The sequence below is a fragment of the Doryrhamphus excisus genome, linkage group LG5 (genome assembly GCF_037039965.1).
Source record: "Doryrhamphus excisus strain RoL-2023G ecotype Guam linkage group LG5, RoL_Dexc_Guam_v1.1, whole genome shotgun sequence".
NCBI lineage: Eukaryota > Metazoa > Chordata > Actinopteri > Syngnathiformes > Syngnathidae > Doryrhamphus > Doryrhamphus excisus.
In genome coordinates, this window is record NC_136361.1 from 18,959,331 (window position 1) to 19,103,509 (window position 144,179).

At 39.3% G+C, this 144,179-nt stretch overlaps 5 protein-coding genes and 1 long non-coding RNA gene across 11 annotated transcripts; 4 read left to right on the forward strand and 2 right to left on the reverse strand.

Moving 5' to 3' along the window:
- Nucleotides 1-2,203: 2,203 nt before the first annotated feature.
- On the reverse strand, nucleotides 2,204-29,292 carry LOC144898531 (uncharacterized). Of its 2 annotated transcripts, XR_013627417.1 has the most exons (4): nucleotides 29,046-29,292; nucleotides 28,714-28,890; nucleotides 2,583-2,640; nucleotides 2,204-2,348 (listed from the first exon to the last, which is right to left on the reverse strand). It is a non-coding gene; the product is annotated as an uncharacterized LOC144898531 (long non-coding RNA). The 2 variants fall into 2 exon arrangements; XR_013627418.1 differs by lacking the exons at nucleotides 2,204-2,348; nucleotides 2,583-2,640 and adding an exon at nucleotides 19,922-20,137.
- vegfaa (vascular endothelial growth factor Aa) lies at nucleotides 28,815-40,281 on the forward strand. Of its 4 annotated transcripts, none has more exons than XM_058053964.2 (7): nucleotides 28,815-29,469; nucleotides 30,581-30,623; nucleotides 32,970-33,166; nucleotides 34,102-34,178; nucleotides 34,263-34,295; nucleotides 37,106-37,237; nucleotides 38,222-40,281. In XM_058053964.2, the coding sequence occupies exons 1-7, from the start codon at nucleotides 29,404-29,406 to the stop codon at nucleotides 38,241-38,243; spliced, it is 570 nt and encodes a 189-aa protein (XP_057909947.1). In that variant the 5' UTR covers nucleotides 28,815-29,403; the 3' UTR covers nucleotides 38,244-40,281. The 4 variants fall into 4 exon arrangements, with proteins under 4 accessions (XP_057909947.1, XP_078646986.1, XP_078646987.1 ...); XM_058053965.2 differs by lacking the exon at nucleotides 28,815-29,469 and adding an exon at nucleotides 30,381-30,505; XM_078790860.1 differs by lacking the exon at nucleotides 37,106-37,237.
- Nucleotides 40,282-63,834: 23,553 nt separating this feature from the next.
- Nucleotides 63,835-67,751, reverse strand: LOC131105417 (uncharacterized). The gene is made up of 2 exons (XM_058053493.2): nucleotides 67,604-67,751; nucleotides 63,835-66,331 (listed from the first exon to the last, which is right to left on the reverse strand). Exons 1-2 carry the CDS (start codon nucleotides 67,620-67,622, stop codon nucleotides 64,866-64,868), a joined length of 1,485 nt encoding a protein of 494 aa, XP_057909476.2. The 5' UTR covers nucleotides 67,623-67,751; the 3' UTR covers nucleotides 63,835-64,865.
- Nucleotides 67,752-68,330: 579 nt separating this feature from the next.
- Nucleotides 68,331-72,054, forward strand: rrp15 (ribosomal RNA processing 15 homolog). Its single transcript, XM_058053220.2, has 5 exons — nucleotides 68,331-68,426; nucleotides 68,791-69,065; nucleotides 70,341-70,438; nucleotides 70,527-70,719; nucleotides 71,333-72,054. The coding sequence occupies exons 1-5, from the start codon at nucleotides 68,381-68,383 to the stop codon at nucleotides 71,480-71,482; spliced, it is 762 nt and encodes a 253-aa protein (XP_057909203.2). The 5' UTR covers nucleotides 68,331-68,380; the 3' UTR covers nucleotides 71,483-72,054.
- A 1,394-nt stretch (nucleotides 72,055-73,448) lies between these two features.
- Nucleotides 73,449-107,425, forward strand: tgfb2 (transforming growth factor, beta 2). Its single transcript, XM_058053218.2, has 7 exons — nucleotides 73,449-74,310; nucleotides 98,561-98,724; nucleotides 103,903-104,035; nucleotides 104,126-104,236; nucleotides 104,329-104,503; nucleotides 105,784-105,937; nucleotides 106,002-107,425. Exons 1-7 carry the CDS (start codon nucleotides 73,878-73,880, stop codon nucleotides 106,158-106,160), a joined length of 1,329 nt encoding a protein of 442 aa, XP_057909201.2. The 5' UTR covers nucleotides 73,449-73,877; the 3' UTR covers nucleotides 106,161-107,425.
- Nucleotides 107,426-130,538: 23,113 nt separating this feature from the next.
- On the forward strand, nucleotides 130,539-135,744 carry cep76 (centrosomal protein 76). 2 transcript variants are annotated; one of them, XM_078790862.1, is made up of 13 exons: nucleotides 130,544-130,794; nucleotides 131,114-131,269; nucleotides 131,428-131,512; nucleotides 131,592-131,816; nucleotides 131,889-132,074; nucleotides 132,203-132,300; nucleotides 132,534-132,662; nucleotides 132,736-132,924; nucleotides 134,109-134,275; nucleotides 134,510-134,669; nucleotides 134,783-134,956; nucleotides 135,115-135,332; nucleotides 135,546-135,744. In XM_078790862.1, exons 1-13 carry the CDS (start codon nucleotides 130,732-130,734, stop codon nucleotides 135,682-135,684), a joined length of 1,989 nt encoding a protein of 662 aa, XP_078646988.1. In that variant the 5' UTR covers nucleotides 130,544-130,731; the 3' UTR covers nucleotides 135,685-135,744. The 2 variants fall into 2 exon arrangements, with proteins under 2 accessions (XP_078646989.1, XP_078646988.1); XM_078790863.1 differs by lacking the exon at nucleotides 135,546-135,744 and having other exon boundaries at nucleotides 130,539-130,794; nucleotides 134,783-134,931; nucleotides 135,115-135,251.
- Nucleotides 135,745-144,179: the final 8,435 nt, after the last annotated feature.

Sequence of the window (144,179 nt, forward strand, 5' to 3'; positions counted from 1 at the left end):
TAACAAAAAAAGACTACTTTTCAGACTAGATGGTCTTCTTTTTTTCTACTTAGAAATGAGTGGCAACACACCTGGTGGTTGCATCCCAGGTGTGTCTGATTGCCAATCAGGTGGAGATGGCATACAGGAGGCAGACGGCAAGCTGTGTTGCTCTGGTGGAAGTGTTGCTGTTTGCTGTGTGTGCTGTCATTTTGTGTCAACTGTTTTTGTTTCGCTTGGTGTTGAGGATTGCTGTTTTTTTTTTTTTGTGGGGATTGGTTTCTGTTGCTCCTGGAATTAAATATTCTATTTACATTGACTTGCTAGTGTGCTACCTTTCCTTTTGCTGGGTATTTTCACACTTTTGTTACACCCCATTTTGACCTAAACACTTTGGGATGTAACAATGACTTTTAAAAAAAGTTAATTTTTCCTCTAATATTACAAATGACGTTATATACATGAAATTACAATACATTGTTCTTGAAAAATGAATATTTTTTTCTAATTCCATTAGAACATTTTTTTTAATATTTTGATTATTATTGTAAAATTTGTGTTAATTTTGCCATGTTTGCTCTTTTTCAAAAAAATTCTTGTTAAATTCTATTTTTAGATTGTGCCATGAGCATATAAAAACTCTTCGTGTCACAAAAGGCCCCTCTGAAACTCAAGGCAATACAAATAAATAAAAACTTCTAAATAAAATCAAACTCCATATAAGTGTCATCATGTTGGCTAAACAGTTATCATTTTAACAAATGTTACCTTTTGCGCTTTTTTTTTAATGAAAAGTGTTTCAAAGTTCTGACATTTGCAACTGACATTTTTTTTTTTTTTTTTTTAAACCCACTCTGTACACTCAGAAATGCGCAGTGTGCTTGACCGCTACAACAGCACAGGAGCACAGTGATTAAAAAAGCCGTAAGGATCCTTGTGTGGGAGATCAATGAACAAAAATAACCCCCACTTTCACACATATCCATTCTTTACTGTACTTATGGGTACATCTACTGGTTGTATTAGGTATTACAAGTCTAACAGTTTACAGAGGTCTTTGCCTTTGTTGGTTAGGTACTGCATATACAGCAAGTGTACAGTATATCCCACCCTCCTCCTTCTAGTGGTTTGGCCAAGTTTTTTCAATTATTGGGTCATTATCAGCCAAAAGTAGCTGTTTGGATTTTACAATTTTGGCAGTAAAAAGATTAGATTTTCCACTTTTTTTTTTTATATATATATTGTATTATGAAGATTGATCAAGCTCCTGCAAATTGCAAGCAGACAACGTCTACGCCTACTGCAAAATATGTCCACATTGTCATGGCGCAAATATATATAAATCTTATATTGAGTGCATCACATAATCAGTTCACAGTTCCACATGTCCAAAAGGAGTAGGAAGAAGCAAAGCTTATTAAATCCTACCCCTCCATCTGGTACTTTTACAATCAGTAACTGTTACATTTGTTCACTTCCTGCTTTCCATAATACAGTTTAGGTTTTGTTTTTTTTTTTTCAATAATGTACCTCGTACCGAAGTACGAGGTAATATGACCATACAATGACATAATGGGTACCACAGTAACTGTCAATATAGTGATATATATATATATATATATAGCACATCATGAGTATTACTGCTTGTAATATTGAACACTGTGATTTTGACAAAAATACAGTCAGCAAGGCTGGGATATTATTATTATTATTATTATTATGTTTATATGAATCACGAACTTCATATGACTTACACATATATAGCTGAATAATAAACAAACAATCAAATCAATGTACAGCTTAAAGGTCTGCCCATGGCTGGAGCCTATCCCAGGTGTCTTCGGAGCAAGAGGCGGGGTACACCCTGGACTGGTGGCCAGCCAATCACAGGGCACATATAGACAAACAACCATTCACACTCACATTCATACCTATGGACAATTTGGAGTCGCCAATTAACCTAGCATGTTTTTGGAATGTGGGAGGAAACTGGAGTATCCGGAAAAAAAAAAAACACGCATGCACGTGGAGAGCATGCAAACTCCACACAGAGATGCCCGAGTGTGGAATTGAACTCGGGTCTCTTAGCCGTGAGGCCTGCCTGATAACCACTCATCCTAAATAAGTTATTTATTTATGACACACATTCACCAAATTTTGCTGAAAGGAACTAAAAAAAAAAAATGTGACGGTCAAAAAAGAAAAAAAAAAAAAAAACGGACTGCCTCGCTGTAAGTTGGCCATGTGTGTGTCTTCTTTCCTACCGAGCTCTGCTGCTCAAAGAAACATCAAAGTGTTGCGCTCCCCATGCTCATGTGAATATGAGCTCATGGCAGGCCTGCCTTCATGACTGCAGGCCTCTCCGACATCTGTGGAAGAAAACCATCCTGGATCCGGCGCTACATATGGAAAATGTCTTAATATTTTAGGAATGTATACCTGTATTTGATCCACGTGGTGGAACTTGAACTAAGAGTATATTTTAGCCAAATGTTCAAATCTAAGACTGCAGGTGTTACGAGATACGTATACATGGTGAAGAACTACATGACCGTGGTGAGGTAAATGGCTCTTATTCTGTAGGTGCCGTGTGACTGACTTACGTCCAGTCCAGGGTGTTGGAAATCCGCTGGGATTGGCCCCACCTCCAACCTCGTGACCCTAATGAAGACAAGCGAAATAGAAATGTGTCAACAGTGTTGAAGTAGTCACTCATGTCTAATAGCACTATTGCCACAGCTGGTCAAAGCCTCGGCATCAAACCCCGACTTCAGCATCTGGATCTCATCATTGCATTTCACAGAGGAAAGAGGGCAGTGGGAAGCATGGAAGCGCAACATCGCCCCAGTTCCAAGAACACCAAGACCGACGCCTTGTCCTGACTGTATTGTCCACACCCTCAAGACTCCCAACCTTCTTACCTGTGGCCTGTGTCCTTGATGCTTGTCCTCCATTGATGCTTTTACTGCTTTTACTATTTATACTTTTTTAACCTTTCAAATGCCAATTTTGATTGTTGACATTCATTTACTCCATTGATTTACACTTTAATTTCAATTAACTCTATATACGTATCACCTTGTACTTTGGTACGAGGTACATTATTAAAAAAAAAACAAAAAACAAACAAAAAAACCTTAAACTGTATTATGGAAAGCAGTTTATACTTTTTTAACCTTTCAAATGCCAATTTTGATTGTTGACATTCATTTACTCCATTGATTTACACTTTAATTTCAATTAACCCTATATATCACCTTGTACTTCGGTACGAGGTATAATATTTAAAAAAAAACAACAACCTTAAACTGTATTATGGAAAGCAGTTTATACTTTTTTTAACCTTTCAAATGCCAATTTTTAATGTTGCCATTCATTTACTCCATTGATTTACACTTTAATTTCAATTAACCCTATATATCCCCTTGTACTTCGGTACGAGGTACATTATTTAAAAAAAAAAAACTAAAAAAAAAAACTTAAACTGTATTATGGAAAGCAGTTTATACTTTTTTTAACCTTTCAAATGCCAATTTTTAATGTTGCCATTCATTTACTCCATTGATTTACACTTTAATTTCAATGAACCCTATATATCACCTTGTACTTCAGTACGAGGTACATTATTTTAAAAAAAAACTAAAAAAAAAACAAACTTAAACTGTATTATGGAAAGCAGTTTATACTTTTTTTAACCTTTCAAATGCCAATTTTTAATGTTGCCATTCATTTACTCCATTGATTTACACTTTAATTTCAATTAACCCTATATATCCCCTTGTACTTCGGTACGAGGTACATTATTTAAAAAAAAAACGAAAACAAAAAACAACCTTAAACTGTATTATGGAAAGCAGGAAGTGAACAAATGTAACAGTTACTGATTGTAAAAGTACCAGATGGAGGGGTAGGATTTAATAAGCTTTGCTTCTTCCTACTCCTTTTGGACATGTGGAACTGTGAACTGATTATGTGATGCATTCAATTGTAATCTGATGCATGTTCAAATGAAATAAAACCATTACCATTACCATTGACATAATAACTGCTCCAATAGAAACCAAGTCAAGCTGAGTATTACCACGTACAAGAAACTACAGAAGTATCCGTGGGTTAACAAGCCCTGATCTTTTGTCTGACTCTGGTATGTGAGGGAATCTGAAGATGAGGCTCCAAGTGGTACTTTTGCCAAGTAGACTTAAAGCTGAAAGGGCAGCAGCACTTTTTCAAAACTCCGCAGTCATACAGGTCAAGTGGGTTTCTGCTATTTACAGAGAATTTAAAAGAAAAATGTTATAATCTAAGGAGAAAAAGTCACTTTTATGAGAATAACGACCTAATATTCTGAGGAAAGAAATGTCATTTAGGGAGTATGAAGTTGAAACAAAGATATTTTTTTCAAGCTGTAATATGATGGAAAACAAAGACAATAACAAATATAGTAATTTTTATAGTAATTTTTTGGAAAATGAGACTGTGGCTGGAGTCTTCCTTAGGGATAAGGTGAGAGGTACTGACATCTGGTCATGATGCGTTCAACACACCTCGCCGGGGAAGTGTTCAGGGCATGTCCAACCAGTAGGAGGAAGACCAGTACACGTTTGTACCTTCAGGTATTCTCTCAACTGGCCTGAGAATCCCTATGGATCCACCAGGAGGAACTGGAAAAAGTAGCCGGGGAGAGGGAAGTCTGGGTTTCCCTGCTGGTCCTGATCTAGGATAAGTAGAAGAAGATGGATGGATGGATAGATGGAAAAAAAAATCCAAAGAGAAGGTTAAAATAGTTCTATTCTAATAAAAAAAGTATTTTTTTTTATTAATAATATGAAGAAAAATATTAACATTTAGGTAGTATAGGTTTGAAATAATAAATATTTTTTTTTCCAATCCAAACAAAATAAAAAAATATTTTTTCAATTAAGATGGACAAAAATTTATATTATGGGAATACAATGAGAATATTTAAATATTCTAAATTTTACAAAATAAAATTTACAAATATAATTATTAGTAGTAGTATTATTTATTGCTTTGTCACCTACAGTATATGAGACCAGACCCTTGGGGGTGCCAAGCCCTGGTATAGGGCAAATGTGGTCACCATGATTGGAAAAACCTCCACTTCTTACATTACTAGCAATAACTTTTGAGCATAGACAACTTCTGTACAGGTACACTATGTCTTATTATAACTAAATTCTGGTTGCCAACCACTGGTTTATTTGGATGCCCTATTATGTCTACTGGTCATACTGATCTGTTCCCTGCTCTTTTCTTATGTTTTGCTTCACTTGGTATCAATGATATTAGTTTAGGAAATTTACCCAACTATTGCTTTGCATGTTTTGGTGATATTCCTCATCGGAAAGGTGGAAAAGTGCGGCTTGCAGCTGAAGAAGCCGATTAACTCCTGGACTTCATTAAATAAAATAAGATGCAGATGTACCTGCTAAAGTTTGTTGGTAGAATCACAAAACACAGAGATGGAAAAGTACCGCGTGTAACCAATTACCTTCTCAGCTGAAGCTAATTAAAAACCATGCAGTTGAACCTGCTGAAGTCCCAAATCAGAAAGGTGGAAAAGTGCAGCTGAAGAAACAAATTAAATAACATTCTGGGTGGATCTACCATCTGTCCCTATACTCTAATTTTATATATGAACCCGATTGGTGGGGCTGCACGGTGGTCAAGTGGTTAGCATGCAGCGGGTGCAGTTTGCATGTTCTCCTTGTGCATGCGGGTTTTTTTCCGGGTACTCCAGTTTCCTCCCACATTCCAAAAACATGCTAGGTTAATTAGCGACTCCAAATTGTCCATAGGTATGAATGTGAGTGTGAATGGTTGTTTGTCTATATGTGCCCTGTGATTGGCTGGCCACCAGTCCAGGGTGTACCCCGCCTCTCGTCCGAAGACAGCTGGGATAGGCTCCAGCACCTTGTGACCTTTGTGATGATAAGCGGTAGAAAATGAATGAATGATGTTGTGATTTGACACTATATTATTAAATTGATAATTTTATTAAATTATAAAATTATTTATTCAATTATTATTAAATTGTGCCTGTTATTTTTTTAATCATGTTTTCCCAGAGATCAAGTCTGGTCTTGTCTCACAATTACCGACACCCAGTGACCAATGTACAACATTCACAATTTGAATGTGTGTTTATGATTTATTGATAATATATGTTTGAGGCATACAATCTGGATTACAGCAGAAGATGGTTAGACTTTCAGAGGGAATGACTGCAACTCAAAGTGACAGAATCCTGAACACAAAAGCTTTCAACCAACATTTGACTCTTTTTGCCTTTTCTGTCAGCTGTCTCTGCTTGTCTTTCAAGCCATCTGGCACAGTTTTGTGTCAGAACGTATGAGCACTGCTTCTGCAAAGTGTATTTTTTTTAAACAGTGTTTATTTACATGTGTTCGCGGATATTATACTAAACATGCAGGCTTGGCTTTTCTCAAGTTTTGTAGAAGGTGGTTGGTTTGGATTGAGCATGAGTTTGAGCAATTTGCTTTAATAATTAGGCTTTAATACAAGCATTGTAATTTAAATTGAGTATTAATAATGACAAATTATTTCAAGAGCTTATTATTGGCTTTTGATTATAAGGTAATGGCTTGTCTTTGATCACCAGTATTTTGGACTGAATTGTCATGATGTGCTATACATATCACTGTATTGACAGTTACTATGGTACCCATTATGTCATTGGATGGTCATATCACCTCGTACTTCGGTGCGTGACAAAAATTAAATTATTAAAAAAAATTCCAAAAATTAAAAAACAATTAAAAACAATTTTTTTTAATTTTTAATTTTTTTTTAAATTAAAAAAAAATTATACTTAAACTATATTAGGAAAGCAGGAAGTGAACAAATGTAACAGTGACTGATTGTAAAAGTACCAGATGGAGGGGTAGATTTAAATAAGCTTTGCTTCTTCCTACTCCTTTTGGACATGTGGAACTGTGAACTGATTATGTGATGCATTCAATTGTAATCTGATGCATGTTCAAATGAAATAAAACCATTACCATTACCATGTCTCAATTTGTTTCCATCCTGCCTTAGAATGTTGTATTCTCGTGTTAAACGATCCCAAAGTTTCAGATAATGAGGTTTGTGAGCCCTGAAAGAAGTTTGGGATGTCTCAAAATGCTCGGTTTCAGAAGGCGTGGTAAAACTGACCCTTTGTGATGTCACAGAGGAGCAGACTTCCTTATATGGGCGTGTCTGTAAGCCGGATAAGCTCTCTGTCCTTCCCCAAGCTCTGCTTCTCTGTTCTAAGAGGAAGTACTTTCAGGTGATACTTTTTCAGGTTGTTTTTATCACTTTTTCTGACTCTTAACTCTAAACATAAATGACTCCCAAAGCTAAAATTGTTTGTGTATAGAATCAAAAATGTAAAAGTAGCTCATCTTTCAATAAAAAAAATAGAATTTGACAATGAGAAAACAATACATATGTATAAATGTTCATATTCCAGATGCAACATGTCTCGTGTGATTTGGCACAAATGGTAAACATGGAAAAACTGAGCCAGGATAATGACGAATCTCGTCTGTACTTAATCTGCTGAAGGGAAGTTGGCATACTCACAATTGTCTTGAACAGACTCCTTCTCCCCTGTTAAGCACCACCTTGTTTCTCTTATGTCTCCCCCACCCCCCGTATCCCCTCCTCCCTTGGTCCATCCCTGATTTCTTCCTCTCTTCTCATCCAGGTCTTTGTTCGGGGGAATGGAAAAGTACTGGAGTGTCTCAAAGAGGCTGACCAGACGCAGCATGGTTGGATGAATCCACCTTATTGGGAGCTTTCACCTTTCACTGTCCTAGCATGGTGGCAAAACACCAACTCACAAACACAACAATGTGGTGGGAACGGTGCTCGAGAGTTTGGTAGAGCAAGGAAAGTGGTTGCAGACCCATGTAGGCTGGAGGAAGAACGTGCCACTCTACTAAGAGAAGAATCAATCATGCATCACAAGCAAACCTTCTTGCTGTGAGGTACCAGTGAAAAGCGCTGCCTAGACCGGTGATTCCCATCCATTCTGTTGTCCTTGGAAAAACTTCCCATTGTATCATTTATGGTTTTTCAAACAAATCTTACAATCATTTTATTGTTGAATACGGCCTATTTGTGCAAACTGTTGCCTAAATTTTGCATTTTCAAGCATAAAAATCAAGTAAAAAATGAACTCAAATACAAATACAGGACAAAGCATTAAGAAGATGCATTCAAATTGGAATGTAGTATTCACTGTTGGTCACTAGGTGTCAGTAATTGTCCAGTGAGACAAGTACCAGACTTTAATGCTGGATAAATAATAATTATAATTATCATAATAACAACACAGGCTGCACGGTGGTCGAGTGGTTAGCATGCAGGCCAAACAGCTAGGAGACAAGTTAGATTCCCTCAGCCATTTTTGTGTGGAGTTTGCGTGGGTTTTCTCCGGGTACTCCGGTTTCCTTCCACATTCCAAAAACATGCTAGGTTAATTAGCGACTCCAAATTGTCCATAGGTATGAATTTGAGTGTGAATGGTTGTTTGTCTATATGTGCCCTGTGATTGGGTGGCGACCAGTCCAGGGTGTACCCTGCCTCTCACCCGAAGACAGCTGGGATAGGCTCCAGCACCCCCGCGACCCTCGTGAGGAAAAGCGGTAGAAAATGAATGAATAATAACAATACAGGCTGCATGGTGGTCGAGTGGTTAGCATGCGGACCAGACAGCTAGAATACCCGAGTTAGATTCCCTCGGCCATCTTGTCCATAGGTATGAATGTGAGTGTGAATGGTTGTTTGTCTATATGTGCCCTGTGATTGGTTGGCCACCAGTCCAGGGTGTACACCGCTTCTTGCGCAAAGACAGCTGGGATAGGCTCCAGTCATGTTGTGACGTTCATGAACAAACCGGTTCTTTTGAATGGCTCATTAACATGAACGATGGGAACCGAGTCGCAACTGGGAACTGTTCCCACCCCCCCCCCCACATCCCACCCACAGTTACATAGGGAAGAGTACAGCCCAGCGGCGTGGTGCTTATTAGATTTGCAAATAGCATCACGTTGTGCGCGGTGCCTTCACGTGAGTGCACCAGTAAAAAAAAAAAAAAAAAAATCCAACAACACAGAAACACGTGAATGCCCCATGCCTTGGAGAGCAGCAGCAGCAATATAGCAGCAAATATTTACAATGAATCCAGATCAGACTTTAAAAGGTTATAATCAGTATTTCTGAATAATTTAAACTCATATTAGTGGGATATCTAAATTCATTCCTCCCAGTGATTATTTCCAAGATTTCCTGGCTTCTTAAAACTTAATAAATATAAAAATGAGCCAAATTAGCCAGTTTTTTGAACGGCTCTTTGAAAGGAACGGCTCACTAAGATCCGGCTCCCCTCAAAGAGCCAAAAATCCAATCTCTCGGCTCCAGCGCCCCCCCTCCACAACAAGCGAAAATTCAACTTTGAACCCCTAATGTCATTTCCTGTCCTCCACATGTCCGGAACACATTTACTGCAAGGCACCGAAGCACAAGATGTAAGAGTTTTAATTGGCTTATTTTCTCTGATTACATCCTCAGTTGTTCCTCGTTTATCATGGTTAATTGCTTCCAGGCCTAGCCGCGATAAGTGAAATACTACAAAGTAGGATTCAATACTAATAAAAAAAATATTTTTGTAGATAGAGCAGGGGTGGGCAAACTTTTTGACTTGCGGGCCGCATTGATATGACAAAATTTACGGGGTGGTGGGCAGACTATATATTTTACACGTAACAGTCCACCTGGTATTATTGTATCTGTAAAATTGTCATGCAATCTGCTATTATTATTTATTATTTTATATTATATTTAAATATTTTAAAAATAATAAAATATTATAATAATTACAATAAAATTAAAATAATAATTATTATATTATTATTATGTAAAATATGCAAATATAACAATAATATTATATATAATTAATATAATAATTAGCATTAATATAATAATTATAATAATCATAATAGTTCTAATAATAATTATAATAATCTAATAATAATCTAATAATAATAATTATTATTATTATTATGTGCTTGTGTCCCTTTTTTCAGGAGCACTTTGTAAACAACAGACCATGTCAAAAAACGAAATTGATAAAACCATCAAAAGGTTGGCTCAGGCCATGATGCCAGGCTGTATGTTGAGTTTAAATGAAATACTTTGGAAAGATTGGGCGGGCCGTATTCAAACACTTGGCGGGCCGGATGTGGCCCCCGGGCCGTAGTTTGCCCACCCCTGAGATAGAGCATATAAAATGATTTTCCAAAATAAGGTGTTTTACCATTATTAGAGCCCTGTATACATTGAAATAACAATTATTCAACAATTAACCAATTCATTCCAGATAAACAATATTACCATTTCTTCACAAATCTGTCTAAATGTGTGATAGTTAGATAATCCATCCCGCTTTACAGGTGTGCCACATCAAGATGCTGATGATTGTAAGGTCCTGATGGACAGTTCTAATATGCCAGTGCATTAATATGCATCCAAATTTTACAGTGTTTCCTGCAATCATCTGTTCTCTCACCTTTGCTATGTGTTGTCTCTTTTGTGTCCCCCCCCCCATTATGTTTCTCCCTGTGTGTGCACCTGCTGTGTTTGTACCCCCCGCCCGCTCCCTCTCTGGCTTGGTGCTAACACTCAGACACCACAGTATGTAGTTTTCCAATCACGTGCAGCTCAAAACAGAAAAAAATAAAATAAAATTATAAGGGCTGTTTAGTTCGTAACCGACATCAATACTGATGATGATTATGAGTATATATCCAAGATGCAGGTCGGTTTTGGCATCCGGGCACCTGTCGACTGCCTTTCAGCGGCCCTGCCGTATCACCAGCCCCGGTCTCATGATGAAAGCTGTTAATGAGACCCAAGGCCATGTGTTGAAGGTCTGCCCAGGAATAGATGACATGTAAGGCTCGAAGGGAAGGCACACGCCGTATGACCGGCACACTAAAATCTTGTGAAAACATGTGATCAATATTTCGAGCTTGCGACCTTCATGTCGCACACGTCCGCACGTTCTTGTCACATAATCTATTTTGAGGGATTGGCCAGTGAAAGTTAAGGATACACTTTACATACTGAGCATAGTCTTCCTTTTTGGGTTAAAAAAAAAGATTTTATAGTAAAATTTAAACACAGAACACATGAAGGAACTATAAAATAAATATAATAAAAACAATAACCAACAATCTGCAACGCTATATTCAAGAGCCATTCAAACATTCTGTCAGCTGCCTCACACTCCAGCCTCATATCTTCCCGAAAATATTTCAAAAATTATCCTCCCTCTGTCTCTTCCTCACTGGCCGCGACTGGCTTTCCTCATCCTCCTCTCTGGATTCTTATAAAATGTAAACAAAAATCACATTTATGTCAGATTTTCATATTGGCATGTATACAGGAGTTTGGTACGCTTCTGTACAGTTTATAAACTGTTTAGGTCTTCGGAATGTATAGATTACAGATATTACATTTACCTGAAAATTTTGCCTTGGTTCATGTACATGACATTGCATACTCTGCATGAGTCAAACTGTCATTAATATTTCTTTTAAATCACAAAAATGCCTTAAGCTAAACAAAATGGGAACCATAAGTCGGCTACATAGCCCGTCTATGATATCATCAGCGGTCGACTGTCGAAAACGCTAACACAAAACACATTTGGTGTTTGTGCTTTACATGGATAAAGATATCGTAATAAAATGTATTGATTCTTGACATGACTGTCCCCAAAGACACAATCTGGCAACGAGATCAACCTCCGCCACTTTCCTGTTTGCCATGAGTTATTTCTTCAATCAATCAATTCAATTCAATTGGGTTTCAGGTATTTTACGATGTCTGATGATCCTTTGTATTTTTTGGGTTTCTAATTATTTATTTTATAATTTTTGGGAAATAAAAAAAAATGCAATTCTGCCTTTTCATGTTAAACAGGAAGCTGCTTTGTGTTGTTTTTTTCAAAGAAGCATATATTCTTGAACAAATCGTTCAAAAAACATTTTCCGAAAATTGTCCTTTATTACTCCGCCGTCCCTTATAACCTTGTTTTACGGTACTTTATACTTCATAATAATTTATACAATAATATGATTAATGTCTCATTCAATAACAACCTTTTGTAATTATTCATTCATTCAGTAATTTTCTACTGCTTATCCTCACGAGGGTCGCGGGGGTGCTGGAGCCTATCCCAGCTGTCTTCAGACGAGAGGGGGCGGGGTACACCCTGGAGTGGTCGCTAGCCAATCACAGGGCACATATAGACAAACAACCATTCACACTCACATTCATACCTATGGACAATTTGGAGTCGCTAATTAACCTAGCATGTTTTTGGAATGTGGGAGGAAACCGGAGTACCCAGAGAAAACCCACGCATGCACGGGGAAAACATGCAAACTCCACACAGAGATGGCCAAGGGTGGAATCGAACCCAGGTCTCCTTTGTAATTACATTTATTGAAAATATTACTTGACTCAATCATACACAAAGCTCTGACTGAAAATCCTCCTATCAGCTTATATGACAGTATTACGTCACATCAGGGAATCTCTTGACCTGGCCATTTCCATTGCATCATGGTGTGTCACTAGCGAATGTACGTACGTAAGAAACCCCAACTGCGAAATCACAACAGAGCAAAAGTGAGAGTCATCCGGGAGGTTATGTTTGTGGATAATAGTATGTCTGGTTAGTAAGAAGGAAAAAACTGACACACTGCCAAGGAAGCCGATGCGTCACCGGCTGTCTGTGTGTACAGTCACACGTGCATGCGTGCGGGGGTGCACACAGCCATTGGAGTACATGCTCGTACGTGAATGTACTCACTTGCCAAGTTTAGAGGCCTTGAGGGGTTTTATCCGTCGCTGCTTTATGTATGATAGACACCAACTGCTATGGTTACAACGATTCAGGTTTATGTGGCGGCTAAGCCCTGTCTAAATCTGAGCAAGACCTATAAAACGTTTGTATCCATTTGTGCTGTTTGAGATTGACTGGGGGATCTAGCTATCTAGGTCAAAAACCAGGCCGCACGGTGTATGAGTGGTTAGCATGTCTTTTTGTTTGATGGGATGAATACAAAATATTCATTAATTCATTCATTTTCTACCGTGGGGTTGCTGGAGCCTATCCCAGCTATCCCCAGACGAGAGGCGGGGTACACCCTGGACTGATCGCCAGCCAATCACAGGGCACATATAGACAAACAACCATTCACACTCACATTCATACCTATGGACAATTTGGAGTCGCCAATTAACCTAGCATGTTTTTGGAATGTGGGAGGAAACCGGAGTACCCGGAGAAAACCCACCCATGCACGGGGAGAACATGCAAACTCCACACAGAGATTGCCGAGGGTGGAATTGAACCCTAGTTGTGAGGTCTGCACGCTAACCACTCGTCCGCCTTTTAGTCACCTTTTAGAATGCAGTTCAGTGATATCTTACGCTTCAGTCGTCTAAACTTTCAAAGGCCAAGGCTTTTAAAAGCATTACTCACAACCACAAATCTAATCAGTGGAAGTAAAACACACATGTTGGTTTATTTAGCGGAATGGAGTATTCTTGGATCAAATGGGTCTGATATTTTAAGGAAATTAAGTTCATTCATTCATTACTTTTTTACCGCTTATTCTCACGAGGGTCACGGGTATGCTGGAGCCTATCCCAGCTGTCTTCGGGCAAGAGTTTGGTTACACCCTGGACTGGTGGCCAGCCAATCACAGGGCACATATAGACAAACAACCATTCACACTCACATTCATACCTATGGACAATTTGGAGAACCTGCAAACTCGATGCCCGAGTGGGGAAATCGAACCCGGGTCTCCTAGCTGTGTGGCCTGTGTGCTAACCACTTAAATACCATGCGGGCACAGCAAATATTATACAATTATTATATATATATATATATATACATATATATAATAATAATAATAATAATAATAATAATAATAATAATAATAATAATAATAATAATAATAATAATAACAATAATAATAATAATAATATATAATAATAATTATTTATTATTATTATAATAAATATACAACAATATACAATAAAAATTATACAACAATAATAATAACAATAACAATAATAATACTAATAATATATAATAATAATTATTTATTATTATTATTATTATTATTATTATTATTATTATTATTATTATAGTAATTATTATTATTGTTATTGTTATTATTATTATTATTGTTGTTGTTATTGTTATTATTATTTTTTTCATATTGTATCTGTAAAAGTGTCATGCAACCTGCTATATGTGCTTGTGTCCCTTTTTCAGGAACCCTTAGTAAACAGCAAACCACATTAAATAACCAAATTGATTTTTTTTTAAAAAAAGCTACCCAAACCATGAAAAGTTTGGCTCAAGCCATGATGCCAGGTTGTATGTTAAGTTTCAATGAAATACTTTGGAAAGAACGGGCGGGCCGTATTTAAACACTTGGCGGGCCGGATGTGGCCCTCGGGCCGTAGTTTGCGCACCGCTGATCTAGAGCATCACAAACATGTTCCGTGGGTAAAATGTCCAGTATGCTGGCCATGCAAGAGACTCCAGGAATAGCATACGGATTCTTGCAACATGGGGCCGTGCATTATTATGCTGCAACATGAGGTTATGGTCATGTTTGGGTAGGCGTATGTTATGCACAATATACATGCAAGGTATACATACAGTATTTGAGGCAAATAAAGTTACCTTATGATATGCAACACCTGTGAGGTAGATGATATATAAATAGACCTTGTTCATCTTTGAGTTCAGGTCATGAACAAATGATAAGAAAAGTGTTGTTTATATTTTTGTTTAGAGTAAATGTATATTCGGAATACTGATTCCTCAGTCATTGAAGTCAACTTAAAGAAAAGTCAGGGAAAAGTCCTTCATTTGAACCATACGGCTCATTCATCAGCGATTAGTTCTACAGCTGGCGAGCATACAGTACGCCGCTGTCATATAGATTTATGTTCACAGCTGACTTTCACTGCTTACATAACATGGAATAAATGGGACACTTTTTTTTTTTTTTCTTCTTTCCTTTCTTTAATGTATCCTGCAGATGAACTGAACAGGGATGTGACACAGCCCCTACAACCCTGGAGATTTTACTGGAACAACATACTGTAATCTTGAGCAAGAAGGTCCACCCAGATCCTCCCATGTTAATGAAACAGGGTGGCCTTTTACTGGTGGGAGCTCAGTGCAGCTGAACCCTGCACAAGCAGCTTAAGACATAATAATCAAGTATGATAAACAAGCCACAGATTGACACATTGTTTTATACAATGAGGATCTGAGGATCGAATCTGCATCCTTACCAACACCAACTGAAGCGAGCCGCCCTTAAAGCCTTTGACATGATGTCCGGTAACAATGCAGCATGGGAAAACCAAGTTCAACGGCTGTTGTACTTTGCTAGTTTACATGAGAATCCCGGACTCTGTTCCAAAAACCCAAGTCCGCCTCAAAAGATGGACGAAACAGAAGACGACAAAAGCAATTATTTTGGCTTTGCTAAGCCTGAGGATCATTATCCGAAGGGCAGTGCAATAGATGTATTGTTGATAAATATCCATCCATACATTTTTTTTTTATGCCGCTTCCTCTCATTCGGGTGTGCTGGAGCTTATTCAAGCTGACTTTGTCGGGGTACACCCTGGACTGGTCGCCAGCCAATCGCAGGGCAGATATAGACAATGCACAATTTGTAGTTCAAAATTAACCTAACATGCAAGTTTTTGGAACATGTGGTTTTGAACCCAGGTTTTCTTGCTCTAATGACTGTGGGGCCAACATGCTAACCATTCGTCCACCGTGTGGCCCTTTCATAAATATTTCATATTTAAATACAATAGAACATCAGTTAGCATACTCCCTGGTTAGCGTGTGTTTTGGTTAGTCGAAAATGTTGCCGTTGGAAATATCGAGGGACTAACTGTATTTGAGGCTGCATAGTGGTTGAGTGGTTAACAAATAATTTGTGACTTCCGGGCAATCTATTTTTTACATTGAAAAAGTCACTGAATTCCCGAATTGACAATTTTTCCCGAACGCAAATTAACTCTGATGTTGATTTTCCAGGAAGAGTGGTTAGCACGCAGATCTCACAGCTAAGAGACCCGTGTTCGATTCCACCCTCAGCCATCTCTGTGTGGAGTTTGCATGTTCTCCTTGTGCATTAGTGGGTTTTCTCCAGTTTTCTCCCACATTCCAAAAACATGCTAGGTTAATTAGCGACTCCAAATTGTCCATAGGTATGAATGTGAGTGTGAATGGTTGTTTGTCTATATGTGCCCTGTGATTGGCTGGCGAAATTAAAATAACTGTATTTTATAGCCTAATTGTAATTGCCATTCACGCTCCAAAGGCCAATAGTTGGCGCCCCCTAGTGCCACAACACTTGGTTGGTACAAGCTGTAAATCTTTTGGAATTCCGGTTGTTTCGAGCGATTTAAATAAGTGATTTATTGTCCACTGATTGATGGTCGAAGTTTTAATTGTGTCTCCGCCGACTGATGTCTTGGACCGGTCGACAGATTGATGACCCTCTGACTGTGGTCCTGTCTTCATACGGCATTGACCCTTGTCACCTACTCGTTCACTTCCCCTTCAGCTCCCTCACATCCGTCTTTTATTGTTTTTCCACTCATCTGGCCACGTTTCAACATCTCTTTATCTCTACCTCAGGCGAACACACACACACACACACAAATCCCAAGCCTCTCTCCCCTTGTTCTCTAAATCTAAATCAAATCCAGGGTGTAGTTCAGACCTGGCTAGGCGGTAGCTGATTATTGAGTACATGACCCTGATTGACCCTTGACATCTGGACCTTGGTGCATTGTTAGAAGCGTTGTTGTGAAATGCATGGGGTGGCCAGGTGAAAAGGACAATTACTTGCAAGGTGTGAAAAGTGTGGAAACACATGGCCTGTGTTTACACTCCAGAGACACACACACTCAAGAAAAACAGAAAAACTGAGAAACAGTTCTAGTCTCTTCAATGAGCAGCAGGAACTGGCTGGGCATTGTTTTGAACTGAAACTTACTGTTAAATGGCAGGGAAACAACTGGCATATTACTAGGAGTCCAAGCGAACGCATCATTGAAGCCTGTATGAAAGACCCATAGTCTCCCAGGCACAGTTTTAAGTCGTCAGATAGCCAATCAGCAGTAAGGGTGCCCAGTTGTCCCGCATCTAACTGAAGCGAATGCTTATGAAAACATCGACAACACGAAGAGGTGGAGAAGACAGGAACGACAAAGGTGAAATATAACACAAATCACAATCATTGAACTCAGAATTAATATTTTAGCAAGATTGTGTAATATCTTAAATAAACACCTTTTGTGATGATCCAACCTATTGTCACTTTTGCTCTGGATTATATTTTGTGAGTCCCTTTTTGTTTTCTTAATATTGTCATTTTGACTGCTGAAGCATTCTTATATATTTAATCAAATAAATAACATTAATTTCTGATTCATTTAAAAAAATGGTTGCGGTGCTTCAAGCAACCTTTTTACAAATTGTTTCCGGAAGATCAAGTCAGGTGTAGAAATATGGCACTATGGATGTCCAACAACTTCATCGAGATAATAACTTTTTTTTGGGGGGGGGTCTCCAGAAACTTCATTGCTATCAGAACTTTTTGCAGCTTTATGACTAAAATATATAAAATATTAAATATAACATATAAACAAATTAAACAATTAATATAAGCAATAAGCAATTTTAGATAAAATATATGTGTAACCCAAGTGAAATTGTTAACATAATGTATTTATATATACTTGTACACTATATATTTATTTAATACCCTTTCATATAATTATAAGTGCATATATATACATATAAAGTATAAATATGTTTGATATACAACACCCAGCAACCAGGTGATTTAAATCACGAGGGTTGACTCATGTGATTCTGTGCACCCAATCAGGATATCGACCCCCTTGATCACATGACACACACACTAACCAATAAATAGCCAACAGGAAGACACTCACCAAAGACACATGGGACATAAAGACACATTACATATGTGCAAAATAATAATAATAAAAAAAAGTTTTTCATCTGACTGTAATTTTTCTGTATACAGTTGTAACACTCTTAACGGTTGCAAAATCTGTTGACTGAAAATTTGGGTGTATATCTGTAAAATCTGTCCACATCATCCAATGAAAGTTGATATTTTTTTAGTGCTGTGCATTTGTAAACATAAATAATCAGAATTAGGCAGGTTAATTGTAGACGCTTAGACAGTAATATCCATGCAAAACAACACTATTGTACACTATGAGGACATTTTATATTATGTTTACAAATGCACAGCACTACAAAAATATCATAAATATTCTGATTATCTTAAATAATCAGAATTAGGCAGGTTAATTGTAGACGCTTAGACAGTAATATCCATGCAAAACAACACTATTGTACACTATGAGGACATTTTATATTAAGATTATGTTGTACAAAATTGTGTTTTTTTATCCATATTGATCATTTAGATAATATTTTAACTATTTATAGTGAATTTTGAATTATTTCCATACAAAAAACACACAACTCTTGCTTTCATCACCCAAAAATGTCAAACCCTCATTCTCGATAATAGTGAAATGAAGTCCAGCACAAATGATCTTTGCAGCGAATTGAGGAAATTATATAATTGCCAGTGTTTGGTAACACTTTAATGTTTCTCATCTGGCAGCCAGACCGGGGTGTTACTCATGAACATAAAATAAAGATAAACACGGAGAAATTCACAGACAGTCGGATCAACACATGGAGAAAAAGCAGAGCATGCTAAGCATATGTGGCCGACATGTTGCTTCTATCATGACTGTGTGATTTTAGCAGATGTTAATATGTGTGTGCGCTCTTGTTGTTGGGATATAAATCTGCTTACACAGCTAGATTGTTGGATACACTCTTTTCCAGGGGGCAGAAAGCGAGGCTTCGTGACGTAAAATCATTAGATTTTTGAGTGAAGACATTTAATAACGTTAGGGTTAGTCACCAGGAAATGAAAGTCTGAATGTGAATGTATTGTGTGTGTATATTTCCTGTTGTCTTACTGTGTAAGTATATTGTTGAATGATATGTGTAATACTTTTCATATTTCAGTCATTTCTATATCAGCTAGTAGACAACATTGAAAATTTTGTAAGGTTTGCACACATTTTACATTCATTCATTTTCTACCGCTTTTTACTCACAAGGGAGCCTATTCCAGCTGTCTTCGGCGGGGTACACCCTGGACTGGTCCCCAGCCAATCACAGGCCACATATAGACAAACAACCATTCACACTCACATTCATACCTATGGACAATTTGGAGTCGCTAATTAACCTAGCATGTTTTTGGAATGTGGGAGGAAACCGGAGTACCCGAAGAACACGGGGAGAACATGCAAACTCCACACAGAGATGGCCGAGGGTGGAATTGAACCCTGGTCTCCTAGCTGTGAGGTCTGCGCGCTAACCACTCAACCTCCATGCCGCCCACACATTTTACAGTTAGGCATATAGTAACATTCATCCATATTTCTATTTCTATCCTTACTAGGGTCGCTACGGGTCTTGGGGGAATGCTGGAGCCTATCCCAGCTGTCTTCGGGTTGGGAGGTTTTTTTTTTTATTGTTGCACTTTCTGAGATAATTCATTTAGTCTTGTAAAAACACTTACATAACGCAATAAGACACCTTGGCCCATTGTGTGTACTCTACAGTGTATATTGGCCAATCAACCACAAAGAATACAACAGAATACAAATTGACTTTTTACTAATGAGCACTCAGACGTTATCTGTATATCAATTCTGGGAAAGTTTTGTAACAGTTAAGATACTTCTGCATCGATAATACAATTAGTAAATTAACCTTTACATTACCTTCTTTATTTGCTTATATTAGCCAACAATAAAAATCAAATTAGACACCCAAAAAAACACATTCGACTTGTTATCAGTCATGTTCTTGACCTCACTCTAGCCCTTGTCCGGTGTTGTTGAGAGTCTGCTGTGCGTCATAATGTCACTGGTGGTACAGATGAGGGACAGGGTGGGAAATGTACAGGTCATGAAAATGTCTGGAAAGAAGCCTACAAATTAAAACTTACACAACAACATTGTAACATGGACACATCACTCTTACATAAAACAATCTTCATGCATCAGGTTAATCCTATTTGCAACACGGCTGAAAAAAAGCCTATAAACATTTTCTACTTGTAACTGTATACTTTTTAGTTATCTCTTGAGGAAAAGTTTGATTTACACGTTTTTTTGATTGTGTTTCAATTTTTCAGTCTCCCGGGCCTTAAATGCACCATTTCACGGGAGTGCCTGCGGATGGAATGGTGTGCTCTGGCTTCATGTTGGGGTCTAGCACAGAGACTTGATGTTCGATTTTTTTTTTTAATCAATTACATATACTGTATACTGACGTGCATTGGATTGGTTTAGGTATCTTTAATGCAGAAATGTATCAAAATGCCACCCCCCCCCTGCGTTGTTAGATTTTTCTGTATGTGGTTCTCGGTGGAAAAGCTCGGCCGAAGCGAGAAGATGGCTGAATATTTGTGTGAAAGAGCACTTTAAACAGGTGCAGATGTTACGACCCCCCCCCCACACACACACACAACCCCGATGCCTCCATATTGCACCACCTGTCTACTGTTGTCCCGGGTAATTGGAACACCTGAATCAACTCCATGACAAATCAGTCACATAATATTTATTCATTTTCTACCACTTTTCCTCACGAGGGTCGCGGGGGGTGCTGGAGCCTATCCCAGCTGTCTTCGGGCGAGAGGCGAGGTACATCCTGGACTGGTCGCCAGCCAATCACAGGGCACATATAGACAAACAACCATTCACACTCACATTCATACCTATGGACAATTTGGAGTCGCCAATTAACCTAGCATGTTTTTGGAATGTGGGAGGAAACCGGAGTACCCGGAGAAAACCCACGCATGCAAACTCCACACAGAGATGGCCGAGGGTGGAATTGAACCCTGGTCTCCTAGCTGTGAGGTCTGTGTGTCACACAATATATTCAATGAAACAATCAATTGTGTTTGAGTCCAAAAGTAATGGATACTTATCAAGATCTTGAATCAACCACTGGTCATATGAGGTGTGTCAGAAAAAGTTCCAGGACAAATTGTCATAGACTACAACCCAATTGCTTTTAAAAAGTGATTTTGTCCTCATCAAAATGTCCTACAAACGGGCAGCCAAAATGACACAGTTTTCAGTTGTTTTGAGTTCAAATGTTCTTCTGTTTTTCATTTAGTTCATTTTTGGCCTCTAAACACAGATGAATCAGAACTAAAAAAAAAAAAAAAAAAAAAAAAAAACTTTAGCTGCGTATTGACTTTCCCATGCTGCATGGAGGTCAACAAGAAGGACAGAGAGAAAATACGAAAAATAAACCAAATTCAAATGATCCTCATCTTTTCATCAAACATCAGGTGTCCTGGTGTCTTAATCCCAATAGTGGCCTCGGACCAATGCAGAGGATTGAATGAAAGCCAATGGCAGCGAAAACAAAAACAAAAAAGCAGGCAAAGCAATCTAGTCGAAGAGGAATTTGAGAGTAATAGAAGCTCTGAGGTTTGTTTGCTGTTGACATTAGGCTCAATGTGTGTTTTGCTCTCAGATGCAATAGCTTCCTCCTCAGCTTTGCCCCAAAACCAAATGAAAGCCCGGTCATCACATGCTGAAGCACGGAATAACTGGACTGTTTTTAATATGATCTAATTCTTTCTGAGAAAAACAAAAAACGATCCTTTTACTTTTCAAGTCATTTTTAGCTTTCAAGTCTGGAAAGTTGCAGTCATGGAGAAAACACGCTGATGCGGGAATGACTGCAGATCCGTGTGGCGATGTGCCTTTTTTCCCAACTGCATCCTTACTGTATATATATAGTATTTTTTCTTTTGTTAGCTGTGTATCATCATATCATTGAAGGTTATCAACCATGTTATGACCTGGTGATAGGGGTTCTCAACTAAATTGTGGTGTAATTCTTCATACTTCTCCTTTTCATAGGTTTGTTTCCTTGCCAGGGTTCCATCAGGAAGGGCATTCATTCATTCATTCATTCATTTTCTACCGCTTTTCCTCACGAGGGTCGTGGGGGTGCTGGAGCCTATCAATTGCAATTACACTACCCGGAAGGGGAATGTACCAAATCCCAGAGTTACAGGAAGTGATAAAGTTTGGACCAATCAGCTCCGGGTACATACCTCATACCATACCAGTTAAAGATGGTGGTCCAGAAACGCAAAACACAACAAATAATTACAATCGGACCACCCTGAAACGGATCGTACCACACGAATCAGACAGGAAGTGGTAACATTTGAAGTTGTGGCGGGTGTTAATGGCGGACATTGACATCATTTTTTTTGCCTGTTTTGGAACAAAATTGTGTCAAGCTGTGAACCGATGCAGTGAGAGTTGAAGATCACTCAATCCTGTACTGAATGAATGGTTTGATATTTATGTGTATACTAATTGGAAAAAGCCCAGTAACAAAAGTTGATACAAACATATCATTGAACAATTTATGGGGAAGTTCAGACATTAATCGATTAATCTGGTTAGCGCCCTAATTTAAACCATGCACACTTTTTTGACACTGCCTTTTAAAAGCAACTGAATCGAGAATCGTTAGGAACCAGAATTGATACAAGGAATAGGAACAGGAATCGTTCATATTCAAACGGTGCCCAAACCTGTCGCCTAGTCCACAAAACACATACAGACTGGTTGGACAAACTCCCATTCACACTCAAGGACGCTGCATGCATCTGCATGTGTAGAGTTGGTCCACAGTTACACAACCAGGATGAGAATCCCACTGTGTTGACAGTGTGGGTTTCCCTCTCAGATAGCAGATAGTGATCCAGACTCTCTTCTAAGACATCAAGAAGTTATTCTCCACGGTTTTCCAGAAAACCTACATGCCCATGGGGCAAAAAGGCCCAATAGGACTCTCTTCTTCAGCTCTTCTTCTGGGTTTAAGGCCATGACAAGTTCTCCCGGAGGTGGGAGTTGAAACGCCTTCTGATGGGGGACCGTGTCAGACTTTCCCAGCAGACTCTTGTAATGCGTTTTTGGCCTGCCGAGTCTGACTAGCATGCTCCCCACCATCTGAGCCACCAGGTGTCCAAAACATGACCTACCACAAAGTCAATCATTGAACTGTGGCATTGACCATTGAAGCGTGTGAGTATAGTACAGTGACTTTCATTATCATGAAGTTCTGAAGTACTGAAAAAAATAGTACTACTTAGGATTTAGCTTAGGTTTTAGCAGAGTGTGCATGCTCCGACAACATATATGCAAATACCAGACGAAACAAATGTACTACAGGAGGTATAATCCCCTTCCTGGTGGTGTAATTGTAATTTATTTTTCATTTTGTTTGGTGTTTTGCACTTTTCGACTACAAACATAAACTGGAAAATGAATGTGCCAATTCACTGAAGCTGATTGGTCCAAACGTTATCACTTTTTATAACTCCTGGATTTGGTACGTTCCCTTTCCAGGTGGTGTAATTGTAATTTGGTTAGCTTTTTGTTGACATCATAGCCACTGTAGTGTAGGCTACTGCATACAATTCTGATTAGGTTCAGACATTAATAAATTATATGGATCTAGTTAATATAAATGTCAGATGATTCAACATTTTACGCATTCTGTAACCTATGAAACTGTCATTTGGCTCAGACAAACATCCTCATCATGTTTTCAAATATCTTCATAAAGACACAAACCTTAAATTAGTCCAAACAAATACAAATACAAATTGCCACACACACACACACACACACAGTCTTGTTTCCTCAGTGTACCTCACAAAATGTGCTTATGTGTAATTGGGTTGTTAACTGATCTGGTGAGTTGTGTCTGCTCAAGCCTGATGATGTGAATAGGATGTGGTTTTAGAACCAAGTCCATTTTAACTCAAAACATACCGGGACTCTATTCAGGGGGACTTTATGTGAGAACAACAATACAGGAATCAGATGGGTTGGACATCAAACAGGCGTAACCTTGCCAGCTCCCAATTGTCTCTGTAAGTCTCTGTACCGCTAAATTGAGTCCATATGTGAGAAGGCCAGGACATGCATGAGTCTGCTGTTGATGTTTTGAGTATGGGACTATCTCAAGAAACATATGAGACACATACAAGCATAACTGCAATTAATAAGAACAAAGAAATGAAAGAAATTGCAACATTTTATAACTGTGGTGTCGCTGTATTTTTTGTGAAAAGCCAGGGGTGTCAATGCATTTTCACTGAATGCCACTTGTAACTGTCAATATGAATATAAATATAAACGCTTGATATTATTAGAGTCGCCCATGCACTTTATTATTATGCTTTTACTAACAAAACTTATGGATATGGACCCTTTGCATTCTGTATTGTGCAAGGTGGAGTGATTGCCTTAAATATTCATTCATTTTCTTCCGCTTATCCTCACGAGGGTCGCGGGGGTGCTGGAGCCTATCCCAGCTGTCCTCAATTTGAAGTCGCTAATTAACCTAGCATGTTTTTTTTTTTGGAATGTGGGAGGAGAAAACCCACGCATGCACGGCGAGAACATGCAAACTCCACACAGAGATGGCCGAGGGTGGAATTGAACCCGGGTCTCCTAGCTGTGAGGTCTGCGCGCTAACCACACGACCGCCGTACAGCCTGACTTAAATATATGACTCTTTATTACGTACTCGAGTGACTGTACTGTGGGTTGTCCTGTGAGGATTTTTTCTTTCTACTGATCTTTATTAATCTCACAGCTAGGAGACCAGGGTTCAATTCCACCCTCGGCCATCTCTGTGTAGAGTTTGCATGTTCTCCCCGTGCATGCGTGGGTTTTCTCCGGATACTCCGGTTTCCTCCCACATTCCAAAAACATGCTAGGTTAACTAGCGACTCCAAATTGTCCATAGGTATGAATGTGAGTGTGAATGGTTGTTTGTCTATATGTGCCCTGTGATTGGCTGGCGACCAGTCCAGGGTGTACCCCGCCTCTCGTTTGAAGACAGCTGGGATAGACCCCAGCACCCCCACGACCCTCGTGAGGAAAAGCGGTAGAAAATGAATGAATGAATGATCTTTATTATGAAAGGTGGTGGTTACATATTGTATTCACATTACATTACATTACAATCAAATTTTTTTGTTATTATTATTATTATTAGGGGTGACTTGTTGTCCACCTGTGGTCTATACTACTTGTATGACAGCATGTGAAGTTGATTTATAATCTGTGTTGCTTCCCAAACGGACAGTTGGCATCCTTCTATTTTTCATATATAGCCCTTGGTGGAAAGTTTGGACTCCCCTGTTCTAAGTGAACCCATATTTAGAATATTCCGCAATGTGAGTGCAGCCACTTATGAGATTACAGGTGTGAAGGAAAGGAATGCATTGTCAGTCAAAGAAGTACAAGTGTGTGTGTGTGTGTGTGTGATTGACCAAGAGACAGAGAGGTCTAAGGGTGGAAGGTTGGGGCGGGGGTTGCCCATGGACAGTCCCTGCATTCCCCTGGGCAGACTCATGGAGCCGGACACCAGGAAGCTAACATCCCTGTCTGTCTGAGTCTTGGTGGGACACTGGACCACCCAGATGGATCCCACTGAACAGACTGGCTTTAAGAAAATTGTCCATCAGGATACTGAATATTCACAGTGATGGAATCATGGGAAAATACGACATGGGAATGTAATATTTTTAGCTCTAAATATCCGCAATAATTTGATTTTAGAGGCGATGGAGAATTATTCAATACATTGAGGCATGCTTTAGTCAAAGTTCATCCCACCATCCAATTTTTGTCTAAAAAAATAAAAAATAACACAGATCTGGGTCATGTCCAGAGCCACAGCATGGAATATTTTACTAACTTGTGTCTTTTTCTCACCTGTAGTAGGCGCTCCTGCTTCAAAAGCTGCAGACACCAAAACACCTCAACTGCTTATCATAATATGACAGTTACCCAATATCACCCATGACATTATTGCTATAGTGCTATTTTTGTAACTGATACAGATTGTTTTTGTCATCATTAAAAATAGTAATGTGCCCTGCGATTGGCTGGCGACCAGTCCAGGGTGTACCCCGCCTCTCGCCCGAAGAAAATTAAAACTGGGGTGTTTGAAAACCAAGGAAAATCAACATTCATTCATTCATTTTCTACCGCTTATCCTCACGAGTGTCGCGGGGGTGCTGGAGCCTATCCCAGCTGTCTTCGGGCGAGAGGCGGGGTGCACCCTGGACTGGTCGCCAGCCAATCACAGGGCACATATAGACAGCCATAGACATGCAACAGCTAGCCAAATAGTGCTGCGCATGTTAATGCTCATAAAACTGGCTGACAATTTTACTGTGCTAATGTTAGCATGCTATCAATGCTAACTGCTAGCATGAAAACATGTAGCTTAATAGTGCAATACTATTAAATATTAAATAAATAATATATTAATATTAATTCATTCATTTTCTAACGCTTTTCCTCACCGGGGTTGCGGGGGTGCTGGAACGTATCCCAATTGTCTTCGGGCAAGAGGCGGGGTACACCCTGGACTGGTCGCCAGCCAATCACAGGGCACATATAGACAAACAACCATTCACACTCACATTCATACCTATGGACAATTTGGAGACGCTAATTAACCTAGCATGTTTTTGAAATGTGGGAGGAAACCGGAGTACCCGGAGAAAACCCACGCATGCACAGGGAGAACATGCAAACTCCACACAGAGATGGCCGAGGGTGGAATCGAACTCAGGTCTCCTAGCTATGTGGCTCAGAAAATCAACATCAGAGTTAATTTGGGACTTTTTGAATGTAAAAAAATAGATGGCTCTGATGTCACAAATTATTTGAATGTATGAAATGTGAGAGAAATGTGTACTGGAAAATTGTAATGTTGGTCAATTCATGCATGAACAGTTAATATTGGTTTTATAACAAAGTCAGTATGAGCCTAGATATGATTCATTACCATTACTTCCCGTGGGACATTTTTTCAATTAAATAAATAAAGGTCAGCCAGGCCGGATGGAGTCAGAAAAACTCTTATGAACTCAGGGTCGATGATATAATTGTGTAATTCACAACCTTACAACTCATGCTCCCTGGAAAATTGTCGTCTGTAGTGACTGGAGCATGTGATATAGACTATGTGTGGAATTTTTTTTCTGCATCACGCTTTATTCATCAAACATTGACCACTAAGTTCCTCTGAAGGGAATAGTCATCTGAGACATGAGACAATGTTTTTCCAGGTTGCATTTTTTTTCCAAACAAGATGTAAAATAATTTCACACTTGACTTTGTACATAAAGTATTATCATGGCCTGAAACTGACAAGTTTAAACCTCCCAGTAATGAAGACAGTAATGAGGTAATCCCACATTTACTACAGTTAACTGGTTTCAGACGTGATAGTGAAAGTTCCACAAAGTAGGAACTTTGCAAAACGGTGCTGAAATTTTAAACGGTTGTATGCACTAACTGTTCAGATAAGTCTCTACTTGTGAAAATGGCTGAAATGCTACTATGCTAACCTTAGCATGCTAACAAATAACATGCAACACCCAGTGTGGTTGAGCTGCTGTATATACTGTAATACTTTTTAAACTGTCACAAAATGCTACAATGCTAGTGCTAGCATGCTAACACACAGCATGACACCACAAACTCTAGACTACTCATAAAAACTACAAAAAATAACTACTATGCTAACATTAACATGCAACAGCTAGCCAAATAGTGCTAAGTGTCCGCACATGTTAATACTAATTTTACTGTGCTAATGTTAGCATACTATCAATGCTAACTTCTGGCATGATAACATGTAGCTTAATAGTGCAATAATATTAAATAAATAATATATTAATATTAATTCATTCATTTTCTGGTCACCGACCAATCACAGGGCACATATAGACAAACAACCATTCACACTCACATTCATACCTATGGACAATTTGGAGTCGCCAATTAGCATGTTTAGCATGTTAGCAAACTAGCATGTTTTTGGAATGTGGGAGGAAACCGGAGTACCCGGAGAAAACCCACACATGCACGGGGAGAACATGCAAACTCCACACACAGATGGCTGAGGGTGGAATTGAACCCGGGTCTCCAAGCTGTGAGGTCTGCGTGCTAACCACTCGACCGCCGTGCAGCCCAATATATTAATATTATAAATAATTTTAATATTAATTCTCATGAGCACTGACTAGTAATCATGGTACATATCATTTATTACAGTTTCATTTTGGCATCCTTCTGTCTGTATGGGTTGAATTCTATCTCCATATTTTTTGTCCACTCACAATTGCTATGGTTAAAGTGTGTATATTAATTTTATTACCAAATTGAAGGTGAAAATGTAACAATAGTGATAAAGCAGTATCTGGTGTTTGGGGAAAGCAATATAAACACCCTCTTTATGCACTAAATTATCATGTATGCGTTCATATAATGCACACAGAGCAATGAACAACCTCATGTTATGTCTCATTTGTACTCTGTTTATTATATTATGTATACCCCTATTACAATTAGTGTACGTACCCCACTTTGGGAACCTCGGTTCTCCAGTGAAGAAATGCCGTTCTGCGATTGGCTGCTCCGCCTTGCCCCTCCTCCACAGCTGCTCAGGCACCTTTAATAAAGCATGAAAACGCAGCCCCAACCGCCAAGAGCAGACAGAACGCTGAGCCCAGCCGGTGACAACCTGCCGTCCGTTTACTATCGAAACAAGCATAAAAAAAACAAGCGTTTGACCGGGGTGGCGACTGAAGAACGAGAACAGCCTGACATTAAAAAAAGGCGTGAAGACAAAAGGGGAAAATTGGATCCCATTTTCCTGGCTAACGTTGCTCTGACAAGCCACGCGCGCACACCTTTAAAAGACATCCGGCGAGTAAAGTTGCCGAACTGATCCTCCGTTCCCTACCCGGGTTGAGAACACTTCAGTAGAACGTCTGTTTGAAGCTCGACCTGTTCCAGTGCGGATTTCAGACCTCGTCCCAAGCGGCTCGCTCGGGATCAACGATGCCCGTTGGATGGTAACATTGCCTGAAGAAAACTGTCCGTGAACGTGCCACATGCGCGTGGAAGATATGGATTCGCTTTCACTATAACCAAGATTTGCCGCGTTTTTTTTTTAAAAAAAAAACACTTGTCTTCCTTTGACAAAATTACTTTCATTGTCATTTTAAAGGACCTCTGGGATTACTAGACTCCGCTGGGGTTACAATCATGAACTTTGTTTTTAGTTTGGTACAAATTCTTTTGGCAGCGGTTCTTCACCTATCCACTGTAAAGGTGAGTTTTGGGCATTGGATTTCTATTTCTGTAATAAACTGATTAATGACTACTTTAAAATTGATACAATTTCTGCATTAAAGCGTCAATATATAGGAAAATATCTGAACAAAATATTGAAATATTAGTATTTGTGAAAGGTCTCAAGAAAGCCAGCATACATACCTGAACAAAATATTGAAATATTAGTATTTGTGAAAGGTCTCAAGAAAGCTAGCATACATACTACCAAGAAGAAGTATTTGATTGTGTTTATAATGGGAAAAAAGCCTTATTTGTACAGTAAGTGAATATGATGCAATCAATGGTGGCAGTCTAAATATTAGTATTTGTGAAAGGTCTCAAGAAAGCCAGCATACATACTACCAAGAAGAAGTATTTGATTGTGTTTATAATGGAAAAAAAGTCTTATTTGTACAGTAAGTGAATATGATGCAATCAATGGTGGCAGTCTAATAGTCCTTAGTCACCCATCAGGTGGCATCATTTCCATTTACTTTCAAAAAAGCAACTTGTGTATCATGTATTTTATTAATCTGTAAGCAATAATTTTGAACATAAATGCCCCTGAACTGACCAATTAAATAAGTCCCTGTACAACTGTTGAAAGTAGTTCAGCCTAAAATTGTCTAGTACCAACTCCAGTTCTCTCAGCTCCCCAAAAGTTCAGCCCGGGGCCTATTTTTTTCTCACGGTGATCATGAATATGTGGAGTCTGGGGCTCGGTTTCTCCCTGCATGATGCCCACCTCCTTCCCACCACATTCCCCACACACAGGCAGAGAACCGCTTTCTCACGCAATATCTTGGCCAATTGCAGCAGCCACATGAGGTCAACGGATGATGCCGCCTCGTCACTATGAACATGTGAACAAAGCAGCTTGAATGGAGAATAAAAGCACGCGGAAGAGCCTTTTGGGCTTTGCTAAAGGGACACACACCTCTCAATTATCTTATCTTTTATGTTAAAATACTGTATTAATCATGTTATTACACAATAATTGATTGGCATGACTCACCTGCCCAATCGCTCTTATGTAATTAGTTTTAAATATGTATTGTATATTGTCTTGCACAAGTGATGTAAACACGCTGTTTTGCTTTTCTTGCAGACTGCCAGCATTAACAAGGGAGTGGATAAGAGTAAAAATGAGGGTAAGTGCTCTAGTTATATATACATATTTTTTTTAAAGCTGTAGGTTTGCTTTGATTTGTGATGATTGTGAGAAATATAAAAGTTGGCTAAGCATAATTTGTGCTAAAATGTGTCATTTAGAGTTATGCAGTACTTACATGGGTCCACATATATTATTTACCTCTCTTGTACTCAGGCTGCTGGGTTGTGCCTGTGTTGCTATGGTGACTATTATGACGCTTGCATCAATATTTTGGTATTATTGGTGCAATTTCTGAATTACCTCGTGTTAAAGGAGACCTATTGCACTTTTTCCACTTTTCTGAGCGATAAAGTTGTTAGAATGTTTTATTTCGGTGTTAAACAATGCCAACGTTTCAGATAATGAGGTTTGTGAATTTTGTTGCGAGCCCTGAAAGAAGTTTGGGATGATCCTTAAGGCTCGATTTCAGAGAGTTTTTTCTAACACCGGCTCCCACTTCCTTATTATACGAGCATTCCCGGGTACCTGCTGTACAAGCTGAGTGGGACCAATCACAGTGCAGTGGGCGTGCCCAGAAGTGGGCTGTGATAAGTTAAAACAGACTGTTTTGGAAATCCAGCTGGAATAGGTGCAGATTCTGGAAGATCTTCTGTGTGGGTTATTGTGTGTAGCTGCTCTATAGGAGTCTACATCTCAATAGGTCTCCTTTTAAATGTTTCATCCAATAGTAGAAATGTAGCATGAGCTGGAATAGGTGCAGATTCTGGAAGATCTTCTGTGTGGGTTATTGTGTGTAGCTGCTCTATAGGAGTCTACATCTCAATAGGTCTCCTTTTAAATGTTTCATCCAATAGTAGAAATGTAGCATGAGCGGTCCCTCCCCGGTTTTCCATTCCATCCCCTGTGCAGCCGCGAATAATCCATCCAGGAGTCCCTCAGACTAAGTTCTCTGTGATCCTGAGCAAATTTCTGACCCCTGGTTGGTCAGAACAACTTCACCTCAGGCACTGTGGCGCCAGGGGTCATCTCTGACATGTGACCCTTTAAGCCCACCTATGAGTTTGACTGAGCTTCTGGACTAATGCGGTAGACTTACATGTGTGCCAGTGAGTTTTCCATTTTTTATATAGATTTTTATGATGTACACATGATCCCTTGAGATCCCAATTACAGAAGTCCCTAAAATCGATTGGCCACAAATCACGATATTAATGATGTGCAATAAAAGCACCATTTAGCTCATTGTTATCGGTATTGTGGTGGTACCGCATTCAACGGAAGGGTTGCGTCAGGGTTTCTTGTGTCAAAATTGAGCCAAAAGAGAATCACTACCTCCAATTAGGTAATCACAATGCTTCCAGAACCAAAGCCAAGCCACAAAAACCTAATTACTTTTCTTATCTCGGTCTGACAAGCGGTGTGAGAATAGCATGAACTCTACCACCTGCGTGCTCTTGGACACCAGTTACTTACAGTATCACCCCACCGGCAATCACATAACCCTGTGCATGTCTGTGCTCTAAAATGCTGTCTGCAGCAGCCAAAGTGTGGCGACATCCATCACCATCCACATGGTCCAACCTTGGCCTGAACACAACAGTGCCACTGTCAAACAAACAAGCCTGTGGCATTGAACCAAGGCTGATGGCTGATGTATTGACTGAGCGGCTGCCTGCATCAGACTAACCCAATCTTGCGCCAAATATGACATCGCTCTGTCTTCTTTTTTTTTTGCTGCACGTTGAAATCTGCACCACTTTTATGGCGACTCCAAAGTCCCAAGTAAGACCTTTAACCAACCTGGGAACTTTGATTCATGTCTTTGCTCGAATGGAAAACAATCTTCAAACTGTGCGGAAGGAACTAAAACCAGTATTAAAACAAAATATTAATTCACTATTATATTTATACATAGATGTACTCTGTGTCCTTTACATTTTACTTTTGAGTCCTGCACATTTTGTTGTTTTTCTCACTTTCTATTGCACACAAGCCAAGTAACTCACACATTTTGCATCAATGTTGTTCCATTAAAGCTTGCAGGTTGTAAATGTGTTTGCCAAACATACAGCACATACACATCGCCGCACTGATGCTATTATATTTACAGGCTGTTGATGCACTTCACATGGATGTAGACATACATGATTAATGGCGTATGACGGACTTGAAATTGGCCATGAATGAAAAGAAAAGCAGCAACAACACACAGTCCCACACCCCATAAGGATTAAACCTTTTCTAAGGAAATTGTAATTTTAAATTAGAAGAGTTAACTCTGGTCATCGAGCTAGTAAATGTGCATGTTATGCTATGCTACCATCTAAAAGGCCATGTGCCGTATAGTAATCAAAATGACCAAAAAACATTCTCCTCTTTTCAGTTATCCAACTCACGGAGGTCATCAATAAGAGTCGGTGCCAGCCAAGAGAGGTGCTTGTGGATATCTCCCAGGAGTATCCAGAAGACACGGAACACACCTACATACCTTCCTGCGTGGTCCTCACAAGGTGCGGAGGCTGCTGCATTGATGAGGCGATGGAGTGCGTACCAACTGAAACCCGCAATGTTACACTGCAGGTGAGTTCAGAACGGTTGGAAACAATAGATTTTTTAGAGCTTGTATGTAATGTCACAGATGTATGTGTAGTATTTATTCAAGGATAAACAAGTCTGTTCGACATTAGTCCGATATTAGCACAAAAATCTAAAATCGCCAAAATCTAGCAGTCCATTCCTTACTCCATGCCAGCAATTTGATCTAACAGCACCAGATTCAACATGCAGACACGTGATCACAACAATAACGTGTGCTAGCGTGTTTACAGAGTTTACAGGAGTATTTTTTGTTAATGTCTGAAAGAGACGTTGCAGCTGAGTGTAAATTTGTTATTAACAATCGATCAGCGAAGTTTAATACGACAAACCTCATCACGCATTAGAAGCAGCATCACAAAAAAAAAAAAAAAACGCATGAAGAATTTTTGCAAGACCACAGAGACCCAAGAAAAAAAATAACTCTGGCTCTCTCAAACAGCGATATATGTTTGCAAAGCGTGAGAAACTCCCACAGGATGACAAAAAGTCATAGGCTATAACAAAAAAGAGCGAGCACATGTGTGGTGAGTAATATCGGGTTTAAACGCTTCATTGAGCACCTTGAGTATCGCTACATTATGCATATTGTGGATAAAACTATACACCAGATGCATAAATACGTGAAAGGTTTTCTTCTGTTTGAGTATCCCTCCTTTTGTAGTATTATTATTATATACAGTACCATCCAAAGCTTGGAGACACTTTCCCATTCTAATGAATGATAGAATGTCTTCAATGTACATGTGGTCAAAGCCTCTCCTGGCCTTTGATCAGGCTTGCACTTTGGCATGCATGGCAGTTAAATACTAACAGGAATGGACCATTGTACAAACATTCATGTGTTTTGAGTATAGAGAGAGCGATGAGGGCTTTGGTTTTGCAAGTGAAAAGTTTCATGAATTCTCTTTCCCTTCAAGGTGATGCAGTTGAGAACAATGGTAATACAACATAAAATACAGTTGAGCTTCACAGAGCATCAAACGTGTGATTGCAGGTAAGAGATTTGCATTCAGTTGACCTTTCATATGCATGAAAAAAATCTCAATAAATTGAAATCAAATACATATTTCTACTTTAGGTTAAAGCCTGAAGTTCAAGCAAAGAAAGAATAGTAAGTACGTTGTATATCTTATTTATTGCTGGTATTCTGTGGGGTGCATCACTGGTTGGATTATTCGTGTTGGGCATTGTGACGCCAGCAGACGCACATGACTTTGTGCCCTCTTGCATAACTACAGAAGTAATTCAGATTTAAAAGTGACCTTAAAAAGTCACAGTATTGTCCTCTACCAAAAAATGACTTCAATTTGGGAATTCCACAATCTCCAATCCAGGCCAGGTTCAAAGGTGTACACTAAATTATGCTCACAAATTTGGTCTAGTTAACTCGTGTGTGAATCCTGCAAAAATACGGTCAATTCACAATGCTTTTTTTTCACTATGCATCCAGTGTGAACCCTATAGAAACCTTCCTTTGATCCAGACAGTACAGTACAACAAATATGACCACGGCCTCCCAGTACTGTCTTCCACCAAGCTATATCGGGCTCGTTTTATGGCAGTGTTAGTATTTGATGGTGTGGCTGCAGCAGTTGGAGCGACTGAGTCTGCAGCCCACCCGCTGCTGTCTGACTCCAGTTGCACAAATCTAACCCCCGGCTACCTCCCCAGTCTAATCGTAGCAACAGGTGTCATGGAGTTAACCTATTTTTATTTTTAGTGAGCGAAAAGAACTCCCGGTTACATGACTTGACATAAAAGCACTGTGTCTTTACATACATAGCTACATAGCTATCATCACATAAAATCCAATTGCTTGAGGTTTTAAGCAACAGTGTGCACACATTCACTAAGTGCCCTTCTCTTTGTGTTGTCTTCAAGCTTGTGCAGCTAAAATACAAAGCCATCCTTCGCACCTACAAAGTAGGTCAGGTTGCTGAAGTAGATAAGAGCGCGTGTGGCTGTACCTTGGCAGCTTTAAAGTGGACGTATTTGCAGCAGAGGAGAGATGATATCATATTAGCCAAAAGTCAAATCATGTTGTCTTTGGGCTAAAATTACCCTTGTCGGGTTAGAAGGTTGCTGTGCACGGTCCGATACTTGGACCAATACTGTGGCTGTGAAGATTGTGTGCGCGTTCATCAATCATAGTGACATGCATCCTGTTTCACCTTCATTGTCGATCAATATTTCCAGCCTGCTAATGAGGAGATTAAATGAGAAGGCACATGCGCTTGCTGGTTGATTAGTTTCTGCTCGGTTTTATTGATTTTTGCCAACTTTGCCCGTATGTTCTCCATGTTCTCTGTGTCATAGGTAACGGACACAAGGAAGGTTTATCTCACCAAACCTTTGTTACAATTTAGACGATTTCCTTGATTTTCTACATCTAAATGTTCTGCCGTATCTAAAATGTCGACGTTGGATCTGTTTTGTCCTACGCTGATAATTGATGCTGTCTGAGGACATTTTATCTTCTGTCGTGTCTTCTTTTGCACCTAGCGATAGCCGTCTTCATAGGCAGCAGTCAACTGTTAAGTCAATCAGAGTTAAAACAAAGCGGTAGACTGCTGTAGCCTTGACAGCCTCAATGATAAGGTCCGCATCGGATTGTTTAGTTGGTTATTTAGTCCAATGAGGCAAATCATTGTTTCATAAAGCCGATCGGAGATACTTTATATTGTGGAGTCCTTTCTTGTCTTGATTGTGACCTTCCATGGTGTGAGAGCACAGCTCAACGTTAAAGTAACATTAAACCTTGGATATATCGGACTCGGATATATCGGAAATTCGCTCACAACGGACAGATAAAAAAGAACCAATTTTTCTGTAATGCATTTTCAATAAAAATTCATTGCATATATCGGATTTTTTATAACAGATTTCGCCTATTTCGGACAAAATCTCCAATCCCGTTCCAATTTCCCTCGCATATATCGGATGGCCGCATCGTGGCCTTTGATCCATCTTTGATCCATGTTCACAGCCAAATCTGAAGAGTATAACATCTTTGTATGAATTACAGACATGTAAATGAGCATGTACAACGAAATAAAAAATAATTCTCAAATCTGTAGAAATGCCTTCTTGTTGCTATTAGGGAGGTTTAGAAACCAAACGATAAACATAAGTGCAAACGATAATGACGTCACATGCTATTGAAATGTATGGGAACTTGCCGACTTGTCAATAGCCTTTAGGTTTATCGTTTGGTTTCTAAACCTCCCTAATAGCAACAAGAAGGCATTTCTACAGATTTGAGATTTTTTTTTTTATTTCGTTGTACATGCTCATGTACATGTCTGTAATTCATACAAAGATGTTATAATCTTCAGCTTTGGCTGTGAACATGGATCAACGTAGGCCTGACGGGCGTAACAGGGCCTAGCTTAATTAACAATTTGTTATGCTCAGAGTCCAATAAAGTTAAATTCTCATTACCTTACGTCTCTTTTCATTGCCCAGTCCAGGTACATTGGAAACATAGTCAAGGAAGTGCCTTTTTATAACGGATAAAATCCGATTTACGCATATACCGGATATAAATCCGATATATGCGTAAAACGGACATTTTCCGGTATACGCATATAACGGATTTCGCTTATATCGGACAAAACCAGTGGGAACAATTGAATCCGATATATCCAAGGTTTACTGTAACATTAAAGTCAACGTTATTCCAGTTTGTTTACATTATATGTTATTATATGTTGATTCGGAATTGATTTAAATCAGCGGAATGCAGTCATAAATCACATTGAGCATACATTTTCTTCACTCAGCAACACTGGTAATGAGACAATGAGGGGTGGGTTGGGATTAAGGATTTTGCATGAGTGTCTGTCTGCCCTTTCTGCACAATTCGCTCTATAGCTTAGATCTCTCTCTCTTTTGTCTCTCCCTTTTATGCTTCCCTTGCAGCCACTGTGCGCCTTGTTCAGAGAGAAGAAAGCGCTTGTTTGTGCAGGACCCTCTCACCTGTAAATGCTCCTGCAAATTCACACAATTAGACTGCAAGTCCAGGCAGCTTGAGTTAAACGAAAGAACTTGCAGGTTTGTTTACCATACGCATTGCGATAAACAACGTGCCTTTGAATGGATAGATGGATTTCCTGTTGAGAAACACGCATGCTTTTCACTTGATTTTGATTGTTTTTTTTTGTGTTGTATGTGAATGTTGAATTTTCGTTGTTCCCAGCACTTGCACTGCTGCATCTTTTCCAACCCTTTCTGACTTGCACGTTATAGTTACTCTGGTTGTTTAGCATCATGACATTGGCATTCATATTCAAGGTGATTGCATATTGTATCTATCGGTTTCAATATTTTTCTTTATTATTGCAAGATTTTTGTTCCGCTCATGTCGAGTAACAGAAGATATTTACTGTCCAATCTTGTGTAATCTACATGGACTTTATTTTTGCACACCTTCCATCAAACTCAACATCTAAATGAAGTATATTTGCACGTCACTGAATGCATCAATTGTGTCCATGCAGGGTGCTGCTTACTCATGACTGAATCTATATGAATGCAGCCGAGTTAAACGCATCCCTTTTCCTCTGTGAAGCACCCACCCCTACCCCCCCGCCCCCAAAAAAAGAGAAGTGACATGACTGCTGCCTCTAGTTAACAAGACTACATGACCTCCCGTGACCTAATCACTTCCACGACCCCTGAGCCCCCCTGGGCCTCCCACACTGCTCTGGATTTAGAGAGCCACACACGTCTGGGTGGAATGACCGGTGAAATGATTCTAATTAGGAGGTTAGATTACTCCCAACTTCCAGTTCCAGCGCTAAGCCTCAACAGCTTAACTCCACTGCACATGAAACATCACGACTATAAAATCTACATAAAATGGTGCTTAAATCGAACATCTACATTTGACATAAAAGCTACACCATCTTCACTCCCTTCTTGTTTTTGTCTAAATATGTTTGTGCATGACGTGGTGTGTTCATTGGTTAAAAGTACAAAACAAACAATATAGTACTCGCTTATTACTGATACAGATTTCCGTCTTGTCCTCCACAGATGTGACAAACCAAGGAGATGAGACCAGGAGACAGACACTGTTATAACACTGTTATGAAGGAATTATTTTTGGCACAGCACTTTGAAATCTGAGGATGCATTCCCCCCCCCTGCAAGACACTCGATGACAATGCAAGACCGGACATTCTGGATGCTGATCACTATGCTGAACACTATTCATATATATGTGTACATATACTCTTTAAGTACGCCAACAATTTTGTATTGCTGCTACTATTTAAAACTGAACGACTGCGCTGCCGCGTGGGAAATGGTGGGAAAAGTGTCGAAGAGTGCGGAAGTTTGCGCAAAGGATACAATTGAGGAGAAGCTATTTTATTTGATGTTAACACTTCACTGGATGCTTGTCTGCTGTGGATATGAACCTGACGTATGCCTCACTTTAAGGAATAATCGGTGACTGCAATCGAACCCGCGAATGCAGCCGAGCCGAACTGAAGAGCCTGAATGGGGACCGGCGGACGATAAGGATAAGAAAACCTGCAGCACTTGAACTGTTATATGGCAGGTTGACAAGTTGCGAAGTGACTACACTTAATGTGAGAACTACAAAATCTTGACACAACTGCTGACACAGGTTACGTGTTGTGGTGACGAATAATGTGACCTGCTTCCCAAATGGAAGTTCAGTGACGATGGCAAAGAACCAAAACAAAATTTTGCCAATAAGTACATTTGTTAAAGATTCGGGCTTATCTCCATATTTGAAAGTCAGGGTTAAAGGTATCGAACCACTACTTGTTTTTGGTCCTGCCTTCATCACACCACTTTTCCTGCGTTTTTTTTTTTTTTTTTTTTTTGTGCACAGTTTATTTGTATTTTTTAAATATTGTGTTAATTTGACTAAATGTCTTGAGACCAGGTGAAAGGGATGTTGTTGTAGGTATGTATGACAATGAGTAGCGACTCAAAAAAAACAAAAAAAAACCAAACCGTTTTATATGAATGGCTTTGTTTGTGTTCCAAAGAAACAGTCATGCTTCCACAACAGAGCAATTCATTAACGGTTTGTATGTACTTACTTGATATCCCTTTTGTCAAATAGATTACATTTAATTTATAGAACGTGTTCAGTATTCACTATTATAATATTTATATGCAGTGTTACAATGTTTTTTTTCGTTTGTTTTTTTTTTGGCCCTCAATTTCAATGTGGTTTGAGATTGAATATTTTTGACTGTGGATGCCTTTTTGTGGGCGAAAAGGACTGAAAACAACGCTTTGACATTCCTGATTTGAGCTAAAGCTGTGTTACTTACCAGCCGGAGAGGGAAGGGAGAGGGGGGGGGGGTCACGGGTGGGCATGTCGACCAAGAGAAAACCCCAGTCATTAACATGTGCGAATGATGCACCAGAACAGGTGCTTTTCATTTTGGACCCGGGCATGTGGTTTTGCACTCGTTTGCCCGCAGACACGTCATAAGCAGGACGGAAGGAGTCTCGCTGCTGCTGCTGCTGCTGCTGCTGCTGCTCAGCTCGGACCTAATTTAGTGAGGACTGTCCAATCGGATTGAGGTCTCTAGTATGAGGGCGGTGAATTGGCACTGTACTTACTCTGGCTTCTCTGACAAACACTATTGTGAAGGCTGAGTTTTTTTGCATTGGATTTTAAATCAGGAGGCACAATGAATCAGATCTACAGAAGCTCCAAATAGGAACACTTAATCTCAAAGACAAGTATTGTAGTTTTATTCTTAAATACGGGGAAAAAAAAATCTCAAAGCTGCAAAAATACATACAATTTCCCACAACGTTATGCCAATTGTTCCTTATCAGTCATGTGAGCCAGCAGTAAATCCTGATATTACAACCCTCCCCTCACACTAAAGTCCTGAGAGTGAGTTCACTAAAAGACAAGACAGCCGGGTCGCCTATGCCTCTTAAAGTCCTCATTTGATGAGAACATTCTCTTTGTATTTAAATGACTAAATTGTTGTTGACTTTGTACAGCCACAAAAAATTTTTGTAGTTTATTTTCACATTAATATATTTATTTCTGCTGTATATTCTTTTACAATATTAATAGTTATTTTGTTGTTTCTAGTGTATTAAACATATTTATTTTTAAAATATCTTGTTTGCTTTTTTTTTTTTTTACATTGTTGCTGTTTGTGGTGATGTTATAATTTGCAGACTTCACAACATTAACTAAAGTAATATGGAGTGTTTTGCAACATATGAAAATAATCATAGTCATAACATAGATAAGATAAGCACGTACATGATGTACATTCATTACCTTGGCTTCAGATTGCATGTTTGGTTTTGCTTGACTGCTGTTATTTAGAACAGTAAAATACGAGGAAATTTGCCCCAAACTAGCCCCGAGTGGTTAGCGCACAGGCCACACAGCTAAAAGACCCGAGTTCGATTCCGTCCTCGGCCACCTCTGTGTGGAGTTTGCATGTTCTCCTCGTGCATGCGTGGGTTTTCCCACATTCCAAAAACATGCTAGGTTAATTAGCGACTCCAAATTGTCCATAGGTATGAATGTGAGTGTGAATGGTTGTTTGACTATATGTGCCCTGTGATTGGCTGGCAACCAGTCCAGGGTGTACCCAAAGACTGTCGGCCTGAAGACAGCTGGGATAGGCTCCAGCACCCCCCGCGACACTCGTGAGGATTGGAGGTAGAAAATGAATGAATGATGTAATATATTACCCAATATCCGTGTTATTCCCTTGTTATGCCACCAAGCTTGATAAGTTGTCTTTCGGCTTCTTTCCTGGGGTCGCAAAAACAAGTCACTTAAGTCACAGCGAGACCTCCCGTGGATACGTATTAGGGCATTGGCGGGGAATCAAACCTGCGCCAGCTGCATGAAATGAAGCAGTGTGTGCAACTCCATGCTCATTTATCCAAACAATCTGATTAATAATTCCTGTAAGGCGTATTTTTGTGAAACTTTTTTTTATAATTCTCATGTTCTATGGTCTCTCGAGTTATTTTAGGCACATTTTTTTCTTGATTAAGAATCTATAGATAAAGTATTCTCTCAGTGATCTTTAAGATTGTGGTTGATTTCCTATAACGAGCAGCTCTGAGCCAGTAAATTAGAACTGATGACAAACACAAGTGTTGAAGTATTTAAGCACCACAGTTTAGTAAGAGTGTTGAGTGCTTGTGCAGCTAAATACCCCAAAGAATGCTACAAGTGATTTGATCTGTGATTACAAAGGATTTTTTTTTTCTTCTTAATATGGGTAATTTTTCCCTCATGGTAAACAGCAACAGAGTTAAGAGGCTGAACTTTAAACAGCTCACTCACTAATGCTGAGGCGACATGACATAATACGTTCAGCAATGTTACTTCAGGATACAGGCAATCCTCATCTTATGACATTTCGTGGTGATCATGTACTCCCAATTATTTTTCATACTGTACAAAAAGAAAGAGTTATGTGGGCGTGGAATACGTACAAAAATACATAAGTGGGATCATACACAGTCACGCAATGAGGAAGGAGAACGTCACTTTTCGTGGACATTAAACATTGTAAAATTGTAACATTCTATATTGTTGCATGCTTGGTCAAACCCAAAGGTTTCCAAAGTGTGGCCCAGGGGCCCTCTGAAAGAGCATAATGTCATAATACAAAGAAAGGGGAAAAAAATTCACAATAATTTTCACAATTTTAGTAACAAAACCAAGCATGAAGTAATGGTTGGTGAAAAAGTTGTGATATTACAAAATCAAAATATTATGGCCATAAAGTCACAGTGTTATGAAAATAATTACAAAAAAGTTTAAATGTTTGGAAAAAAAACAGCAAAAAACTTGGGACATTCCTGGTCTAAATTATTTGACTGTCTCAACTAGTTGTGGGCAAAACCGTTCATTTCAGTGAACCGGATCATTCCGGTTCATTCAGTTATAAGATTCGTTCATTTCGTTCATTTCGTTCATTTCGTTCATTTCGTTCATTTCGTTCATTTCGTTCATTTCGTTCATTTCGTTCATTTCGTTCATTTCATTCATTTTGGTCAATTGGTCGTTAGCCTGGGATCTCCCCCTGTGCATAGACCCGGTCAGCCGTGTCGAGTCAGTCCGTTCACTCATGTTCACGTCCGTTCCGACTCAACAGCACAACAACACATGATGACGTACCTTGGAATCTGAAGTATTACGACACCCGTCCGGATCTGAGCGTCTCAGCTCCCCAGTCCGGCGTTGACCGAGTCAATCTCTCGGTCTCGATATTTCAGTCATCTAATAGTCCGGCCCTGCAAAAGAAACAATGGACTGACTCTCCAGCCAATAAAAAAAAAGCATTTGCAACTGAACGGACTGAACGGGTATTTCAGAGGCGGTGACCTTGTTCATTCCTTTCACAAAAAAGAACTAGTTCTTTTGACCCATTCGTTCATGACCGACACACCACTAGTCTCAACCATCAATCAAGGATAATGATGGTATCCTTGAACATGTGAAAGGATCTACTGCAGGGGTCTCAAACTCAATTTACTTGGGGGCCACTGGAGCTAGGGAGCATTATTAGAGCCCTGTAGACATGACAAAACACGACTATAGTCACATTTATACTTTTTTTATTTACAACATATTGCACAACTGCAGGGTCTTGAGACACATGCTAACTCGCAAACTAGAGAGCTAGCAACCTAAACGGTAGCCTTCAAGTTATTTCCTTTAAACTTAAATAGCCATAAACTTACCACTTCCACATGGATAGGGAGGATAATTATTAACAGTTATTTAACTTTTAACATGAACATTAATCAAATGTAATATTTTTTCTGGGTACATGATACCATACAGCATCCATATCAAACTTGCACGGGCCGCATTAACATTAAACTTTCATATCAAGGCGGAGGCCTCAAACTAGTGTGCTGCGGGCCACATTTGGCCCACGGGCCACGTGTTTGAGACCCTTGATCTACTGTATGAAATAAACCATGATAATTAAGCACATCATCTCTCCCTTGTAAAAACCCCGTCCAGTGTGCAAGACAACCACAAGCACAAAAGTTAAGTAGTTATTTTTCTTTACAGTTTTGTTTAATTGTTGTGTTTGATCCTTTTACTATTATACTTTATACGTCCCTTATATGTTATGTGTACAGTGTGAGGGACTTTGGTGTTGATTTAGTTATGGTGGTGTTGCGTCTTGTTCTGTTTTTGTTGTGTTTGCTGTCTCCATTCGAATAAATGAAATAAAAATACAGTATGTGACCAATCGACCAACCGCAGACGTGAACAGCAGCAGCAGGACAGTTTCCCACCCATTTACTTTCCAGTTGAATAATTATTCAGGGAAATCACAGGCAGCAGGTTCAGCCACACAGACGGGGAGGGAGTGGAAAAAGCGCTCTTGTAATCTCTTTCTCCTTGTAGGTATGAACGTGCTTCCCTGAACGCACACACACACACACACCTCTATTATAAAAGCGTTCTTCAAGAGGGCAGGTTGACTCTCAGGTTGTCAGATTCAGCCAGTCATTCTCTTTCTCATTCTCTTAATCTGAATGTGTTTTTATGTACAGTAAGTACACCAGGGATGCCCACATACTGAAAACGAAAGGGCCACTTTGATATTTTATAACCCATGTAGACATATAGGTATGTTATAAATATTATTATATTGTATATCTCGAGAAAAAATGACCTTTTTTTCACCACTTTGTGTCCAAATCATGAATAATTAAAATGATCTATATTTACCCCCAATGATCCAAAATGTCAGTCTACTCCAGTCTACAACCTTCAAAATGAAATACATCAAAATAATATTGTTATACAGCATAACTTGCAACATTGATAGCACCCACGTACACAGTCTACAGCTGAGGCTGCAAGGTTGAATACGAATGTAGGCTGAATGAGAAGCTTTATCATCAATATTCTCAATATTTGTTGCAGTTCAGAGTCTGAAATCATTGGGTCTGGCCCGAAATAAGGGCAGAAATAATCCAACTTCACAATATTGTTATTTTTTGTGTGAAAATAAACACTGAAGTATTTCCTTAAATATGTCTTTGCAAATATTTCCCCAGAACTGTTTAGACAAATGAAATCAAGGACAACCTTAAGATGCTAAACAGCCTAACGCTGACATAACATCAGGTTGCTGAACTTGTCTCTGGTTAAAGCATGTCAACCGTTTGTATGTCTCCATTCATGCTCAAGCAGACTCGTTGCATGTACTAACTCTTAAAACGCGTCTAATTTGACCTCATTGCAGGTTTATAATAGCCTTCCAGATTGTGCAGTGCTGTGATGATGATGCAAGTTAGCAACAAATGACGACGTTTGCTCCATGCTGGGGTTTTAGTAGCACAATTTCACACATTACTCAGAGATGCGAGTAGTCTCACATGTCTTGCTATGACGTATTTTGGTACACTCGTGAGACATACTGTACAAACACATTCATTGATTAAGACCAAATAATGCAAACAGTAAGCGTGAAAGAACCCTTATAGTCATAGTCCTCATCACCGCCATACTGATGTTGTCTTTAAAAACATTGATTTATGTCACAGATTTTGCATCAGAAAAATGTCTTGTTCATGTTATGTGTCATATATAAAATCATGGGTTTCTTAATTTTTCATCTCACATTCAATAATGATGTTGAAAATGATGAATTAAATTATTATTTTTACATTAAAATGTACTGATCGTACAAGTATATCATTCAGGAAAAAGCAATGAAGAGTTATTTTGCTCAACCTTGTCATCCTTTAATGCGTGAAAGGTTAAGTAGCTTATATGTATACCATAACATACAAGTTACACTGTATGAGACTGAACTACAATGTGCTCTTTGGAAATAAAGTGTTGGGATGAAACCAATGAGATAATGCCTGCAAAGTAAGGCCTTAGTTTGCACTACATCTTATTAGAGTGGTGTCCTGGGCGAGATTTTATATGTTTGACCCCCTCAGTTTGCATAGCTTGCAAAAGAAATTGAATTGCATTATTTTTGCTGATAACAAATTACTAATAAATACAAAAAAATAAAATCCAGTATATAATATAAATACCCTTACTGCAGAATTGAAATACTTTATATATGTGAATAAATAATAATAGCGATAAATTCTAAATGCAACAATACACATCAATAACTCTCCATATAATCTACATACACTTAGCCCGCACACACACAACCACACGAGCGTGCTAAACTAAACTCGCCAGTGTTTATAACCATTTTAACCTGTTTAAATCGAGAGGAGATTGTTCAGTATTTATAATTATTTTGTGCCATTATTCAGCGGTCCGCGATCCCCATGCAATGGTTCCTTTCCATGACCTTATAAATGCCATTTATACCGACATAAGTAATTTTTCTATCATTGGCAGAATCTATACCAGTATACCGGCATATAAAACATATCGCTCAACCCTAATACAAATACTGTATATGCTAAACCATGTACTAAAATGATAGGTATGGCGAGATGTATATGTTATAATTTGTGAGCTGTTACATTTTAAGACTTAATAACAAGTTTTAATACAGTGTAATATTAAAGATGACTTTTTTTTCCTGATTTTTGGCGCCCCCTGTAGGCCAAGGTGTCTGTAGCATCTCCTTGTATTGCCTAATATGCCTAATATGCCTATTAGGCAGTATAGGCTAGCTGACTCTGGTCCTATATTTCCATGTTAAAACAGTATAGCTGAGTGTACATCTGTATTTGCCCTATGTTTTCCTGCCTGGACTTGGCAGGGTATGGAGTCTTGGAATAATATTAATGAGGGGGGGAAGGAGTGGGTGGGTGTGGTGGTGGGGGGCGGGGGGATTGGCTGCTTTGAAAGAGATAAGCCACATTAGTCCCAGTTGGGTGAACATGCACACATTCTCTTTACATCTAACGTATGCATGCAAAGACACATAACTACACTTGAAGACGGCAGAAGTAAACCTTTGTCTATTCTGTACTCCTATTTCTAAAATGTTAACATAGAGATTTAAAGTAAAAAAAAAAAAAAAAAAAAGCAAAACTGCAGCCCTTGCTGACCTGAGAAGGAGCTTAAGCACCTCATGTTTCGACCTTGTAAATCCATTCGTCCCTGAGGAGAGGAACCAGCAGGAGGACCTTAAAGGGGACACTAACAGTACAGATGGTATCATGTATTTGGAGCCGGCTATTTGGCCACCGATTCTTTAAGGATAGCCAGCAAGCAGAGTTTCTTTGTTCTTTGTTACATTTCTCTGTCAACCAATTGGACAACAGTGGTTCCGAATCTACTTTTTAGGCATTGTGGGTTGTCGCCCAATCGAAATTATACACCATAGCAAACTGTACTGTCTGTTTCATTTCATTCTTAAATCTAGTGTGGAATGACAACCATAGATTCTGCCAAAGCAACTGCACAATGTCTGGACAATTGACAAATGTTTCCACCACACAGACTTTTCATTTACCCAGGATTTAAAATCTTGGTGCATTTGTTACGGATGCCAGCCATTGTGTTTGTACGTTGAGTGTACGTTGGTAAACGTCACACTTTGAACCTTAAGAGCCATGCTGGCGGCTGAGTCACCTTGGCGCCGAGCACTCTTGACTCACATTCAGAAGGAGCCGTGTTCACTTTTCCACCAAAATTACCAAAGAACTTGACCTCAATCCCATTGAAAAAAGTACCTTGTAGCGCACTGCGATTGGTGGAAGACACTTGCAGTGTTTCTACCATGATTAAGCCAGTGTACGGCTGCAAACTTCATTTCTACAAGCATCTTTTAGTTCAGTTTTAATGGTGCAACAAATGGAATGGATTGAGTAGGATCCTTAAACAATGCACAACAATGAGCCAATTCAAGAAACAATACAAGCAGTTGATGTTTGCTAAATACAAGGATGAAGAGTCTTGAACCAGTCATGATGTGCTATATATATCACTATATTGACACTTACTATGGTACTCACCTCATACCTCGATACGTGACAAAAAATGAAAAAAAAAACTTTAAACTAAATTAGGAAAGCAGGAAGTGAACAAATGTAATGTTCATGTTGTGTTAGAACAAGGGTCGCCAGCCCGCCGATCGCTATTGACCAGCCAATCCTTGGGATTTGCCCGGTCGATCACTTTCGTAAATTCCGTAATTCTGTTACTTTTCAGGGCAAATTTCATGTTTGTGGGTTCACAGCCCGAGACCAGAGATCTTGTGCTAAAAAATGACAGAAAATTAGAAAATTTTACATTATATACGTATGTATAAAAAAAAAAAAACACAAAAAAACCTTACATTATATTAGGAAAGCAGGAAGTGAACAAATGTAACAGTTACTGATTGTAAAAGTACCAGATGGAGGGGTAGGATTTAATAAGCTTTGCTTCTTCCTACTCCTTTTGGACATGTGGAACTGTGAACTGATTATGTGATGCATTCAATTGTAATCTGACGCATGTTCAAATGAAATAAAACCATTACCATTACAAAAGAAAACCTCTGAGACGTGAATGGACGACGTGCTCCAGAGTACATACTATTTGAAGTACTTAGGACACCAAAACACGTTAATCTTGTTATTCCAACCGTGAAAAATTATTTTGAAAAGGATATTATATGTGTGCTGGAATGTTGAGCTATTTATACGATCGTTTTTTACAATTTTCATCACATCTTCTGGTTCTGGAGTAGTAGGATTAAGTCACGTCTTAACAATACAGGCCTACCTGGAACTTCAATCCACGTTCGACTGTGAAAAGAAGGTAAGTATGTCAAATTTCTTCTGCTAATATGCTCAGCAGCCAGTCTAGAGGTCATGGTAGCTAAGCAGTGCTAGCTAGGTGGCTAATTGCTATCTGTTGTAGCTAGCACTGCCAGTAAAACATATCATACTCCTCAAAATGCATACAATATTTGTCAGTGTTATTATCGTTGTCAATATGTCAATTTATTAAAAGCAGTAGAAAACTATGAATTAATGAATTTGTTTGTTTATGGCTGTTTGAACCTGGTTGCCGGTGTCACTTGTTAGCGTTCTTGACATGAATTGCTAGCAAAGCATGGATTGCTATCACTTTTCTTTCTAGCCTGTCTGTGTCATTTTTTTGTGTTTTTGTTATCACAACACAATATGAATGACTGTTGTTATTGTATTATGGGATGTCACCTTCCTGGCTGGTCTGTGAGTTCATTACTGCATATATTTGAATCTGGTTCACTGAACGTAGTCGGGTAGTGATGTCACAACCAAGATGGCGTCGGTTCAGAAACCTTGCAGCGGGGTTGCCGTAACAAAATCACCACTTCAGTTCACTCTTATTTCAGAATTATCCATGACAGCAGTATGACAAAAATGTTATATTAAGTGAGTACTTACATTTTGTTATTGTTTTTTTTTTTTTTTACAAACTTTTGCCGGTGTCATGAGCACTTTAGCAAGACTGTGAGTCAACAACTTGGAATGAAGAATAGCCAACAAGCTAAATGTAGGGCATGCCGAAACTAATTTGTGAAACGTATTCAAGATTATTAAAACAACAACTACAGTGAGTAGGAACACTATACCAACAAGTAACAAGACATATTGCAGCAACAAAGGGCTCCTCAACCTTGTTGAATGAGGATATGTGCCAAAAATACACAAGGGGCAGTAAAACTGTGAAACGATACGATGTTAAATTGCATAAAATATTAACCATTTAGTTCGGGACATTCTGTCATAGACAGTGGTGTGCCATTTGTTGAGTTAGCCAAAAGTCGAGTTAACCTAATTGCAACTGGTCAACAGGCTGACATTAAATCTAAATCACGGACAAAAAGTGGATGTGATTGTGTTGCAAATGATTAACATATTAATTATGTATTGTGTCTTTCTTGAATGATTCACATGGGTATTGAGACTTGATCACAAAGTTTTTTTGTCAATGCAATACTCAGGACATCTTTAACTCATTCAATCTCAGCCAAGGTACAGAATATTGTTTTCTTGGGCTTTATAGACATGGTGAATATCAAAAGAAAGATGAGAATAAGAGTTTGTTTCCACCTTTTTCTGTTCCTTAGTAATCAGCAGTAGAACATAGGTAAGTTTCAGCAAAATATCACAAAAAAAGGGAGAAAAAAGGCCTGTGAAAAGGTACATTTCAAGTATAAATGAGTATACTATCTAAACAAAGATGCCACAACATAAGCGGCACAAAACAATTGTTGTTTTACATAAAAATATTTAATTTTTCATTTTTCTAAAGCTTTTCAAAGCACCATCCCGGTGAGAATTTTTTTTGGCATGTTTTGCAGAGTGCAGAACTGTATGGGATCTGCGTTTTATAGCAAGTATCGGACAATATCGATACCATTCTTTTTTAGAGGGCTTTAAAGTCAAAATATGTGTCCCATGATGTGCATTGTTAGCCATTTGTCTCTCTTTATAATGCACAGAAAAGATATGTGCTCATGTTTCACATAAGGATTGTGGATGATGTGCAAAATTCCCAAAAGTGCAATTTTCCTTTAATTCAATCAAAGTGAAACGATAATGCAAGGCTTGTCAGTCCTGCCTTCAGCAAACAATGTAGTCAAACTCCTATCCCACAAGAGCTTTTCCCAAGATAGAAAAAAAAGAATAAGATTTTACACAGAACAAAAGGGAGGATGATAAAGTTACAAAAGTATATATAGTCTACCCAAATCATGTATACAAATGTACGCTGATAATAGAGCTCCCAACATGAAATCCATTTGCTCTGGCATGAAATTGAACTTAATTCTTTGCAAACTACCATGTACAGTAGCTGTAAATGGTGTTTCCTGTAAGGCAGTTATTAGTCTTGCCACATAACTGCCTGGCATGTTCAATCATGGAATAGTTGAGGCTCTACAGTTGTGGTTTGAAAGGAATAGCTCAATGGCATAACACTCCACCCACCAACAGTCACCTTAGCAGCCCAGTCTCCACTGAGAAAGGCTACACTCAATCACTTTTCTAATCTAGGCAAAACGCCTGAAAATGGTGCCGGGATTCCCGTTTCCACCATCTTTGAAAATGACATTTCACAAGCTTGCATTGGATGTTTACACAAAACCCCTATGTGGTTTTATGTAAATAAAAGCCAAAGATACACTCTTCTCGCTACTTCTCTTCGCCTGGCGTTTTACCGGGCGCGGTCGCCACAAACTCTAAACATTGCATGCCGTGTCTTTTCAGATAATTTAGCCAGTTACACCCAACTAACTACAAGAAGTCAGAGAACATCAAGTTTTGCAGTGAACCTAACTTTTATCGCGACTTTGTAACATTGTACGCAAATTAATATTTCTTACAATGTACTTACCAATGTACTTTGGACAAAGGACATTTAAGCACATATACAAATGTAAAGGTGCGTGTTTAGGCTATCTGTCTCTCACTCATACATACAGTACATACATAATATTATATTTATTGTGTTTGCATTTTGATGAATTATAAGAAACTCTGCCAAGTATTACACTTGTTAATTGTGGTTGTTATTAATCCTAAAACAATCAGTGATTTTACTATTCCCTGTCTCAGGGTGACGCCTCAGAGATATTGCTGAAAATTAAATAATTTTCCGTCACACAATTTCTTTTCAATAATTACAGTATTAAGTATATTTGATCGCCTAATTGAAAAAGATTCACCCACCAAAGGCCAATAATTGGTGCCCTCTGGTGCCTGAAAACACTGACTACTTTTTATTTTTGTACTATGAAGTTTTCTTCCAAGTTCTAGCAGAATGACATTAATCATTAGCTAAATATAAACAAACACTGCAATAGAAACATCACATGTCCAACTTTAAGGAGCCACTCCCGTCTCTTACAATGTCGAGAACAGAATTGTTATTAGCCACAGGTATGATTCCACACCCCTTACATATGCTACGAGCTGTCCTTTGTTCTTGTTATGTGTGGAATGTAAAGGGTAGTACTTCATTGGCTGTTGCGTTTACACCTACACACGGTGAAAGATACATTCCTCTTGATAGGTCACCCAGCACCGGAATGAATAGCTGCAATTGAACTATGTTGTAGTAACAGCCCTGTCTGACTCCATACCTGTGTCGTATGAGTCATTGTACTGGGAACATAAACCATTGTCAATAAAACTAAATTCTTTCAGAAGACTTCCGAGATGCTACGCCTCCGACGTGAGACTCTTTTTCATTGTGTGCTTCATTTTACCCTAAACTATCCCTTTCAAATGTTAGAATAATGTAAATGTAAAGAATAACTTCAGGAGGACTCAAAATTACATATATTTTCCCTAATTCCAATTGTATTATAATATGTGCAGTAGCACTGGTAGTGTAGTGTAACCTGCAGGTTGTAAGACTTCCCCTTGAAGAATTTGGCTGTTCTTTCAATTTCAGTTATCAATGGATTTTGTCATAACTTGTGTTTGCTTTACACATTGCCAGTTTCTCTACTGTTCTGTCTGTGCCCTATTTCCAGTGTCTGTGGTTGGTGGAGCCACCTGCACTTAGTATCTGATTACCCTCAAGCAATCATATTCCCATTCATATACCCCAGAAAAACACCAGTTTGTCTTATTTCCCACTCGTGACTTCTACTTCCTTGTTCCTTGTGTTGTGACTTAGCCTTTTGTTGTCTATTTGTGCCTACTTTAGCCTAGCGGATATGGCTCATAGTGTTTTGATTTTGCTACTTTTGTGTTTTATTTTCTCATTTTTGCCTCTGTCTTTGCTTTGGGGTTCAGTGCTTTGCAAATTGTTAATTAAAAAATTAAAATTATTTCTGAATTTTGAGAGAAGGATGAGTGTAGGCTTACAGGCCCATCGCCACATAAAATGTGTGATACAATACAGGTACATTATATTAATGAGGCATAGGAATCTGAACCATGACATACTGTACTTCAATTTCCTGTAAGTTTCCATCTCCGCTCATTTCACATGAAGGATGACTCATGTAATTTTCCATTTAATTATCAGTAAAGCAATATACGACTCATGAGGAAGCAAATATGTATATATATATTTTTTATTTATTACTATAGTTTTTTTTTAAGTGAGGGAGAGATATTCGAACAGCGTTGTGGCGAGGGACGGCGGTATTTATTTTTTTTTTATCATAGCTGCAAATCACTGCAGTGATGGCACCTTTGCTGGTACTTTGCTGGGTACTGACCCATACATTTGGGTACAAAGGTGCTGGTGAAACCTGGCAGGTGTAATTCTAAAGTGAGAACCGACAGGCCTACAAGTTAGACAAAGACCAACAGGTCTGATGGATTTCGAAGAGATAGCTGCAACATGACGCTACAGCTGGAAGAAGCCTGGGAGAAAAAGAATGTAAATAATGATAAGAAAACTCAGGGAAGTGAAGAAGTGACTGCTATCACCAGATGGTTGAAACATACACACTGGTGCCATTTTTTCCTTATCTGCTGGATTTCCATGGACGGTGTGGCCTAAAGGATGACACCTCCCTCAACTTTTGCCCTCTAACCCGAAAAAGTCCCACGCTTCAGCATCTGTTTGACCAGTCGCCACTGTAGCAACCTCGACCACAGTCATAGCTTGCCGCAACAATCTGACCAACAGTCAAAACAGCCTGCAACATCTTGTTTTTTTTTACAGATTTACCTGATTTTTTTTCTTCTTTCACTTCCTACCATGGAGCTAACTCTGCTCTTATGCATTTTCTTTCTGGTCACGTTAAAGTTGCTCTGTTTGCAGGTATAAAGACTATCATAATTGACATATTTTGTTCCACATTGTCTTTCTACTGGAAATATCCCGCTGTCCTTTGGCTGAAATTTCCCCTTGTGGGACTAATAAATGCATAACTCTTCCTCCTACACTCTCGAGCATTCTGTTAAAACAGATCAGTTCATATCCTCAAAATCCATTCCTATCTTAGCATCAATTCAGGTTTCTGAGATTGCAACTACTTTAAACGGTTTGCTAAAACAATACAAATATTGCTAGATGATGTTGAAATTTGGCGTACATGCTTCTGCGGTTGGAAGGAATAATTGCTAAATGTTGGTAAACTTCAACTTTTGGGGCATGCAAATTTCATAGCACCACTGCACTCTTTTTGACGTAGCCGAATGACTGTTGGCCAACTTGTTTCTACTCAATCCCAAACCGCAATGCCCAGTGCCAAGCTTCGGTGACCTCCCGAGGGTATTTATGGACTGAGGACGAGGGTCATTTTCTCAGTACTGACATCTCACAGGCTCCCTGAGATCACCTGCTACATCAGAAATGTTTTCCACTATGAGTTAGCAAGAAACTAATCTGGCCTGTCCCGTCACACATGAATATGTACACACGAGCATACACACACATTATTTAATAACATTGTTTTATGAATGGCTTGGGAAATAAAGACAGTTTTAGGTTGTGTTAAAAGCAATGCACTATTTTCGTTTGTCATCATTGTTGTTCGAGACTTTGTGTTCAGTCACGGTCCCGGCTTAGATGGAGTCTACCCCAACTGACCAGGGTACATTGCAGACTAGATGCCTACGTATCACAGAGTAGACTGAACATCCATTAACATTATCACCTATCTACAGTTTACACCGCCTAGTTCACAACTAAATTTATGTACTTGGACTGTAGGAGAACATGCAAACTCCATCTATTAAAATACAGCTATTGGCTGTAGTAAATGTTGCCATGACGGCATGGGTCTATATCTGACCGGTCCACTGCTGGAACTGGAACTGCTTTTTATACCAGCAATGCCACGTGATGACTTGGAAGCACAGCAAGGATCGGAATCCGATCCTGAGGTAACATCCTTCTCTTGGCAGTTTGAACAAACAAATAGCACAGGGAGGACAGCACTGCAAATTCAATCATACAGTACAACAAGTGCATCCCAGATATCCACCATAAATGCTGCACATAAATACACATACACAGGCTTGACAAAAGCAGTTTTCTACACTGAAAAGAAACTAGAGCAATTAATTCCATTCAGCAAGATTCATAAAAACAACAGGCTAGCATTCATTACCAGGTTACACAATTTTTTGCTACAAGTCACATACATTGGGTCTTACCATAATTATCATTATATAATGCAAATGATAGTAATGATAATGGTAATGGTTTTATTTCATTTGAACATACATCAGATTACAATTGAATGCATCACATAATCAGTTCACAGTTCCACATGTCCAAAAGGAGTAGGAAGAAGCAAAGCTTATTAAATCCTACCCCTCCATATGGTACTTTTACAATCAGTAACAGTTATATTTGTTCACTTCCTGCTTTCCTAATATAGTTTAAGTTTTGGGTTTTTTTAATACATATGTTATGTCAAGTTTTCTCATTTTCTCTCATTTTTGAGCACAAGATCCCTGGTCTCGGGCTGTGAACCTACACAAGAGTTACACAAACATGAAATTTGCCCTGAAAAGTAACACAATTACGGAATTTACAAAAGTGATCGACTGGGCAAATCCCAAAGATTGACTGTTCAATCGCAATCGGGGGACTGGTGACCCTTGTTCTAACACATGAACAGGCTGACTCTGACTACAGCTGTCCTATCTAGTCTTTGAACAAAAGACTAGATAGGACACCTCAAGAGAAAGTCAGACTACACCTGTCCTATCTAACATTTCCGCATGAACTAATGAAGTCTGCTCGGATAAAAGGCGAAAAGACAACCTGAACATTCCAGTTGTAATCACTTCAATGACCTGAGAATATAATGACCTTGATGAATGACAATACATATATTTATTGACATATAATGTCAATATATTTTACCTATATAAACCTACTGTCTGCTGACCTGCTGCATTGTTTGTTGACGGTAGTTAACAGGAGACTTGGAGCCTGTTGTACACAGTGACACCGTTTATTTCCTGGTGTGAAATAATCTGCATTGTTCATTACGTTGGAAGGTGCCTTTCACTGACATCCTTCTGTAACGGATGCCAGAAGGCGTGGCTGTGTACTACATTGGTAAAACGTCACTCCCTCGACCTTAAGAGATGCGTTTAACACTGGCTTGACAGGCTAGGCCAGGGGTGGGCAAACTATGGCCCGGGGGCCACATCCAGCCCACCAAGTGTTTGAATACAGCCCGCCCGTTCTTTCCAAAGTATTTCATTTCAACTTAACATAGTACAACCTGGCATCATGGCTTCAGTTTAAGTCGCTGTTTTATCAATTTGGTGTGTTTATAAAGTGCTCCTGAAAAAAGGGACACAGGCACATATAGCAGATGGCTATACACCTTTACAGATACAATAATTCTCGGTAGACTGTCTGGACCCCCATCAATTTTGTTAAAGCAATGTGGCCCGCGAGTCAAAAAGTTTGCCCACATCTGTTCTAGACTTTTGGACCCAACACACACCTCTCTTGACTCTCATTCCCAAGGTTCTGTGTTCGATCCCCAGCATGGGCAGGCTGAAGCAGTCGGGCTACATTGGTGCCATGACCCGGATGAGAGTGGGGTTCAAGGGGGTGAGTGTAACAGATGTCAAACCTGATTCACTTAAGAGCTGCACTGAACCCTGAGTTGGGGCTCCAAGCCCCAGCATGGGCTGTATGATGACGCAAGCAATGTCAGAATCTATAAATGTTTCTTCACAAGACTTGATGCTCGTCGTTTTTTTTTGGAAAAGCACTATGGAAATGGGTCTGTTTGCTTTTTAAATATACTCAAGTGACAAAGTTGCAAATTGGCAACAGTCTTCTCAGTCTTCTTATTCTATTGTAGATCAGGTGTGTGCCCCCACAAAGAAATTAATATATGGGAAACACTGACTAAAATCAATGGAAGCAACCAGTTGAATACAAAGGATACAAATTAGTACATCTATATGATTTGATTTGGGAGTTAAATGCCTTAATTATAGCCAAAGCTAATATAACAGATTTTTTTTTTACCTTTGCAAAACTGATTCCTTCTGAAAGTATCAGGTGAGCACATTAATACATTAATTGTGGAACGTTTTCATGGAGTTTTTAGTATAATCCTTCTTGGCAGCCACAAACCTGACCATCAAATGACACCCACCCCCTGCAACTACAAAACACAGGCCTCCCAAGGAAACCCAGTAATAGATATATTGAAGAGGTTTATCTTTTAATTGTCTCCAGGACCCAACTGACCACTCAGCAGCTGTGGATTATTTGAAACATGAGTCACAGCAGATCGAAGCCAGATGCTTTAAAAAAAAAAAAAAAAAAAAGGGCTGAGCGTCTCTTGAAAGGACGAAGGAAACACCTTCTCCCTCCCACTGAGTTCTAACGTAAGTTACATAAGACTTGTGTTTTTCCATCACAAGCCAAGTGTTGAATTATTAGCCATGTTTAACGTGCCTCAGCACAGATCTCAGCGAGAATCATGTGACACATCTCAAAGTTTTATCTGTGGTGAAACAAGTCAAAGAAAGTTTGTCCAACCAGCAGAGACCCAGATCTTAACCTTTTGAATTGATATCAGCTCTCAATAAATTTAAAAAGCATGAGAAAAGCATTATTTTATAAGACGGAAGATTTGATGTGGAGTATAATTTGATCAGGAGACGACTTGTGTGTTGCATGAGAATACCGCTGATGATATGCTTACATAAAGACAAGAAACTTTTCATTCCTGAGCCTGATGAGAGACCCACTGCTCCACTTGCTGAGTCAACTACTACCAGTGGAGAAGTAGAAGTAGTTGGAGGTGGGCTGTTGGAAACACGTGCAACCAAAGGCAGTGGCGGGAGGCCCAGGGGGGCTGGCCAGTTAATTTATAATGGCCTTGGCCATCATTACAAACCCAACCCACCACCACCCCCCTGGCTCGGCATCACTAAAATACTATGTGAATGCAGTTGATAGCCCAACTAAGTCATTTTCCTTGAGGGCCACATTGGAGTTATCGTTTCATCAAAAACAGTACTCAAATCAAAATATTCCAGCACTGCATGTTTCTCTTACATCCGGGTTGAGGGACTTCCCTTATTTTCCAAAACATTTCCCTTATTATCAAATGCATATGTTGACAGGTATGCTTTGTTTATTGTGGTTAATTGGTTCATGACCCAACCCAACAGGGAGTTTCCGTGAAGTAGGGTTCCTTATTTATAAATAGAATATTATTATTGCCAGTCCATAGGCAAATTATTTATGACCTTCTAACACTAGTAGAGTCAAAAACAATTTCTTGAAATTGCACCGACTCGCCTTTGCTCCATCGCTTGCCCCTTCTCGAACTGTACTTCGGTGGAAATCGGGCTTAAAACATAAGGCCTGTTCTAACGAGCATGTCTATTTTTTTATATTCTAAACACATACAGTTAATCCAAAGAGCGATCAATATTGTAAAGTTAACTTTTTTTAAATCATTTTGATGTTATTTTTCAGTAACTGCTAATATTGATATATGTGCATTATAACAATTCCCACTGTCAATTGAACATGCCGCATGGTGACCTGCAGGAGCCATAAAGTTATGAATGCAGTTATCAAGTTCTTCCTCATTTCCTCAATAAAATGCATGAATAAATTCCTCCAAAATGCACTTTGGACTTATAATTAAGCGTATTAATGTTTTTTTTAAAAAAAGAAAAGTGATTAAAAAAACAACTGTTGGTTGGACCAATAAAAATAATAGATATTATCTATTATAATAATATCTATTATTATAACAGATATAATAATAATTATAACAATAGCCTAATAATAATAATAATAATAATAATAATAATAATAATAATAATAATAATAATAATAATAATAATAATAATAATAATAATAATTTCAATAAAAGTGGGTGACCAATATAAAATGTGGGTCCCAGGTTGAAACTATTTGAGAGCCCCTGGTCACAACAATGTTTGCTAGTTAATCCTACATGCAAGAGTCTCGTATTAATTGAACAAAGTTCATCTTCATTGTTTGTTTACGTTGACCCTGGTAGCATTATGACACCATGTTTCTATACGCCTCCATACTTTGAATAGTGTCTCCACCCAGGCAAGTCCCCAAATTTTGTTCATGGAGGGACCTAGACGTCACAGGCCCTAACCTGGGATTGCTGCATGTGCAGTTAAGCATGCAACGAGGTTGTGCAACCTAATTACTTATATAATAGGCTATTTGAAACGGTTAATTGGTTTGGTTGTACGTGCTGACTGTCAAGTCCTGAGTGTTCGTCGATGCCAGTGGTTTTCTAGGTTGCAGCCCGACATCGTGCTTGAGTTGGATATGGGATGATATAACTAACTAATCAAGAACGGCATGGCAACAAATGGAAAAAGCGGTTCATAAAATAGTTTTTCTTCAGAAATAGTTCCCACATTCAGGCATAATCAGTTTGTCAGTGTCATGCTCCACTTTCACTCGTCAGATTATGACAACTTTAAGGTCTCATATAAGACAGCTCTAAGCATTACATCATGTCAGGTCCACAGCAGGAGGTCCTTGGAAAGCCAGCCTTTCATCCTTGATGGTGCACTCTCTCACGGTGAATATAAAGTGAAATCTCACCGTTTCTGCGCCATGGCTTCAGACAGCAGGGTGCAAGGGTCACAGGGCAGACTTGGGAAGGGAGCGATGTCATATTTGCAGCAGTAAATCAAAGTAACGACAAGAATCTCGGCTAATCTCCTGCAGGGAAGTTTGGGATCAGGTATCAGCAATCCAGTTTTCAAAATGTGACTGAGCAAAGTCATAATATGTGTTACAGAAAATATGTTAAACATCCAGGACATACTTGGGTTAGCAGATCTGCTTCACAGTCAGGAGATACCATGTGGGTTTGAATATCCATTGGGCCTTCTTTGTTTGCCTGGGTTTTCTCTGGGTCTCTTCCACATCCCAAAATATGCATGGTAGGCTTGGAATTGTCCACTGTAGATGTGAATGGTTGTATTTCTATACAGTGTCCCCCAGAAGTACTGGACTAGTACAGAATTTTTTGCAGTACACTGAAAACATTTGGGGCTGCACGGCGGTCGTGTGGTTAGCGCGCAGACCTCACAGCTAGGAGACCTGGGTTCAATTCCACCCTTGGACATCTCTGTGTGGAGTTTGCATGTTCTCCCCGTGCATGCGTGGGTTTTCTCCAGGTACTCCGGTTTCCTCCCACATTCCAAAAACATGCTAGGTTAATTAGCGACTCCAAATTGTCCATAGGTATGAATGTGAGTGTGAATGGTTGTTTGTCTATATGTGCCCTGTGATTGGCTGGCCACCAGTCCAGGGTGTAACCTGCCTCTGGCAGGTGAGGATAAGCCTTGTGAGGATAAGCGGTTGAAAATGAATGAATGAATGAATGAAAACATTTGGGTTTGACATCAAAACTGTATACAAGACCCAGGAGCAACATTTCAGCTTTTACTTCTAGATATTTACATTTGATGCACAACTTTGAAGATAAAACATTTTGTTTGCACCCACCCGTTTTTCATGTGGGCAAACGTATTGGAACATGTGACCGACTGGTGTGTTTTATTGCCTAGGTGTGCCCTATTGCATTGCTCATTCAATCAATTAATGGCACCGAATGGTTAAGCTCAGTTTCACATTGAATAGCATAGGTTTTGTTTGTGCAGACTACATTTAGAGGTGAAAACAAGGTGAAAATCGGAAAGCTGTTTATGTCTTGAATCTGAGAAAAGATGGAAACTCCATCAGAACCATTGCACAGACATCGGTCACAGATAGTGTAACCATTCGGAATGTCCTGAGGAGGAAATAAACCATTAACTGCTCACACAATAATAATAAAGGTATTGTTCACTATTCCAGGGTGTACACCACCTCTTACTCAAAATGAGCTGGGATAAGCTCCAGCTCTCAAATTGACCCAAATGAGGACTCATATGACAGAAAATGGATAATAGAGGTGTCCTTGACCTTGATTATTTTTTCCAAAATCATATTAGTGATGACATTTGGCAACCAGGAGACTTGTCACAATGAGTTGACAGTCGGTGATGATGAGTGAAGCAACACAGCAATCCATTCAGGAAGTGAAAAGGATTTCTTTTGAAAAACAACCTTTAAGCAATAGCACATGAAATATCAGGAGCATAAGCAGCACAAGGAACAGAAAGGACAACAACCCGGGAATGACTGAAGAGAACACAAGGAGCAAAGACACGTGTTGACACAGCGTTCAAGTTAGAACTTTGGCAGTGTCTACGCATTTCTACACGTGGGCACATGTATGACTTGAAGAATATTTCTCTTTTTGGTAATAATAATAATAATAATACATATTTTTTGATGATGTATAACTTTATATAATTACAAAAAATTGTCTTTGTAAAAAAAATAGCCTTTGAGTCCAATAAGCAAGTTACAGTTAAGCAAGTTCACCAAGCTCCCGATCTCATTCCACATCACTAAATCCATGGCACAATGTCTTGCGACTTTGCAAGTGTTTTAAACGGAGTGGGAAAAAAGGACAAAGCAAGAAGCTAAAAATGGACCACTTCCACACTAATTGGGACAATAACCTTTTTTTTTTTTTAGTCAATCATACCAGACATTTATGTAACATTTCTGACATCCAGTCACCAGAATAACAAATATAACTTGCCTTTCAATATTTTTTTGTTTAATAATAGGTGAACAGTGAACCACAAAACAGTTTATTAAACAATTTATTAATTCATTCAGTTTTGAGGTGACACAGTGATATAGTGAGGGATGACCGTATATACATTTTTATATATAAGTCGCACTTGGCAAAAAGTCGCAGGACTAGCCAAACTATGAAACAAAAGTATGATTTGTGTGACAGATGAGGGATGGGATTCTTCCTACTCCTTTTTGGACATGTGGAACTGTGAACTTATGTTATGTGATGTGCTCCAGTATGATTTGTGTGCAACTATTTCTAGTCCGGAAAATACAGTACTCTTTGAAATTAACAGAAGTGGCACTCTTTTTAGCAACTATAATCGCTATAATAATTGAAAGTGATAATTAGTGATGACCACATTAAAAAGGTGCACCAACATTTGCCCTGACAACGAGTTTGAGGATCTCACCCCAATTACTGTAGTAGTTTAGTGAAGCCATGCAGGCTGCATTTAGTGTCATACTCATACTCAATTTATCAATGTCGTTATAAGCCGCCCCTGTTTTCCTCAGCCCCTTTTTGGAGCATGCGATTCTGAAGCCACAGTTGTGTTGAGCGGCCATATTTTGTTGATATTTTGCCAATGTTTGTCAAACTATTATGGACAGGACTTTCCACACAAGTTGCCAAAGCCAATTTATCTGCCCTCTCTTTTGCAACATCAGTAAAATAATAGCTGATTTATATTTCAGTCATTAGCCAAATGTGTCTGAAGACACTGTTTCTCTTTGTACGTTCCTGTCAGAACTGGCTCACATGGTTTTATTGCTTAATGACCCGGTACTGATGTATTTCATCTGTTCTGGATGCACTTTATTTAAGCTGTGTGAATAAACAAATAGTTTATTTCAGTTGAATGGGCAAAAATAGTTTTGATCGGCAGTTGTAAAAATATTAGTATGATGGGTTTCACAGCTTTCTGTGATTGTTGTGGCCCAAATTGCCTTTTTTTTTTTACAAAGTCGCAATGTTATTCTGGTTATTTCTGGTAATAATATTGCACAATTTTTTTGTTTTATGTAACCTTTATCGAAAAAAAGCATAGTATTTGAACACATATTGAACTTTTGAACACTGACAACAGTTTCCCCCAGGATCTTGCAGCCATTTTTATTATGTTTTATGCAATAAAATTTCTCTCAGTACTGCCGGTGACAGTGGTTAAGGGTATCCACTATCCACCCATGAGCCACAGTAATCCATTAGGTCAATGGCATAGGGTGTTGACAATGGCCAGTAGGCCAAAATCTTTCGCCATGGGAGCATAAAATTAGGTATTTTTCGGTATTCATGGGGCTGGTGCAACACACTAGTACTTTTTCTGTTTACCCACCACGTTTACCTGTGCAAACTTGTCCTTTCATTTTGATTATAGAGAAGTTAGAGAAGTTGAATAAACAAAATCGTTGTAGATTGTTGCAGAAATAAAGGACTCAGCAAGACTACAAAGGTATATCACAAAAAACATTCACTTCTTAGTTACTGTATATTACCAAAACTCAACTTATGGGTATAAAAATAAAGGTTACTGCAATAGAAGTACCTAGAAATGTAGGTGAAAATATATATAAATTCCCAATGATAGATTGGGACAGTAGGGGCTCGGACCACAAGCTGTTTTCTGTTATATGTTACTCAGTGCCCCGGCAAACTTCGGATATCCAGTCCTGCTGTGAGACATCTGCAACTTGACCTGCAATGGCCACTTCCTGCCAAGTTCAGGGGGATATCTCTGGTGATATATAGCGGGTTGTCTGATCCAAGTCTGTCTTGTATGGGGGCTCACAAAACCTCATAACTAATTTGTGAACACAAAAGTGAATGTAAAGACATCTTAAAACGGCTGAATTGTGAGAAGGATCATTTGAATACAAAACATCTGCACACAACAAACACACATGCTTGTTCAAACCCACACTGTGGGGAACACTCATTCATCACACATAGACCCCACATGGGTTTATGAAACAAGATGAATGATGATGAAAATTAGTGTGTTTTGAAAAATGTTATGAAACTACCAACACAACGGTGGTCTCAAAGACTATAAATAACAATACATGACAATTTTGTTACTTTGTGTCTGCATGGTTAAAGTCCCTCTCTGTGCTGCACACTTTGTGCCTTAAAGGACCATGACGATTCTAGACCTCTGTTGTAAATATTTTTTTGTGCACGAGCATACACATCTAAAGGACACGTGTATGACTCCCAGCATGTTAAATGTCTTCCTTTGTGGATTCATCTGTGAGTGATGGCAACTGGCAGAAGGGCGCTGACCCACACTGACCCCAGGCGGACCAAAAGAGGGCTGCGTGGGAAAGACGGGGGTGGACATGGATCACTTCCCTCCTAGTTTTGCAGAATAGGAAATAGGAATCCCACAGAAGTTTGAGTGACGTTGCAACCCAGTCAGGGTCAGCGCGTAAATCATATAAATCACATAAGATAACACTTTTTGAATTTTTGATTAAGTAAAAGTTATGCTTGACCTTTTGAAGTGTATTTTGCAAATGGACAAACAAGCAATGCGAAGGTTGGCAAGCACAGAGGTCAGATGTTTCTTGGAGTTGGTCACCGGGATTGAGCTCATCCAAGATTCTTCGTTCATCATCCCCCTCAATGTAGTCAATGCTTCCTGTACGCTTAGCAGAGAACCACCACCAAAGCTGCCCCTGCACAGGGTTCACATCATGAAACCACAGAAAGGTTCACAGAATGAAAGCCTGAGATTGTCAACTTGATGTGAAGCGCAACTCTTAAAGTGCAAGGGAATGAGGTTTACCAATTGTCATCAGTTAAACTCACCTGCCCAAAAACTCACTCTCATCTGGGTCAGAGCACCAACATGGCACGTCTGATATTCACACGTGCTAGCACGACTCCTAAGGTGCCAGGGAGTGAGGTTTACCAGCTGGCATCTGTTACACTTGCGGGCATGGTAGTATCTCCGTACATTATATGTTCCCAAAGTTTTTCCTGGCGATTGTGTTCCCAGGAATGTTTCAGTCAATATATGTCTCACTTTGATAAAATAAACCTAAAAATAAAAATAGAGTGTATTTTTACATTAGATTTCTACTATTAATTTTTTTATTCCAACACACACTTGTAAGTCAAAATAGACAAAGAAGGATAAACACAAGAAAACCCAAAATAATCCAAATTGTATGGCTTGGATCTGAAGGGCCATTCCCATCAATGATTGTGTCTTAGACAGATATCAGCAAGACCAATGCTGTATGTCAATGGACTTTTTAGCCTGCACTGCCCTTCAGTGGTGAAACATTGAACCACACATTTTGAACTGTTTTCAAGGTTCATCTATATATATATATATATATATAAAAACAGATAAGTAATTGTCTCCATTGTAAATAAATGTTGGTATTTTTTTCTGCATAAATATTTTTAATGGCGGAAATGTCAAAAGACATATGTAACTTTTTAGCATGGGTGGATCTAAATGCAAATTTTTCATGAAATGATTATTATATTAGGCCCAGCACACACTAATCATTTTTGGAGACACTATAATTTTATTATGATTTGTTTATTTTTACCACAAGATAGTTTCCCCCTTGCTTTCCGAGATCGAATAGCCTGATGATGCTGGTGTTGCTTAACCGGTTTAGCAATGTTTTTAAGATTCATACACATTCTTGTCATTTCACTTCACACAGATTCATTCAAGTGAGGCAAGTGAGGCCTGCAGTTCTTTGGATGCTGTTGTAGGGTCTTTTGTGACCTCTTGGATGAGTCGTCGGTCCGCCGTTGGGGTCATTTTGGGAAGGTTCACCACTGTTCCATGTTTTTGACATTTGTGGATAATGGCTCTCTATGTGGTTTGCTGGAGTCCCAAAGCTTTAGAACATTTCTAGAGTCATTGATCTAAATGAATCTCAGTTATGTTTTGACTGGGGAACAATCGCTTTTTCTCAATGGGAAAAAAAATTCTGATAAACTTTGCCACAGTTGGATTGACTGTTGTATCAATGTTGTGTATCAATGAATTATTTCATTGTGCTCCACTTAGCTGATGTTACCATTGTGAAGTGCAAGCCTTAGAAGGACATTTCTATGATGTTTTAGAACGCATTAGTCATAGCAAAGACATAGACAACAATGACTTGCAGTCCAGTCCTGACAATATCCCCATCACCCATGACGAAAGTGCCAATAATCACACCTGCTATAGCTCCCAAAGTGCGTGGCCAGGAAGAACACTTTCTGGCCATGGCCGCCGCTGCACCTGCAGACACCCCGGACGCACCCACCACTCCCAGCAATGCTCCGGCTTTCCCCCCTTCCCCGAGTACTGGTGATAAAACTTCCATCCCAAATAGCAGACCTACCGCCAAGACCGCCGCCCCGACTATGACTCTGTCCCCTCCAGCTGCATGCCTAACAAGGGGTCCCCCGATTGTGGCTCCCAAACCCAGCTGGCAAAGTTTAGCAGCAAAAATGGCTGAGTACAAAGCTTCTTCTGCAGAATGCTCATTCATGCGATCAGTGATTGTATTTCTGTTTGCATTATTCCCTTGCAGGTTCCCAACACTTAGCACAACCGCCTGTCCGGCATGGAGCGTCAGCAAGGCGATGATAAATGTTATGAGCATTCCCATGCATCCTACCAACATCCAGAACTTAAAGTCAGATGAGTTCAGAAGCAAATAGCCCATGATTGCTACTAATCCAAGCAGAGCTATGAACACAACCTCGTGGCGTCCGTACCCAAATAAACCAAAAACCGATGTCACAACAGCGACCACAGTCATTGGAATACCCGAAAAAGCCAAAAAGTCCACATATTTGATCATAACAGTTTTGATCCATTCTTGGAGGGTTCGTTGTTCGAGTTCTGCCTCTTCTGTCTCCATCTTTCTTCTTTCTATCATTTCTCTAAGCTTACGCTCAGTTGCCCATGTCTTCATGTCTTCTGTGTCACCGGTTTTCTTTTCGTTATTCATTGTCAGGATCCTCTCTTCGATCTGCACAGCAACTCGATCTCTTTGTTCTCGCTCGGAAATCTCTAGCTGTTTTTTCTCCATTTCCCAATTTGTTTGAGTGCAACAGGCCTCTCCTTGCTTCCAGAGGACCCGGAATACAAAGCGTAGAGGTGGTTTAAGGATGCTGAAAAAGATCAGTGCACATAAAAGACCCGTCATTCCATAATTATTCACAATCAGTTCAATAGAAAATGCCAGTGTGGCACCGCTGAGCGTGGTTCCAAGGGTGCCGGCAAGTCCTGCTGATGCCCACAAGCTTGCATAGTCTGTGTGAGCAATTCCGCAACTCCTAGTAGTGACAAACACAGAGGCTATCACTGCTGCCATGACGACACCGGCTACAACCGAAGTCATGGCGATGGTCAGTGCTGTAGCTCCCATGAGAGTCCCTAACCCAAGAGCACCCACTGTCTTGATATCTTCAATCAGTGGTTTCAGTCGGATGGGTGACGTCATTGCCATCATGATCTGGTCAACAGGGTCCTCTGTGGCGCCCATTATCGAGCCTCCCACTGTTCCCAGTACAAACCCGATTGCTGCTTCCTCTAAAAAGGACAAGAAGATGTTTAAGGTGGTTAATTGGTTCCAGATCCAACCGTGATAAGGATTATTCATTCATTCATTAATTTTTTCTACCGCTTATCCTCACAAGGGTCGTGGGGGGTGCTGGAGCCTATCCCAGCTGTCTTTGGGCGAGAGGCGGGGTACACCCTGGACTGGTCGCCAGCCAATCACAGGGCACATATAGACAAACAACCATTCAGAGTAGGATTACTTGTTTACAATTTTCTAAATGTGTTTTTTTTTTAGATTATGAGAGTTTTAGAGAGGATTAGAGATCAATAAGACCTTGGTTCAAATTTCTGCTTGAGCATCTCTGATGCGTTGGGTTTCTCCGGGTACTCCGGTTTCTCCAGTTACGTTAACTAGAAACTCCAAATTGTCCATAGGTATGAATGTGAGTGCGAATGATTGTTTGTCTATATGTGCCCTGTGATTGGCTGATGACCAGTCCAGGGTGTACTCCGCCTCACGCCCAAAGACAACTGGGGTAGGCTCCAGAATACCCGTGACTCTAGTGAGGATAAACGGCATAGAAAATGGATGCATGGACAACAAATTAAAGCTATATATTATAATATTCTAATATTCTACATGATACGTTGGTAATGTATTATCTTTGTTATCCACCTACTGTGTTTCTGTGTGTGTAGTTCTTTTGACACCAGTAGTAGGAATTGTGTGTGACATTTGTAGGCGGGATCATTCTGCTTTGGGCTCAAATACTTCCCGTTGTATTGTGAGCGAGTGGACCATAAAAGTGTGTGTGAATCCCGTTGATCTAAATCAAACCGACAGCAGTTAAGCGCACTGAGCATTTTTGCCTCACAGACGGGAAGTGAGTCAACATAAAATTGCATGCAGTCTTCCTTCTAAACAGACTGGATGATCAGGTTTAACGAGTAGACGGTCCACGCTGCTTTGTGTCACATCTTCTGCGTCACAAAGTTAATACAACCGGAGACTTTTCTTGAGTATTCTAAGGAAACAGAAACATACTGCTTTATTTTTAGATACATTATAGATCTCTCTCTGTCTCTCTCACTCTATGTTTATATACAGAGATAATAAAACAGAATGAAATAGCATTTAGCTCTGTGTTTAGCAGCATATTTAAATCAATTATTCCAAATTATATCAAGCTGCAAGAATGTGTAAAAAAACAGTGGTTGATGACAGCGATTAACAATTATGTAATAATTGCACTTACGATGTAAACAGTACAGAATAAGCCAATGTTATGGAGATATACTTACTAATTTTTCTCTTAGCCATGTTCGGAGTAGTGCAGTCGGGATCCTGAGACTAGTCTAGTTCCTCCTGGTCTGTCCTGAAGACACCACAGAAATAATTCCTTTTGTCCTGTTTCAAGAAGTTTAGGCCACACCCACTTACAGGTAAGTCATTTCCCCATTGCAAAGGTGGTCCTTTTCCAATCACTATGATCTTTATGCGGCTCACACGTGTAATAGCAGTACTCGTGGGTCACGTGACAATGTTTTTTTTTTTAAACCACATTGTCTCTCAACTCATTCTGTCAATCACTTTGCGAGAATCACTGACAATGACTGAATGAATGACAAAAAAAAAATGACGAACTGATTTCTCTCTACTGTCCTCCGATGTATTGCTCTTTTTTCTAGATTAGAAAGAATAAATAAAAAATAAATATTTTGATAATATGTTATATAATACATGTAATAATCGAATATAATAATATATGTACTATATAAAATATTGCGCATTTTACCCTCTAATTTTTCCTTTATATAAAAACAATTAACAGCACAATAAATTTTAAGTAATGAATTACTTAAAACAAATTCTTCAACAAAGTGCATTCACAATCTAAATAACTATTCGCTATAATTATTGTATTTTATCAAAGTGCATTGAGTTGACACCTCAATGTTATATACTGCAGTAATTCTATTATTATCACATATTTTGTAACATTGCGTATTTCCAAGTCCGAGGCGGAACCATTTCGTCTTTGCCGGTTGCACCCGGAAACAGTTATTTGTTACTCTACAATGGCGGCTGTGGTGTCGACACATGTGGATTCTTTGGCAGATATTGGTAACTATTTAACTCTTTAAGTGTGTTAACTACAGTTCTTATGTAGATGTAATTTTACTTTAGGTTATTTTGTAAAACTTGTGCAACTTTAGATTTGTCAGGTTGGCGTTTGTGGCTTTTCTCGTCAATTCAGTGTGTGTCAATAATACTTCTATGCTGTCAGTACCCTAATATTAGAATACAATGGCCATCCCTAAGGTCATTGAAACGTTGGTCATGTGACAGATGCACATTTAACACGTATCAAGAATGCTAATATCAAGTTATGGCGTTGTTGTGGCAACACGAGGGCCATATAAGGGCCACATAAGCATTAAAAATGCTGTTATTCCGATGAGTTAACTGAATATTTGTCAATCTGGAGATGATGCAGGGTCCTCTTTGGAGGATACAAGTGAGCTGATGAGCTCAGAAGAAGGGGGTGACCTTCAAATGTCAGCCAATGGAGAAGATGAGGAAAGTAACAGGGAGGATGCGGATGGTGATGAGGGCAATGCCAACGCTGGCTGGGCGCAAGCCATGGCAAAAATTTTGGGGAAAAAAACTCCCAAGACCAAAGCCACCATCTTGGCAAAGAACAAAAAAATGGACGAAGTGAAGGCGAAAGACCGACTGGAGCAGTTGGAGAAAAGGAAACTGGTAATTATAGTACTCTTCAATGCACAATTCATGAATTTTGATATTGTATTATTTTTCCGTCTCTCTGGAGATAGCCATAATAAGTAAAACAAGTCACGGAGTGGGGATTCCCCCCAAAATGACGATTTATTGTTGGTTGTATGTACATACTTTATTCGTACTTTGATACTACTTTATGACGATTGTTAACGTTCCCTTTCAATTTGGTATAAAAGTAATATGAAGGCTAAACAACCAACCCCTATGAATGACGCGCATCCCTGCAACTTCATTCTATCAAAGCACCCTCTCAGCAAAATGTTGTCCAATTGTAGTCATTCTCTGCAAGTTTCATTGCTCCTGAATAGCTCTCAAATGCATATTTTAGCCATCAAAAATGCGTCCCTGCATTGTGTTCTTGCGTTATGACTTGTTTACATTAGTGAAGATACCGGCACAAAACTAAACTATCTTTGAGCATTCGACCATCTATTAAAGGGTAGGTTTGCACAATCCACAGTACATTTTTTTCTACCGCTTATCCTCACGAGGGTCGCGGGGTGTGCTGGAGCCTATCCCAGCTGTCTTCGGGCGAGAAGCGGGGTACACCCTGGACTGATCGCCAGCCAATCACAAGGCACATATAGACAAACAACCATTCGCGCTAACCACTTGTCCGCCGTGCAGCCTCCACAGTACATAGATGGACTTAATAAAGGTATGTCCAAAGAAAAGTTAATGAATTATTGTGAACTCTGCTCCTGTGAGCTGATGATACCGAGTCTTGCCAGTGGTTTGGGCCGTCTGTTAGTAAAACCAGGGTAGTGAAGTGAAATCGCCCTGGCAAGGAATTTTGTGTGTGCATTTAACTGGAACATGAACAAAAATTGTTGTCGGGACTAGTAAAATATATGTTTAGTTTAGTATTATGTGGTAAACTACAGGCCAACTTAAAAACTATGTATGCATTTGTGTGAATTCATCACAAGTCTAAAAATAAAGTAAAAAGCCTCATGAAATACGAGCCTGTGTAATATTAATTACGAGGAATTGTCAATACTTGCAGAGAGATTAACTCTTGGTTAAGAAATGTGGGTAAATAAACTTAACCTAAACATAGAGTTTGCGAAATGTGAATTTTGGCAATTATATTATTTTATAATAAAATGAGTGACCTAAGTGTGTCAATTTCATGTAAGATATTCAGGTTAATAATATATTGGCAAAGGTCTTGAACGTTTCAGATGTATCTTGCATGTTTGTGTGAGCTAAATGTGTCATTGTTGTGTCCACCAGATTGACAAAAAGCGGGATTGGGAGATGATGTGCAGAGAGAAACCAAACCTTGTGAGGGACCGTGAAACTGAAAAGGATCTGCAGAGAATTGCAACCAGGTGTGTGTCATCGTGTGTCCTTGTGACGTTAAACAGGGAGCATGGGTAAACGCTGATCCCAGTCCATTCTGTGTATCTTTCCACCCAGAGGAGTCGTGCAGCTATTTAATGCCGTGAGGTGTCATCAGAAGAATGTAGATGACAAAGTGAAGAATGAGGCTGGTGGCTCAGAGAGGAAGAAGGCAAAAATACTTTCCTCGATTTCTAAAAAAGACTTCATCGATGTACTAAGGAAAACAGAAGGGGGCAGCAGCATCACAGTCAAGGAAGAAAAGGATGCTGTAAGTGGATCCACCCCATTGACACAAAACATTTTCAACATATTATTGTGCCAATTATATTGAATCTTAATGACTTATGCCACACATACGGTATACTGGTTGATGGATGAATTCCTGTGTAACAAAGAAACAGAAAATGTGGACTGTGTCAGTTTTGCGTCAGTGTTTTTTTTATGTCTTTAATTTACAAACAATCATAACAAAACTGTTAAAGACAAGATAGAATGTCCAGGAAGTTATGGATCTCTGGCGCATCAATTTAATGAAGACACTGACGAAGTGTGATGAAGCGTTTCCAAAGGGCACCCGTTTGGAACGCCCCATCCTTACTTTTGAGGGGTGAAAAGTATGTAGTATTATTATTATTATATTATTATTAAGGACTATCACTCTGTTGTGTTTTCTAGTATATACCTCGATATATACTATAAGATATGTTTGTGGAAAAAACATATGCAACCTTAAAAAAAACATTTTTCAGTATCTTATACTCTTTATTCGTCAGTATCGGAATCACTTGGAGAGATTCTCACCGTTTTTTGGGAGAGTGCCCATCAAATATTTCAATTGCTCCGACTTAGTGGATTTTTTTTTTTATTATTGTGTCTCACAGGCTCCTGAAGTGGAGGAGAAACCTGCATGGAGTGTCCTCAGAGACGACTACATGATGGGAGCCACGATGAAAGACTGGGACAAACACAGCGACAAAGAGGAGGAGGACGTGGCACATACAGGAAATGATTCAGAAAATGATTCTGACTGACACCTCTCTCATACGAACTCAAGTGACTGTAAATACAGACTACACAGTACAGCCAGGTAGCTATTACGTTGTTGACCTGCAGGGGGCAGACTTGTGTCAGTCAATGCCAATAATGGGAAGTTCTTTATCAGATTGAGGCCTGCTCTGAAGGGATGGAGAACATCTAAAAATGTTGACCCTGACTGATGTGGGATATGCAGGAAATAAAATGACAAAAATATGTTGAAAGAAGATGGAAACGATAACGAGCTAGACGATTTACTAGTTAATTACAGTTTCCAACTACAGATAATGTCGGTGGTTCAGTTTGTGTACCATGTGTTATGTAATCGCTGTAAGTATCAGTGTTCTGTACAGTGTTGGTATCATAAAAAGTTGTTTACCAAAACATTTATTGATGACACTACTTTACTTTGAACACAGTTTAGTCCAAGCTAGGACTGCAATTAGATTTTTTAGATTTCCCATTGTGTTCTGAGTGTTATCAAATTGTAACATAAATGGTTGGCATCCTATGTATGACTTAATGATAAACACCAGCAGGCTTCTGCTGCTCTTCTAGCAATCCAATGTGGTGACGTGGCACCCAAAATTTTGCTGACTCCTCTTTTCTTCTTCTTCCTGTGTCTGGCCTTCGTTGTTGTCACAACCTGGGTAAATATTTGCACATGGCGTTATCAACAGAGAAGGGGGGGAAAGCAGCGAGTCGGGCTGTCTGCATCGCGTTGGAGACAAGTCTGTCATGGCAAAACACTGTGGCCTGCCATTCTGGTATGCCACCTTTTATCCCAGCGCTGTTGACATGGCCGGCCTTGGCCGCCATTCCCCACTCTGCATGCATTGCTGAAAGTAAGATATATGAAATATGGTGATACTCAAGGGTCAAAAATGCTCGGTAGTGGACTGGTGGAAGGAATCTCTTCAGGTCCACAGGTATGGAAGGTGTGAATTTGACCTCCCTGACTTACACCTCACTGGACCCCACATGGTGAAAGGACAAGGAAATCTGGCAGGAAAGCTAGACAGACACAGTACACTTGGGAAATTAATCTAAAATATATTATGAACAGAAAAATTGTTGATTAATTTAATTTACCTGATTTTGTATGGGGAAATATGCTTGGTTAGGGTCTGTTTTGGTTTGCGACGGACCTTCTGTGCATGCTCAGCTAATATTGCCCTTATAGATAATATTCCAAAATATATTATGAACAGAAAAATTGTTGATTAATTTAATTTACCTGAATTTGTATGGGAAAATATGCTTGGTTTAGGGTCTGTTTTGGTTTGCGACGGACCTTCTGTGCATACTCAGCTAATATTGCCCTTATAGATAATATTCCAAAATATATTATGAACAGAAAAATTGTTGATTAATTTAATTTACCTGAATTTGTATGGGAAAATATGCTTGGTTTAGGGTCTGTTTTGGTTTGCGACGGACCTTCTGTGCATACTCAGCTAATATTGCCCTTATAGATACTGATACCAATACCAAATTTTCATTTAATTTGTTGATCATACTCAAACACAATTTTAGGTAAACACCTTATTTGTAAACTATTTAAGAAATATAGTACAATATGAGACAATGTAGCAATATAACATTATCCTTTTTTGTTTAACACGTACAATTGTATTGTAGCATAATAAATAACATAATATAATACATAAATATTAGTATCGATAACGTAACATCATGAACAAAACAATTAAATAAAATTATTTATCTCATCACGATACTACAACCCCAATACTGATACTATCATCGGTATCGATATGATCGACATTTGGATCGATCCACCCGCCCCTACCATGGTCCAGCAAACCATCCTTGCCTTTGGCAGCACCATCCCGGTGTATGCATCGAACACTCAAGATTTAAAATAAACCCGGTGAGATTAAAATGAACCACCGGCTCGTCTGAAGCGGGCGGGGATAAACACGTGGTGTCGGTCTCTTTTTTTTTTTTTATTCAAGTGGTCGCCGAGGTCCGTTACGCGTACACGCGTGAAGCTCATCAGCTACTTGTCCATACGGGACTGAACCGTGGAGATGTTTCATCGGGTAACACCACGTTTGGGTGGATTTTGTGTTTAACCGGTCGGCGTCGAGGAACTTGTCACTTTATGAACGACAGGACCTGAGGTGTTTATTTTTGGAGCACACCGTCTTGATATTTATTAGGATAATAAGCTTCGTTTTCTCATTTTTTATAAATTGAAGAGACATTTTTGACTCTTTTGGAAGGTGTTGATATGATGGTGAAGTTGTTGCTTGAGTGGCAATGCAACAGTACGCGACTTTTACCTCTCTAGTATACTTTCTAAGTGTTAGTTAGCACTTTAAACCACTTAATGGCGGAAAATGTTATTTTAACGCACTCCTTTTATCCATGAGATGTGTCTACTTGGTGACTTTTAAGTGGATGTTCTTCTTTCTAAATATCAATTTGGCGTGTGAAGCCTTTGTGGAGAAGATGAACCTGCACTTTGTCAGCTTTTTTCTCCTCACTTTGGATTTAGTCTCCGTCGCGCTCAGTTTGTCCACATGCAGCGTATTGGACACGGAGCAGTTCAAGAAGAGGCGCATCGAGGCTATCCGAGGGCAGATCCTGAGCAAACTCAAGCTCAGTCATCCCCCGGTGGACTTCCCCGAGCCCGAGGACGTTTCCCGGGACATCGTAGCCATATACAACAGCACCAGGGACCTGCTGCAGGAGAAGGCCAACGAACGGGCGGCGACGTGCGAGCGACAGCGGAGTGAGGAGGAGTATTACGCCAAAGAGGTGCACAAGGTCGAAATGCAGCCCATCTACCCATCTGAGAGTAAGTGGATGATTTATATATATATACACATTCAAATGGTTGAGATGTCACTGATGGGGTCCCCAACCACTGGGTCGCAGTCCAGTCACGGCCCAAGGATAGGGCTTTAAGTCTATACTACATTGAATTTATTGTAAATATATATACTTTTTATACTGGTGCACCCTGGTCTGGTCGCCCAAAGACAGCTGGGATATTATCCATCCATCCATGTTCTATGTATGTTTATGTTATGTTGGGCAAGAGGCGGGTACAACCTTGATTGGTCACCAGCCAATCACAGAGCAATTAAGCAAATTCACTAATATAAAAATGTTAAATCATTCATTTTGTACCGCTTATCCTCACAAGGGTCGCGGGGGTGCTGGAGCCTATCCCAACTGTCTTCGGGCGAGGGGCGGGGTACACCCTGGACTGGTGGCCAGCCAATCACAGGGCACATATAGACAAACAACCATTCACACTCACATTCATACCTATGGACAATTTGGAGTCGCCAATTAACCTAGCATGTTTTTGGAATGTGGGAGGAAACCGGAGTACCCGGAGAAAACCCCACGCATGCACGGGGAGAACATGCAAACTCCACACAGAGATGGCCGAGGGTGGAATTGAACCCTGGATTCACTAATATAAATTTTTTAATTAATTCATTTTCTACCGCTTATCCTCACAAGGGTCGCGGGGGTTGCTGGAGCCTATCCCAGCCATCTTCGGGCGAGAGGCGGGGTACACCCTGAACTGGTCGCCAGCCAATCACAGGGCACATATACATTCATACCTATGGACAATTTGGAGTCGCTAATTAACCTAGCATGTTTTTGGAATGTGGGAGGAAACTGGAGTACCCGGAGAAAACCCATGCATGCACGGAAAAACAGGGTTTTCTGTTATTATGTCTACTATATTGAGTTATGCCATAGTAAAAGTAAATATAGGGGTGTTATTTATTGTCTAGAGGGCTCTAACAATTTAAAAAACATTATGTAGAAGGTCATAAACAAGTTTTCAATGCTTCAACATTGTAAATATTCCTTTTATACATAAGGAATCCAACTTTGTGGAACTCACGGTAGGTCTGGAACCATTCAGTCATTCATTTTCTACCACTTATCCACAAGGGGTGCTGGAGCCTATCCCAGCTGTCTTCAGGCAAAGGGCAGGGTATATCCTGGACTGGTCGCCAGCCAATCACAGGGCGCATATAGACAAACAACCATTCACACTCACATTCATACCTATGGACAATTTGGAGTCGCTAATTAACCTAGCATGTTTTTTTTTTTGGAATGTGGGCGGAAACCGGAGTACCCGGAGAAAACCCACGCATGCACGGGGAGAACATGCAAACTCCACGCAGAGATGGACGAGGGTGGAATTGAACCCGCCGTAATGAAGGCATTAAAATGACTTATTCAAACACGTTGATGAAATGTACTGTTCTACACTGGTCACTAAGTGTCTGCAGGGGGTTCGGAATTATCTTCTGTCAAGACCTTACTGTTTGAAAATGTTTGTTCACATAGTAAACATCGTACATGAAGATGAAAATATTGTTAGCTCACATGGATTTGTGGTTGTTATAACCGTCCACCAGCTGTTGGATACTGCCAGAAATAGGAGTGTAAACTGAGCAGCAGACTTCCTTTGTGTTTGTTGTGCAGTCATCAGCGGTGTCTTAAAGACTTCAAAAGTTGTACGGTTACTTTAACCCTTGTATTATGTTGAAAAAAAATTACATTGATTATGTTGCGGGTCATTTTGACCCGTACTGTGTAAACCCACTCAAAACAGTCAAAAAATCCGGTTAACCAATAACAACTTTATTTTAGATCATATAAGCATTTAGAAAAGGGACATACAATACATTTTTAATACCAACACTATGTTTACGAACTATTTAGTTCAAGTTTTTCCCTCTTCACAAACACTTTTTTTTTCCATTTACCTTGCCCCATTTTCTCTGATTTTCAATGTTCAACAGTTTCAGTGTACTCCACATGATGGACAGAATGTAACTATATGCTTTCTGCAGATTGTAATTCTTGCATTTCACGCAAGAGGTACTTGTTTTACTGTGCTCTCGGAAGGGACAGACCTGGCATCTTTTCCGTTTCTTTACACCTGTATCCACTGGATCCTGACCATTTCAATGACAGCTACAGCTGCTGGGGATTGAGGTGGCCTGGCTTGCCTCTGGATCTTGGGAGTGACGAGTGCTTTGCCGAGTTCTTGCAGGAAAAGTCGACGTGGGTACAATTTGCTGCAGGTTGATTTCAGTCCACAGGACATAGGCATTGTAAGCAGACACGTCCACAATGTTGTAGAAAATCACCAAGGGCCAATGAGCAGTCTTGCACTGGCAACTGTATGTTGCTGTGACTTTGTCCAGATTGTCAACTCCTCCTTTGGTGGAGGTGTAGTCCAGGATCATTTGTGCTCAGAGATGCATCTGTGTGCATCGTGCTCATGACAAGAACATTCTTGTTTCTCTTTAGGCAGTATGAAACAACTGTTGCTTTCTCAGTGAAAGCAAATATTGAGAAATGCAGAGGTCTGCCCTTCATCTTCAGAATTTCACTGGGAAGTTCTGGCTTATTTCTTCTGACCGTCCCCAACATAGTCAGCTTTCTCTTTAGAAGTTCATCTTCGAGGTGGTAGGATGTAAAGAAGTTGTCACATGTGATGTTATGACCTTGCAGCCCTTCACTCATATCCAGCACCACACGCATCCCCTGATTCTTCTCAGATGCTCCTCTAGGTAGCTTTCCTGTGTATACTTGCATATTCCATGCATAGCTAGATTTTGTACAATCTGGATCATCAATAAGATTGTCCTCAGTCTCTGAAAGATCTTCTGTCTCTGAAATATCTTCCTCTGCATCACTAATCACAGTTCAATATCTGTGATAAAGTTTCTTCAGCTGTAAACCTTCTGGAGCTCATTTTTGGTGTGCATCTCAAAGAGATGACATGAGAACAGTGACAAGGACAAGGGAGAGAAAGTTCCTCCTCTACACACACCTGGGTCTGAATGGCTCTTCAAAGGCAATCAAAATACAAATAATTGGGCAGTCAAAATAAACTACATCAAAGAGACATGTTTTTTTCTGGATCTGAACAGCTATATACCCACATTAAAGTGTCCGGGTCAAAATGACCCGCAACATCATCTTTGTATACAAACTCAACACAGACATACGACGACACATCAGAGTGTCCAAATTTTACACACCTGTTCATGACCCTAGATGAGGAAAAGTCACGAAATTTCATGAAGAAAAAGAAAGGATAACCAGTACTGTGGTCAACACAAAAACTGAAACGGGTCAAATTGACCCGTAACATAATACAAGGGTTAAAAAGTACATTTTATCAAGTTTACGTAAAGATTTGTCATATCAACTCATGTAGATGTTCAAACTTGTCTGCACCCTTAATCACAGAGCAGTACTATAACACACCTCATGTATAGAAGAGTTTTTTCCCCAAAAAACTGTCCCTTATTACTCCGTTTTACGGTAATTAAACGGTGAAATATCCACTGTGCAATGCACGTTTCCGTAATGCAACCTAGTCACTGATCAACAAAACCAAGAATGCATGGGTGTCCAAAGTGTAGTGCAGGGGCAATGTGTGGAACGTGAAACAATGAAATAAACAAAAACAAGAGCAAAAAAAGCATAATGTAACTGTATAAACTTAAACGGTTTAAGTGAGTCAAAGGTCATGCAAAATGATTGTAAGCTAATATCAGCAAAGACGAGCAGGAGAGCTTTGGGAGTATGTACTGTTGGAGTATGTACTGTTGGAGTATGTACTGTTGGGAGTATGTACTGTTGGAAGTATGTACTGTTGGGAGTATGTACTGTTGGAGTATGTACTGTTGGGAGTATGTACTGTTGGGAGTATGTACTGTTGGAGTATGCACTGTTGGAGTATGTACTGTTGGAGTATGTACTGTTGGGAGTATGTACTGTTGGGAGTATGTACTGTTGGGAGTATGTACTGTTGGAGTATGTACTGTTGGAGTATGTACTGTTGGAGTATGTACTGTTGGGAGTATGTACTGTTGGGAGTATGTACTGTTGGGAGTATGTACTGTTGGAGTATGTACTGTTGGGAGTATGTACTGTTGGAGTATGTACTGTTGGAGTATGTACTGTTGGGAGTATGTACTGTTGGAGTATGTACTGTTGGGAGTATGTACTGTTGGGAGTATGTACTGTTGGAGTATGTACTGTTGGAGTATGTACTGTTGGAGTATGTACTGTTGGGAGTATGTACTGTTGGAGTATGTACTGTTGGAGTATGTACTGTTGGAGTATGTACTGTTGGAGTATGTACTGTTGGGAGTATGTACTGTTGGGAGTATGTACTGTTGGAGTATGTACTGTTGGGAGTATGTACTGTTGGGAGTATGTACTGTTGGGAGTATGTACTGTTGGGAGTATGTACTGTTGGGAGTATGTACTGTTGGAGTATGTACTGTTGCAGTATATACTGTTGCAGTATGTACTGCAGAAAGAGGCATCGCATCAGCAGAGATGCCAGTTTATCATCTTGTTTGCGTCATCAAGAGAGTTATCTTTGGAGATATTAGCACCAATCAGTGTAGCAAAACAATATTTAAGCAAAACCGATATCGAATCGATATGGCGTAAACTCTCTTTAACTTCGTCGGAAGGACAAGGAAAGCGATTTGGCCATTCGGAGCTTTCTATCCTGTCTGATTTATTGGGAATCGAACTCAACGGAATCGTTAGCTAGGAGAGTAGGGTTCGATTCCCCGCTCGTGCATCTTGAGTTTGCATATTCTCCAAGTGTGTGTGTGTTCTAAAACACACCACAAATTGTTTTTATAACCATGTCAAATAGTCCTTCCCTGAAAGTATTTTGCACGCTCAATTTTTTAAAATTTGATCTGTTATTGGATTAGGGACCTGATTCACAGACAATAATTCCCGCTCCGGGTTCGAATCTCCACTATCAACGATCAAAAGATCCGCTGTGGCGACTCCGAAATCAGGAAAAAAGCCGAAATAAACAAACAAACTCACAGATAATTGTTGATCATGCTTTGTACTTAATGCAATAATTTGGTTGCATTATTTTTCAGTTTGTTTTTATTTCTGTTAGGGACATAAATTCTTCGATAGTTGACCCCAAAAGGTTCACCACACTGCATTGGAAATGTGAGCACACGGACTGAAGAAAAAATAAACTAGCATGACATTCTGAATGCCCCGAAGTGTCTTTTTCTTTGAATGTTATCCTTAGCTCTTCCTGCTGTGTAAATACCTTAAATATGAGGCCATTGGGCCAGCGTCCAAGTGCAGTCAAGAAAGTATTAACCGGTATAAATAATACTGACGGGAGGGTGGGAGCCAAAATGGATTGCCAGTCAAGTGAACTGGTGACACTGGCCAGGACTTCACAACAAGAGACAGATACCCGGACTGGAAAGAGTTTTTTTTTTTTTTTTTTGTAGCTCCTCTTTCATTTTCGAGTATCTGTTTATTTGGTCTTCTTCATGTGATGTATGTGTCTGTTATTGTGAAAGTGAATAGTTCACCATGACTGGGGGGGGGGGGGGGCATCGGGCGTATCGGTTTTTGGGCGCCAGGTAGTCGTGAAAGGCCATACTGTGAGCTTCAACAGCAGCTTTCTAGAACTTCTGTACAGGAGGGTGCGTGGGCTGCGCCGGTTGTGCTCGGGGCGGTTTTGAGGCACTGTATCAGGCTTCCGTGTCTAGAGCGTTCAAAACCCAGTGAGCTGTGTATGTCAGCCCTGTTGGCCAACAAGTTACTCTATGGAAAATTCCAGCAGATAACCCCCCCCCCCCCCCCCCCCCCCCCCCGATGTTACGCCGAAAAAAAACAACAACAAAAAACCCCACACATACATTCTCTAACTCTTTGTCTTTGTGGATTGCCTCCACAGGAGCCCACTGTCTTCACGGTAACCGATATTGCTCAAGGTGCTGTCATAGTGGAATCACAACCAAAAGGGGAATTCCAACAATTTTACACTCAAATGTTGGTAACTTGTCAGTGGGAATTGTGCCAGTTACACAAGGTCCGTATGGCTCTGGAGTAGCTCTGTTAACTGTGACAAAATAAACACTATGATGTCACACAGATGCCATAGCCTTGATATTCTCCAAAATAACACATGTGAACTTTGGGGGAAAATGCATTGCCCAACAGGGTCTCATTGTTTTGTGTTCTTGTCTTGGCTGCACTGGCTGCATTATGGGGACCGTTAATGCCGCCTCGTGTTTTTTTAAAACCTGTCTAATTAAAGTCAGAAAACCATAAGACTCGAGTCAAGTAACTTTATGGAAGCAAAACGGTTTTATTGCTGAGTTCACTTAAAGTATTTAGTCATCGGAATAAGGTGCAGAAACTGAAACATAATTAGGCATCGTGCTCCTACACCCACGCTGGGTTCGTTTCCTGATTTAATTACAAAAATGGGGCCTACTAACGCTATAACTTTGGTACTCCCAGTTAAAGAAAAGAGACTATTTACTCAGCTGATTGTTGATGGGAGCCATGTTTATTGCACAAACGGTTTTGTGCCTCAAAATCTGCATTGCAAGCCAAATTTGACTAATTTTGTCAATTTTTTTTTCGATATTTCCATTTGAAATAAAATAGAAAGTAAAAAAGAAAACACAACAGCCTGTAGGTTTTGTTTGCTTGTATGGTTACAGTCACACATACACATACTGTACACTCATCATGGGAATAAATGTATTATTATTATTTATTATTTTGATTTATTTCAACCGTGTTATTTCTCAGTTGGAATGATTAATCAACATATTTTTTGCACAATGTAAAACGCTTATGTTCAAATACAGTAATACCTCGTTTATCGCAGTTAAATGGCTCCAGAAGCTTTGTCTTATCTACTTGTCTTTGCTTATTTACGTCAGAGTTGTCCAGCTGTCCTTTGGTACTTATAGTCATTCATTCATTTTCTACTGCTTTTTCCTCACGAGGGTCGCGGGGGGTGCTGGAGCCTATCCCAGCTGTCTTCGGACGAGAGGCGGGGTACACCCTGGTGGCCAGCCAATCACAGGGCACATATAGACAAACAACCATTCACACTCACATTCATACCTATGGACAATTTGGAGTCGGCAATTAACCTAGCATGTTTTTGGAATGTGGGAGGAAACCCACGCATGCACGGGGAGAACATGCAAACTCCACACAGAGATGGCAGAGGGTGGGAATTGAACCCTGGTCTCCTAGCTGTGAGGTCTGTGCGCTAACCACTCGTCCACCGCGCCGCCCTTGGTACTTATAATAATAATTAAAAAACGATAATAAGGAAGGAGGAATTTCGCCAGCAAGGATATACCAGGCGGGCGATGTTTAAGTTCTGCCTTATTTGTTCTGTTTGTTTGGTTAGGAGTTGGGTTGCATTGTTGAGGGGTTTGTGCAGCTTTCCGACCTGGTAAAAGGTGGTGCACGCATTACTTATGTTGGCTGAATTATTATTTACCAAATAAATGTAAGACCTGTGACTTGTGATTGGCTGGCGACCAGTCCAGGGTGTACCCAGCCTCTCGCCCGAAGACAGCTGGGATAGGCTCCAGCACCCCTGCGACCCTCGTGAGGATAAGCGGTACAAAAAATGAATGAATTTCACCTTTAATGCACACCTGTACTCCCTAAATATAGCGACTGTGTTCTTAAATTGTCAACATCTCTCTCTTCGATGTAAGAGGTGTGTTATGAAGCAATGTGGTCGCCGCAGTACCATTATTAATGAAACAAGACACCCACTTAACCGTTAATCTTCCAATGCCTGCCTTTCATTTCTGCTACTCACTTAGAGCATTAACACACCAGCAGCTGTTCTACTGCAATGAAAAAAAAAAACACCCACACGTCACTCATTGACGGTCACAGTGGGAACACAAATGTAGGTTGGGATTGCAAAGTTAATAACTTAACGTCATAATGTCTTATACAATGCCGCTTCAATATGACTATATTATCATTCATAGTAGTGATGCCATAATTCAATCTGATTCTGGCTGCTCTGTTCTCCAAATGAGAAATCTCATTAATCTTGCAATTAAATCTCGATTAAATATGCATAAGGGTAGTGCGGTGGATTAGAATTGGGCACACAGTCAGGACATCTGGAATATCTGGGTTCGAATCTTTGGGTGGAGTCTGCATGTTCTTCTTCCGGGTACTCCGTTTTCTTCTTCGGTTAATTGTTCATAGGTATGAATTGGTCAATATGTGCCCTGCGATTAGCTGGCGACCAGTCCAGGTGTATCCCGCCTTTCGTTCAAAGTCGGCTGGGATAGGCTCCAGCAAACCGGCGACCGTAGTGTGTATAAGCAGCAATGAAGATGGATGAATGGAATAGGTCTTATTCAACTACAAAACCACGATAATTTATTTATGACTTCATTTTTAAAAAAACATGAAGCCGCGAAATTTGAACCGAGAAGTTGCGAGGGATGACTGCTTACTTTATACACACACACACACACACACACACACCCACCGACCAGACACATTTTGTAGCCATCAGCCAAGCATCTTCTGGCATACCTCTGGCTGGATATTTGACCACTTTTCTTGGCAGAATTAGGTTTCAATTGGTTGGTTTTCCTGGCACAGAAACGGCTTTTAAATATAGTCCACAGATGTTCTATAGGGTTGATGTTAGCTTCATTTGAGCCTGCATTATCCATTCCAAAACCAGTTTTGATGTGTGTTTGGGATCACTGTCATGTTGGAACACCCAGTTGGATCCCGAGTTTCGGCTGTGTGATGCTGATTTGAGTTGAGGAATTTCGAGGTGGTCCCCATCATGATTCCATCTTCAGTACCAATGGCAGCAAAACAGAACCGAACCATTGACGGTTTCTACAATGTTCTTAATTTTCGAAAACTCACTTTGACTCCAAACATTTTGGTCTCGTCTGACCAGAAAACGTTTGTACAAAAGTCAAATGTATTTATAGTATATAGGACTAGTTCAAAACAGAATTTAGGTCTAGAACCTCCTTGTACAGGGTGACCCAAAAAAAAACGGGCCCCAACTCTAATTAGGCCCCGTTTCTTAGTGTTTTGTCTGAATGAAATGAAACTTTGGTCATAACTAGTTTATTATATTCAAAACATCACATCAAAACACTAGGGTCTTTGGACTTTTTTTCTCCGTTCTACAGCTTATGTTCTAGATGGCCTCCATTTAGCTCCGTGCATTTCTTGAGGCGCATCACGAAGTTGTCCATGACGTTCTTACAGACTGAATTGGTAATGAATCTCATTTCCTCCATGATGGCTTTCTTGAGTTCCGCAATGGTTCTGGGTTTCCCTGCGTAGACTCTGTCCTTAAGATAGCCCCAAAGAAAAAAAACAGTTGGGGTTAGGTCCGGGCTATGGGGTGCCCACTCAAAATCAGTCTTGAGATCTGATCACTCGGCCTCCGAAGTTCTCTTTCAGCCAATCGCGGGACAGGTTTTGAGGTGTGAGAACTTGCTCCGTCTTGCTGGAACCGGAACTTGCTCACGAGCTACGGGTAGATGGTCTGGAGTTCATTCTTGAAGGTTTTGAGGACCTCCACATACCGCTCCTTGGTGACCAGATTCTCGGCTGTTCGCTTCTTGGGACGTCCCGAGTGGCTTCTCACTGGCAGTGTTGAGGTTCTCCACGGTCCCATACTTCTCGAAGTGGTCCACCCAGTTCTGAATTCTGCTTTTGGATGGAGCCTTTTCACATTCCAACTGGGTTTTCTTAAACGAGCCTGTCTTGTAATAAAATTTAACACAGTGTATTCTTTGTCCCAGCTCCCATTGGGGTCTTGGTGTACTCACGGTTGTTGATTCTGCCATGTTCTGTAAAATAAGGGCAATCAGTGAATAAATAATGGAGATATCACATACAGTGTACACGGGCCCGTTTTTTTTGGGTCACCCTATATACCCCAAAAACAACAACTGAATTCCACAAGAGCAAGTACTTGTTGGAGACGAGGAAAACTCCTTCTAGAAAAGAAACCTTAGACAACCTAGACTCTGTGGGGCAGCCGTCTGTCTGAAGCGGTCGGGTTGGCATCTGGCTTGTCCGTGTGGGCAGTTGCAAATTTAAGCCGTCAAGCTTGACGGTGTTGATTTTGGAGCGCGGCCTTCTTTCTTGCTTGGCATTCTGCCAGTCCACACCGATGTCAAATCCACTTGACTTTGGTCGAGGATTCCAGAAGTTCAGTTCAGCACCACTTATAAGATTTAAGTATGTATATGTATATATTTCAGACGGTATGTACTGTATAATTCGGGCTTCCAATCCTTGTTCTTAAAAATCATTGATGTACATTGTAGTGCTATTCCATTCTGGGGAAAAGACTTGTTCAAGCCCAAAATGAATAAGACATTCAAGCCCATTATGAGTCTATGCAAACTTTGACCGCAACTGTATGTCACCTACCTAAGTGGTTGGACTCAAATACTTTCTGGAATAAAAGACTACTTTTTTAGATATTTCCACATAATCATTAACTCAAGCTGAGACAGTCCAGCAGTAAATCTGCTCACCTATGTGTAAAAGTCTAGGTTGGTTGACACAGTGTCTTTGTGTAATAGAGCGAAGTGGACAGAAAGACTGTGTTTCAGACTTGTGTGCTGCATGTGTCTTGGGTGCTATACACTTCCATGAATGAAAAGTAAGTACACTTTTTCATGATGACCAGAAAAAAAAAATTGCAGATCAGAAAGATATTCCTGTTTCTACTTTTTCAAAATGTTCATAATTGTAATTTTCCGCCCCGACCTTTCTCTGATTCTTTCTATTTCTGTGCGACGCTGTGATAAAAGACATCTATTCTTTTTGGCCAACAGCCCTTCATCCGAGATGAACTATACTAATGATAACTGAACTCCATAAAACCAGATTTTCCACAGTTAGTAACGATACAAGGCGTCTGATTTATTCTTTTGTTTGCTTTGGAAGTGGCTTGCAAATGTATTTAAACAGCAGACACATCATCAGTGCTTCAGTCACTGACACAGAGTGCCCATAACTGTAAATCTTTCAAAACTCCTAATGCTGTATTAAAGAAAGTTTGTAAGACATACGGAACGTAGCGAGCCAAAGCCTTACTGCTTATTTATAAATCAAATCTAGACCACATGTTGCTGTCTGTTGTTATTTAGTGAGCTGGATTCAAAGGCACTAATTAGTTCCCCATTAGTTTGTAATTCACTACATCGGGCAGCTAAATGCATGAATTGCATTGGCTAAATCATCGTTGTCATTTCATCATTGCGTCATGTCACATTTGAGATGCTCAAAGGTACTCAAGTGTAGTGTACCTGTGTGAGGTATACCATATTAGCTACGAATCGCAAAGTGTCACACACAATTCCTACTACTGGTGTCAAAAGAACTACACACACAGCAACACAATAGGTGGATAACAAAGACAATACATTACAAACGTATCATGTAGAATATTAACTATTAACCAACTATGCAAGCTTTAATTTGTTGCTTCAATTTTCATTCGGTTCGTGGGTATGCTGGAGTCTATCCCAGCTGACATTGGGCAAGAGGTAGGGTACACCCTGGTCTCAAGCCTGCCACAATAGCACTGCAAGTCATGTTGCCAGCTACAGTGCTAAAGGTGGTAAAGGTTTTAAATTAAAAAAAATTGAAAATTTGGTCGGATTAAAACGCTTGGCAGACCTGATGTGGCCCGCGGGTCTTCTTCTCTCTAAAAGGTTGGAGGTCATGGTTCACCAGTAGCACCGGATTTAGCTGCTAATTTGCAGTTCTGTTAGCATTTCTTGTTCCATGTGTTGATGTTATCAATCCGTTTACGTCTTAGTCTACCCTTTTTCCTCTTTCCTTCTATTTTTCCTTCTTGGAGTTGTGTTTGAAATAGGCTGTGTCTGTTTGTGTGAACAAAGAACATGTTTTTCCTTTCCATAATATTCTTCAGAAGCTTTCTTTGTCCATTTGCCATTCTTAGTACTTGCGTGTTGTTTTTTCTTTCTTTCCAGGATACTTTTATTACTCTATGTACACACCACATCTCAAAAGCTTCCAATCTTTCTGCAGTTGAATTAGTTATTGTCCGAGTATCAGATCCATATAATAAAGTAAATGTTATATAGCAGGGGTCTCCAATGAAAATTCAGTACACTTTATAGTATTCTAGCTGTGAACCCAGCTGGAAAAAGAGGTTCACATGCTAAGACCTGAGTGAAGACTTAAGGTTTTAGTTGGGAGCTCACTGTTCCCTCATGCAGGACCTGGACACTGCTGCCATTTGAACTTCTCAGACTATGTAGCCAAGTAGCATTGCACAATACAACACGAGAAAATGAGCAAAGACCTGAGTGAAGACTTAAGGTTTTAGTTGGGAGCTCACTGTTCCCTGATGCAAGATTTGGACATTGTTGCCATTTGAACTTCTCAGACTATGTAGCCAAGTAGCATTGCATAATACAACATGAGAAAGTGAGCAAAGACTTGAGTGAAGACTTAAGGTTTTAGTTGGGAGCTTGTGTTTCCCTCATGCAAGACCTGGACACTGCTGACATTTGAACTTCTCAGACTATGTAGCCAAGTAGCATTGCATAAAACAACATGACAAAGTGAGAAAAGACCTGAGTGAAGACTTAAGGTTTTAGTTGGGAGCTCGCTTTTCCCTCATGCAAGACCTGGACACTGCTGCCATTTGAACTTCTCAGACTATGTAGCCAAGTAGCATTGCATAATACAACACGAGAAAATGAGCAAAGACCTGAGTGAAGACTTAAGGTTTTAGTTGGGAGCTCACTGTTCCCTGATGCAAGATTTGGACATTGCTGCCATTTGAACTTTTCAGACTATGTAGCCAAGTAGCATTGCATAATACAACATGAGAAAGTGAGCAAAGACCTGAGTGAAGACTTAAGGTTTTAGTTGGGAGCTCGCTTTTCCCTCATGCAAGACCTGGACATTGCTGCCATTTCAACTTCTCAGACTATGTAGCCAAGTAGCATTGCATAATACAACATGAGAAAGTGAGCAAAGACATGAGTGAAGACTTAAGGTTTTAGTTGGGAGCTCGCTTTTCCCTCATGCAAGACCTGGACATTGCTGCCATTTGAACTTCTCAGACTATGTAGCCAAGTAGCATTGCACAATACAACATGACAAAGTGAGCAAAGACCTGAGTGCAGACTTAAGGTTTTAGTTGGGAGCTTGCGTTTCCCTAATGCAAGACCTGGACACTGCTGACATTTGAACTTCTCAGTCTATGTAGCCAAGTAGCATTGCATAATACAACATGAGAATGTGAGCAAAGACCTGAGTGAAGACTTAAGGTTTTAGTTGGGAGCTCACTGTTCCCTGATGCAAGATTTGGACATTGCTGCCATTTGAACTTCTCCGACTATGTAGCCAAGTAGCATTGCATAATACAACATGAGAAAGTGAGCAAAGACCTGAGTGCAGACTTAAGGTTTTAGTTGGGATCTCGCTTTTCCCTCATGCAAGACCTGGACATTGCTGCCATTTGAATATTCTCAGACTATGTAGCCAAGTAGCATTGCATAAAACAACATGAGAACGTGAGCAAAGACCTGAGTGAAGACTTAAGGTTTTAGTTGGGAGCTCGCTTTTCCCTCATGCAAGACCTGGACACTGCTGCCATTTGAACTTCTTAGACTATGTAGCCAAGTAGCATTGCACAATACAACACAAGAAAATGAGCAAAGACCTGAGTGCAGACTTAAGGTTTTAGTTGGGAGCTCGCTTTTCCCTCATGCAAGACCTGGACACTGCTGCCATTTGAACTTCTTAGACTATGTAGCCAAGTAGCATTGCATAATACAACATGAGAAAGTGAGCAAAGACCTGAGTGCAGACTTAAGGTTTTAGTTGGGAGCTCGCTTTTCCCTCATGCAAGACCTGGACACTGCTGCCATTTGAACTTCTCAAACTATGTAGCCAAGTAGCATTGCATAATACAGCATGAGAAAGTGAGCAACTGAATGAGTTAAAGAAATACAAGATCTCCTCCATAAATGTCTTTTAAAATGTACACCAATGGCCAAGTCCTACTTCAGATGATAGCCTTAATAGGAGCGTAAGTGCAATTGTGAGCCGGTGAGTGGTGCCCATGCTTTGTTGTGGTGTGTCTCAATAGAGCGCGGGCAGCCAACATTCATGCCTCCTATTATGCAACAGTCTCGCTGAAAGAGACTACTGGATCAGTGGTCACAATGGTTTGTGTCATTCACCGTGTAACGTGCCAACATTAGTCTGCTGTACGCACACAGTGCTTGTGAGTGATTGTGTGTGTTTCTGTTATGAAGTGACAGTGGATGTGTGCCATCACACACTTTAATGACAATCCTCTGATGAAGAGGCAAAGTTTAAAATAGGCCTAATGAGATCCAAATGTTCGCTTTGAGTCATGGTTGTGTTTTAAGTCTCACTTGACAATTTTAAACACGTGTTAGAAAAAGTTATTTCAGTATTTCAACCTTGTATCCATGGTAATAGTTTCTGTGTGATGAGTTTTGTACTTCTCTACGTAATGCCAACTGTATAGTTGATAATTGTTGATAGAGTATAAGTCATTTTGTTATTATTGGAAGGCTGGTTTATCGGTGTATAAAAAAATACCGTCCAACCCTGATTAAATGTCATTTTCTGTCAGGTATTCACATTGTCATGATATCTTGATGGCAAAGGCAAAAAAGTTTTCTTCTCTCAAGGCTTCTCGCAGCATTGCTGCTGAGGTTTGATGCAGTAGGACAGTCATTTTAAACTTCTCGAAGGATCCTGAGGGAATTGGAACCTAAAAGTCAAGTGGTAGAGTCAATGTAAGTGGTAGTGATGGCTTCCATCATTACTGGCATGAGAAGGAGATCCCACCTCACTAAGGTGGAGGAGGCACAATCATGATCTGGGTTGCTTTTTCCCTCAATGGAACAATGGAGCTTGAGTTTGTGCAGGGGCGTCAAACGGCAACTGGCTATGTGGAGATGATGCAGGGGGCATCACTCTTGCAATTTTATGGTGTGTTCCCAGCATCGTTTTGAGCATTTGCATCCTACCTGCTTGCGTTGTGATTGGACTGCAAGGTTAAGTACAGTTAATCTGTATTAATGTTAGTGATCATTGAATCGTGTTCAGTTTAGTGGTGTGTCGCTTATGAACGAACGGGTCAAAAGAACTCGTTCTTTTTTGTGAACAGAATGAACGAGGTATCCGCCCCTAAAATACCCGTTCAGTTGCAAATGTTTTTTTTTTGGTTGGCTGGAGAGTCAGTTCATCGTTCTTTTTGCAGGGCGGGACTATCTGTGCGCCTGTCTGTCGTATCCTATCGTCGTGCCTCGCTCTGTGGGTGGGTGGGGTTAGTTGACTGAAAGACCGAGACCGAGAGATTGACCGACACTGTCGGTGACCTCGTTCATTCCGTTCACAAAAAAGAACGAGTTCTTTTGACCCGTTCGTTCATGACCGACACACCACTAGTCATCACGTGTTGTTGTGCTATTGAGTCGGAACGAAGGTGAACATGAGTGAACTGACTGACTCCACACGGTTGACCGGGTCGATGCACAGGGGGAGATCACAGGCTAACGACCAGTTGATCGAAATGAACGGCTCTTTTTACTGAATGAATGGTTTTGGCCACCACTAGTTCAGTTGCTAAACCCCTTCATGGACCTCGTTAAACCAGGCAGAAACAAAGTAACTTCCTGTACGTAAACAGGCTTATCGGGAAGGTGTGAAAACTGCTGTTGAGACCCGTGTTACTAAACCATGCGCTCTGGCGTGTGGTGAAAGTCTCTACACTTGAAGACAACCTATTGCATGTAAACCGTTACTGTATCTGACTATTCAACACTTAATGCTTTATTTGAATGTCTTCACTTCTGTTTTAATCGATACAGCATCCATATGTATGACAGTGTATGTGCTTAGAGGCAATCTGACTTCATTGCATATGTTCCATGTTTGTTAGTAATACGAGTACCATAGACGGTGTTTATCTGTTGCTGTGTCTGTGGAGAGTGACAATCCATGGTGGACGATCCGTGAAAGAGCTGGGTATTTTTAGTTCCCAGGGATCGTGTGGAGTTGTTTCCAATTTGTTATTGGCAGGTGAGCGGCTGGATGGAGATATATCCGAGCTCGTCCCTAACCCCCCCCACCCCCCCCACCCCTTGTCATCTCGTTCTCATTTTCATGTATTCTCTCGCTCTGAACACATTCCTCCCCTCCTCCTGTTATCCCATCCTTTGCTTCTTCCTCTTTCATTTCCTCTTGGCTGCTATGTGCTTCAAGCTGTCTGCTCCTGTCATTTCCACTTTGCTTCTTTCATTCCTTGCCCCGTTGTTGGTCAAAATCACTTTTATGGTGTTTGCTGAGTACTTATCTGAGTATCTGTCTCCTGTCCGTGGGTTTCATTTACTTAAATGGTAATTATTCACTTACCTGATCTGTACTGCCATAGGAATTTTTTCCGATTCCTGACCATGCATTGCTAACACACATGGCGGTTATATGGTATTGTGTTGTCACATGCACACATCCTCAGCTTAGATATATAATATACGTTTTTGTGTAAACGTCTTCAATGCCGTTGTAGAAAGTTCTGGACAGTCCGTTATCTTTCATCTGAAATGACGAAATGCAAAAAACGCGCAAGTCGTTCGGCACATTTGTATGAAAACGACGAAACAATATCTTAAGGGGCTGCTGATGTCATTTCAGCTTCAGCTTCATTCTCGTCTCCTCAACATCCTCCTTACCCATCTTCATGTCTGATTAAAATGAGAAATATTACAAAAGTAGGTGAAATAGTTTTACTGAATTCAGTCCCAGAACTTTTCAGTCTTGCAGACAAGTATGCAGTCTGTTTCCATTTTTTTCCCAAATTCTAAGGTTGGAATTGCATCTTGTACTAAATCCAAAAATGGTGCCTGAGAAAAAAAAAACATCTGATTTTGAAATAAATTCTATATGTTTGCATGATGTGACCTATATTCATATACGTTTGAGTGACGTGATCTGCACCGTAAACGCAATCTTAAAGAGAAAAAAAAAAAAACACCCAGTAAAACTACCGTGTGTGAGAGAAGAGAAAGACGATAACGATCGCGATGCGGAGGCCAGAAGCCACAAACAGCGCCGAGGAGTCACAAAAGCACATGTGCATTTCTGCATGCCAGTACCGAAACATCTGCAAAAGCAGTCAGCTCAGAATTCCAAACAGCTCGGGATCACAGTGCAATTATTTCACTGCAAATGTTTTCATTTATCTATTCCCACACTTTCGGCTTCTGTTTTTGTTCAGCTCATGGTTTTGAACCGACTATTATGGCTGTCACCTGTTCAGGTCATTGAGGGGAGCTGAGGCTTGGAAAATAAAACTGGAAACGGTACAAAAATGCTCCCATTGGCCTGATGTCAGTAAAATGAGATGAAGTGGAGTATTGAGTCTGCCTAAATCCTCACGAAGAAGTCTCCAAGTGAAACAGTTTTAACTCAAATTGTTCTTCCTGTCCTCCACATCACATATTTGCCCACTGCAGGTGTCCTACTTTAACCGGCCAAGGCCATAATGACCCTTTCATGTTGTAACTGCTTGTGCTTAAAGTAGCCTGTAAAGTCGGGGCCAACTGAACCCATTACATCTCTTCTACAGAAACCATGGAATTGTGGAAAGATCAGAGAGTTTGGTCGGCTGCAAAATGTAACACTTAAACAGCCAGGAAGTTTGACTCTGGCCAGTGGAGGTTAGAGGACCGCTGTGTTAACACACCCTTGCTGATATTACGCAACTGCAGAGTTGATGAGCTTGACGTGAAAAAAAAAATATGAAAAGATGTTGATAACAAAGAATGACTTGTGTTCTAGATGAACTTGTTTACCCACTCGTAGTTTCCTCTTCCTGAGTGATGTGTGGTTAATAGTGCAGTCATACTACTTTTAAGTTCTCAAATACCACAAACTCACCAAAAACGGCAGAAAAAGTACCTAAAGAGCGAGTCGATTTTGAGAAAATATGTCACCAAGAGTGTTTGGAATGTGTCCAGATTTAGCACGGGGGGGGGGGGGGGCAGCAGCCTCGCTCAGGAGCGCTGACGCACACAGCAGAGAGAGACAGACCCCTGTGTCAAGATAGAAGAGTATACAGCTCAAATCCAGTCAATATCTTTGTATAGAGTTGTGGACTCCTATAGAGCAGCTACACACAATAACCCGCACACATTTTCTTGGATTTGTGCTTCCCTTTTAATTTATTCCACCCATGACACGCTCACTCCGTTGTGATTGGTCACACTTTCAAACTATGAACGAACCACACTTTCTAATATGGTGCGTATAAGAGTTCTAATAAATGAATAAAGCAGGGGTCTCAAACTCAATTTACTTGGGGGCCACTGGAGTTCGGGTCTGGGTGAGACTGGGCCGCATCAGGTTTTCCAAAAAAAAAAAAAAAAACACATTTATTAAAAACAAAAAAATTTAAAAAACTTTGCTTTGGTTCCAATTTTCTACAAGAAAAGCTCTAATAAAATATTCCACTGTACTCAAATATCTTACTTTTTATTTTTCTACACAAAATAAGATGAAAAATAAATAAATAAATCAAGAATAAAGAAAATCAATCAATCAGAAATAAATAAATAAATAAATATAATAATAATAATAATAAAACGGCAAATAATAAAAACTTAAGAAACCACATATAGTTGGTGGGTAGACAAATTATTTTTTTCAGATTAAAATGAACAAAGCATTATTAGAGCCCTGTAGACATGACAAAACACGACTATAGTCACATTTATACTCTTTTTATTTACAACATATTGCGCAATTACAGGGTCTTGAGACACATGCTAACTCGCAAACTAGAGCGCTAGCGACCTAAACGGTAGCCTTCAAGTTATTTCCTTTAAACTTAAATAGCCAAAAACTTACCACTTCCACACGGATAGGGAGGATAACTACTATCAGTTATTTAACCTTTAACATAAACATTAATCAAACTTAATAATTTTTTCTGGGTACATGATACCATACAGCATCCATATCAAACTTGCGTGGGCTGCATTAACATTAAACTTTCATATTAAGACGGGGGCCTCAAACTAGTGTCCTGCGGGCCACATTTGTCCCGCGGACCGCGTGTTTGAGACCCCTGGAATAAAGTCTTTGGAGAGCTAATTGAAAAGTATTAAGGAGCTACTGGCAGCTCTTGATCTTGGAGCGAGACCCCCTGATTTACCGAGTTTTAACATAGCATATGGCAACCTTGCCTCCCCGAGGAAGAGCGCTTACTGTGGGTCAAACTTTGTCAGAAGTGCCGGTAGTGCGGTGGAGCTCAGGAGAAGCCCGACATGTGGCAATGACAAGTTGTCATTGTCCCACACACTTTGTCAGAGGCGCTGTTGTTGCCAAATGTATTGAAAAAAAGTGGAGTCCTCGGTTTTTCCTAATGCTCACTCACCCACAATTACATTCATGTTCTTAATAAAGATGTGATTAATTTAATTAATGCGAGTACACCTCTCGCAAGTAATTTCAAACAGTTGCATCCTTCCATAACAGAACAACTCAATATGTTTTTGGTAATAATCCATAAAGCCAGGGAATACAGCAGTTTAGAAGTTACGGCACAAGCACACGGACCAAAGTAGGAATGCTCGGTGCGAGCCCAGGCCAGCAGGGGCCAGGAGAGGGAGTGGGGGTGGGGGGGGTCATGTCCCAAGTGCAACCCAGTATGAATGGTCTAGTGTGAGCACACCCTCAATAGTGTGTGGAGGCCAGGCTGCTTGCTTTGACTCCCAATGCAAAGGTTAAAAACCCGGTCTTTGATATGTATCAAGGGCATATTCACAAAGAGGATTTTGATTTACTTGCCTTTGGATGGGAAATAGTTGCCCGCTCTTCACTCATCCTTGCAAAAGTGACTTAAATGTGCCTTTTGAAATGAGTGTTTTAGACTGCTATCAACCTCAAAAGCACTACTATGCTTGATGATGGGCATGCTCTATTTTTGGTTAGTTATTTAGTTATATGGTTATTTAGCTTTTTGGTTCATCAGTCATATTAAGAAAAAAACAATTCTTCAAAACCAAAAAAATACTCAATTACTAGACTCTGAGGCCCAGCCTTTTGGTTATTTTACAAACACATTTGTGCTTCTTTAACTTTAGGCCGCATAACACATGCTTTAGTACTTTACCATCGGTATGTGAGGTAATGGGAGTGATGAGTAATGAAGTGACGGATTACAAGGGTCAGTGGTATGAAAGGAGTTGTAGCCGTGTCATCTGTCATGTGATGTCACCTGCATCGCTTCTTCACACATACAAAGACTATAATGGGATCATTTGCTTTGGCTCATTTCCATGTCCGAGCTTGAATATCATGGCTAATGTATATCCTGCTATAATGTATAATGCCGCTTGCAGACAGTGATGCAATGAGACCCAAAGCTTCAACTCATTTTCACGATTTGCCTGTCTTGTTATGTATTCCGATTGAAAGTCTTCTAATCTTGTAATAGAGCAACATTTCCATATGTGACTCATCCATAATTAGCATTGTATAAGGAAAACTACATGATTAAGTTAGGGAAATAGTGTGGTAGCGCGGAAATGGAAATGATGAGCAGTATCCACCGAGATCAGGATGATGCTAATAGAGGTTATACTGGAGGTTAGACGTGAGAGATGCGGCTGCATCAGTAGCAGCCTCCTGGGTCAGTAAGCATCAGTCGTCAATCACAACTCTCGCTCTTTGTGCTGTGTCTGTCACTCATTCACTCAGTCTGCTTAGAAGAAGGCGAAACGCAAATGAAACTGCATGTTTTTTTACAACAAGGGGATGATTATGCAAATTTTTCGGTCCTTTGTATTGAGTTGTGGACTCCTATAGAGCAGCTACCCACAATTACCAGCACGCAAAGCTCTTCCAGAATCTGCACCTATTCAGCAATATTTCTTTGGATTTTGGATTTCTTTGGAAACGATCTGTTTTCAATGTATTCCGCCCACGGCCCGTCTCCAGGCATGCCCATTCCACTGTGGTTGGTAACCGAATGTGGCCACTAATTGTGGTGGGAAAACGAATCTTGTTCCCTGTAGTGCTTTTGTTCCACGACTTAGACAAAATAAACACAGTTAGGACAATGATGAATTGTTATTGCTTACTCAGTCCGCACGACCAAATAACATTGGAAAGACGTCGGCTAGTCTACCTTCATACTTGCCCATGTTCACAAAACAGTTCAGTGTGTAGTGCCGTTGACAGATTAAAATTTATTTCTTTTGCTTGGTAGGGAATCAAGGACTCCAACCAACCTCCAACCAGGAATTGTAAACAAATGTGGCTTTACTAGCAAGTACAGATCAGCAGAGTTTGGGAAAGGACAGAGAGCTTATCCGGCTTACAGATACATCCATATAAGGAAGTCTGAGCTTTGTGACATCACAAAGAGGCCTGTTTTACCACGCCTTTTGAAACAGAGCGTTTTGAGCCATCCCAAACTTCTTTCAGGGTTCACTTCCAAATGCGCAAACCTCATTATCTGAAACATTGGAATCGTTTAACATGAGAATACAACATTCTAACTACATTTATAGGTCAGAAAAGTGGAAAAAACATAATAGGTCACCTTTAAAACCTATAAGTAAATGACAGAAGCATGTCCTTATGTTGACTGTCATTTTCATTTGGTAGTCTTCTGCTTTTTTGCGTTGATTCTTATTCTGAGTATTACAAAAATTTCCATGTACAGCATATATCTTGTGTATATCAATGCTCTTTTTATATGTGTCGTGTATTGGCGATATATCGGTCATCGGTTTCTTTCTGATCTCAATGTTGGTATCGGCATCGGCCCCAAAAATCCCATATTGTTCCGGCTCTAGTATCGGCTTTGGGGAACAAATGTGAGGAGAAATAAAAATACAGTGTAGTAGTGTATCTGTGCAGCATGGGAGAACGTTAGATAGTACGTACAGATACTGTAAGAATGGGACTTTTTATAATTTTTATAAAGATCAATGTTTATATCAACAAATATAATCATATCATATCAGTTCATACAGTTTGTACACTGTATCAAATCATTCTATTTTTCGTATTATACATAGTTTTGAATCGTATAGTAACCTGTGTATCTAGATGCATATTGAATCATCTATAACAAAGACATTGACATCCCTACTATTTACTCAACTTTGGAAACATGTTTATCTTGTGAATCTTATCGGCGAAATATGATCTGCAAAGTGTCTCCGCTACCCTAAAGTGTGTATCAGTGTGACTGAAACCTTCCAGTGAACTTCTCCTCAATGCAGCCAGTGTCGTGTCAAAACAGCGCACTCATTCACAAGGGTCTGAAGGAGTTTGTGTAAACGGTTCTCATTCAGGACCCCTGGGAGCTGGAAGTTTAACTTTCTCTGTTGAGAGCTGGGAAGGAAACGAACAAGAGATTCATTAGTCTTGGCTTATCTTGCTTGCTACTGTTTCCTAAGACCACACTAGCTAATTATGTAAAGTGATTAGTATCAGTAGCGTCTGCTCATTAACAAATAAACACAAATATTGCACTTAAGTGTAAGTGTTTTATTTTTTGTTGCCTTTATATAGTCTGAATGGGGCTGCACGGTGGACGAGTGGTTAGCGTGCAGACCTCACAGCTAGGAGACCAGGGTTCAATTCCACCCTCGGCCATCTCTGTGTGGAGTTTGCATGTTCTCATCGTGCATGCGTGGGTTTTCTCCGGGTACTCCGGTTTCCTCCGACATTCCAAAAAAATGTGAGTGTGAATGGTTGTTTGTCTATATGTGCCCTGTGATTGGCTGGCGACCAGTCCAGGATGTACCCCGCCATCTTGCCCGAAGGGTAAACGGTAGAAAATGAATGAATGAATATATTCTGAATATCATTATTTGACTGGAAAAACTTTTCTGATATGAACCAAACCACTAACTCTTTGTGTTTGGCTCATTTTGTTCTAGTCCGTCTTTGGCCAAACCGATTAATCGATTAATCAATTAATCAAAACAACAAGCTTCAGATTAATCATCTAACTCGTAGCTCATAGCCACAGAATAGAAGGCGAAGCCTGGCATATAACGCACCGCAAATTGAGCTTCAACCCTGATCATGACTCTGGCACTCACATAAATAATCCGTCATTTTTCTTTTGGCCAGTCCTAGCCAGTCTCTCTTTTTGCTGACTGAAATTGCCTACCCTTTTCCAAACAAACCACTGTGTCTTGCTAATCCAGGCCCCGTGCTTCATGTTCCAACCGTCTATTAACGACCTCATAGGCTTCTATTTCACCGTGTTGTGGGCTGCTGTCAAACACTTCTCCAGCTCACACATGGTTTCCAGTACTACGGTTGCGTTCTTAATGACAAATTGTGTGTGTGTTCCGCGGCATCTGTCAGACATGGCAACAAATACTCCGTGGCTGTCAATGCTGCGCGTGTCACCCTGGTCATGAGGAAGCATCTGTCAAAGCCTTGCACGCACATGTTTCTAAGTAGTGTTTGCGGGGAGTTGTAAGGTTGCTACTGTACATGGCCGCTGATGTGAGAGCGCTGGGGTTCTGCTACAAAAAACGGACATTTTACCTTGTTTATCTTGTGAAACGAGATGGCAAAGTGGGCAGTATATATTAGACTAATTGTGTACTTTATATATGTCTTTATATATCAGTATCGGATTGGGTAGTTCAGTGTACTACCACTAATCTTGCACATGCAGTAAATACCGTATTTTCTGGACTATAAGTCGCCCCGGAGTATAAGTCGCACAAGGCCATAAAATACATAATTATGTAGAAAAAAACATACATAAGTCGCAATGGAGTATAAGTCGCATTTTTTGCGGGTAATTTATTTTACAAACTACTTGACCAAAACAGACATTACGTCCTCTTGGAAGGCAAGTTCTAACAATAATAAAATAATATAGAACAGACTGAATAGGTGTAAGATATGCTAACACAATGGTTATTCCGCTACACAAAAAATAAACATAAACAGAAAAGGTGTCCATTGTTTATGTAACATAAACAGTTTTTTCATTTATAAGTCGCTCTGGAGTATAAGTCGCAGGAACAGCCAACCTATGAAAAAGCGTGTGACTTATAGTCCAGAAAATATGGTAATAATGATTTGATAGTGGCAAAAACCCACATGTAACATGGAACAACCTGTTCTCTGTGTTTCAGACGTTATCTCTCCCACTCTCTTCAACCCCTACTTCAGACGACTAATGTTTGACGTGTCCTCCATGGAGAAGAATGCCTCCAACCTGGTGAAAGCTGAGTTGAGAATCTTTCGACTTCAGAACCCTAGTGCCAGAGTATCCGAGCAACGCATCGAGCTATACCAGGTACATCTGCTAGGCCGTAAGGGAAACATGTGCACACAGAAAGTTCACTTCCAAAGGTGAAAATTGTAATGGTAATGGTTTTATTTCATTTGAACATGCATCAGATTACAATTGAATGCATCACATAATCAATTCACAGTTCCACATGTCCAAAAGGAGTAGGAAGAAGCAAAGCTTATTAAATCCTACCCCTCCATCTGGTACTTTTACAATCAGTCACTGTTACATTTGTTCACTTCCTGCTTTCTAATATATATTTTTTTTGGTCACGTACCAAAGTACGAGGTGATATGACCATCCAATGACATAATGGGTACCAAAGTGTCAATATAGTGATATGTATAGCACATCATGACTGGTTCAAGACTCTTCATCCTTGTATTTAGCAAACATCAACTGCTTGTATTGTTTCTTGAATTGGCTCATCGTTGTGCATTGTTTGAGTGTCTTACTCAATCCATTCCATAGTTTGATTCCACATACTGAAATGCTATGGCTTTTTAACGTAGTCCTAGCATATAAGTGTTTCAGATTTAGTTCTTCCCTGAGATCATATTTCTCCTCTCTTGTAGAGAAGTACTGGATGACATTTTTAGGTAATTGGTTGTTTTTAGCCTTATGCATTATTTTAGCTGTTTGAAGATGAACTATCTTATCTATCTAAAATTGTAAATAGTTCATGGCGTTATATTTGTAAAGAAATGGTTATTTTCATGTAGAACAACCATTTTTGTGTTGTTTATATTGTGGTATGGTTGTTTATATATTTTGAATAAATATATCTAAAAATATATTGAAACGCATAATTTCACAAAAAGCTGTTTTCCTCACTTGTTTTTGTTGAGAACTGATATTTTGGTAAAACTTCTCTTTGTTCTACTGCTGATTACTAAACAAGGGAAAAAGGTAGGAACAAACTGTTTTTTGCTGATGAAAGATGAGCGTCGAACCTTTCTTTTAGTGTATACCATGTTCACAACACAATATTTTATGTGCCTTCGAAAATCAGTCAAAATCATCAAAGATGAACGGTACCGTAAGGGACTGTCTTTGTAGAATTCTACTGTATAAAATACACAGTATAATGTCCTGTTTTACAAAAGACATAAAAACCTCCCCACGCAGGGTTGTTGTACAAGAGACAGCCGTTCCTCCCGCATGTTCCAGACATGCCTGATCCCTATCTTTTCCGGTTTTGTCAGCGAATGAGAATATTCACAGCCTTTGTCAGCGACACGCTTTGCTTGTGTTGTCTGACGATTGTCAAATCTGCGCATAACTAACATAATACGGAACATTCCCAGTGGGGAAAGGAATTATTTGAAGTAGGTAATTGGTGGAGAAACACTTGGCAAGAAATTGAGGTCTTGTAGTTGGTCACCACGGTTACACGCATCTCAGGAGGGATTTGGGGTAAAGAAACAGCCCCCGCAAAAAAAGCATGAATGTTTCCACTTCTGTGTTTGACAGGAGGTGATGAAGTCAAGTTTTAGTGTAGAATGGAACTTATGTCTAAATTAACACCAAAGTCACTCACACCGTACACAAAACACACAAAGTAGCCCTTAAAAGCAAGGGTCAAAGGGGAAGAAGCCACTAATAAACGGGGCACCATTTTTATATTTTTTTTTACCATTTTTATTTAAAATAACATTTCTATTTTTCTGCCTTATTTTTTGCAGGCATTTGTTCCTGTTTTGCCTTTTCTGTGTCTTGCCTGCTTCGTTTTTCCTTTATTAGTCGCACCTGTTGCTAATTTGCATTGTCCTTCTGTTGCGTTCAGGTGCGTTTGTTGGTTCTGGTGGCATTATATAAGCTTGACACGCCACTGCAAAACGGATTGCTGAATCCCTGCACACATTTGTGACATATATTGCAAAATGCATGAATCTTATCAAGCATTGTTTTCAAGGTTTAACAGCATCACTCTTTTCCTGTTGTTGATGTTCTTTCTGATTCTTTTCTAAGAAAACCCAGTATGGGATTGCATATTTTGAATGGTCCTGCAGTGTACCTCGAATATAAGTATGCCGAAAACTAATGATTTTATATGATAAGTCAGGGGTCTCAAACTTGCAGCCCGCGGGCCAAATGTGGCCCGTGAGACGCTAGTTTGAGGCCCCCACCTTGATACCAAAGTTTAATGTTGAAATGACAGCTTAAAGCTGTGTGCACACCGGACACAATTAACATGATTTTGCGCCCGCCCATACCCCGCCCTGTTTTGCTTTGGATTAGCAATGAAGCTAAAGGCTTATGACGCTGGGTACAAATAAATTCAGGAAAATACAAATCTCATCAAACATGTTGTTAAAGTTATGACGCTGCTCCCAGATGGAACCGAGTACGATGCTAATTTGCTAATTGGGTAAAATTATTAAGTTTCATTAATGTTCATGTTAAAGGTTAAATAACTGTTAATACTGGACATTTGAATCTGAAAAAAAAAAGAATTTCTCTACCAACTGTATGTGGTTTCTTCAGTTTTTTTGCTGGTTTATTATTATTTTACTTATTTATTACTGATTGATTGATTTATTGTCTTTATTCTTAATTTGTTTATTTATTTTTTTTATTTTGTGTATAGAAAAATTAAGATATTTGAGAACAGTGGAATGTTTTATCAGATATTTTGGTGTGGAAAACCGGAACAAAAGTACTGAAAAAGTGTAGGGTATAGCAGAAGCAAAAGCATTGAAGATAGTTTTTTTTTTTCCAGTTTTTAATTAACGCGTTTTTTTTTTTTTTTAGAGCCCTGTGATAAGTGATAGTGGGGAAAAAAATAGACAATAAGATATAAGAGTTCAACAGTTGAATGAACTCTGATAATGTGGTGTGCTGCCCACATATGGCCGTGTTGTTTACATCTTGTATTTATTCCACTTCTCGACCATCCATACTGAGTACAATAAACAGATCTCACCATGAGAATAGTTTGTGGACACACCTGTAACTCAGATTACAATAAGAATTTCTCATTCTCCAAACACATGGAGTCAGGTTGAATGCCAATGAGCTCATTTTTGGTCACATCTGACCACATGACATTATCCCAAACCTAGTATTGAGTCATTGAGTCGTTCGTTTGCCAATTCAGGCCTGGGAACGTGACCAATGCTGTGCTGTCAAGCAACTGCTATAGTGGAAATATCCTGATGTAGAACATTTTTTTAAACTTCCATGCTCTTTTCAAACAGTACTCAAGTACTACTTTGATAACAAAGTGTTTCCAACACATTGGATAATTATTTATATTTGTGAATTGACCCTGCAGTTACCCTGGGTCTGGCTATGGGTCAGCCTGTCTGCACCAGCCGGTCTCCATGCTATGTTTACTTCCAGACAAGGGGATGACAGCTGGGCTAAACACAGCTCCAAACAGAGAGACTTTCTCATGCAAACATGCCTGTAAATGTGTTAGGGAGGAAGGGACAGGCCGGTACAATGAGGGAGACCTGATATAATCCACTCAACGCACATCCATCACCGACGCACTCATCTGGACGTGTTTGAAAGTAGAAGAGCCTCTGAAGTAGTGACTATGTGTGATGCATATGTGGTGGGGGGGGGGTATACATCCTACCAAAATAGCTGGTCGGATTACATTGAATATGTAATATATTCAGCACTTGTGAGATCCAGTAACACAGATAATAAACATCATTTATTTTGTGTGCCCATTTACTATTGTTACCACTGTTAATTGTAATGGTAATTGTTTTATTTCATTTGAACATGCATCAGATTACAATTGAATGCATCACATAATCAGTTCACAGTTCCACATGTCCAAAAGGAGTAGCTTACTTTTACAATCAGTAACCGTTACATTTGTTCACTGCCTGCTTTCCATAATACAGTTTAAGATTTTTTATTTTTTTTTATTGTGCCTGTCGTGTTAGTATCAATGCGCCGAGGAAAGAAGTTTCGGTAGTGTTTTAAATCATCAAACTGCAGTCGGATGCTGCAATTTATCATCAGTGTACGTGTTAGTACAAGATCACAGCATGTATAATAAACAATGCGGTTCCTTTTTAACCCATTCAATTCCAGCCATTGACAACAGCCCCTTCATTACCGGCCGTTGTAGACAGCATTCACAGTAAAAAGATCAGAATTAAAAGGGCAGGAATTGTGTTTTTTTTTTAGATAAAGAAGATCCAAAATAAACATAGTTCTGAAGGACAGGATAGCAGAATAATAGAGGTTCCGCTCTTGCTACTCCTCACAGACCTGGTTAATCAATCAATCAAAGAGAGGTTCATGTGACATCAGTTCACAATGTCATTATTGTTTCTTGTTTTGATAAATAGTTTCCGATACTCGTTTTCTTTTGTGATATATGCTGCTCCACACCAAAATATAAATCTGGAGGGTTGAGAGTCAAAATTCATTCAAGCCTTCGGCCCTCTGGTTTGTACCTAACTAGAAAAGCACTTGGAGAGCACAGAACAGCCAAGCGTCACCCCCCCCTTATTGTTGTTTGGAAACTCTCCTTTCAAAGTGGTCGGACCATTTTTTTCTGGAGTTATATGCACAAATACCCAAAATGGTCCTTTGTAAAACAATCCCTAGATCCAGATCACCCCCAAAATGTAATCAATTTTTCCATATCCCATGTCCGACAATTCCTGAAAATTGTGTCCAAGTCCATTCAGAAATTTTCAAGTTATTTTGAACGCAAGCAAACAAATGAAGAAAACTTAAACCTCTGTGCTGTGATTGGTGGAGGTAATGAACAAACTGCACCTATTTCTACCGCTGCTTCATTCAGTGTTGAGGGGGGGGGGGGGCTTTTTTTCACAACTTTTTTTTTCACGACATCATGCGTGCTAAACCCACAACTGTTCGAAATCCAAATAAGATCATATAAATATATAAAATATCTTATTTTTATAAAATCATATTTTCTTCATAAATGTCATGTAGCATACTGCAGTTTTTTGCATAAAACAGAAACAAAATACACTGGTAAAAAAAAGAAAATATATATTAAAAAAATAAAATGATGTATTTTTATATGTATTTATTCATTACAAAAACAGATGCGGTTTGGATTTAAGTACGAAAGACAATGCACAAAATAGTCCACAAGAATGTTTTGCACATATATTAAGATATGTAAAACATATTTTAGGTGTCAGATTTTATGTTTTTATTCTTCTGCACTGTGCACAGATTTTAACACACAAAGACCTGACATCCCCAACGCAACGATATATCGACAGCAGAGTAGTGCGAACACAAACGGAAGGTGAATGGCTGACCTTTGATGTGACGGAGGCGGTGAGTGAATGGATGAACCACAGAGGTGAGCGCATGCATTTGCCCTCATTTTTCTATTGGCTGCATTGGAACATTTTAACATCATCTCGTTGTGTGACATTTTGTCTCTCCTTAGACAGAAACAGCGGATTCAAGCTCAGCCTACACTGTCCATGTTGTACTTTTATACCATCAAATAACTACATTATTCCCAACAAGAGTGAGGAACTGGAGGCACGCTTTGCAGGTTATCAATGTTGGATTACTAATTCTCAGATACTACAAATAATCTCTATGATCTGTTGCAGCTGATTGTTGTGTTTTTTTTAATGTTTATAGGTATTGATGACAGCTTCATCCACGGTGGTGACCTAAAAGTATTCAAGAGACGGCGTCACAGTGTTAGGGCTCCTCACCTCCTCGTCATGCTGCTGCCCTCGTATCGGTTGGAGTCTCCGTTTCACCATAAAACCCATCGAACAAAGCGAGCCTTGGATGCAGCTTACTGCTCCAGGTACTGAGCTACACAACTATTCATTCATTCATTTTCTACCGCTTTTTCCTCACGAGGGTCGCTGGAGCCTATCCCAGCTGTCTTTGTGCGAGAGGCGGGGTACACACTGGACTGGTCGCCAGCCAATCACAGGGCACATATAGACAAAGAACCATTCACACTCACATTCATACCTATGGACAATTTAGCATGTTTTTGGAATGTGGGAGGAAACCGGAGTATCCGGAGAAAACATGCACGGGGAGAACATGCCGAGGGTGGAATTGAACCCTGGTCTCCTAGCTGTGAGGTCTGCGCGCTAACCACTCGACCGCCGTTCCACCGAGCTACACAACCATCACTATGATAACCATTTAAGGAATGAACTTCATCTTTCGACTGTGATATACTGTACTGTGTGTATATATATATATATATGTGTATACTGTATATGTTTATATTACCAGTTTATAGTGGTTAATTTGTTCCAGACCCCATCCAAGAATTTCCAATATAGGATTCAATCTTAATGTGCAGAATATTTTTGTAATTACAGCATAAAAAACCCGTTGACTTTCAAAATAAAGGTTTTTAACATTATTAGAGCACTGTAGACATGAAGTAACACCCCTATAGTCACATTATGTACCTGTTAGTCATTGTTTACACCAGGTTGCACATCTATTATGCTACATGGACTCTAGACAGACTAACCAGTTAGCTTTGAATTTATTTTTTTAGAATGGATTTCAAACAAAAAAAAAAAAGTAAGAAGCAACAAAATTATCACCTTAACACGGAATGGCAGCAGAATCCTTTTTCACTCTGCAACCATGGCTGGTAACATCGAATGTAATAAGGATGGATGTATTATCCATGTAACGTTACTGCTGCCTGGTGGCCAGAATACTACACATCAATTGTTTCAATTAGGGTTGTCAAAATTAGCGTGTTGATTGCAGTAACTGACTTATATATTGTTATTTTTTTGCATAATTAATACATATGCATGTTATGATGACAGACGGAGGCACAGTGTAGTTCCCCAGAACTACCAGAACAGGCTTTTATTGCTTGTTTTGAATTATGTCACAATCACAATAATAATGTTGTGGCCGTAACCCTGAAACCGGTCTTATTTTTGTCCTAAATGGCTTATTTTCTATTACCTGTAATATGAGTGTGACTATTCAAAAACATGATAGTCATTTTGTAACACTTTCTGTATCGAATAAGAGCGATAAGCGTTGTAAAAATGCATCAGTTCAAACAATATTCTTGTCCTTTTTCTTGAATAATAGAAACGTTCAGGACAACTGTTGCTTAAGGTCCCTCTACATCGACTTTAAGAAAGACCTCGGCTTTCGGTGGATTCATGAGCCGAAGGGCTATGAAGCCAACTTCTGTGCCGGAGCCTGTCCTTATCTATGGAGTGCTGATACACAACATTCCAGGGTAAGGATCATCCTTTAACCATTCCGGTTGCTCTATAGTCATTTCATTGTAATTGTGTTTCCAGGTATTGGGCCTGTATAACACCATTAACCCAGATGCATCAGCGTCACCCTGCTGCGTGTCCCAGGACCTGGAACCCCTCACCATCCTCTACTATATCGGCAAGACTCCCAAAATAGAACAACTCTCCAATATGAAGGTCAAGTCTTGCAAGTGCAGCTAGAAACCCCTTAGCACAACCCACTCCCACTTTCCTTCAAACAATGTGCTTCTATTTCCGCATACACTGCGGAGTCCAAAGTCATGCGCACAAGCGATGCTACCCGAATATGCAGAACACCGTTAGCGTGACTTTGACACTAAAGTGTCTACCACACTGGCTCACGGTTGTTTAAACGCGGCGAATCTGGGCTTGTGGCTTGATAATTTTTTTTGATGAGAAACACAAGTCGGCGTTGCAATGTGCCGTCGCTTTTTGCGGTGCCCTACTTGGCTCGCCAAGCACACGAGCGCCTGTTGGCTATCAGATGTCAACATCCAGCCCTTTTAGACCCAGTAAACCCTTTTTTTTTTTTTTTTTTTTTTTTTTCTCCTGGAAGAGAAACATTGCAGTCATTTTGGTGCTAAGTAAAGGACATTGATCCCATGCAGATAAACTGAATATTTCGTTATAAAAATGACAACCGTGAAATAATGGACATGTTTCGATATAAACATGGGCAATGACGTGTGTGTGCAGTATGTGGACCACAACACGGTCATATTTACTTTTAGTGAGTTTGACAGTATTGGCTACACATAACAGATGTGTCTCATTTGATCCATCCGCTTTAGTTTAACAAAACTGCTATGTTATTTTATTATATTATTATTATTATTATTATTATTATGAGTAAATTTGCTAGTCAGGCGTGGTCATGACGGTCGACTTCACCGCACAAATCAAATAAAAGCTGTCAAATGACAACCATGGCAAATTGTCATAATGATAAAGTGTTTTTTACAAGTCGATGCCCTTTTTGTCTTTTGAAGGCCAAGTCAACACGAATCACCTCACGCACTTGTCACACCAGACAGTTAAGGCAAACACTGGAGGTTTATGTGAGAATTATGAAGATGAATTTGTTCCATTATTACCAGAGCTTTGTTTTATTTTTTTTTATTTTTTATTTTTTTTTAGACACTAAATTTTGTGATCTAATTATTACGCGGACGTTTTAATTGAATGCAACTCTGTAAGCAAAATGAGTGCATTTTGAAATTTAGTTAATTAAAATTGTATTCAAAAATTCACTTTGATAAATTATAGTGTATTAAAATTCAGTGCAAATAAATCGGATGTTTTGAAACTCACATACGCTGCAATTAAGCAATTAATTGGGTATCAGAACCAGCAAATCAGGTATGAAGTGCACAGTCATGTGGCACAAGCATTACAAAAAAATAGAAATGCATCTGTTAATATAAATAAAATATAAATAAAATAAAATATAAATGTAAAAAAAATAAATATAATAAAAAAATATATACATATTTGCACTGAATTTTTATGAAGTCAATTTTTAATTAACTGAATCTTAAAAAGCTGAAAAAATTAATAAATAAATGAGAACTGGATTATTTAACTATATTATTTTGATGAATGAGTATAACATGATTTGAAGTAAAAAAAAAAGAAAAAGTTTTTCAATTCAAATTTAGTGTCTAAAAAATCTGCGGTAATAAAAAACAAATGATTCTTCATATGAAGTGTCTATATACAGTATGTGAAATATTACAAATTTCATTTTTCTCCACCCTCAACATCCATCCATTGTTTTGAGGGCTCTCTTATCCACAATCCCATTCCCATTTCAAAGTGTTGTCTTTTCTTTTTTATATACTTTGTACTTTAATGTATTCTTGGTTTTGCTATTTAAGATGTCCGTGCTTACGTGCTTCAGCACCTGAGACATTTTGAATAAGGTAGGAAACGGTGGGAAATCTCAACAATGTTTTCAATTATGCAGGTGCTGGACCCTATTTATTCATATTTTCATAATTGTCTGAAAAGGTCACAAGAAGAGATATGACGTTCATTTAGTTTAAATTGTACAGCGGGACCTCAGTTAGCGTTCGTCCTGGTTAGCATGATTTTTGGTTAATGTCAAAAATTGATTCTGAGAATGAAGTAGAAATGTGCAAAGTTATTTAGTAGTTTGTTTGGGAACCTGCATATTTTTTTTATAGCACTAGATTGAAGTACTATTAACATATAAATCAAAGTAAAAGGTAAAAATACATTTTATTGGCGTATTCCCATTCATTGAAATTACATATTGAATATTTAAAAACTTCAACAAAAAGTAAATTTTCTGCAAGTTTAATATGAATCCAATGTGATCTTGACGTCTGAGTGCCACGTATGAAAGTGTGCCACACAACACACTGGACTATTTTTGTACCCCGTTAGTAAAATTAGACTCCAGGAATGCCTTTTTTGATTATTGTTTATGTGCTTCCGAGAATAAAATCCTGATGTCATCACTTCTAAAGATTGCTTGTAACATTGAACACGATTTGAAAACAGGACAAAATCAGTCAAGTCGTCCACTCGGTTCAAGCCTGTAATAATGTCATCACTGTGGCATATTGTTGCAGATTCAAATTCAAAGCTTTTGTTTCATACACAATGTCTGTCTGTCATTTGCTTCTAAAACAAATTGCACTGATGCTGTTTTTATTTTTAGTAAGTTGCAATAAACAACTTCATTTTTTTTTTAGTTAGGTAGTCAAGTGTCCCCTCGCCGTTTCTTCTTTTTTTTTTTTTTTTTTTCCCTCCAAAAAGGAGTGTTGATGACGCCAGCCTCATTGGGGCATTTGCTGTCAGTGGACTTTCTAAATGAAAAATAATAATTTCTAGATATTTGAGGCCTGTTTTGTCATGGTAGTTTTATTGTTTCTGTGTATTTGTTGTTATTTTGATGTGATGACATTATTGTAATCCACTATACTGTAACATAATACAGTATTTTTGTGGTGCTCTTGTGGTAAATAAATTATTTAAGTTTTAAGAAAGACGGTGTTATGTGTTGTATTACAGAAACCATCAGATTATTTATTATTATTATTATTTATTTATGTTTTCCTTTAAATTGTCAATTATGAGACGCAGCCCGCCATTAATACATTCGGACAGCCACAAATACAGTAAATTTAGCGCTACCTGTTCGGCCTTGCTCATAAATGAGTCGGTAAATAGAGCTTGTTGTTGGAACTCTGCATAGTAGAAGACTTCTTCTTAACGTACCTGGTCTGCCAGGAAAGAAGATGTAGCATGAGGGATCAGTGTTGCCTTATTTTGTTGCTACATTTGTTTGCTTTTTTTTTTTTTTTCAATATTCAGACCCTCTAGATTCTGTTTCAAAAACGCAAATGGCATCAAATTCAGCAGCGTTTTCTGCTCCGACTATAACACTTACTGTACTGTGTATATATTGTACTTGCAATTGTCTAGCACATACAACCATTACAGCATTCGGCTTTTGAAATTCAACCGTATTTCTAAGGCCTCAATAATAGTATGAACATAAATGGTTTTATTTCTTCCTGCCAATTGCTGAAACTGCAACGAGATGTAGCAGTACTTCATAAATCAAAGTTCGATGCCAGTGCGTGTAGTTGTAATGGGCTGCTTACGCATACAAGTGTGACTAATACAGTGACAGGGTTCACAGTGAAGAAATAATAGTACATAAATCTGCAGTTTAAAGTTCAGAGGCGGTTAATGCTGCGTTCATATTTTCCATGCTCATCTCATCGTCTGCAGAGGAATACACTTCGATTTGCGCACCAATACTAATATAAAATATAATAATGTCATGACAAAGGTTAGCAGATTAGCGTACATTACAACAGATTACGACAATAATCTACGTAACATATATATATAGCAGAAGCCAGGTATGGCAACTCTTCCTCCTGGAACTCGACAAAGAGGACAAAGTACGCAGAGTTGGTGAAAGAATGTTGGAGCAGGTCCCTCTGTAGTTTGCAACCATTATTTTGATGATTTAAAACACTACCGAAACTTATTTTCTTTACGTATTGATACACATACTTATGCTAGCTCTGCCAACAACAACAACAGCGGCGACAACACTTACGATGTCCGCTCTCCCTGAGATGGCTGTGTCTTCCAGCACACGATGTATGCGCCAGTCTTCAGGTAAAAAAAAAAAAAAAAAAAACGGCGGCAAACGAACATCTTGTTGAGTCTTAGCAAAATTGAAAGCTCTTCTGTTGAGACTAGCGATTAGCGACGTGTCATGTTAGTCTGTGAGATAAAAATTGTTTTTCATGTTAGCTGCTACAATGATATTGCGGTTCCTTGGTTAATATACAAGTCAGTTATGTAAATGGGACACTGGTTATACTGGGTAATAGGTATAGCTATAGGTATAGTAATCCGTTGCTAGCTAGCTTATACAGGGTCAGGCAAAATTTTAAAAAGTAAGAAACAAAAAGTGTTTTTATTTCCGAAAAGTACATATAATGCCATTATGTTTTAAAAATTTAATCAGTAGGCTGTGCGGTGGTTGAGTGGTTAGCGCACAGACCTCACAGCTAGGAGACCCGGGTTCAATTCCACCCTCAGCCATCTCTGTGTGGAGTTTCCATGTTCTCCCCGTGCAACCCATGCGTGGGTTTTCTCCAGGTACTCCGGTTTCCTCCCACATTCCAAAAACATGCTAGGTTAATTGGCGACTCCAAATTGTCCATAGGTATGCGAGTGTGAATGGTTGTTTGTCTATATGTGCCCTGTGATTGGCTGGCGACCAGTCCAGGGTGTACCCCGCCTCGCTGTCTTAAATCAGTTGAGGTTGGCCGGATGATTTTGGTTTCAATGCAGATCCAGTAGCTCTGAAGTTGGTAACCCATAACAATCTGGTACAGGATCATGTCTACCAAGATTAAAGTGCAAACGGAACGCTCGTTGTGCTGCAGTTACAGATTTGTTTGTTTTGATAAAAGTTTCCACAATAAAAGCACAATGCTCACCAGTCTAATTCATGGCAAAATGGCATTATATGTAGTTTTAGTTTTAGTTTTATTTAACCTACAAATGTGTCAGATGATTTTGCCTGACCCTGTATAAACGCATTTTCTCACGCTAGAATAGAAAGAAATATGTGTTCATGTTTCACATAAGGATTTTGAATGATGGGCAAAATTCCAACCAAAAAGTGCACTTCCCCTTTAAGCTGAAGGCCGCACAAACACATAAAATACCATTTGTTTTAACAAAACTACATTTAAATGCAGCTTGTATTGCAGTACTTACTAATCTGGTCTCATACCAAACAGCATGGCGCCAGAAAAAAAAAGCTTTATTATTGATGCTACGTATTTGACCTTAGTGTTCTGTGCTTTGCTTCCACCCATATAGCCTCAACGTCTCCTTTTTTAAGTATTGTTCTTTATCAGTCATTCTCTATCCCCTCCGTACCCCGCCTTCCTCCTGCCCTTCCGCTCTTTCTTTCTCCCTTTTTGACCGATAAACACGCAACACAACGGAAAGGCTACGGGCCAGGAAACCATTGTGGCTCAGTCAGGGAAACATGTCTACCCAAGACAGGAAACTCTTGTTAATATACGTGTCTTTATGAGCTTTTTTCAAGGTTACCATATACAGTGGGGGGAATCATTATTTCTTCCCCTGCTGATTTTGTAAGTTTACCGCTTTACAACGGCATTAACAGCTTATATATTTTGGTAGCTTTGTTTTAACCGAATATAAACAAAAACATTGACATTTGACACTTTGTTGGGAGATTTGGTGTTATTTTGTGTATTTGATAGAGCATACATCTCAGGAGGAATATTGGTCTATGGAAGATTCATTCACAAGCCTTCGTTGGTGTCCTGGCTGAGGACGAGAGGTTCTTATCCAAGACGATGTGGTGAAGACTTCAGCAGAGAAGCAGAATGTTTCCACCTCCATGTTTGACAGTGGGGATGGTGTTCTCGGGTCATATTCACCATTTATCTGTCTCCAAACACTTTTGAGTTCTTTTGATGCCAAAGAACTGCATTTTTGTCTCGTCTGACCACATCCAAAATTTCTATCTAATACCAACTGTGAAGCATCGGAGTGGTAACAATTAAAATTGTGCTATAACATATTTTATGCGGTTCTAGAACCACAAATCTAGAATACCGTCACTCGGCTTCAAGGTTTCATTAAGCAAGGGACCAATCACTCAGTTCTTAATAAGCCAAATCGTTGATATTTATTGTGAGATATCATGTATGATTTTAGTATACCACTTAAAGATAATACAGACAGACTATTATAGAGCGCAATTTATGTTTAGACTGCCAGACGTCTGACTAATGACATTAATAAACAACAACACAAAGGCTTGCTGCTCTGTCATTGTTTCCCTACACCGTATAAATGTCAGAGTGACCGCGCCAGCCACAAAGAATGGTCATATAGTTTTTTTTTTGTTTTTTTCTAAGGCTTGGCCCAAACTAACAAACACACATCCAATCTTTCCAAAAGCAGGCATAAAATACCTTCCAGAATTTCTTCACAGTAAAGCAAAAAAATGAAAACATCAGCAGATCAAAACGATTCATTGTAAGGCACGAGCGGGATAGACATTGCCTTTTATTGAGTTTCCATTTAGACATGTCGTATTTCCCAACATGCTTTCGAATGTTTCCCCCATTTAACATTACTTGTCACACGTCACCATTGTAATGGTAATGGTAATGGTTTTATTTCATTTGAACATGCATCAGATTACAATTGAGTGCATCCCATAATCAGTTCACAGTTCCACATGTCCAAAAGGAGTAGGAAGAAGCAAAGCTTAAATCCTACCCCTCCGTCTGGTTCTTTTAAAATCAGTAACTGTTACATTTGTTCACTTCCTGCTTTCCTAAAATTTTTATTTTTATTTTTAAATTTTTTTGTCACGTACCGAAGTACGAGGTGATATGACCATCCAATGACATAATGTGTACCATAGTAAGTGTCAATATAGTGATATATATAGCACATCATGACTGGTTCAAGACTCTTCATCCTTGTATTTAGCAAACATCAACTGCTTGTATTGTTTCTTGAATTGGCTCATCGTTGTGCATTGTTTGAGGGTCTTACTCAATCCATTCCATAGTTTGATTCCACATACTGAAATGCTATGGCTTTTTAACGTAGTCCTAGCATATAAGTGTTTCAAATGTAGTTCTTCCCTGAGATCATATTTATCCTCTCTTGTAGAGAAGTATTGGATGACATTTTTTGGTAATTGGTTATTTTTAGCCTTATGCATTATTTTAGCTGTTTGAAGATTAACTATATCAGCAAGTTGAAGTATTTGTGATTTTAGAAATAAGGAGTTAGTATGTTCTCTGTAGGCGGCATTATGAATTATTCTTACTGGCCTTTTTTGCAGTACATTTAGCAAGTGAAGATTGCTTTTATAGTTATTACCCAATATTTCCACACAATAAGTACAATATGGTAGAACCAGAGAGCAATAAAGAGTTGTAAGGTGGCTGTGTGGTGCAAAACAAATTACAATTAGATGTCAGGTCTTTTGTTAATTGAAGTTAGAAATCATTCAGTCAATAGTTCAATCTAAATGCTCTTTTTAAGTAATAGATTCTTTGGTTAGTATCTCATACCAGATTGCTTTTGTATGTTGCAAGCCCACAGTGCAGAATCTAACCCTCCATAACATTATTCCATTATTCCACTTTCTCAACACACCTCAAGCCACCCTGGGGGTGAGGGGTGGGGGGTCTCCAGCTCTGTTTTAACCCAGATTTCATTGTAATTACGCTCTGTTTTTATTTTAAGTGGAATTTTAAACACAGAGTGCTAAAGTTGCACAGGGTCAGTGAACCCACATGGAATAGCGGTTACTCAATCTGCATGTTCTCATCCCTGACTTCACGCAAACGTGGTTTATAGTAGATTGTGCCTGGGGTTAAAATACCGCCCCGTGGCCCACCCACACCATTTCCACACGGTTCTCGCTGTTACAGCTCAATGGGAGAATAGAAATATAAACTGTCAAGAACCAACGGTGCACTGCGCTACCATTTCCCACGCTTTAAGAATAAAAGACAGCATTTAATAGTGTATAAATGTGTATTGTTTTGGATGTAATTACTGATGACATATTGATTTGAAGATGCTTACTTTTTTTTTTATTAATGTATTCACTAAATAGGCACAATTCATTTGGACACTCTATTGCAACCCAAAAAGAATGTTACTGCTTTTCTCTTTAAAATATGACTCAGATGTGTCTGTGGGTGTGCGTGGGGTTCACAAGATGTTGTAGTCAAAAACCGCATAAAGACCAAGGCCGTGCAAAACCCCCACTTTATTTTGGAATTTTGCCCATCAGTCACAATCGTTATGTGAAACATGAACACATATTCCTTTCCCTTTTACTGTGCCATAGGAGGTATTAACAAAAAAAAAATCAAAGAAACAACAACAGTGTCCATTTACATAACTGATTAGTATTTATTTGGCAACTAACATGAAAAACTATATTTTTCTAGTGGAGTATGCCTTGCTTGCCGCTCGTCTCAGCATCTTACAAACAGAGGAGTGGATACGTAGCTCTCAATTTCGCTAAGGTGACCGAATGAAGATGCTCGATTGCTATCAGCAAGTATTGTGCTTTTTTTTTTACATAAATAAAACAATTAAATAATTATGGATGGACGTTAATGATGATGCAGACTTATTGTACATCCTTACAAGGTCGATTTCTGTAGTGTTTCTTACTGTTTTTATCAAATTGCTGGCACTCCCAACTTTCTTCGGCCCCGTGGTGGGTTATTTTGCAATTGTTTTCAGTAAAAATTGCTCTTATAAGTACAGTATTGATGCAATATATCTAATTTTTGTCATCCTAAATGGTTTTCACCCCCATATTGACACATTTTAAACATTGTGTTGCATGATAAATGACAACTTCAGGGGGATTTTACCGCTGCATGCTACTGCATTGATTTCCTCAGTAATTTTCCAAAAAAGCACAGACAGTCATCGGTGTCCTTCACTCCCTTCAACCCCCACCGATATTCTTTAAGTTCTGTTTCACTCGACTCTTGTTTTACATTACAAGCCAAGTTTACAAAAGCTGAGGTCAGTGTAATGAGAGAGTGGAAAAACTGACTTGTATCTCTTTCGTTCATTTCAACTATGATGATGAATATAGCATGTTGAAGATCATGAAATCCAAGTGAACACAAAGGTTTGCCTACTCACCTCCCATTTGTCAATTCAGGTTTGTAACTTTCCCATAGCTTCATTTTGCTCTGCAATCTGACGGCTGTGTTGGTGCTTCTGAAAGTCCCATTTTCTGTCAAAAAAAGTAAAATACCCAAATCATAATATATTTCATCACTAGCTCTCACAGTACCATATTAATACACAAAGATCAAATTACAATATTGCCGCTCTCCAATGTCGATTTTGTTATTTTTCCTCCATCAGTAGTAAACAATCATGCTAGGTTAATTGGCGACTCCAAATTGTCCATAGGTATGAATGTGAGTGTGAATGGTTGTTTGTCTATATGTGCCCTGTGATTGGCTGGCGACCCGAAGACAGCTGCGATAGGCTCCAGCACCCCTCATGACCCTCGTGAGGATAAGCGGTAGAAAATAAATGAATGAATAGTCATCACCGTTCTTTCTTCATATTGTACATAGATATTGTGATGTAAAGTGGAACCTTGGTTAGCGTACGTCCCGGTTAGCATGTTTTTCAGTTAATGTAAAAAATGTACACTAAAATTCGGCTCAATTTGTGTACATTTTCTGGTTGGAGTACAATATGGCGCACGTCTTGTTGTGTTGTTAATATACTCTGTGTTTCTTGATTTTTATTTTAATGTAAACATTAGGCATAGTGTGGTTAGACTTTTTATGAACGGATAATCACTTTTTTCCGAATACCAGTATGAAACAAGTACCTTTCATAATTATCCATATTTATGCTTAAAGAAAACGCCCATTATGCCCTAATTATAATCAACCTTTTGTGGTATTATTAAAAGTTTCTCAAATATTTGAATGTCTTTACATGCATCATTTTAGTTAGGACCACTTTAGTCATGAAATAAATGAGTTGACTGAATCCTTCCTTTTTGATAGCTACTACAACATTACATTTAGTCACTATATAAAAGTACTGGAGACACATTCTCTTGGTTATTAAATAAAAAAAAAAAATCAAGTGCATTTTTCTGTATAAACATTGCTGTCATTGTTTCCATTAGTAGAACAGGATGCCAGAGGTGCTCCAATTACACTCATGTTTGGGTTCCATACACTTCAAAATATGCTCCATGTGTGCAGAACCAAAGCCTTTTATCTCCCAATTTTATACAGATTACATCACCACGGTGCCAGAGAACCCTCCCGCCCCCTTGCATACTCATTTATGTGAGAAGGTTTAAGTCGTGGTCCGAGTTAGTGGCTCTCAAAGGAATTCTCAAATCACTGAAATGTCCTCCCTCATTGTAAGCGCTCCAAATTGGATGTTGGAGTACCCAATGGATTTCATATGGGGAGATTTGTTCATCAACGGAGAGAGCTACTATATGGCGAGGGTGCACAAGTCACTCACCAGAGGACCACCCCTTAAGGAATCTGTTTTTACATGACATATTAAGTGTGCGTTTAAGAAAAACAACCAAAATGGTTGTTAAAGTAATGAATAAAATATATATACATACATATAAAGTCAAAGTGTGGTTAGACAGAAAAACTGCGTGTTGTTTCTGGTTTTCTACACTAAATGAAGAGGTTACATTAATGACTTCAACATGCTGAACATTCTTTGTTACCACTTAAGAAACAAATGATGAAATCAATCATTAGAGCGAAAGTACGCTTTAATAACCATTGATTAGGATGACTGGAAAAATAACGTTTTTTTCTTAGCAGTGGAGATCCAAGAACATGTGATTTAAGGCTTCACAGTTTTTCAACCGGCGACAAGGAGACATTGACGTCAGTGTTCCCATTCGCGCAGTTTACCAAAGTACGTAAATAACCTTACATTTATTTTCCAAAGCTGTTAACAAGACTTTGATTATACAGCTTAAATTGAGAGTGTATATGTTGTTACAGCCGTGCTTACACATTCTTGACAAATGTGGAGAGAAAATTGGGTGATTTACGATGCACGTAAAGAATTACATATCATGGCGACTAATGGAGACATTTTAATCATAAGGGCTTAGTATTATTTACGCATTGCTGATTATCACACTAAACTAGTTTTGTGACGTTGTTATCATCTTTTCACAGTTTCGGGGTAATGTTCCCGATTCTTTGGTAAAGTTAGAGCCACACAATACATTGACACCCACAAAGTGGGAATAGATCCACGGTTGGCTGCGGCAAAGTCAGAAAACATTGTTTTCTCATCATGCTATTAAGTTGTAAAAACCCCTGACTCTGTTGTTACAAATAGCAATACATCAGCAACCAAACCTGGAAAGACACTGTTTTCTTTGTTTAACGACAATAAAGCATCCATGGTAACGTATCTAGGTAACCGTGTTCAATAGAACATTAATATGATCTACATTCGTGGGACAGTTAATAGCTAAAAGACAGGGGGCATACATTGGTCAAGTTACTGGATGCTCTTCAGGAACAACATTCGGTAGGAACTGATGTAATGGCTGAATTAAATCATTGTGACAGAAATGAGAACAAGTAGAAAGAGCTGTTAAATCACAATGCTCTCCATGGACGTTTCAATTTGTTCCAGCACAGGAGTTACAGGATGACTTGTTTTAGTCATCAAATTTGAGATCATGTCTTGTATTTTGAGCTTTTTTTTTTTTTGGTTTTGTCTCGACCTGTTTGTTCATTTATTCATTTTCTACCGCTTATCCTTACAAATACGGATAATGATAAAAGTTACGAAAAGTTTCATACTCGTAACCAGCAAAAAGTAATTATACGTAACGGATACTCATTTATAACGAGTCTAACCACACTCATGTCTAATGTTTACATTACAAATATATATCAAGGAACACAACAAGACGTGTGCCATATTGTACCCCAACCAGAAAATGTACACCAATTGAGCAGAATTTTAGTGTAAATTTTTTACATTCATTGAAAAACATGCTAACCGGGGCGTATGCTAACCAAGGTTCCACTTTACACACAATATCTCCCTATATGAAGAAAGAACAGTGGTGATTATTCATTCATTCAGTTATTTTCTACCGCTTATCCACACGAATACGGATAATGACGAAAGGTTCTCATTTCATACTCGTAACCAGCAAAAAGTAAATATACGTAACGGATACTCATTTATAACGAGTCTAACCACACTCATGTCTAATGTTTACATTACAAATATATATCAAGGAACACAACAAGATGTGTGCCATATTGTACTCCAACCAGAAAATGTACACAAATTGAGCAGAATTTTAGTGTGCATTTTTTACATTAACTGAAAAACATGCTAACCGGGGCGTATGCTAACCAAGGTTCCACTTTACATCACAATATCTATATATATATAAAGAAAGAACAGTGATGATGATTCATTCATTCAGTTATTTTCTACCACTTATCCACACAAATACAGATAATTATGAAAGGTACTCGTTTCATACTCATAACCAGCAAAAAGTAAATATCCGTAACGGATACTCATTTATAACGAGTCTAGCCACACTAATGTCTAATGTTTACATTACAAATATATATCAAGGAATACAACAAGACGCGTGCCATATTGTACCCCAACCAGAAAATGTACACAAATTGAGCAGAATTTTAGTGTAAATTTTTTACATTAACTGAAAAACATGCTAACCAGGGCGTATGCTAACCAAGGTTCCACTTTACATCACAATATCTATGTATACGAAGAAAGAACAGAGATGATTATTCATTCATTCAGTTATTTTCAACCGCTTATCCTCACAAGGTCGCAGGGGGTGCTGGAGCCTATCCCCTGGACTGGTCGCCAGCCAATCACAGGGCACATATAGACAAACAACCATTCACACTCACATTCATACCTATGGACAATTTAGAGTAGCTAATTAACCCAGCATGTTTTTGGAATGTGGATGGAAACTGGAGAAATCCCACGGATGCACGGGGAGAACATGCAAACTCCACACAAGGGTGGAATTGAACTCGGGTCTCCTAGCTGTGAGGCCTGCACGCTAACCACTTGTCCACCATGCAGCCTGTACCTGTTTACTCTTTGTTTTTTACAACTGCTCACAACTTCCTCAGGATCCAACATTGCGCAAAATGTAAATTCATGCAATTTTTTCAACAGAGAAAGAGCGCTGTATTATATTAGTACTGTTGTAAACTCTATAATCCACAACTTTTGGCAAGCCAGTCTTTCGGTCATGGTGCATCATTTTCTCCAACACCTCCAGGAAGTATACAATCCAAGTCATTTAAATTTATAGCATAATAGGCAGAAACTACTTGCAATTGCTCATTCCCTGAGTGTTTCAAACCTGGAAAATTGCTTGCCGTGCTCCATGAAAATGTGATTTAGTTTTAACAGCTGTTGGAGAGTAATAAGAGTTGTGAAAAAGTTGCCTCTTTCCTGGCACGCCAAGGGTGCTTATTGTTCTTGTAAGTTCTTAAACAAGTAGTGTTCAGTCTGTTCGAACTGAAGGTTCTACACTGAGAAACTGGCACCAGAAGCTCGTAGATTTAGTTCAGGTATTCGCCACTAAATAAACACTTCATCATTAATATTTCTAATTCATGATCAATAGTGTTGTTAAAATACAGCTCTCGGAAAAAAGTTGTTTCATTTCCACAAGTGGCCAGTGGTATCGTAAACCAGCTGATTTGCCATCTCACATACAAGAAAAGCAAAAAGATTCAAGGATGACATTGTTTATTAGTTTAATTTTTGCACTTCATTATGTCTCTCAAGTGTAAGGCACCTTGGAACTGAAAATGAACATCATAAAACGCTCACCAATTGACTATCATGACCATCATTAAGGAGAAAGATTGTATCCTTGAGCATGTTGAAGGATCTGCTCAGCTACAGTAATAACTGAGCATTGTAGTGGTCCTGGCTGGAAGTAGTGATGTGCGGATCCATTCATCTATTTTCTATGCCGCTTATCCTCAAAAGGGGGTCTTGGATATATGCTGGAGCCTATCCCAGCTGTCTTTGGGCAAGAGGCGGGGTACACCTTGGACTGGTCGCCAGCCAATCACAGGTCACATATAGACAAACAACCATTCACACTCACATTCATACCTAAGGACAATTTGGAGTCGCTAATTAACCTAGCATGTTTTTGGAATGTGGGAAGAAAACCGGAGTACCCGGAGAAAACCCACGCATGCATGGGGAGAACATGAAAACTCCAAGATTTGAACCCAGGTCTTCCCGAGCTCCTGCCGTGCGGCCAACACTTGTCCACTGTGCATCTATTATGTTTGTTCATTTCAAAAGTGGGTCAAAATCTGAAGTACCGACTTCAAGTGTGCACTTTAGCTTCACCTTACATCATTCATACGGTCTTGGACTGGATCATTAACTTGACATACTCTTTATTAAGTCAACCAAAAAAATAGTCAGGATCCTTCTAATATGCCTCAGGCCCCCAGACCCCCTTCCCTCGCCCCTCCAAGGATCATGTTCAAGCTTATATGACTCTGGAATTGAATCAATGTCTGTTTAGTCACTTACCACACACATTTTCCACAGTGCTGGAATATCTTCAAAACATTTTCAGATGGAAAATAGTAATGGGGGGATTTGAGATTCACCTCACTGCCGTGTTCACACCAGATTATTCATTACCTTGTTTTTCTCTCCGTGCCAAATTTGATTCTCGTCTTTTGGGAGAACAAGAGTGGAATATGTGTCTTTCGGCCTGAAAGGACATATTCGTTATCAAGTTCACCTACGCCAATGCTATCGCTTTTGTAGTTCTCCTCCATATAATGTCAACTCCCACATATTCCCAACAGTTAGAAGGTATCAATCATGGTGTTTGTGAAAAGTCATACCTGTTGTGTTCAATGAATCATGAATGAATCATGAATTGTATCATGTCTATGTCAAGACTGTAGTTATACTATATAGTACTGTATATCTCTGTTTACTGTATTTAGGTCATCTGGACCACACTGCTAAAATACTCTGAGGAAATCCCAAACCATGTCTGAAAGTCACTACTTAGGTTGAATAGCAGCGAAATAAAAATGATTTTACTGACCTCCAGTGGTCTGAATTTCATCCAGTGGTGCACCCTGAAATCCCCAATGATTTGTTATGATAATGTACCTATTTGTGACACAATTTGTTTTTGTATTTAAATTAAATTGTCTTGTTTTTTTTAAATTTCACTTTAAATTATTGATTACATCAGTCTAAGCAGAGCAAAGAACCAAGACTACTGGCAATTTTACCCCAATTTTCAAAAAATGTACAATAGAAAGCCTGGTTGGTATATCAGAACAGAAAATATATTTGTTCTTTTTTCTAAGGGCTGTCAACATTAATTAGGGACACATTTTACATTTTAATGTATTTGCCAATGGGTCAAGACTCCTCTGAACCGCTGCTACTGCAGTAGGAGTAGCCTGACAACCTCTACAATACAGCAGTGCTCACAAGCGGATGCATATACATTATGTGGAAAGTGTGCAAGCTGTTGAAAGAACATTTTGTAGCAGGTGAGAGACTACTTAAAGCTTATACAAACCCATAAACAGGCTCATTTATTTTCAGATTAGGCACTCAGGGGTAATTGTACAGTTTCATCAGGCCAAAATGAAAAAGAAAAAAAAAACATATAATGTTGTCGCTGTAGACCTTTGTACTGACATGTATGTTTTTAATTTTCTAGGGAGAAAGTGAATGGAGAATTCATCAAAGTCAGGCCTCAGAATAAAGTGGTATTTCCACAAAATTCTTTGGCTTCCAATGAGCATTCCTTTAAATTTAAAACCTCAGATCCTATGTTGCTATATATACAGCATATGCAGATTTCATTAAAAAAAGTACAGTGAGTGAAGATAAAGGTCAAGCAACATAAAGCTGAGTGTGTTGATTCATATTTCCCATCGACTCGGCACTACTGTTATCTACTGTATTAAAGGTTCTGCATTTTTACTTTTCCCCTCCCTCCATAAAAAAAGTACATTCAGGAAAAGTACTTTCATCTTGGTTGAGTTACTGCAAGGCTGCGGAGGGGGGGGGGCTTTGATGTCAAGCTATAAAGCTGGAGGGGATCTTCTAAGGCTGATTTTTCTACATTTCGTACGCATGCACGGTTCTGAGTTCACTAGTGTTTATATTGTGTAGTGGGGTTAGGACTGGTACAACTGAGTCAAATTGAACATTATGGGGAGGCAGAGAAAAACAGAACCTACACTAAGGCTGCGTGACTCAATTGAATGAAGGGTAACTTCTCTTTCAGCTTTTGAAATCAATCTTCTCCATCCAACCCCTTCACTACATCCATAAACCTCCTCTTTGGTCTTCCTCTATGCCTCCTACCTGGCAGCTCTTAACACAGCATCCTTCTACCAATATATTCACTATCTCTCCTCTGGACATGTCCGAATCATCTCAGTCTGGTCTCTCTGACTTTATCTCCAAGGCCTCTAACATGTAATGTCGCTCTTATGTGCTCGTTCCTGATCCTATCCATCCTGGTCACTCCCAATGACAAGCTCAGCATCCTCATCTCTGCTACCTCCAGTTTTGCTTCCTGTGTTTTCCTCAGTGGAACTGTCTGAATGAATGATGTACAATTCCACCCCAGTCCAGTATGGGGTGGTAATATGCATAATGCTACAGGATCTAGTGGGACATTAGCATTACCCTCTTTACCCCCATTATAAGCTTTCCTTCAAAAATGCACTCAATCCGTGACCTCTGCATTCGGACAATTGTTGGCCTGATCACAGTAACTCAATTTTCTCAGTTCTGGCCCCCAGGTCTGGCCAAACCTTGTTGATGAAATAATGGCATTTATTTTATTTGCTAAACCAACCTATGAAAAGGTAGACATCATAGACTATGGTGTCCATACTTCACCACAGAAAAAGGGGGCCACTTCTGCTCATTTCACAGGATTAAAAATGCTCAAATTCTGCAGCCTCCTCCTTCAACGCTCCTACACTGTTTGCAATTGGTCAGGGGTCGAGGGTCGTTACTCTCTCTCGCTCCCAAATGGCCCCCAGGCCAGATTTTGGCCCCCACCAGTAAAGTCTGTCTTCTATCAGTATGGCCACCAACAATGCCGTGTGACAGCCTGAGTAAGAACACAGAATAAAATGGAATTGAACACAATAAATATGAGCACATGGAGTAACGATGCTTGGTTTGGGTCATACAAAGTACAAAGTAATATTATCATTAGACAGGGTGCAGGGCATGGATACTGTTTGTTTGGTCTTGTGAGAGCAATGACCAGAATCCAAACTAACCAGATCATAGTTTATGTAAGATAAGATGCTCGAATGTGTTTAAAGTGATACGCATATCCAGACAAACCATTAGGTCACCACAAGTGCTGGTAAACAGGCTCGACTTAGGAAGACAGCAGTAGTGAGGAACTATTGCTTTTAAAAAAATCAATTTCTTTTAGATCTTTCTCAAAGAGTGCATATTGTCCGATTCCAATTTTGGGGCGTTACAGGAGAAAGCCAAGTTATACATAATGATATTATACACATATAGTGGTGATTGCTCATTGAGTACCAGGGAAGCATAACTGCCATATGCTTTGAAATGAACATCATGGAGGAGCTGTTTGGACCAGTGCAAATGTCTGAATCAGTCGGACAGGTTCAAAGTGGATATTAAACAGACTTGCCAGCTCGTACAAAGTCTGTGTAAGATCCGATTGAGTCCATGTGTGAACTGAATAGGTCATTGTCGAGAATTCACAGCGTGTGAGTGGGAGTGCTGTTGATGTTTTGATCATGTGCCTGGAGCAAAACCAGGAACTTATTCTGGCGAGAACTGATGTGAAAATCCTCAACGACTTATTCGGTTGTTTATGAGAATATTACGACCGAGCAATGTGACTGCACTGCACCCAGCTGACCCCCCCCACCCCCCTTCAGGTGTCCCATTCCAAAAACATGCGAGGTTAATTGTCGACTCCAAATTGTCCATAGGTATGAATGTGAGTGTGAATGGTTGTTTGTCTATATGTGCCCTGTGATTGGCTGGCGACCAGTCCAGGGTGTACCTCACCTCTCGCCCAAAGACAGCTGGGATAGACTCCAGCACCCCCGCGACTTTCGTGAGGATAAGCAGTAGAAAATGAATGAATGAATGAATATAATGGACTTCAACCACTCGACTCTTTGTTGATGATGCAATCTGTCAACAGTACCTCTTTGTCTGTTCCCTCACTCCCTTTCTCTTTCCCCCGATATTCACCTCCCTTCCACATACCTTCGTCTTTCCACCATGATATAAAATGAAGAATGCAACTCATCACATTACTGTCCTTTTATATTCTGCCAACAGTGAATTAAATGTCTCTAGAGATTTTTCTGCCCTGAAAAGCTTTTTACTCTTATCAAGGCCATCTAAATCACAGTGAAATGCAACAAGTTGACTAAAGCGCTATAAATATTATGACTGAAACGAGGTAAGAGTTCTCACGGGAAATGGAAGGCCATCAAGTGTTTTAATTTCACCGATTGATGGTCGCACATGAAAGGAGAAACTAAGAGAGGAGGGCTAAGAGTTAACCTTTCATAGAACTGTGTGAAAAACATATGCCCCAAATATTACATTCAACAAATCCTGCCTAAAGGTTCCTGGTTACTTGGAAAGTACTACCCCCCGAGAAAAGCAGTCTTTCAGCCCTAAAATATGACCAGGAACTTCATTTTGACCCCACCCCAGAAAGGCGCATTGCTCCAGGATGAAGTTCCTGTGGTGCAAAGGGGCTATAGTATTAAGGGCCAAAAAAAAAAGCCACAAAATTGACTCCTCAGAAAGTAAGTGAAAAAACACGCAGGAAATATTTTCTTAGTAAATCATAACATTTTGTCATGAACTGTAAATACTCACTTGGTCATTCTGTAGAAATACAGGCATGTGTACCTGTCATGTTTATAAATAATTTACAATGTTAAAAAACTGTGCTATGCTATTTTTGTTATGTTCTGGTTGTCAACAAAGCTAGCTTCAGGACTGTGACATCACTTCCCGTTTTAGATTAAAAAACAGAGGTTGTCAACAAAGCTAGCTTCAGGACTGTGACATCACTTCCCGTTTTAGATTAAAAAAACAGAGGTTGTCAAAAAAGCTAGCTTCAGGACTGTGACATCACTTCCTGTTTTAGATTTTTTTTTTTAAACAGACGGGGAAGCCATTAGCCATTAGCCCACAGGATCGTTTGCCTCTAGTGTTCAGGACTGACATATTAATGTCGTAAGTAGCTGTAATAAATTAATTAGTAGATAATGTTTAAATTATTTCATAAAAATGTTCAATAAGTTATGTTTTAAAATGATGCTAAAATCGCTAATGCTAAAATTGGACATGCTAATACAAGCTGCATTGAGTTTATGCATTGTCATGTTCGAAGGTACATAGGCATTTGATTGTGTGTATTTTTTTTTTATTGTTGACAGTTTTCGCTCTATGCCATAATGAGTCCAGTAAAGTACCAGACTCTACAGCGACAACTCATGTCTTCATTGTGGATGGAGTTTAGCTCAATGTTTAGTCTTCAGTTCCAACACTGAGGTGAGAACATTACAGTACTCAGACATATTTTCTTAGGTTGTCTTTTTTTACATTTGGCTGTTCCACGACATGGTGCTTCTCACAACACCTCAGAAGCAGACCATACTTACTTTGCTTTAGTGCCGACAACCTTGGAAAATGAGCATTATAAAACAAATGAATGGCAATAAAGGTACATATTGCCTGCCTGGCTCTCTTTAGCTTTAGCTGGGTTGCAAGGTGCCAGTCTTGCACAGCAAAAGGGGACAGTGCCTAACTTTCAGACCTTCACAAGGTGGATAGAATCGATTTCATATGTCAGGATCGACCGATAAAGAAATTGGCCCTGATTGATCATCCCTCTGATCAATCGGTGCATGCTTACTGTTGTGTGTCAGTTTTGTAGTGAAAATCCAGAAACCGAAGACAAAACAGACTTCAAACTTCAGTTCCTTTGTGGGGTAGCCCATTTTCTCTTTGTTATCCTCTCAATATTTTCTGACAAATTAAGCCTCACTGGAGTTGACTGAAGTTTAAATTTCCACATGAGTCCTGTTTGTGAGCCCACTCAAAATGAAATCCAAAAAACTGTTCTTCCAAGTGAAAAAAACCCCAAAACCTAAATAATCAGAATCAGACAGAGAGGCCATAATTTCATCCCGGCACATTTGTTAACAAGCACGTTCTGCACATTTTCAGGTTGATACACCATGATTACCATATATGATCTCTGAAATGGAGACGAATTATGTTGAACCTGAAATGGTGTCATATGTCCTCTTTGTAGATGTACACACTTAATGGACCAAATGTCTTGTGACCCAACACCAAATGAACTAATCAGCCATGCATGGGTTAGGTCTGATCCTGTTATTAGCATTTGCATTTTAGTTCAGCCATTGTTTATTCATGAATATATTTAACAAATCATAATCGAGGAAATCCAGGGAAATCGAGGGATGACTGTATATGCACAATAACAATCAATTATAATTTTTGATACTCGTCATTGTCTAATATTACTCTCCTGCTCTCAGACAGCATTATGGGTACTGGCACACTTTCCCAGATGTACCGTATGTAGTGTGCCCAGATGCACACAGATGTGAAAGATTAGGGACAGACTTAAACCCCTTATTCCAAGGCAAAAAAAAAGTTGATGATGTGGAACTTACGAGTACTATTCATTTTTATGTTTTTTAAAATAACTATTTTCAGCCTTTGACTTCATGAAATCCCGAGTAATTGCCAATACAATGGGCACTGTTTATTTTTGTATTCATCGTACGGGTGGGTGGGAATGAATCCCAGAATGACAGCTGTTTTGTCTAACCGTAGTTAATAGTTTTCCCTTTTATCTGTCCAGATAAAAAGGAGGGTTCTCCAATTGGCATGTTGATACCACCCTGATGTAGCTGAGGGAGGGAGGGGGGGGGTGTGCTATCTGGTTTCCTTCTGAAGAAGACTGGGATGACCACCATTTTCCACTTATTACCAGACCCCTACCTGTTGCTTTTCTTCCTGCAGTATATGAGTCATTAGTACAAATTGATACGGTACATAGTAGATACGCCATTCACAGGAATTGCAATCCAAGACTCCACTGCAAATGGCAAAATAACATGAATAGTGAACACACCCCATAAAAAGCCTCCTAAAAATATTTATTTTTAATATTCTAAACAGCATACAGTCGTCCCTCATTTATCATTAATTTATTGTGGTTAACTGGTTCCAGACCCAACCACAACAAGTAAATTTGCGCATGTAATATTTTCATAGTTAGAGCATATAAAACCTGTTTATGACCTCCTTAATACTGTTTTTAACATTATTAGAGCCCTGCAGACTTCAAATAACACCCCTATAATCACCTTTACACTTGTGCAATCTAATATAATAGACATGATAAGTGATAATAAGACCTAACTCACACGTCAGCAATGTCAGACGATTGCAAGGCTTTGAAAACAGTGTAACATTCATCCTCACAATGATATGTCACTTGATTGATATACAGGGCAGCCTATCTGATATCATCATATCACACTACCACTATCTTTGCTGCGCAACCATTACATGCAAGCTACAGGATCTTGGCGCCAAACATAACATCCTTTTCCTTGAATATTTCAACTTTTTGCTACTAATATGAAGTTATTTTACCTCATAATGTTATGCTATTCTTGTCAAATTATAACCTTTTCTCCTTATATCACAACTTTTTTTGTTTTTAAGACTTTGACTTGACTTTGAAACTGTTTAAAAATAGTGAACTGGACAAAAATCCGGTCATGAATTTTACTCTGGTGTATGTTATTACTATTTCCAAGGTTGTAGGTTGTAAAAATGAGTTTATAAAAAAACAATCTGGCATTGAGACAGCTGTTTTAATAATGCCAATGAGTAAGATTTTAAACTTGTGCAATATCCTATTCTGGATTCTAACAAGGAAGCGGCCTATTTTATGCCTGCTGGATGAGCCCGACACTTGATGGATAACTTGCTTTAGGTTCCACTCGCCAGGGTCGACCAAAGAAGTTGAGTCCCCGTGATCTGTGTTATTTCCACAAGTTTGACTGCTGTCTGCATTGCTTCTGAGGTTGAAGAAGTGGGAGGTCAACCTGTCGGTGCTTAGACCATACACCGCACACCACATCAAGTTAGCATTGTTCCAGAAGGAAGCCTCTTTTGAGGCTGGCTCACAAGAAAACCCCATAAACATTAAATACTGGAACTATGCCCTGTGGTCTGATAAGTCACAAGTCAATTAGGGCTTACCTACAGTCAAGTATGGTGTTGGTGTCAGGTTAAAGAACTACAGGAGAACAACAGTTGGGTTTATCCTAACTTCTTCCAGACCAGGCGTATAGACACAAACTGGGCCTGTTCATTCATTCATTCATTCATTCATTCGTTTTCTACCGCTTTTCCTCACGATTTGTATGACATACTGTATTTCTTGAGGTCATTTAGACTGGACTGCTTTGGATTGATGGATGGATGGAGAGTATGAAGGCAGGATAAGAAGGAGGTGGGCTTCTCCTGGCAAATGGAGGCTTTGCATGTGAAGGCGGAGCAATTAGAATAGAGGGGGGTGCAGCCAAAACAAACAGAAGGAGCTCAGATTTTCGTTCTGGCCCAAGCCACTGATTACTTCCAGCAATGTGTGAAAGAATGCTACTGTTGAGAAGCCAGCAGTAACCCCCACACCCCCCAAAGAGGAAGTGTGCCAGTTCACCCCCTGGTGAAGGGACCTCGGCCTGTCAAATCACATAAACAGAATATCATCCTTAATGTCTGTTGCTTCTTCTTCTTCTTCTTGCACTCAGGTGAAACCCAAAAGGTTGTATCAAAAGCAACAATAAAACAGCTTTCACATATGATTTCTCATAGTTTTTCTCCCCTCGCTTCCCAAGTTTGTGTCCTCCTTTTGGCATTACGCTCCAAGCCACCTCTCCTAGCCAAAAGTGCAACCCCTCTTGGTCAAATTATGGTGTTCTCCCTTGCTTATGTGTCACAAGGAAGGAATGTAAATCTGGACATCTTGTGGACTGCAGAGTTTTTTGGCTGCCAGTTTCCACTGCTGCGTACTTTCCACATGGAACCGCTCCAAAGTGGCCAAGCGAAAGAAGGAATTCCCGACCGAGGGAGCTGAGATGATGACAGATTCCAGATTGCTCATCTGACCGCAGCCCCTTAATTTAGATCTTAAATTGATAGTGGATTTTCTCCATTGTTTGTGCCGTAATATAAAAATAAAAAATATGTTGCAAACAATGGAAAATAAAAAGTGCTGACAAAACAAAGTATTGCACGATCACATTAGATCCAAGTATCTTTAAACATCAAGTGCTGCCCACTGCCTGACCCCCCACCTCTGTACAACTGTTGTCACAACATCTTTAGAGCCTTAACTGGACCAACAAGAACTTTACATTCCCAGCAGCGCCCCTTATCCTATCCAACCCTATTGGTAACAGTGGTGCACTACAACTAGTTACCGTAGTTGCCCACTAGAGGGCAAGAACGGCATATAAAACATACACTTTACATACAAATTAGACAATGCAGTAGGCATACTGTATATGTGTATGAGTTTGTTTCATTTATTTTGTAAAAAAATAATACCTTACTACTCCTTTATTCGGCATAGTATCTAGGCAACTATTTATAACATGACACGAAGAGAAAGGGGGTTGTGTCAGCCTCATTCAAAGGACTTTGAGCCTTTAAGAGTTGAGGTCTTTTTCATACAACCTTTTTTAAAAATGGGAGTAACTTCAATTTTAGTGGAGACGCTTGCTCACCATCATGGCGGGCTGTGACCTCCATAGTGTAGTACATTCTGTCCCACTCATTCGAGGGGGACACTGCATTTACTGAGTATTTTGGTTTAAGTTCATGGTCTATACTTAGGCTGTGTCGAAATCCGGGGCCTGCAGCCTAATCGTCCGCATTTGTGGGCTGCGTGACAATTTTCTGGCACATACCTGTCTAATAGAGCAATTAATGGCTGAGCAGTGTGCAATGCAATGATACTGGAGTCTGCTTACCATCATGGCGGCCAGACCCGCGCTACTACGGAAGTGCACGAGGAGCGGCAGCATTAACTTAAGAGTCCTTGCAAATGACGTCAAAAAGGGTCTTTCTTTGCCTCACGTCGCAGACAATGACGGAAGAGTACCCTAGTTATACTCCTGCTTAAATTACCTCCATAGTTCCCTACAATAAAATTAATGTACAACTTTTTTTCCAACCAGACGTATATTTATAATTATTACATGTTGTGTTCTGTTCATATTTATGGTTATTTGTTGTCAAAACTTTTTTTTAACGTTTTACCAAAGTTAGGCATACTCAAAGACACTTTTCCGCTGGCATTTCCGCTGCTGGCAGTTTGAATTGTAAGTGTCTCAGGTTTGTTTTGTTTCGATACAGCCCACTTTGACTGAAAATATAGCCATTAAATTTAAAGTGGCCTGCCCTTAATGTGCTGACAGCTTCGGCGAGCACAACTGCCAGCATGTCTCTTCGTCTAGAGAAGGCCTCTGAGCTGAAGCAAATCATTCACAACCATCTGATCAAGGTAACATGGAACTGTTTAATTTAAGCAACAAGTTATTTTGCCCATATTATTGCAGTAAGCATGTCTTGTGTTAAAAAAAAAAATTCTTAAACACCGTGCATACTTTTCTTATAAAAACTGGTGCTTTACTAGAAGTGATACAGGTGGATGTGTGGTTGAGGGTTTGATTCCCTTATGTTGAGCAAAATAACCTGCAGTCGCTCATCCACCTCATCTTACAATCATTTTGAATTGCAAGGTATTGATTGGTATGATTGATTGATGGTAAAGCCCATATTAGTAGTGATGGCGGTGTTATTATTTCCCTATCTACTGTAAGATGGATATTCATGGAAAAATCCGAGAGGTGCTGTCTGAGACCATGGGGGAGGACCAAGGTCCAGCACATCGAGTCCTGTCCGAGGCAGACTTCCTCCATGCACTGCAGCGCAGAGGCATCATTGATGATGCAATGAAGGACATACTTTCCTCTCAGGTTGTATGCGCTCAATAGTCTCTCTTACTTTGTTATTTTGATAAAGAAGCTGGTCATGTTATTCACTTCTGATCAATGGAAAATGTTCATTGTATTAGTGAATTAACATAACTAACAATATGTTGTTACCTATGTCTCTTCATGTTGGGCTTTGCTAGGTGCAGCACACACATGGACAAGCAAGTTCTCCTCCAAAATCTGTCCCTCTCTTGACTGACAAACAGAACATCCAGCTGACAAAAAGTAACCGCTATTGCAAACAAATCAGTAAAAAGCTGCTTGTGACCTTTTTTATGCAGTGTAATGTTTCCTGTTCTTGCAGCCAATATTGACATGTGCAGACGTTACTTGTACCTGCAAGTGCTTGGTGGGAAGGCCTTCTTGGAGCACCTCCAGGAGCCAGAGCCTTTACCTGGTCATGTGTGCTCCACATTCACTTTATTCCTGCACTTCAAAAATCAAAGGTTTCACTCTAAACCGGTGCCCTGTGCTTGTGAACCTGACCTGCAAGAGGGCTTCCTCTTCCATATCCACACAGATGGAGCAGGTACAAGGATACAATGGCTTGAAATCACACTGAATGTATGAAACCGCTCTAAAATGACGTTGGATTGTGCAGGCGAAAGCAATAAGATGGCAGATGCAACCACAATGCTGTCCATTTGCGACCCGATTCACTTGGTGCTGATCAAGACGGACACATCCAGTGAGACCACACTGGTCTCTTCCTACTTCCTGGACTGGAGGACAGTCCTCAGCTCTCCCAGTGGGAAGACTAGCTTGGCTGTAGAACTGATGGGAGTGGGTGAGAATGATTTTTGCGTGCTGGCTGAGCTGGCGGGGTTTGTCATTCACGCCTACCGGAAATAGCTCAGGGAAATCATTAGGGAATAATTAACAGTAGTCGGTTGTGTTTGTTTGTTGTGTCATCAGGAAGTGAATGCAAGTTGCCAGCTGGTGTTTTAACAGTCAGTCTGGAGCTGTATCCTCCTCTCACAGCGACGCTGAGTCCTGACATCATTAGCACACAAGTAAGGACATCAACTTTACTTTAAATACTTTTCTTCCTATTAAGTTGTTTTGTTTCTGAATCATTATTATTCTATCCATTTTCTATGCCACTTATTAGGGTCGCGGGGTTATGCTGGAGCCTATTGTTCCTTATTATTATAATATATTGATATATTTTAATTAAATGATATTCATTATTAAATAATTGTTGTGAACTTGCTTAAACATATTGCATTTTCTGTTTGTTACTCAGCAATCCCTAGAAAGGCAGAGGACTGCAGAAAAGGAGAGGGTATTTCTGGTGTATGCCAAACAGTGGTGGAGGGAGTTTCTTGAAATCCGCTCATCAAACGAGTCCAAAATGGTCAAAATATTTGCGCAGGTTTGCTCATGTTCACATAAAAGAAAATGTTATTTACAGTATGACAGCTCTTATGTTTCTGTCAAATCTCTAGGATGAGAATGGCATCAACAGGCCAGTGTGTTCCTACGTGCGTGTCCTCAGGGCCAATCGACTGCTGGAGAGCCCTCGGCAGGCGGCCCGCTTCGTCAGCCTCCTGGCCCATGAAAAGGCCCCAATAGTGGGAGGAGGAGGCAAGCATGAGCAGTGGTGCACATTATTGGCATTCCTGTGTAGAGGGAAGGTAATATACACTACATTATATGTTATATCATTATATTATTATTATTATACTATTATAGGTTATATCAATAGAACTGAGTTGTGGTGAAACTAGAATGGGACGATTGGTAAAACATAGCATATCATGCAGATGATTAAAATGACTACAGTAGATCACTGTTTTTTTGCGGGGGTTACCGCCAGCGAATGGCAAAAATCTGTGAGTAATTAAGATGCCCATAAAAATGCCAATTTTTGACACATTGTGCGCTCCTGCTACTGCCTCGGCAATTGGAGTTATACGAGTGTTCCTGGTGAAAATCCAGAACCCTCCACCATTTCGTCACATCCCTCACACATAAAATAAATGGCTACTCACCAACAATGAATAATAACTTATGATAAACGGATAGTATCTCACAGCAACTATGGTATGTTTTTGTTCCACTGAAATCTTAACACTTAATGAAAAATTATTATCTGTGAAGGCAAAGGCATAAATGTAAAAATTGTTTTTTTGTAACTTTGGTACATGTATGCTGTACATTTTACTTGTATTAATACATATTTATAAATAATTAACGACTTAGGATGATTGTGATGTGTTTTGTGTTGAAAAATGAAAGAAATACATGCATACAATTTTGCAAATTTGGACGTGAATACTGAATTGGAAATGTGTGCGGGTCCACTGTATAACAACTTATATTTTCTTTATGTGCATTTACCGATATATGTTGTCCATCACAGCAGATGCTGTCATTTATGAGACGAATTTGTAGAATTATGTAACAAATGCCTTTTGTCATGGTCAGATTCACAGACCACCACAAGATAAATGTCCCCGACTGTTCCTCTGCAAGACACACAACACAATCCTTGCAAAGTGGTGCTTGTCAGCCGTGATTTATGACTTTCATTCTAAGGAAAATTAATTTTGACTCATTGTCTTGCACTTGCTGTCAAACATCTATCATTCTATTGTCCTTAGCTTGGGTCATCACACCGAAGCATCCACCTTAAGTTTATACCAATGTAAAAACAACTGCTTTATGTCATTATCAAACAATTAATTGCATGTTTAAAAGTACTATATGCATAATATTCCACAAATATTAGTCTATAAAGATTACAGTTGACGCTCACTATACTACCGCAACATTAATAATGACTGTATTTTGATTTATTTTCTCCTTTTGTCCGCAGGGGGACTGTGAGGACCACTCGACACTGTTGTGTAGCCTCTTGCTGGGTTTTGGCCTTGACGCTTATGTGTGTGTGGGCACCAAAGCAAAGGGGACACCACACACGTGGGTTCTCACCCGAGGCACTGATGGGAGTATAACTTTCTGGGAGAGCCTCACTGCACGCAGGTTTGGGTTTTTTTTTTGTTCATATACTTGCTAACTCGGAATGCTGCTTTAAGTTCCTGCATTTTTTAACTGTTGTTCAGTAGTGGTACACTAAGAAGATTGCTTAGTAGCGCAACAAAATTTTGTGTTACAATAACAGTGTGTTTGGAGCACCAATAGTAGCTCTTGGATAAAGGTAAAAAAAAAAAGGCCACTAATAAATGAGCATATGCATCACTCCAATTGTACGGGCAGATACCTTCATCAGACCATAGACCCAGACGCCCCACCGCTGGCCTCCCAACCTAAACCCTTGTACCCATATCGTACCGTGGGCTGTGTCTTCAACCATCAAAGATTCCTGGCCAACTGTCAGCCCACTGACTCGGTGGAGCTGTGTGTCTTTGACCTCCAGGTAGGCACGTGAATCTAAATCATTTCAGGAATACTTTTGAAAATATTGGACTACACTTTCACTCATAAGAATCTTCACTAAATTACACTTCACTAAAGTCGTCTCTTTTTTAGAACCTATCGCGGTGGAAAGCAATGAGTGAAGAGGCTCTGAAGTCTGTCTGTGATTCTGGCGCCGTCAGCTCCCTGCCGCCTCTGCCTCCACTCATGTCCTCGTCTCTCGATGATTCTACTGCCAGCAATCAGCTGGAACTGGAGCTGAGGTACCTGATCTCCGAGCACAGGAAGGTATAGCATTGTGCTGCAGTGAACAATACGGTGCACAAAATATATACTGTATTTATTCTAGGAAATATGATTTATAGTATAATTTTACCTTCAAATGTTTCAATCACATTGAACTGTTGACGTGTCTAATTTGCTACTGCATAATTTTTGTCCTCCAGGACTTGAACTTTACAACAGTCTGGGACGACGACCTGTGCTACCTGTTGTCCTCAGCATTATCAGCTTATGAAATGGAGCGCTGCCATGGGCTCTCATGTGGAAATGAGGAATTTCAGGACGCAGTAAGACGGGCGGTGCCGGACGGGCATACCTTTAAAGGCTTTCCCATCCACTTCCTGCACCGCAATGCCCGTAGGGCCTTTGCCACTTGCCTTAAGTAAGCTGAACGAACAAGTGGTATTTTGCACAGCCAACATATGTTCTTATTCCAGCAAAGTTCTCTTTTTAATTAATATAAATATAAATTCTGACCACAATGCTCTTCCTGTTATTGGTTTATTCACATTATCATTGAGAATGTACTATATACCAGCTATTGTATTCCATGAAGTTATTCACATTTTCTTCTGTGTCTGATGTCGTTCTACAGGTCCCCATTCTGTGAGGAGATCGTGTGTTGCCGTGGTGACCATGTGAGGCTGGCTGTCCGTGTTAGAATATTTATTTATCCAGAGAATGTATGTGCTGTGTGGTTTATGTTTGCTTGTAAGTATCGCTCTGTTCTCTGACCACCCTCAGGTGGATGTGTGCTGTGTTGAGTGTGTTTAACACACTTTTTAAAAACAGAATATTTACATTTATTATGAAAGGAAAACGTCACAGGGACACTGGATGACTTTGTTCCAATCCACATAGGTTTTTTTTTTGTAAAGGTTGTTTATGTTAGTCGAATGGACTCATTAGTATACAGGACAGTATTTATATCTGTTTTTGTAAAACAAAAACATTTTTACTTTTTGTATCATTGTTCTATTGTAAAATTATAACTGGAGAAACTTGGCTGATGATGATCGGTCATTAATTTCATGAGAAAATGATGTGCATCATGTACAGAAGTGACAATTCTACCAAATTCTACCTTTGTCTGAGCGTGGCACACAGGCATTTAGTGTTTTTGCATGCTTTTTAAAATCCATTTTCACTTTTATATTCCATACGTGTTGCTGACAAACGTGAAATAAACTACTGAAAAGTAACTCTACTTCACTACGCCATATTTGTCGCGTCTGCAATGACGTCATTAAAGCCTTTGCTTGATTGACTGATAGCGTCTTCGCCACTATTAGGCATGCGCATAACACGCTGTGAATGTGTATTTGTCTGGAAATATTTTTTTTTAATATTTTTAAAACGTCACTATGTGGCTGGAGATTTGTTTGACTGAGGGGCAAATGTTCGTTTTTGAAAATACCCGTGTTTGTGTGGGCATGGCCGGAATATGAACAATGGAAACATAAGCTAAATCAGTGTATGAGTTGTGGCGAATCTTGATGTAATACCTAGGTTCAGCACTAGATGGCAGTTTAGCCTCAATTGTATGTTCACATTACTTTTACTATGCAGCTGGATCACATCAATATGTTAAACAAATTAGAAACCATATTATATGTACAAATGTGTATTTGACTGGCCTTCTGTTAGTTTTTCACCAGTCTAGGGTTTACTCTTTAATATTATTATTATAGCAATATAGTACAGTACAAGGGTATTTTGGCCTCAAGAGTTCAAGGGTTAATATTGACTTTACAAATGCTAATAAGCAGTCCATAAAGATGGCCCATGAATTAAAAATGTCAACATTTTCATTTGCCAGTCTACCTTTTCCCCACAATGATGAGTTGATATGCCGGAAGAGCGATATGGAGCGGTAATGAATAATTCCCCTTCTCCTGTATTAGTCACAACGCATACACCTCTGCTCCACAGGAAGAACAGCTCAGGAAGTGTTTGATGCTGGGAAGTCGGCTATGTTTTCAGCTCATATAAATCAGCAGTGCTGAGGTGTAATTGACTAATAGGGCCTGTGGGATCAAATGAGAAGGAGAAAGTTTGCTTCCTATCAAATCCATCACTCACACCAGAAGTGCTGCTGGCATGCAGTGTTTGCATGGGGGGGGGGGGTGTCGGTGCAAGTGAGGCAATTACAGGTGTATTTTCTTCCACTTTCAATATCAGTTATTTACTCTTGTTTATCATGATTCCGGACCTGACTGAATATGGGGGCTACACGGTGGACAAGTGGTTAGCGCGTAAGCCATCTCTGTGTGGAAGTTGCATGTTCTCCCCGTGCATGCGTGGGTTTTCTCCGGGTACTCCGGTTTCCTCTCACATTCCAAAAACATGCTAGGTTAATTGGCGACTCCAAATTGTCCATAGGTATGAATGTGAGTGTGAATGGTTGTTTGTCTATATGTGCCCTGTGATTGGCTGGCGACCAGTCCAGGGTGTACCCCGCCTCTTGCCCTAAGACAGCTGGGATAGGCTCCAGCATGCCTCTGATCCTCGTGAGGAAGACAAGCGGTATGAAAATGGACGGATGGAGTGTAAATATGACTATAGGGGTGTTAGTTCATTTGTAGGGGGCTTTAATAAAAAAATGTATGATCTAACTGCAAAAATATTCAAATTTGAAATAAGAAATCATTCATTCATTTTCTACTGCTTATTCTCACGAGGGTTGTGGGGGGTGCTGGAGCCTATCCCAGCTGTCTTCTGACGCGAGGCGGGGTACACCCTGGACTGGTGGCCAGCCAATCACAGGGCACATATAGACAAACAACCATTCACACTCACATTCATACCTATGGACAATTTGGAGTCGCTAATTAACCTAGCATGTTTTTGGAATGTGGGAGGAAACTCCACACAGAGATGGCCGAGCATGGAATTGAACTCGGGTGTCCTAGCTGTGAGGTCTGCGCACTAACCAGTCGTCCACCGTGCAGCCCTTCATTATAAATTAATTCATTCATTAATTTTCAGACATGGCCGAGGGTGGAATTGAACTCGGGTCTCCTAACTGTGAGGCCTGCGCGCTAACCACTCGAACACCGTGCAGGCCGTCATTATAAAATTCATTTATTCATTCATTTTCAGAGATGCCCGAAAGTGGAATTGAACTCGGGTCTCCTAGCCGTGAGGCCTGCACGCTAACCACTCGTCCGCCATGCAGGCCGTCATTATAAAATTCATTTATTCATTCATTTTCAGAGATGCCCGAAAGTGGAATTGAACTCAGGTCTCCTAGTGGTGAGGCTGCACGCTAACCACTCGACCACCGTGCAGCCCATAAGAAATCATACTTAGTGGAAATTCACTTATTACAGTTGGGTCTGGAACCAATTAATTTATTGATTACTTGATTACTTGGTACCAGAATCAGAGTCCAACACTTTATTATTATGGATAATGTAATAATGTAACACATAGCAACACCACGATTTTGTTATTCTTCTGAAGGCACCGTGATAAATAACATTTCTAAAACATCCAACTAATTCTGTTCTCTTCTAGGTGTGTTGTCACTCAAAAGGGGGCGTGGTTGTTGTGCTTCCTGTCTGCATCGCCTTCTTGCTGTTTGACTTCCCTCCTTTCATCCCTTGCATCCAACAAGCTCATTAAACGCCACGCAAACTGACACTTCAACCCGACTTCTCGCTCTTGTTTCACATCATTAAGAGTCAGCGTCAGGCTCAAAGGTAAGCAGGCTAACTCTTTGAGGGAGATGCTACGCCTGGCAGCTGGGTGTTTTGATGAGCTCGTCACTCCCTCACCCCAAACATGCCTCATTAGTAGTTCATTCTAAACACCTACCTGCACCCCACCCCACCCCACCCCCCGCCCGAAAACCTCCCCCAGCACCCGTCTCCAACCCACACATGCACATACAGTTTTCGCTTTCTATTTGTTGCTCCCGCCCATCTCTCATCTCCCTCTCTGCGCCCCCATCCAGTTTCGGCACTAATTAGCTGGCTTCTCCCTCTTCTGTGCTTCCCTCGTCACAAAGGGAGATGGATATTATTTTTCTTTAACCCAAAGGCCAACTTAATCAGCTGAATTAATGACTTTATTACCAGTTAGGCTCCGGGCCATGCAACGCCTTTTTCTCCAGTGCCCACTGCTCCTTCCGCCGTCGCTCACCCACTCCCACTTTGTTTACCCCCTGCAGGACTTTTTACATGACAAAAATAAAAAAGACAATAGCAAGACATGCAAAGACCTCTTGGCTAACAGGGAGAAATATAATCAATGATGTTACAGTATGTATACTTTATACAGCTTCAGTCTTAGTCATTTAATAATTTTAATAGAATTAAGAGAATTTTAATAGTGATCATTCTACTGTCTTGTCATCTCTGCTGGAATCTCTGATTGACTGATATGAGAAATGTAAGAATATTACCTTAATACCTTTGTAACTATAAATTGTTAGAGGTACCTAGGCTAACATGCATAAATATAGAGGTAGTGATTATCATTATTATTATCATTAATTATTATTAATTATTACTTTACAATAAATAGTAATAATGGACAGCAAGACATCACTGCTTCAAAAATTGGTTTGAGCACAGACCTAAAAACCTTGCTTCCTAATGCACAAGACTAGACACACACAAACTAATAAACACGTCAAAAAACCTCAGGTAGGGCTTAACAAGAAGAAACTGATGTTTGGGTTGGTCACCTGTCCAGACACAGTCTCAAGTTCTTGGTTTTTAATGCATAAGATTAGACACATGCAATCCAGAAAATAAGTATATGTCACAAAAAAGTGGGCTAATAAATTGACACACAAAGACTGTAGATTTCTGAAAATAACAGATGAAATTTCTACACTGTACAAGAAGCAATGAAGTCTGTAAAATTAAATAATTAAAAATAAAAAATCACAAAATTTTCAACTACAATGATGAAAATGGTAATAGTAATGATTATAATGATGGTAATAATGATAAAGATTATAACAATAAGGATAATGATAATAATAATAATATTACAATGATAATAATAACAGGGGAAACAAGACAGTGGAATGAACATGATTATATCTTGCAAAAAGGGGTAGGCATTTATAAGCTTTTGCTTCAGCCTACTCCTTTTGGGCTTGCTATCAGATAGTTGAATATAAATGTAAATAATAGAAAGTTATATTTTGATTGATGTAAGAAATGCACTGTTATGATTCATATATTTGCCCAAATAAAGCGAAAAAAAAAATATATATTTACATCAGTAAAAAAACGGTATCGGATTTTATCGGCTTGTATGTAAAACTCTGATATCGGTACTCCAACACAAGCAGTCCATTCAAGACTCCGCCAGTCATAAACACTGACCTTAACCGAGGCAAGTGAGACCTGCAGTTCTATGGATGTTGTTGTGGGGTCTTTTATGACCTCTTAAATGAGTCGTTGCTGTGCTCTTGGGGTAATTTTAGTTGGCCGGACGCTCCTGGGAAGGTTCACCACCGTTCTATTTTTAGGCATTTAGTGACTAATTGCTCTCACTGTGGTTTGCTGGAGTCCCAAAGCTTTAGAAATGACTTTATAGCTTTATAACACTTATTCACACAGGGCCTATAGGTTTGGATTTTTTTCTCATTTAATAATAAAAAGTTTAATTTAAATTAAATTAAATTATTTATTATTAAATTATTAATAAATTCTTTGATTTGATTAATTCTTTATTATGAATATGGCTTATTATTATTATTATATAATTGTTACATTATTTATAAAAAAAATTTAAATCAGTTTCTGTTCAGTTGTCTTGTATTGACTAATATTCAATAATAATAATATTATATATTGATGTTAGATAAGATCTGAAACATTGAAGCATGGCATTTAAACACCCTTTCACACAGTATATATTAGGGAAAAAAACATTTTTTTTCTTGTTTGTATAATTTTATGAGACTAGTATAATTACTAATTATTGCAGTGAACTAAAGTATTATTTGAATTATTTGAACTTAAGTATTATTTGAATGAACATCCAAATAATACAAGTTACTACTCAATACAATAATACAAAATAATACAATATCAGACCATAAGTGCTGTTTTAATCATAAATCCGCCCACAACCAAAAGCCCCACCATTTGGATGGTGAATGCAGTGAAAAAGAACGCTATGTTTGTGCTGCTGCCATAAATTGCATGTGAATAGAACTCTGATAGCTCTCACAAGGCAGCCACTGACCCCTCCGTGACTTCAATCCAAACTCCAAATTTGTTATCTGCAGCGGTGGCGGGGATAAAAGCCTGCATGCGGACCGATGGCATGAGTCAACTTCTTTGCACAAAACCGCATGTGAAAAGTGAGGAAGAAAGTGGTCCTTAATGATGTCTTAAAAGCGGGATTAGCGGGTCTTGTGATTCTTCTTGAGAAATTACTGCTGACAATTTGGAATTTTGATGTAGGAGGATTAAAATGAATTAAATTGTAATTTTCCCAAAATAGTGGTAGGAGGATGGGCCTATTTTAGGGTTTTATAGACATCTATTATTGTAATATTTGTACAAATATTATTATTTTTGTATAATTATGCATCTCACAACAGACACACTGTAATAATAACAACAATAGTCATCATTATCATCCTAATAACACAAGCTACTGTACTCCGGCTAAAACTAAACTCTGAATCCCTGACGTCTCTTCCTGTCTACACGTCCAGAAGACATTCATTGAAACACACAAGTCTTATTTATGTATACTATGCTAGTAATATGAGTGTAAAGATGACTATAGGGGTGTTATTTCACATCTGGGGGCTCTAAGAATGGTAAAAATTGTATCTAGAAAGTCACAAACTTTCTATCCTCTAACCACAAAAGTATTGATTTGGTGCAGGGAAGTCCAAAGTGTGACCCGGGGACCTTTTGCGGCCCACCACCGTGGCCCACAGCACGTTCTGAAAATATAATTGAACAAGAAAACATAACCAAAAAAAAAAAACAGCAGAAGCAGAAAAATCAGCAGTAATTTTACAAAAATAAAGGCAATATATGAGGAGAAAAAAGTTGTATTCTAATGAGAAAAAAGTTGCAATTTTCAGAGAATAACATTGTAATATTATGACAAAGAATAATGTCATTTTAGTAGCACAAAGTTGAAATATTACAGAAAAATTGTGTAATATTATGAGAGAAACAGAATGAAAATTATAATTTTGGAAATTAGCATGTAAAAAAAATTATGAGAATGAAGTCAAAATATTATGGGGATAAAGTCATAATGGTGAAAAAAAAGAAATATATATATATTTTTTTATTTTACTCGAATAAGGTACAAATATTGAGAGGTAAAAAAGTCATATTCTAACAAATTTTTTTTTACAAGAATAAACTCTTAATATTATGAGGAAAAATAATATCATTTTAACAGCATACATTTGACATTTTAAAGAAAAGAAATGTTATTTTCTAAAAGTCTTTGTCTATTACGACAAACAAAATAAAATTATGTTTTTGAAAATTAGATTTGGAAATTTTGTACAACCCAGCCTTAGTACGACTTCGCCTTAATTAGCCTTTTTTCCACTGTCAATCATCAGTCATCATTTATAATGTAAAAAGAATGATGTCACCTTTGTCCAGTCTAACCTATAGTAGGAATCAACATACTGATTTTGGATCAGCTCTAGAAGCATAATGGACGATGTAGTTGTTGAGTAAATGCAGTTTTTGCCCTGTGGGTATAATTTGCATTGAATTTTTAATTTATTACAGTATACTGATTAGAATCCCTCAAGGGGAAATTCAATTTACGTTGCTGTATATATTATGTTACACATCACACCTAACCAGACCACACACATGCAGGCGTGCGACTGGAGGTGTCAGGATGACAATGTACCCATTTGCTGGAATTAAGGGGGTTTGGCACCTTTGCTCAAAGGCACCTCGACTGTAGTCCGAGGTCTAGATGAGTGCTTGTATTTGTTCTATTTTTTCTTTTTTTAACCAAGCGTCTTGCTGAAGGGACAGGACTAATTTGTGTGCTTCACGGGCACAGAACCAATCTGTCGAGGGTCAGAATTCTTGTCGGTTGGTATATAATTAGTTTATAACATTTATAAGGCTGCAGCACCCAATTACGCACCCAAAACATTTTTTTTTTTTTTTTTTATGAACGTTGTGATTTAATTATTCTACGGCTCCACTTGGGAATAAACACAAGATTAACATGCCAGTCATGCTAGTGAGCCTAACTTGCGTCCTCTTTTCAGGCACAACTTCCAATTTCAGACCGGGAGCCGCATTGAGTCGCTTCCAATTCCTGGGTGGTATTGCATGGAAGTGGAAAAAGTGTGCAAAATCTAAGTGGACAGGAAATGTAGGGAGAGACACGGAATACAAACCCGCTTGTGGCCCAATTGGCTGAGGTAGTGAGGCATAAAAGAATAAAAGCCAGAAAAGACGCACAGCTCAGGACGTCAATAGATATCCTTAAATAAATAAATAAATACATTTTTAAGAAATGAAAACCCAAGCAGACTTTTTCCTTTGCTTTTGCCTGCGTCGTTGCCCCAAAGCCGAGAGGATGAAGAAAAGAAAAAAAAACATCACAGGATGGAACATTTCCAAGAGCACTTGTCACGACGAAATTGTTTTGCTCAGCCTGCTTTATATCTTTCTTACATTCGTGTAAGATTTTAATTACACTGCCAATTAAGGATTGGTATGTTCAGGGGAGTTTTAATGCAATTTCAAAGGAAGAATTATTTAGCAGTCAGCTCTAGAATTTCTACAGCAATTTCACACAGCCTCCATGACGGTAATTGCTTCAGAGTTATGAAAAATCCTGCCTATTTGATATTCCCGAATGCAACAATGTCCTTTGGCAGTTGTCTCTCCTGTTTTAATTCATGGATATACTGTATTCTTTTTTTCTGGTGCTTGTCCTTTATGGCAGCATTGCTAAAAGGAATGGATCGGTCCACCCGATCTTATTTTCTACTGCTTATGCTTGTAATATTAGTTGTGTTATTTATTAGTCCTGTTCCTTCAGTAAGGCAGGTAAGGATAATTCAGTGAAAGGCGTGGAATCAGCACTTTTTTTTGCATTTTACATTATGAAAATATATATATATATCACCTCGTACTTCGGTACAGGACAAATAAAATAAAATAAAAAAACAAAAAATAAAAAAAATAAAAAAATAAAAAAATAAAAAAATAAAAAAAAATTAAAAAATTAAAAAATTAAAAAA

What these genes read in the sequence shown, in the direction of transcription:
- vegfaa (XM_058053964.2), top strand. Translation starts at nt 29,404, where the DNA reads ATGAACTTTGTTTTTAGTTTGGTACAAATTCTTTTGGCAGCGGTTCTT. An exon ending in GGATAAGAGTAAAAATGAGG is followed by an intron (nt 30,624 to 32,969) that starts GTAAGTGCTCTA and finishes TCCTCTTTTCAG; the next exon opens with TTATCCAACTCACGGAGGTC. An exon ending in CATCAAACGTGTGATTGCAG is followed by an intron (nt 34,179 to 34,262) that starts GTAAGAGATTTG and finishes TTTCTACTTTAG; the next exon opens with GTTAAAGCCTGAAGTTCAAG.
- rrp15 (XM_058053220.2), top strand. Translation starts at nt 68,381, where the DNA reads ATGGCGGCTGTGGTGTCGACACATGTGGATTCTTTGGCAGATATTG. An exon ending in GGATTCTTTGGCAGATATTG is followed by an intron (nt 68,427 to 68,790) that starts GTAACTATTTAA and finishes GTCAATCTGGAG; the next exon opens with ATGATGCAGGGTCCTCTTTG. An exon ending in CTGCAGAGAATTGCAACCAG is followed by an intron (nt 70,439 to 70,526) that starts GTGTGTGTCATC and finishes CTTTCCACCCAG; the next exon opens with AGGAGTCGTGCAGCTATTTA.
- tgfb2 (XM_058053218.2), top strand. Translation starts at nt 73,878, where the DNA reads ATGAGATGTGTCTACTTGGTGACTTTTAAGTGGATGTTCTTCTTTCTA. An exon ending in AACGCATCGAGCTATACCAG is followed by an intron (nt 98,725 to 103,902) that starts GTACATCTGCTA and finishes CACTGTGCACAG; the next exon opens with ATTTTAACACACAAAGACCT. An exon ending in ACTGGAGGCACGCTTTGCAG is followed by an intron (nt 104,237 to 104,328) that starts GTTATCAATGTT and finishes TAATGTTTATAG; the next exon opens with GTATTGATGACAGCTTCATC.
- cep76 (XM_078790862.1), top strand. Translation starts at nt 130,732, where the DNA reads ATGTCTCTTCGTCTAGAGAAGGCCTCTGAGCTGAAGCAAATCATTCAC. An exon ending in GAGAGCCTCACTGCACGCAG is followed by an intron (nt 134,276 to 134,509) that starts GTTTGGGTTTTT and finishes TTGTACGGGCAG; the next exon opens with ATACCTTCATCAGACCATAG. An exon ending in TGATCTCCGAGCACAGGAAG is followed by an intron (nt 134,957 to 135,114) that starts GTATAGCATTGT and finishes TTTGTCCTCCAG; the next exon opens with GACTTGAACTTTACAACAGT.